This window comes from Typopeltis vanoorti, chromosome 23 (genome assembly GCF_054136105.1).
Source record: "Typopeltis vanoorti isolate ZY-2024b chromosome 23, IOZ_Tvanoo_1.0, whole genome shotgun sequence".
NCBI classification, from domain to species: domain Eukaryota; kingdom Metazoa; phylum Arthropoda; class Arachnida; order Uropygi; family Thelyphonidae; genus Typopeltis; species Typopeltis vanoorti.
In genome coordinates, this window is record NC_143571.1 from 81,230,440 (window position 1) to 81,353,361 (window position 122,922).

The 122,922-nt window shown below is 36.4% G+C and overlaps 1 protein-coding gene across 1 annotated transcript; it reads left to right on the forward strand.

Annotated features, from left to right (window-relative positions):
• Positions 1 to 14,389: 14,389 nt before the first annotated feature.
• Positions 14,390 to 102,744, forward strand: pen-2 (presenilin enhancer, gamma-secretase subunit). Its single transcript, XM_090412979.1, has 3 exons — positions 14,390 to 14,734; positions 67,033 to 67,137; positions 101,949 to 102,744. Exons 1-3 carry the CDS (start codon positions 14,674 to 14,676, stop codon positions 102,086 to 102,088), a joined length of 306 nt encoding a protein of 101 aa, XP_090269105.1. The 5' UTR covers positions 14,390 to 14,673; the 3' UTR covers positions 102,089 to 102,744.
• Positions 102,745 to 122,922: the final 20,178 nt, after the last annotated feature.

A 122,922-nucleotide genomic window follows, 5' to 3' on the forward strand; every position in this document is an offset into this window, starting at 1 on the left:
TTCGGAAACGGTCAAAGATAGGCTTAGAAAAAGTTCCTCCAGTTGGTGACTACACATGAACTGAAGTCTACCTTTGGGTTGCCTAGTGCAGAGGATGCAAGCACCACTTCCACTGAGTTATAAAAAATTAAGATATTTTTTATAGCTCATAAAAAATTTTACAGCTCATATTTTCACAAACCATTTTGCAATAAATTACAAACGTTTATAATTTTTTCTTCAATTGTCAATGTGATTAACCATTCCCTGTTGTTGAAGTCATCGTCACTGAATCCATTTGTCGATACAGAGATCGTTTGTTCGTCTCAGTTTGAACAAACATATTAATTTCATCATGCATGTCAAGGATTTAGGCCTAGCTTGGCCTGTTCTGGTCTTAGAGGTCATCGTTGAATCGTTTAAGAGGACGTCCTGGTTTTCTTTTTCCTAATGGCTTGTATTTTAAGGCTTGTTTTGGTGATCTTTCTGTTTTCATTCATAGAATGTGTTCCATCCATTTATGTTTATATTTTTTAATTTTTTCTATTACTGGTTCTTGGTTTAATTCTTTCATAATTTCTTCATTTCTTTTGTGATCAAATAGGGTATACTTTGCAGTTTTTCTCATAAACTTCATTTCTGGTGTTGTTAATCTTTGTTTGTCTTTTTGTTTTATTGTCCAGATTTCACTTCCATACATTAAGACTGGTAGGGCATGTATTGTATACTTTTAGCCTGGTTTGTTTTTGAACTAGGTTTGGTTTTAATATAGAGTTAATTACACCTGTTATTTTTAAATATTTTGCAATTTTTGCATTTATATCTTTTTCATCATATGTGATCGTACATCCTAGGTAGTTAAATGAATTCACCTGTTCTAAGATCTTGTTATCTATTACTATTTTAGTTCTTGCTGGATCTTGTTCTTTAAAGGCCATAGTTTTTGATTTTTCTGTTGATATTATCATACCTTTGGCTATCTCATAATCTTTGGCTATCTCATTTAGATCTAAAATAGCTTTCTGTAGTTTATCTTCAGAATTTGTAATTATTATTTGGTCGTCGGCAAAGAGGAGAGTGTTTAAGTTTACTGTGGGAGAAAGTTTAATTCCTTGATGTAAATTTTTATTCCATTTTATTATTATTTCATTTAAGTAGACATTAAAAAGTGTTGCTGAGAGGGGACATCCCTGTCGGACCCCTTGGTTTCTCTCGTATATGATAGCTCGTGATTTAATCTTATTCGTATTTGATTATTTTCGTATATACTTGTGATAGCTTTTAGGATATTATTTGGTATTTGTTTTTCTTTTAATATGTTAAATAATATGTTTCTTTAAACTTTGTCAAATGCTTTTCCAAAGTCAATAAATGCAATATGTGTTTCTAAATTGTATATTCTCTTCTTTTCTCTATTATTAATTTTAGGCAAAAGGCAGGGTCTATACATGATCGTCCTTTTCTAAATCCATTCTGTACTTCTAGAATAAAGTTTTCGGAATATTTCATTAGTTTGTTATTTAAGATTTTGCTATATATTTTGTAACATGATTTTAGTATACTGATACCTCTATAGTTTTTAGGGTTATCTCTATTACCTTTCTTAAAGATAAGAATCACAATTGCTTTTTTCCATTGTATTGAGGGGATACCAGTTGACTAAATTTTATTTAAAAATAATAAGCGTCTTTCTTTGAATCTTGTTCCTGCGTATTTATATAGTTCTGAACCTAGCTTATCTTCTCCAGGTGATTTCCCGTTTCTTGTTTCTTTCAGGCTGATTTCTAATTCTTCTTCAGTTATTTCCTTTTCATTTTCGTTAATTGTTTGCCAGTTGTCTTTTTTAAAATATTTGTCTGTCCACAGTTCTGTGTAGTAGTTTAGAAATTCTTCTAATTTCAATTTAGTGTTTAATTTTGTTTTTTTTTGTATCTGCATTTAAGTGTCAAAATCTTATATACATTGGGTCTTATTTTATATAAATCATGTTCTAAATTAGAAACAAATTTATTCCATGATTCTCAATGTATTTTTCTGACTTGGCTTTTTCTGTCTTTTTCTTTCATCTTCTAATCTTTTACTGCTTAACCATTTGTGATAGGCTTCTTTTTTCTTTTTGATTATTTCTTTGATTGCATCATCTCAGATCTTCAGTTTATTTCTTTTATTGAATTTTTTGGTCTTTCCTAAGCTTTCATTTGCTGCTGCATTTAGTATCGTTTTTATATTAAGCCATTCTATTTCTTCCTTTTGTTTTATTTTATCTAGATATTGGTTAATTCTTTGTTCATATAGCCATTGTACATTTGTGTCATTCAATAGTCTAGTTTTGTAAACAAATGTTTCAATTTTTCTTTCTGTTCATGTTACTTGTAGCCATTTAGGTGGTAATCTTAATTTTATTTTAACAAGGAAGTGGTCACCGCTTATTTCATATCCTCTGTGAACTCTAACATCTAGTGAAAATTTTGATGTCTTTTCATTTAATATGAAGTAATCTAATATTGGCTTCCATCCTCTTGCTGCCCAAGACATACATATATTTATGTATGTCTTTATGTTTATAGAAGGAATTCATTATTTTTAGGTTATTATAAACTACAAAGTCAATTAATTTTTTGCCATTTATATTTAGAGTGTTTTCCCCATGTATTCCTATATTATTATTAATTTTCGTGTTTCCAATTCTTGCATTTAAGTCTCCTGCTAAAATTATGTAATGATTTTTATTTATTTTTATTATTATATATGTTTTGTAGCTGATTATAAAAATCAATATTATTCTGTTCTCTTCCTTCTTCTAAGGCATATAAACCAATTATTGTTAAATAGCCTCTGTCTATTTTTAATCTAGTTTCTATTATTCTTTCATTCCATAATTTATAATGTTTTAACTGTTTTGAAAGGGAGTTATGAATCCAAATCATGACTCCTGCTTGTGCTCTTTGGTCTCTGTCGACTCCACTGTATATCACATTAAAATTTTCGGTTCTCATAGTTCCTTTTAATTTCTTTTTGTTTCAGTGATTACTGCTATTTTAAAATTTCTTTCATTTAATAGTTGGTCTAATTCTATTTCTTTTTTTGCTATTCCTCTTACATTCCAGTTTGCTATGTATATTATATTTTGTCGTTTCCATTTTTGTTTTAACTTTTCCATTCCAGGTCGTTTCCCATAGATTCAATCCGATTATCTTTTTCTGTCAGCTTACAAGTAGGATTATGTTCTCTATACATTATGGAGAGGTATGTAGGATTATGTTCTCCAACATATTAATTTCATTGTACAAAAATATCTGCACCATAAAGTTTTCTGTAAATATCGTCAGAATTGCTACAATGATAAATAGGAATATAATATATACATACCCTCGACTTTCTGCAAGCAATTCCGACATTTTTACAGTGTTCTGATATTTCTAAGTATCCAACGTACTATTAAATTCAGAATCCTTTGCTTGTAATCCCACAATGATTTGTTTCAATTGCATTGTCATCCTCAGGTGAACGCGAAGATAATGAATGTTAAAGCGATTATTTCTTAGTGAAATAGGATAATTATTTTTTTTTTTTTCAAGTTTATCTGAAAACACCAAATCTTAACGGGTAATTTCTGAATTATTGGAAAAATTGAACAAGTTCTACTTAGAGAATCAAAATTTGTAACAATGGCAAAATAGTCTTAGAAATCAGAAATATAGATATATTTGCTGTAACAGTTTTTAAAGAAGAACTAGAAATAAATAAAAAAAAATTAACTGGAGAAAGGAATGCAAAATAAATTTATTGTTAAAAATAGCAAGGATATCACAAAAGAAACACTAGAAGCAAAGCCAATGGATTTTTGAAGAAAATGGGGAAAATTCAGTTCAGTTGAGATCTTACTGAAGATGTTATATAAGCAAAGTGGATATTAAATCCAGCATTATTTCTATTTTAGTAATTACTAAAGATATTTTGTTCTACACTTACACACCGAACTGTGTAGATTTTTATAGCAGACCCGACGGAATATGGTGGTTGATCTTTATTCAGATAATTTTGAATAGTTCTTCGCGATCTAGATGGGATTCGAACAATGGTCTTTCCAACCAAAGTGTATCATTGAAATAGACTGAAATATTGACACTAACAATGATGACAACAACGATGAAACTATTATTACTGCTACTGAAAATTGTAAATCCTGCATTCTATTTTACCAGGTTTTAACTAAACTTAATTTGTACATATTGGCATACAAGGGTCCTCGCAGTTAGCCTAGTGGCTATGCGTCTTGCAACCATATGCCTTAGGAAAGGAGCGTTCTAGGTTCGATTCCCGTCGACGACGTGAAGGGCTTAAGGATCTTCTTCAGCCATAGCCAAGTTAACCGGTCTTGGGCGTGGACAGAAGGTATTTCCACCAGTTTATCAGGGGTTTTTTATGCCACAAACAGACAAACCGGCCCTGTGAATACATACAGGCTACTGTCATAGGATATAGTACGCAAGGAAAGCAAAGGCAAACCACCTTGCCCATAATCATTTCCTTAGTATGGTAGCATAAAGCTACCCCCACCAGCCATATGGCTAAGGGAATAGAATAGGAAATAGGCATACAGGGAGCATTATTTGTCAGTTAATATGTATTAAATTTATCTACAAACAGGTTTTGAGGTTTAGTTTTGAGATATTTCTCAAAACTGAACTACATTCTAAAGCCTGTCATACTGTCTTATACAGTCAAAAATATTTTTAATCAATTCGAGTCAAAAAGCACTTTTGCAAAAATAAACCATATATGAATATCTAAAATAATGTATAACTATATTTATAAAGAGATGCAAGCATTTCCTGGCCTAGTTAGCAGAGTGGTTAGCATCAGGGGCGAATTCTCCATGCTTGCTGCGCAAGCTCATTACTTGAGAAAGAAGTAATATTTATTTGTTAATAAATGCATGCATTTATAAGCATTCCATTTAGGCTTTTATTTTTGTAGACAGAAGACGTCTTAAGCTTGCGCGACAATAATTGAGCTTTGCGTTGTGTATCGAAGACCGATGCTTGCTCGTCTAGTCAAAGCTACCTTAACTTGCTCCGTTGTGGGAGCTTCCAGGTCTTTCGCTACAGCACTGTGATTTCATGCGCACGCATAGCCATTTCCGCTCCCTTCACGTCTTCTTAAAGACAGGCCATACGCAGTCAAAGTAGCTCTAGCCAGTGATCTTCAGCCAGCTTTTACGAGTGTGCCTGTTGCTGGGGAAAATTAAGTTACAATCAACTTTTTATGACGATGTTATTGACCAGTTCATAAAGAAGAACCGTAGGGTAGAATTTGTATTCAAGTAGCTAAATTGAAATAGATAGAATTTCATTTGTAAAATAAATGTTGTATTTGTATGATTAAATGTACATAAATTTCTATATATATAGTTTTAAATAGTCAGTAATTCATTATTCCTCAAATCAGACTTCAATCACATCTCTCACTCCCTGAATGATAACAAGAGCAAGCATGAATTTCAAGACCAGCATTCGCCCCTGGTTAGCATATCTTCTTTTCTCACTAACAAGGTGTAGATTGAATCTAGCCGTAAAGACGGATAGGTGAGAGAAGAACCTCATCGCCCTCCCCATTTATTGAAGTCTTGAGGTGGTTTAAAAAAGTTTTGTGTTTTGTCTCTAGAGCAAGGTATACAGATTATGTAAAAATAAATAACATATAGAAAAATATAACATTAATATAAGAGAATTACAAATATTTTATATATAATAAATATAATATTTGATCGTAATATTTGATGATATTGGAGTAGTATTGAGAAGTGATGGACTACTTTGAAGAAAAATTGCTGACAGGACATTAATAATAACTTGAATTTAATCGTGCTTTACTGTCATAGTGTCCTATACACGGTAGTATTGATATGTAGTTTCCTTTAGGGTGCATATCAGGAAATTGATGACAATGGTTAAAATTAGTTATCTTTATAAAAATATCATAATAAAACATAATAAATATCCTCAGCCTTCCCACTTATAATAATAAACAACTCATCCCACAAGAAGGATTGATTACCCTATTATCGGAATGGATTCTCCTTCTGACATGCGCAGAAGTGTCGAAGGGTTTCGTAACTGTGGGCGTATAGTAGTACCACTAGTAACAAATCAGAATGGTTTGTTACAAACCAAAACAGCTAGTATAAAGGGTCAGGATTGTGATGGTCGTAATGGGGTGAGAATTCTCTGCGATACTGGCAGTGAGTACAGACGTGTTTATCAGCGCTCCTTGTAGTATTACAGCAGTGAAGCTAAGTTTTGTTTTTAAGAGTGAAGTTAAGTTTTGTTTTGTGATATTGATGCATCAACAGCGTGCTCGATCATCAGAGCAGGTAAGACTTTTATTTTATTTTATCTTCAAAAACATTTTCCAGACCCTCTACTGTTCCCAGCCCTGTGCAGCACTCGGTGTTGAAGGGACAAGGCAGGTCCTTCCCCCACATATAGTCTAGATTATGGATTCACCATATGAAGATCTCTCCTTCAAAGAACTTCTAGCTATCTTTCGGCAAATTGGTAACATCCTACACACCAAATGGCCAGGAAAGATAGAAGTTCATCAGATTATGGAGGTCGAGACAGAAGACCCTCAAACCTCCGAAATTTCTCCTAGCCTCACACATGACAGCGTCAATTCCTCCGCTGCAGAAACTGTCACAGATTCTAAGGATTACCAAGAAGTCAGCAGAAAGAAGAGAAAGAAAGGGTCTCTTGCTGCAGAACCTGAATCTGCACCTGAAATGGACACATCAGCACAATCTAGTGCAAGCACTGAGACAAATATACCAACACAGTCCAAAGAGCGGATCCCACCAGTAGTCCTGCGATCGAAGGAAAAATGGTCGTTACTCGCAGAGACGATGAAGAAAAACAACATAAAGTTCTCGTCAGCCAAAAACACAGATGACGGAGTACGCATACAGCCCGAAGGAACAACGGACTACCGCCAGCTCACCAGACTTATGGACGATCATAAAATCCCGTACCATACTTACCAACTTAAAAGTGAAAAGAACCTCAAAGTTGTGATCAGAGGATTAGTAGAAAATATAACAACAGAAGAAATAGCTACTGACCTCAGATTACAAGGCTTGGAGCCAGTCAAGATTTCGCGAATGTATCGCGCAGACAAGCGCCCCATGCCTCTGGTCTTAGTAGAGATCAGTAAAGACCAGAGGGAAATTTATGATCTTAAAATAGTCTGCAACTTGGTCATCAAGACCGAGCCACTACGAAGAAAGGCATCGGCTGGTCAATGCCATCGCTGCCAAAAATTTGGGCATGCACATGTTATGCAGAGCAGACTACAAGTGTGTGAAGTGCGGTGGCAAACATCCCTCGCACACTTGCGTCAAGCCAAAGACCACACCTGCTAAATGTGCGAACTGCAGTGGCCCACATCCTGCAAACTACAAGGGTTGCTCTCTCCACCCATCAAACCTTCAAAAGCCTAGACAGGAATTAACCCAGCCCACTCAGAAAAATATTGTGAGATCTGTGCCTGAAATCCAAATGCAAAAAGTCACACCAGATAAATCATATGCTTCTGTGGTTTCCTCGAGTAACATTAAGGTACTCCCTGCAACTAGCAGTCAAAATTCCTCAGCAATACTAGCTGCCTCACTTGGGGAGATGCTAATGGCCTTCAGCAAAACAAATCCAAGCCAGGCCGACACCAGCAAATTCCTTAGGAATACTCAAGCCATCTTCTCCATGATTAATGACTAACCCGGCTTTAACATCAAATTCTATGCCGATAATATTCTGGAATGCAAACGGTCTAAACAGAAAAATTTTGGAATTACAGGAGCTTACAGATCATTTGCAAATTGATATTCTCCTCATTAACGAGACACACCTACGTCCCTGCGATAATCCCAAACTCAGAAACTACTCGTTACTTAGAAATGACAGACTAAATGCCAGAGGTGGTGGCACTGCCATCTTTGTCAGAAGAAACATTCGCTACAATGAGACTAAGAAGATTACTACATCTAACCTCGAGGTGACAGGCATAGAAATTCTTACCAACAATGCAGGCAGCTTAAAGATGTATTCTGTATACAACCCCCCTGGCAAACCTCTACTCCCCTCTGATCTCTCTCAGCTACTGGATACAAATGAAGCAGTAATAGTAGCAGGAGACCTCAATTCCAAGCATCCTTTATGGAACAGCAAAAGCTGTAACAACAACGGAATGATCCTCTACAACTTTGCCTTGCAGAGAAATATCGTTATTGCAGGCCCGATTGAGCCAACACATTACGGAGCGACCGGCAGACCTGATGTTTTGGATATTGCTATTTTTAACAATATTTCTCATCAATTCCGACTTCAAGTAGTTGATGAGCTAAGCTCAGATCACAATCCAGTACTCTTAAGTCTAGGGGAGGAACCTGAGCTCATTCCCAGCCAATCCCACACAAACTTTGCAAAATTCAAGACTAAAATGAACACTATTATAGACTCAGTACCGACTATTTCCACCCGTGAAGAAATCGACGCGGCAGTCAACAATCTTGAATGCAAAATACAGGCTGGCTTATCTGCAGCTTGCTCTACTTCTACCCCAGCTCAAGTAAACTTACTTCCTGCAGAAATCCTTGCTCTGATAAGGAACAAAAATAGGCTCAGACGCCGCTATCACAACACGCTATCTCCGCAAGACCGTCAAGAACTAAACAGAGCGTCCAACCTCGTCCGTTACGCTCTAAAAGATCACAGAAACCAGCAATGGGAAAGAAAACTCTGTTCTCTCAAAACCGAAGATAATTCTCTGTGGAAGTTGACTAAAGCTCTCCGTACAGATCGCTCTAACATCCAGCCCATTCACGGAGAAAGTGGTCTTGTTTACAGAGATGACGAAAAAGCAGAAGCACTCGTTCAATCCCTCCAACTTCAGTGCCGTCCTAATTATGCACAAGCGGATCTAGTCTTCATAGAAAAAATACACCGTAAGGTACGCTCTGTGCTTCGGAGACCTTGCAGCTGTGAAAATATCTGCCCCACCTCACCTAAAGAGGTCTATTCAATCATCAAGAAGCTCAAAAACAAAAAAGCCCCTGGTCCAGACGAAATTACCAACAAAACAATCAAGGCCCTCCCACACAAAGCTGTCATGCATTTAGTAGCGATTATCAATGCAATTCTGAGAATTAATTATTTCCCCTCAAGATGGAAACAAGCCGATATTTTCCTTATTCTCAAGCCTGGTAAAGCGCCTCAGATGCCACAGAGCTATAGACCCATCAGTCTTCTATCATGCCTAGGAAAAATAGCAGAAAGAGTCATTCTCAACCGACTTAATGAGGAGGTGATTAAAAATAACATCATTCCGAAAGAACAATTTGGTTTCCGTACTGGACATAGCACTACACATCAAATTCACAGACTGACTGAGTTCATCACTAGAGGCTTTAACTGGAAACAGCACACAGGAGCTATCTTTTTGGATGTTGCAAAAGCTTTCGATACAGTCTGGCACAAAGGTCTCATCTACAAATTAATTGCAGCCAACATCCCTCTTTATCTTACCAAAATTATTAACTCCTTTCTACAGGACCGCAAAATTCAGGTTAAGTTGCGTGGAATTAGATCCTCACTGAAAAAAATCACTGCTGGTGTCCCTCAAGGCTCGCTGCTCTCACCGCTGCTTTTTAACATCTTTGTTTCTGATGTTCCTAGCACATCACTAACCACTATAGCTAGTTATGCGGATGATATGGCTATTCTTAGCAGATCTCTCAGGCCTAATATAGCTACTCAGCGATTACAAACTGCAGCAACAAATTTAGAAGACTGGTTCAAAAAATGGAGAATATCTGTAAATGCCGATAAAAGCACTGCCATTCTTTTCACAAGAAGACAAGCATCTCATGTTGGAGAAGTTAAACTTTTTAACACAGCCATCCCATGGAGATCTAGCACCAAATATCTGGGCATTCAACTAGATAACCGTTTAAACTTTAACTCCCACATAGTTTATGCATGCAAAAAAACAAACTCTGCAATTGCACAACTCTATTCTCTCCTCAATAGAAGAAGTCAAGTCAGCACTGATAACAAACTACGGATCTACAAAACAATTATCAGACCATCGTTAACTTACGGATCACCAGCCTGGGGGCACACTTCCCCCACAAACATCAACAAGCTACAAGTTATACAAAACAAGTGCCTCCGTATGATCTTCAACGCTCCGTGGTTTGTCCGAAATACTCTCTTACATCGAGATGCCGATATTCTAGATATTCCCACTTTCCTCCATAACAGTGCTACTGCTTATTTTGCCAAAGCAGCTGTTCATCCAAATCAACTCATTCAAGAGTCATCAAATTATGACGAACACGATAGGTGGAAACACAAGCGCCCGAAAGCTGCTTTGCTTATCGATTCTGGTACCTCCATACAACCCTAAATAGGGTGAGCCAGGTGCTCGCTAACACTTAATTCATGACTACTCATACAGATTAAGGGATCGAAGTCCACGGGACTGTAATCCATCTAGCCAAATCAGGTTATCAGGTCGTAATGGGGTTTTGCACTTTATGTACACTAATGAAAGGAGCATTCGGAACAAAGGAGAGGAATTTTTGCTATGTCAGTTCATCTTCGCCAAAGGTTATTGGCATTAGGGAGACACGGCTGACAGAAGATGATATAGTTAGCGGGATTAAATGCGAAGGATATAGTGTGTTCAGGGAGGATAGAGAGAAAAGAATGGAGAGAGAGAGAGAGAGAGAGAGAGAGAGAGAGAGAGAGAGAGAGAGAGAGAGAGAGAGAGAGAGAGAGAGAGTGTTATTGATGATAGCCGATGAACTGCATCCAAAGAGAATAGAAGTTAAACTGAAGGCAAGTGAAAATAGCACATTTGAGCAGTGGTGGCTGGTGAAAATTTTAAGTGGGGGTTCTGCATATACATTATTCATTTTAATACATTCATAATTCATTTTTTCCCTAATCAGTAACTAATTTATTAATAAAGAAATTTACATATCAAAAATTTGCTTTATTAAAAATATTATATTATATGAAAATAATATAAAAATATTATATGAAAATAATATGGTTAATATTTTTAATATTATATATTAGATTTAATATTAATAAAATTTTTTATTAATATTTTTGCTCACAAGCATACAATTTATCTGTAGCGACACTGCTGAATGAGCAGTGTCGGATTTACTTGCGAGTCTAGCTGCAACTAGCCGAATGTGATAATTCCGACAATGCGTTAGATCGCAGTGCATTTGTTTCGTGTAACGATAATTTTTCATGTAACGATAATTGAGAAAATATAATTCTTTTCATATTTTCAAAAGTGACACTCGTCATAATTTAACCTTGTATCTATAATAAATAAATAATTATATATTTTAAGAATAAAATAAGCTTTACGAAAAATATTTCACCCTCACCACAAACACACACCAATAATGAAAGTTTCGTATCTCACGAGTCTAGCTGCATCTGACTGAACGTGATAATTCCGACGCTGCGTTAGATCGCAGTGCATTTATTTCGTAATCTAAAGCATTAATCAAACAATTCCAATTATCAACTATTTAATCAATGTCGAAACATAAGCTACAACCTTAAACATGTTGTATTGCATTTATTGTAAGCTTTGTTATTATTTATAAACACAAACAAAATTTAATTTTTTCGTTTTTTCCTTGGGGCTGCTGCAGTGTCCTATTGCTTATGTACAAGATGCCACTGCATTTGAGGTTATCTGGTGTGAGCTAGAGACTAGCAGAACAAAATATACAGTTGGATGTGCTTCTGTAGACCAGAGGATGGAAAATATTATGAGTACAGTATGCATTAGCAAATAAGATCAATGATTGGATTGTGGATAATTATTATGGGGGATTTCAACTTTGAGAACACAGATTGGAAGTAGGAAGGAAATGGAATTTATACAGTTAATAAGAATTCATTAACTGTGACAGCATGTGATGGAATATACTTGGGCAGTGGTGCCCAAACTTTTTCGGTTGATGGCGCCCTTAGTGTATTAGGATTTTCCCACAGTGCCCAAAGTCAGATCATAGGCCTACGTAACAGTTGCAGTGCGCAGTTAGCGGGATTATTTCAGTTATTTTAGTGAAAATAGTGGAATATTTCGCGGAGCCCCAGGACGCCACTGTGGACAGTTTGGGAACCACTGTACTAAGGGGGGTAGAATGTTAGATCTATAATATGAAATTACAGGACTGGTAATTCTATATTAGGAGTTTGCTTAGATCAGTGCCGTGGCATGTGAAACTGCAAAAGTTAAATGATGATAGTGCATTGGAAGTAATAAAAGAGTGTTTGAGGGAAGTAATAGCAGATTGCATACCAGAAGAGTAAATGAAATGAGAGTTAAATGGATGAATATCACAATTAAGCTGGAGATACAAAAATGTGGAGGCAACTAAGGAGAAAGGTGACCAGTAGGCACACGAGAAGTACAAAGAACAGGCCAAAAGGGTAACTAGTGCGGTAAGAAAAGCAAAACCAGAGAATAAAAGGAATTGCATAGCATATTACAGAACTTTGATGTGAATACAGCTATAGCTATAGTGAATACAGCTATAAGATTAGGTGATATACCAGCTCGAGTTTTACGTGAAGTTGCTGGGTTATTGTCAGTGCCTTTGACCACATTGTTTAATCTAAGTCTATTTCTGGATTAGTCGCAAGGGGGCGGAAAGAGAGAAAATACTTTCATTGCATAAAGGAGGCTCCAATACTGATGTAGCAAATTACCGATCAATCAGCACATCAGGATTTGATGTTAACAGCAAAATACAGGAATGGACAGACCAAAAGGCGATAACACACGAGGCAAAACATAAGGTTGTGAAATGTCTGTCGTGCCTCAGCAACTTGCTCCTTTCATAATACAGTGACAACTGAGTACGATAAAGATAATGTTTACAATGATACCGATGGATTTTGCAAAAGCTTTTGACAGGATACCACATGGAATTCTAAGAATAAACTGCAGCACATGGGGATGAATATAGGGTTTGTGAGTTGGATAAGAGGGTGGTTGATGAAAAGATATCAAAGAGTAGTTTATTTGGGAGTAGAGTTCATAAGAAGGCCATGACCAGTAGCATGCCACAAGGCGCTAGGCCACTACTATTTAATTTGTACATCAATGATATGCGAAAGGATCTAAGAGGAACCGTTCAGTTTTTTGCCGATGATACAAAATTGGGTAGAGATTAAGAAAAGATATGTTAAAAATTTTCAGGATGATTTGGACATACTTGGAGTTTGGGTCAAGGAGAATGGATGTCTCCTTGGCCCAAAGCATTTTGGGGTGAAAACATTACCACCTGTATACCACATTGGTGGAATTGCATTCCAGGAAATTGACCAAGCCAAAGATTTGGAAGTGTTGGTGGATAGAGAGTAGAAATTTAGAGGACACATAGCAAAAGTGGCTAAAGCAGCTCCTCGGATTACTTGGTTATTGAAGAATACTTTGATGAGCAGAGACAAATATGTTATCTTTATTATTATTCTTTCATTGATAAAACCCCATTTTTGCTACTGCACACAGATTTGGTCACCAGGGTTTATTAGCGGTGTGGAAGAAGTGGAGAGGATCCAGAGGCAAGTGATCAAGATGGTAGCAGGTCTATGGAATGAAACTTACGAGATCAGGTTGAAGATCTGTTGGTTACAGAAATTGGTGACAAGCGGAAAAGAGATTATATGGTTGAGACATACAAATTACTGAAGGGTTTTTACAAGATTAATACAGAAGATATTTTTCAGAACAAATCTGAAACTGAGCAAGGGTGTTAGAACTAGATTTTTTCTTGGAGATGGCAAATGAGTGGAATAGATTGACAGAGTCTGCTGTGGATGCCTTGTCTGTGAATGAGTTCAAAGCAAAGTATGATAGATACTGGCAAATGTTGAATACTGCTTAGCACGATGTCTAGGGGACCCCCCTCGACGAGTCCAAGGACTCTATGGAGTAACCCCTAATAATACTACTACTACTAATAATAATTTATTCGAACTATTTTAAGAGAATTTATCAGAATAATATGTAAGTTACCTAATGATTACACCAATTATTCATAGGAAGCTTAGCTTAATTTCCCCTTCCTATTACAAGCTCTAAGAGTGCTATGGATGAGGAACCTTAGGTTTTCATTAGACTACTAAGCTATCTCCATTCTTCCTTTTAAGCCTTTCTGGCATAGTACTGTATTTATGCCTCTTTTGATACACCTATAGTTTGAATTTTTATTTATTTATCGTTAATGTTATTTCGCGTATCTAACCCGAGATCAGTAGCGTTGAGATTGCATTGGAGAAATTACATACCACTAGAGGGCGATTTATGTATTAGTTGTATGCTTCAATCTTTCGAAGTTTTGATTTAATATTAGATAAATCTGTCATATAATTTTTTTAAAAAAGATTATAGATGGGATGTAGTACAATCAGTATTGTTAGATGTAATAATATCTAATTCAAATATAATAATAGAGTGTTATTTATTTATTATTATTTTAATGTTTCTGTTTAAAGGGCGGAAATTTTACAAAGGAAGTGACAGTGATCGTATTTAGAAAAATATCCCATGCTGCACAGCAGAATTTTATGTTGACTGTTTTAGAGGCTATTCACAATGGATCTTCGTAAAATGAAAAATGAAGATAAACTAAGTCTCTGCAGGTGGTATTATAGAGGTCTGTGTATTTTTTTTTAGTGTTTATACATTGTATAAATTGAGTACCATTCAGATGTCATTAGACACCTGAAGATTGTGGATCATATACGCATAAGAAACATTTGCATGCATAACATTTAATAACTAATATTTTGCTACCTTGTTACATTATCGGACAGAAAAGGAGGAAACGGTAAAGCTTCGCTTGCAACTGTAATTGTCACCGTTTACAATACAGGCAACAGCAATTAATAACTTTGCATCTTCTGAACATACGAAGTTTACGTTTAGTTCACATTATTGGATAAAATTCACTCCACAAATGACAATAAACTAAGCTTAATATTTAATCATCTCAGAACGTAAACTCGATTGGATGTATCCAAAAGGCGCTTAACATACTTTCTGAAATGCTAGAAATAAAGCCTTGATTCACTAGGTGGTATCCTTCAGATGTATAATGTATACTTACAGCATGACCAATAACAGTAAAAAATATCTGTTTTCTATGTTGACTGAAAACAATAGAAAATTCTTAGTAAATAGATAAACCTCCACAACTGTCTAATTAAGGAATTAATCCACATCCATAATAGTAATAATAGTATTTATTGTAGATCCTCACGTTTTAATAACTACTATTCACTACATGAAAAGAATCATAGAATGAATACTCTCAAAAGTTAAAATTTATATTCAATTTTTAGGTCAGTTAAAGAGAGCAGCCAGTCAGTTTCTGTGTTTGCTTGTTCTTTATATATGTATTACTTGTATTATTAGGCAGTAATCATAAAATGTACTTCAGCTACCAGGTTTTGGTTCTCAGAAATAGATTATAATAATCAGCTAACACATTTTATGACCCCATAGGGAGTAGGTGAGGCCTTTAAAACCCTACCTAGCTTTTGGAGACTGAGTGGGCAGTTCACTCTCCACCATAGCCAATCAGAGATAGCTGGCACATTTCAATCACTAATTATAGGTAGCCACCGATGAAGAGACCTACCAAACAAGTTCTGTGATCTCTTGGTACCTTACAGGATATGTTATTGTCTGAAATAATGTGGGTTCTATGGTCGATTTCCTTGAGTTTATGGACAAAAAACCCGAGTTTCTGGAAAAAAAAACCTGCTTGCCCGTGCCAGAGATCAACTAACTCAGGAACCGGCTGAAGAAAGGCTTTAAGTTCTTCCAGTTGGTGACCAGACTTTAAGTCTATCTTTGGGTCGCCTAGAGCAGAAGATGCAAGCACCATTTCCACTGAATAGAATAGATTGAATACTATTAAAAGGAAGGAAGAATGTTAAATATTCATTATTATAGGAATCAATAGTCTGCACGGTTAGCCTAGTGGCTTTGCGCTTCACAGCCATATGCCTGGTGAAGGAGTGTCCCAGGTTCGATTCCTGTCGAAGACGTGAGGAACTTGAGGTTCTTTCTCAGGCATAGCCAAATTAGCCGGTCTTGGACAGTAGGGTTTTTCTGCTAGTTTATCTGGCGTTTTTCATCCCGCAAGCAGGCAAACTGGCCCCGTGAACATATTCCTCTACAGCCAAAAAATATATCCTTCCCCCACAGCAGACTAGGCGACAGGTCGGTTGCGAGTGGTACTAACAAGTAGTTGCAGCTAAGTAACACACGGACCATGCATAGGAAGTAGGAATAACGTGTAATGAAAGAAGATTATAGGAATCAATAATTTATCTGGATACTGAATAACTGTAACCTCATTTTACCAGTACTTAAATGGTTAAGCATATCAGTTAACTCTTGGAACAGTACTTTGTAACCATTCAGGCATGTAACCATACATTCAATAACTGGCCAGCAAATCATTTTCCTGTTTGCTACCAGAAAATTGAGACAGTTGCATTTTATATCAGTGAAGCAACTAATGTTTGCTTTTGAAGCTATAAAAGTTTTAAAATTTAAGAAAATACAAAACTTTAGCATGAGTTGCTTTGGTATTGCATTAAATGAAAAGTAAAAACTTCATTCAGGTATCTATATATCCATTTTTTTATTAATGATTTTAATATTTTTATTAGTCTGATGGTTGTTTTAAACTATTGGTTCTGATCGGAGACCAGACAAACTCAAAATACTAGATTCATGCATAACAACATACAAGACACACATAATTTACAGACAAAAAAAAATACTAGTGGTGGTGGTGGGCAGTAGATGATGGAGAATTGTAGAGTAGGTGTGCCCTCCCTTGATGAGTCTTTGACTCCTTGGAGGTGTCACGAAATAATAATTTTTCATAACTATACTCTTGGCCAGTAAAGTGCTTAATTAAAAAGCACTAATAAGAAGCAAATTCATGTTTTTTGATATTAAAACACATCAGTCTAGATGTGTTTTAATATCAAAGCAACTTCTTCCATAGGATTGTGTTTCAAATAAGTATTCAGGGTTTTGCCTTTGAAATTTTTATTACAAAGGCCAAGTGGCAAGCTGAAGAAAGCAGGTCAAGTACTTTTTGATCAGCTGTGTTGGGTTTCCTTTCTATTAATGTCTTCCCTGAAGGTGTTGACATTGCTACTTGGATTATTCTGGGATACCAAATCTCATTAGGTCTACTGCTACACAGCACACTGTGGTAGAAGCAATAGATCCAGTGAGATCTGGTATCTTGGATGATTTATTGTAGTTTCATTAGTAGGATCTATATCTGTGGAAGTACTGAGTGCTAATTCAATACCTTGTTCAAAAAGCAGAATGGCTTGCCATCTTTTTGCAATACATAGAGATAGCTGTGGCATTGTTTTTTTTTTTTTTTGCTACAACTAAGAAGGAGATATTTTCCTTTTGTACTCTTCCAGGAAGGAAAGTATGTTATTATTATTATTATTACTTGACACCTCCAGGGAGTCCAAGGACTCTTTGAGGGAGGGTACCTCCCTTATACACAATTAGAAATTATATTCCCGTTTACATCCTTATTTTAACTTAGACAAGAGCAAACAAAAATTGGCATGAGTTATCTTTATGAATAGACTGCTTGTGTGTGTGTGTGTGTGTGTGTGTGTATATATATATATATATATATATATATATAGGGAGTAGTCAGCATACCTGAGAAAGACGTATGCTATGCATTATGGGATACTGAGGAGCAATGATGTGATACCTGCTCCCTTATACAGTTACTTTCTGTATAGTCTCATCATATTTGGATACAGAAGGGGATAAAAACAAAGCATTAATTTCTTATCAGGTATAATAAATTAGTATATTTCCATCTGTTAAGGCTTTAAGTAGTAATTTATTATAGTCTATAATAAAAAGAAAAAGAATAAAGCTTCAAGATTTAATTGTTTTTGTTAGTAAGACTATGAAAATTAAACATCAGTCACGAATTCTTACAAGTGATATTCCATAATTATTTGGATATAATTATTCAAATGATACAGAGTTGGGAGAGGGCATCTATGGAAGTAGAAAATGAATGCAGTCAAAGGGGTGAGAGCTAGATTTTTCTCTTGTAGAGCAGTGCTTGACTGGAATAGTTTGTGCTTCAGACAAGTACAGATAGTGTGAATGAATTCAAGAGGAGATATGATGTATTGTGGTATAAGTGATATGTGGCCTCTCTCAATGAGTCCCCCAAATCCCTGGAAATCTCTTATGAGATTTCCAGGCTATATTGTGAAAAGACATCCTGTTAGGAAGCTGCTGAAAGATCAGTAATTTTTGTTGATTCATTGAGTGCTTTCTTGGATTTATTAGTGTATTTTTAGTATATTATTGTAGTTTTTTTAAGTGTATTCATTGTACTACCATATATAATAATGTAATTGTAGAAATATTAATGAAAGTTAATTTTTCACTTGGTTAGACTATAATAAATTTAGTTTAATCCTTTATCCAAGTGAGAGCAATATCTTACCCAGGTAAGATAGTACGACACCATATTCAGTCCTGAAGATATTTTCAGGTGCAAACTTTGTTTGCTCTCACTTGGATAAAGGATTAAACTAAATTTATTATAGTCCAACCAAGTGAAAAATAAACTTTCAACATCTTTCTCTAAATCCAGAGTAATTTAATAAAAAAAAAGGTGACAAACCTTTTGGCAACTCCTATAGGTAAAGATGACCTTGCTATTGCTTCTGCCTGGTATCTCCAACTCTGGGCCAGGCTCCCACTGAAGAGACCTCAATAATGGTCGAAACTAGTTTGGGTAGTGGCCAATCCCTTAATGCATAACATTATACATATCTGCAAGGAGATGTGTTTTGCATTACATTATGGGAGATACTGGGATAGGAGTGTTGGTAGCTTGCTCCACCTTTGCTACGAGTTGCCTGGTGTTGTACTACTTAATCAGGTAAGATAGTACAACACCATATTCATTCCTGAAGATATTTTCAGTCGCAAACTTTGTTTGCTCTCACTTGGATAAAGGATTAAACTAAATTTATTAAATTTATTATTGTAGAAATATTAGTTTTTACTACTCTTAAGAATGGTGCCAAAATCTTGTCACAACAGCAGTTTCTAAAGCACAATTTAAAGTTGTTACCGTTGATGAGAAACTGTCCTGATGAGAAGTGTTGTTGCAGTGATATTTTTCCGAGGATAATCATAATCAAATTCCTGACATGTACCCTCAAGGGGTGTACAGGATATTATTATAGTACTACATGAAAAAACTTACATCATTACTAACTTTCCATCAACAATTTTCCTTCAAATCAATCTGTTATCTCTCAAGCAGTGGCGGCCCGTACATAAGCACCGCGACACTGCAGCATCCCAAAGGGAAAAACGAAAAAATTAAATTTTGTTTATAAATAATAACAATGCTGACAACATTATATAAATGCAATACAACATGTTAAAGGTTACAGTTTATGTTTTGACATTGATTGAATAGTTAATTATTGGAATTGTTCGATTAAAGCTTTAAATTACGAAACAAATACACTGCGATCTAACACAGTGTCAGAATTATCACGTTTGGTCAGTTCCGGTTAGACTCGCCGATATTTGTTTGCACTTGTCACTGCACATAACAAGTAAATCTGACACTGCTAGTTGAGCAGTGTCACTACAGATATATTGTATGCTTGCGCGCGTTAATTCTGTGTACGAAATTTTTATTATTGGTAATGAGGGTGAAATATTTTTAATAAAGCAATTTTTGTAATATGTAAATTTACTTATTAATAAATTGGTTACTGATTAGGAAAAAATTAATTATTTTTTCTTATTTTGTATATGCAGCACCCCCACTTAAAATTTTCACTGGCCTCCACTGCTCTCAAGACTCCAACATTATCAGATCTTATATTTCCGTCTTCTAATGCACTTTTTCCTGTATCAATCCACCTATATCTTGGTCATCCTCTGGGTTTTTTTCTGCCAACCTGGCAGAGAACATTTGTTTTGCCAATCTTTCCTCTAGCATTCTGCTTAAGTGACCATACCACCTGAGATTACCTCCTAACACATTCCTGGACGCTAACAATGTTAAGTTCTTTCCTAATATCCTCATCTTTAATAAGATATTGCCATTGATGCCATCTGTTCACACCCTTAATCTTTCTCAGGACTCATATTGGTCAAGTGTTTTATTTCTAACCCAGCTTTTAAATCCATAAGTTGAAATTGGTTTGAACACTGTGTTGTATACATCTACTTTTAGTGTTTTGACTAATTTCCCTCTTATTCCATATAATTTATTCAGTTGGCTTCCTACCATACCGGCTTTGTTGATTCTGTTGTCTACTTCCATATTTAATTTACCATCTTCACTAAAAATCGTGCCTAATTAGCAGATGTTTTACCTGTTCTATAGGTTCTCCATTCATGATTCATTTGATATTTTCAATGTTTCTGCCTATTTTCATTGTCTTTGTGTTGCTAATTTTCATACCAAATTTATTACAGCAGTTATTCAGTTTAGTCAGTGAATCTTGCAGACTTGTTCTGGATTTATTTACAAGTATAATGTCATCTACGTAAAGTAAAGAGCTGAGATTAACATCGCCAGTTTTGATATCAAGTATAATACCACTTTCCTTTATAATGTGATCCATATAGATAATGAATAACAGAGGGGATAATGTACATCCTTATCTGACACCAGATTTAACATTAAACCATCTTCCTGTACTTCCTTTAATTCTAACTGCTGACTTACAACTCAAATAAAGACTAAGTGTCAGGGGCTAATTCTTCATGCTTGCTGCACAAGCTCATTACTTGAGAAAGAAGTAATATTTATTTGTTAATAAATGCATGCATTTATGAGCATTCCATTTAGGCTTTTATTTTTGTAGACAGAAGACATCTTAAGCTTGCATGGCAATAATTGAGCTTTGCGTTGTGTATTGAATGCCGATGCTTGCTCGTCTAGTCAAAGCTACCTTGGCTTGCTCGGTTGTGGGAGCTTCCAGGTCTTTCGCTACAGCAATGTGATTTTATGCACATGCATAGCCATTTCTGCTCCCTTCACGTCTTCTTAAAGACAGGCCATATGCAGTCAAAGTAGCTCTAACCAGTGAGCTTCAGCCAGCCTTTACAAGTGTGCGTGTTGCTTGGAAAAATTAAGTTACAACCAACTTTTTATGACGATGTTATTGACCAGTTCATAAAGAAGAACTGTTAAGTAGAATTTGTATTCAAGTAGCTAAATTGAAAAAGATAAATATCATTTGTAAAATAAATGTTGTATTTGTATGATTAAATGTACATACATTTCTAAATATATAGTTTTAAATGGCAGTAATTCATTATTACCCTAATCAGACTTCAATCAGACCTCGCACTCCCTGAATGATAACAACAGCAAGTGTGAATTTCAAGACCAGCATTCTCCTCTGCTAAGTATTGCTTGATATAATGCCCCATTGACACCCTATAACTGTAGTGTTTCGTATAGGTTCTCTCTTTTCACCTTGTCATATGCCTTATTCAGAATACAAAAATTAAATATAAATCTTTATTATATTCCCATGATTTATCAACTATTTGTCATAAAGTGAAAATCTGATCCTGACAGCCTCTATTTGACCAGAATCCAGCTTGTTCTTTACCATGCTTCCCTTTCAGAATCCTTCTTAACTGTTTCTCAAGTATACTTTTATAAATCTTACCAGGAACACTCAGTAGAGAAATACTTCTGTAATTTTCACATTCAGTTTTATTTCCCTTTTTGTATATGGGTACTATGGGAGTTCTACTCCAATCATCTGGAATTCATCCCTTTGTCCAGGTCTTCTGAACTATACAGTGCAGCCACTGCAAGACTTTTATACGTCCATACTTGAGCATTTCTGGTTGAATATCATCTACTCCTGTTGCCTCTCCACATTTCAGGCTTTTCATGGCTTTTTCTACTTCAAGTATGGATATACATTCCTGATTGCATGGCTATTCAGTGTTTTTTATTACTGTGCTGTCACTGCTTGTTTCATTAGGAATTTCAGCAATTCTCAGCAGGAATTCTCAGCAAAAGCAGTAACAATGATGAACAACAAGATGACTGAAACCAGGAATATTGAATATATAAGAAAAATCTGGTCAAACCATTTTAAGACTATCTTCCACCAAGGAAACAAAACTACAATGCCAACAATAGAAGAAAATAATGATCACCCAAAAATTTTACAAGAAGAAGTTAGATACGCAATAAAACAGATGAAAACCAATAAAGCACCAGGCATTGATACTATCCCTACTGAACTGTGGTCATATGGAGGCAGCATATCAATAGAATATTTAACAATCCTATTCAATAAAATACTACAAACAGGAGAGAGCCCAGATGACTGGAGAACTGGAAAGATCATCCCAATATACAAGAAAGGAGACAAAAGAGACTGCAGAAATTACAGACCAATCAATTTACTCCCTCACACCTATAAAATATTCATGAGAATTATACAAAATAGATTAAAAAACACCTACGAAGAAATGATAGGCATAGAACAAGCTGGTTTCCGAGGAAACTATTCAACAATAGACCAAATTTTCACATTGCACCAACTAGCAGAACTCAGCTGGGAAGACCATAAAGAACTATATTATTGTTTTGTGGACTTTAAACAAGCTTTCGATAACATCAACAGAGAAATCCTTCTCAAAATTCTACTAGAAAAAGCAATAGACAAATATATAATACAGTTTCTGATAAAATATTACTCTAAGACAAATGCACTAATTAAAAAGGACACACTCACAACAGAACCCATAGAGATCCAAAAAGGAGTAATGCAAGGATGCCCATTATCCCCATGCCTATTCAACATATATCTAGAAGAAGTTGTAAAGAAAGCAATAGACAATGAGCCTGGAATCAATGTCAATGGTTTAAACATAAATAATATCAAATATGCAGATGATCTCGTCCTTCTTGCAAGAACCCCAAATGAACTACAAAAGTTGATCCTGTAAAACATATGACATGACAATAAATATACAAAAGACAAAAGTGATGAAAATAGGGAGGAACAGAACTACCATCTCAGCCACCCTAAACGGAGAACAATTAGAACAAGCAGACAACTTCATATACCTTGGATCATAACTAACAGAAACAATAGATGAACTCAAAACAATCAAACACAGAATAGCGATAGGATGGGCCACCATGGGAAAATTACAGAAAATCTGGAAAACAAACAAGATATCTAAACAAGCCAAAATCAAACTATATGAAGCAATAATTATACCAACAGTCATCTATGGAGCAGAAGCGTGGACAGTTAAAAAAAGAGAGGAGAAAAAACTGCTGGCATTTGAAATGAAATGCTTAAGAAAAATAAATAGAACAAGTTGGATAGAAAAGAAAACAAACATCACAGTCAGACAAGAACTATTGTATAATCCTTTCTTTTAGGCTATTGTATAGCCTAAAAGAAAGCCTCTCTTTTATACTATTGTATAAAAAGACAATAATAGAAAAAATTAGAAAACAACAACTAAGATGGTTTGGACACACTGTACGCATGGATGCAGACAGACTTCCTAAAGTCCTAATCAATACTTTTCCAACTGAAAAAAGAAGACCTGGAAGACCAAGAATTACCTGGCTGAAATTAATAAAGAACATCTCGGGATGCAGAACATATAAGGAACTTTTTCGAACAGCAAGGAATAGAGAAGACTGGAAGATCCTGCTCAAGAGAAGACTCAACCTGTCTTAGACGGAAGAGAAGAAGAAGAAGAATTACTCTATACATCAGAGATATCTTTTTCTCCAGTTTTCATGTCACCTTTATCATCTCTAATTCCTTTTACCACACTCTTTTCTCCATTTTTGAGCAGAATATTATTATTATTATTACGTGACACCTCCAGGGAGTCCAAGGACTCATCGAGGGGAGGGGGGGGGGCATATACTCTACCACTCTGTCTCCACCACTCAATCCACCAACTACAACAAACCGCAACTACACTAATGCCATCTACAACCCATTACCACCACCACTAGTATTTTTACAAACAATCACAAACATCCATGCCCACTGCAGGATTCGAACCTGCAGCCTTTTGGCTGGAGAGCAGATACGCTAACCACTTGGCCAACCAGACCAGCTTGGTTGGACGAGTGGTAATATTTTGCCACCTTCTTCATATTTATTTTCTGTGTTGTTGCCAATCTTCCCATGACTCGTTTATCTAGTTTTACACAGTGTTTAGCTTTCTAATGTTTGTCTCTGTATTCTCTTAGAGCACAAGCTGATTTATTCATCAGGAACTTTCAGTATGCTTTTTTCTTTTCCTTCACTGCCTCTTTAACTTCCTTGCTTTTTCTGATTTTTCTATCTTTGCAGACAACCTCACCACATGTCTCTCTCTCTCTCTCTGGCTGAATCAATCAGCGTTTTCTTCAGGACTTGCCACTGTATCTTCAAGGTTTGGTTCCTGTTCTCAAACTCTTTCATTTTTTCGTAAATAATGTATTTTAGTCTACAGTTCACATCTGAGAGCTGCTCAACTTTTATTTGCTTTAAAATTTTCTTATATGTTCTTCTTTCAATTTTATCCTGCTGAAGACGAAATGGTGATCAGTTTCAAATCCTCTGTGCACTCTGGTGTCCTGCACTAGGGAGAAAACATCACTATCAACAATAACATAGTCAATGAGACTTTTCTTATTCCTTGCCTCTTCTATCCATGTGAATTTGTGCACATTTTTATGTTGGAACATTGCGTTAGTAATAACCAGTCCATGCCCTGAGCAGAAATCCAACAGGCATTTGCCATTATCAGTGGCACACCCAGGGGAGGGCCAAGGAGCCCTCTCCCCAAAAAGAAAAAGGGAAAAAGCACCAGAAAATTTTCCTAATTAAAATTCATTTTTTTATTTATGTTGTGTCATGTCTTCTATTTCTATACTGCTTATAAATTAGTGGCCACATAAGGTAAGAATACCTGATAGCTCTCAGGAATCGTGGCTGCTGTGAATGCAAGGCGAATGAAGTAGTGCTCTGGTGGACCAAGAGCTGCTTCGTTTGTCCTAGCTGGGCCAGAGGAGATAACGGGTATCATGTATTGGCGATCACTGTAGATGCTCATTCATGGGTCATATGCAATGTGTAGTGTGTATTCTCAAATCGTCTACTCAACTCAGCCCTCCCAAGATTAAATCTTGAGTGCCCCCCCCCCCCCCCCCAGATTCTTTCCAAGATTAAATCCTGAATGTGCCACTGGCCATTATTATTAGCTTTGCTCTTTTCTCCAAATTTTACCAAAATATTATGTGTCTGACAATCCTACTCTGCTATTTAGATCCTCAACAAGGACCAACTTTTCCTTTTTCATTGTGTTAATTGCTTTCTCCAAATCCTGAAAAAATTCCTCCACTTCTACTTTAGTAGAACCCTCCGTGGGATCATAGGCAATAATAAGTCTCATTGTCCAGTTCTCCATTCTGATATTTGCCCATATCTCTCTCTCTCTCTCTACTTGAGACTGCTTGCCATTCAAGAAGATTAGCCTTGTATTTAGTGTTGAATACTATGGCTACTCCTTCTTTTCCTTGATTGCCATTGCCTGAATATAACATTTTGTATTTATTGCTCAGAAAGATCTCACCAGTTTTTGCCTTTTTTGTTTCAGTCAGCCCTATTATGTCGATCTAGTACTTATCTAATTCCTCAGCTAGCTCCATTTCTCTGCCATTCAGGCTTTTTATGTTGATAGTACTGATCTTGAAGTTTAATGTTGAGTTGGGATGTGTTTCAAGATTTGTTCCAGTAGCTGACTTTTTGTTGTTGGTCCTGATTAAACAACTGGGACGTTGTTTAACTGCTGGGGCAATGCCTCAGCCGGCATGAAATTCTGTTATGCTGTACCATCATTTTATTTGTGGTTAAGCCAATAAGAATACAGTACAGTTTATAAGGTAAGTTCTTATAAATTACTAAATCCCAAATTGCCAGCCCATCTTCGTTTGTTCAGTACCAGGTAGTATCCATACCTAACAGGATGCAACATGAAAAGGTAAGAACTGGATGTTAAATCAGAAGCCTTGGTTGGTTCTCTGCATTCCTTTCAAGGCTATGTGGAGGTCTCCTCTCAGTTATACAGCTTTGACCCTTAAGCACCCCGAGGATAATCTGACATTGGAAATATCCTGATTAAAAGAATTTAGAAAATCGACCAGAGTGTTAGAAAAAATGGAAATATGTTTAACAAAACTTAGACAAGATAAGAAAAATGATCAGAACAAAAAGAGGAAAAAAACGCACTGAACTTTGTAATATTATTATCATAATAATAATAACAACAACAAAGTAAGTCAATTAAAATCTAAGGAAAAAAAAAGAGGTGATATGATATGGCGATTCAGTCATAAAATTTGTGCTTGCCGAGAGAGTCACTACTACTAGTTTCCTGGAGGCAAAAATTAAAGATGTAACAAAGGTAATTGGAAAACAGAAAAGAAAAGTAAAAGAAATGTAATTCTTATAATTTAAGTAGCAACAAATATAGTATGAGATAGGATAGGATAGGATATGAAAGGTCTGTTTGAAGAAGTGAGAAAGAAATGTGAGAGAGTGAGTAAATATTGTAGGTTTGCTACCTAGATGCGACAGTGCCAAGTTAAGGAGGGCAGTGATAGCAAATGATAACATGCACAGGCTGTGTAGAAGTCATTTTTACATGTGTGGAGTGTGTTTGATGGCAGAAAAGACTTATAAGAGAGATGGCCTGCACTTGAATTCATTTGACATCAGGAGCCTAGAAAAATTACTTATTGGGATGAGATCTAATGTTGAGAGAGAGAGAGTCGAGGAAACTAGATCATCGAGAGAGGAATGGGGAAAATGTGTGTGAAAGTTCAGCTATGGTAGCAAATGTGATAAAGATATGAATGGCTTTGAACATGGTTATGCATCTGGGGAAGGGGTCGAAATATATGCTTTAGGTTTGGATCTTTTGAGCATGTTTGGGGAGGGAAAAGGGAAAAATTCTACTCCAAGACCAATTAAATTGTGTATCTAATTATAAAAATAGGCTAGCTGGTAATTTGTTATGTCTATACACAAATGCCAGTTGCATCAGAAACAATGGGGTTCAGTTTGTTGCTTTATTCAACACAATGTGGCCTAAGATTGTTGGCATTAGGGAAATGCCAATCAGAATCAGCAGCGAGTTACAGACCATCTGGCATGAAGTGGAGGGTAACAGAATGATATATATTGTGGGATGTTGCTACAGACTTGGTGGCTCAGTTGCAGGGGACAAAGAAATTCATCACCAATTTAGCCTTATGGGTATTAAATGAATAATCATTATGAGTGACTTTAATCCAAACATTAATTGGGTCGAAGACAAATCTCATGATAAGAATGAAGAGAAATTTACTGAAATTGTTGCGAGACAACTTACTCAAGCAGCAGTGAAAGAAGGAACTAGGTCAAAGTATGTTAGATTTGTTCATAGCACCAGATGGTGTGTCTGTTAAGAATATGACTATTTTACCACCAGTTGGTGACCATGATCATATTGTGCATTTTTGGGAGGTATCTAATTATAACTATTAGAACAGGTTACATGCTGAACTACAAAGCTGGAAATTATAATCGACTTAGGAGAATACTATCTTCCATCTCATAGTATCAGTTACTGAATGGGGGAAATGTCAGCAGTGCATCAGAATCTTTAAAAAAGTGCTTAAATGAAGAAGTATCTGAATGTATCACTAGTGTTCTAAGAATAAATACGTTGGGAGTGAAATGGATGTGCAACCTTATTAAACAAGAGATTAACAAGAGGAAGATGATGTGGAAAGAATATCATGAGAATAAGACTGAGAGGAGTTATGAAATATTATTATTTTTATTATTATTACGGGCGACTCCAGGGAGTACTTAGACTCATCAAGGGAGGTCCTAAACATCATGTCCACACAACTACACGACATTCTCACAGTATCTGTCATACCTTGCCTTGAACTCACTCACCATCATAGCACCCATAACAGACTCTGGCAGCTTATTCCACTCATTTACCACTCTAAAAGTAAAGAACCCAGCTGCTAACCACACTCTTGCCCAGCTTTCATAGGTGTCCCCTAGTTCTCCCACCACCAGTCCTGATCTCAAAAATATCCTCTGAATTAATCCTATAGAAACCCTTTAGCAATTTGAATGTCTCAATCATATCTCCCCTTTTCCGCTTATCAACCAATTTCTGCAACCCACAAATCTTCAACCTGTTCTCATAAGGTTCATTCCATAGACCTGCTATCATCTTGGTCACTTACCTCTGGATCCTCTCCACCTCCTCCCCATCAAGAAGAAACCTAGGTGACCAAATCTGGGCACAGTAGTCGAGATGAGTTCTTATCAAGGCTCGGTACAGAGGAACAATAACTTGCTTGTCTCTGCTCGTCAAAGTATTTTTCAACAACCAAGTGAGTTGATGAGCTGATTTAGCCACTTTTGCAATGTGCCCCCTAGGATTGGAAGTATTTATTGTCAATTAATATTTTTAACTTATTAGATATAAAAGCAAATTTCCTTTATATTGCCATAACCATACGGTATTTAGTCAAATATAACTCGCACTTTTTTTCCCCAAAATTAGAGCTGAAAATCGTGGTGCGAGATATATGTGGGGATTTTTGGAAACTAAAGTTTTTAGTTTTTTCAAAAAATCCCTTCATATATCTCACACCATGATTGCTATTCCCTGCCTAGAGAACAGTTTCCTTGTGTGCATCCTACCCAAATAGCACCATCTTCTTTCCCATTATTTCAAGCAAAAATTAATAATAATTTACAAGACTTGTAAATTACTGTTAATTTTTCATGAATGACTAATGAGAAGTGAAAGCACTTCTCATTAGTCATTGAAAGCAGAACGCAAAACAGACAGCTGTGGTACTAGGCTAGTAAAGATAGAGCAGCTATGAAGATGTACATGTGATTGGTGCAGTATCAACAAAAGCTCGCGCTACTCAAAGATAAAAGCAAGCCAACAGTTTTGAATTGAAATGCTAATTCTCTTCAATCGAATTCAATATCTGAAACTGCCATAACGACATTCACTATATATTTCTTAATTTTAACACATTTATGAATTTTAACATGTTTGCCGGTGCAACATTTGGTTTTGCTTGAGTCTAAATAGCATGGTTAATGTGGGAAGGGGACATGTGATTCGTTAGCATCATTTTTATCCCAGTTGTCTCTAATTGCACTATTTGTTGAGAAATATATTACACAGACTGCAAATGTCTCTGTACCTTATTCAGTGATACAATAAAACGACTTGTTTTACTTTTGTCTGCAGTCATTATTGGCTACTTGGGCAGGCGTGTGGTTTACCACAGGAAGCGAGTTACTATCACCCTGATGTGAACGTGTTTAGACTTTTCTTTTGTGCAAGGTATAAGCGAAAGTTTTCAATTTCTTTTTTTCGTAAAGTAAAATTCAGGGTTGGAGTTACGTGAGGGCAAGTTATATTCCAGTAAATATGGTAAGTTATTTTTAAATCTTTGTGAAATGTATTATCAATATTCTGGATTATGAAGTGTTATCTGCATGTGATTAGACTGCATGCGTACCCTTCTCTTTCATTTGCATGTGTGTATGTCGGCTTATAACTAGTAATTTTTGGTTTTCTTAAACTTGGTTGTATATTCAGAGGGCGATTATGATGAGATTTTCCGAGGCCAAATTATAATTTTTGTCAGTGTCTATATGTCTCTCTCCACATTGTTACACCCCATACTCTGATTTTCATTAAAGTTAAAAGCTGTATGAAGAAAGCAATTATTTAATTGCTTTCTCGAAAATTTAATTGCATTTTCGAAACAACTGATTCGGAACATTATTAATGTTCTGAATCAGTTGTTTGTAGGATTTCTGTAAAGAAACATTTTGAAACTGTTCATAATAAATTAAGTAATAAAAGTGAGCAAGACAAAAACACAGTCTGATACTTTGATGAAATTTATTTCAGGAATATAGTTGCTACTAGTTTTGAGGTTTTAAGTTATTGCCCAACATGGGAAACCACTCATTGATTGGGAGTATATTAAAGAAGCATGACTAGAATGTGCTCCTTTTCTCTTTGACAATCTTTCAAAGAGGAAAGGTAAAAATTATTCAGCACATTAAAGAATTGTCTCTGAGTAGAAAAACAATTAAGGATAGAATACTTAAGTTAGAAAGGAATATAGCAAAACAATTAACAAAAGATTTGGCTTTATGTAAGTTCTTTTCTATTTGTGTTGATGAGATCACAGACATTACATCATCAGCTAGGCTAGCAATCTTTGCTTGATTTTGTAGGGTTGACGAAGTATGCGAAGAGATTGTAACCTTGTAACACTACCTGAGCATACCAGTGGGGTTGAAATATGTAAAGCAGTTATGAACAAGTTATCTATTCAGCAACTTGATATTTCAAAAGTGGTATCCATCACAACAGATGGTGCACCCAGCATTGTTGTTAAGAAGCAGGATTTGTAAATCTGTTTGCAAAACATGTTGGTCATAGTAGGTTTTCATTGCATCATACACGAGAATTTATGTGCAAAAGCTGGCCTAAAGGAACTTCAAGAAGTGAAGCAAACAGTAACCAAGGTTGTTAATTACATTTCTGCACGTGCTTTGAATAAAAGACAATTTCAGAATCTATTGAATAAGGTGGATTCGGTGTACAAAGGATTAATAATATACAACAATGTTCATTGGCTTAGTCGAGGTCTTGTTCTGAAATGATTTGTTGAATGCCTGGATGAGATAAATCTCTTTTTGACTAATCAACAAATGTCTTATAAAGAAATGTGGGTTTGTAAAGTGATGTTTTTTGCAGATTTTTACTAACATTTAAATGACTTGAACCTTAAACTACAGGACACAAAAACATCTGCAAATAAATTGCAGATTGATTTTTCGTTTCATTGATTTTTCAAAGTAGCTCAATTTGGAGGCAGAAATTTGTTGACCTCAGAGTTGACTTGGAAAATATTGAAAAGGAGCAATTAGAGATGGGAGTAACAGAGAGAAGTGCTAAAAAATAGGTATTAAGAACTTGAAATGCTATTCCTGAAACTTTGAATGTTTAAAAACCCTTGCAACAGCATTATTATCAATTTTTGCAATTATATATTCTTATGAATCACTGTTCTTAGTAATGAGCTTTGTTACATCTCGTAAAAGAGGTATTAAGAACTTGAAATGCTATTCCCGAAACTTTGTATGTTTAAAAACTCTTGCAACAGCATTATTATCCATTTTTGCATCTACAGATTCTTGTGAATCATTGTTCTCAGTGATGAACTTTGTTAGTCTCGTAACAGGAGTAGCCTTACTGATGAAACTAGTAGCGCATGCACATCTCTAAAGATTACAAAATATAAACGTGATATAAATTATCTGTCATTAGTGATGCAGTAGCAGAAGTCTTATTGATGCTAAATAAATAAAATCTCCACTATTTTTCTTTCTCTAGTGTTGATTTGATGTTTTCTGGTAAAAATGCTAAAAATTATATTATGTAAATAAAATAATTTATTTTATCTGTAATTTTTATGATTACTCATAAAGGATTCAGAATCAATAAAATTATATCTTTAATTTTATTTTCTTTTATTGTGCTTTAGTCAAGTAAAAGATTATGAGATTGTGCACTGCAACATGTTGGAAAAACTTGAAAAAACTTATGTTTGATCGATCTTTATAAAAAAAAAAAAAAATCAGAAATATTATTTACTCTTTTGCTGATGTTAAAAATTGCTTCTTTAAATTGTGCGGCTTTATATTTCGTGGAATGAGTTTGATGGGCGAAAGGATTTATACAAGATGGATGGCCTGCATTTGAATGGATTTGGTGTGCGGAGAGGGAAAAAGTGTTGATGAATGAAGTGAAAATGGATGTGCAGAACCAGGAAAACTAGAACAACCAAGGAGGGGGCAGGGAGTGAATATGTGGACATCAGTGAGACAGTTGAGTGTAAGAATGTATATAATGTACCCGGGCCAGTACTAAGGACAAAAAATCGGAATGGGATAGTTAGAATAACACATCAAGATGGGGTGGAACAAAGGGACCACTGCATTTCATGTATACCAATCCCAGGAGTATTAGGAACAAGATGGAAGAATTTTTGGCCTTGATTGGCTCTTCCTGGCCACAGGTTATTGGCATTAGTGAAACATGGCTGATGGAAGATGATATAGTTAGTGGGATAAAATGTGTAGGTTATAGTGCGTTTAGGAGGAACAGAGAGAATAAAATGGTGGGGGGTGTTATTGATGATAGCCGATGAACTGCAGCCAAGGAGAATTGAAGTTGTATCGCAGGATAGTGAAAAGAGCTCATTTGAGGCTATTTGGTGTGAGATTGAGACTGGCAGAATAAAATATACAGTTGGGTGCTGCTATAGACCAGGCGATGGAATAGATGGTGGAGATAATATACATAAACAAATTGATGAAATGAGTGGAAGGAGGGTAATTATTATGGGGGATTTCAACTATGGTAACATTGATTGGAAGGAGGAGAAGACACATGTGAGGAAGGAAATGGATTTTATTCAATTATTAAGGAATAACTATCTGAGACAGCATGTAATTGAAAATACTAGGGGTTTGAGAGTGCTTGACCTGGTAATAGCATCTGAGAATTTGACTGTAATGAATATGACCATGTTGCCACCTATTGGTGAGAGTGATCATAAGGTCTTGACCTGGGAGGTGGCTAAAGGTGTGGAATTTTCGATTAAGACAGGGTATATGTGGAATTACCGTGCTGGCAAGTATGACACGCTTAGGAGATTGCTTGGATCAGTGCCATGGCATGTAAAATTGCAAAGGCTGGATGTCGATAGAGCATGGGAAGTGGTCAAGGAGCATTTACAGGAGGTTATGGCTGATTGTATACCTAGGGTCCGAATAGTAAAACAAGTAAGGGTTAAATAGATGAATAACACCATTAAGCTTGAGCTGCAAAAAAAGAAACAACTGCCGAGGGAATTTAAAGAAAGAGGTGACCTGCAGGCACATGAACGGTATAAAGTGCAGGCCAGAAGGGTAACGAGTGTGGTAAAAAAAGCAAAAGCGGATTATGAAAGGAAACTAGCCTATGCAAGCTAAAGAGAATCCCAAAGTTCTTTCAATACGCTGCAAGCAAGAAAAAACTGTACACGGCAAAATGATTTTAAGGAATGACAATGGTAAGGAGGTCACTGAATCAGTCGATATAGTGGAGTTACTGAGCAAGCACTTTGCAAAAGTATATCATCCAGGTGGTGACATTGAAAAAATGAAGGAACCATTAGTTTATGCGGGAATTGTGTTGAATGAAGTGGAGGTGAATAGCCCATTACAGAAACTTATTGTGAATACATCTGTGGGATTGGATGGTATACCGGCACAGGTCTTGCATGAAACGGCTAAAGAATGATCAGTGCCCTTGACCATGTTGTTTAATCTGAGTCTCGGGTCTGGTTTAGTCCCGAAGGTGTGGAAAGAGGGGAAAATAGTTCCACTGCATAAAGGTGGATTCAAGACTACGGTTGCAAATTACTGACCGATCAGCATATCAGGAGTTGTTGTCAAGGGAAAAATACAGGAATGGATTGATGAAAATAAGATACTGTACCGGAGACCGCATGGCTTTGTGAAGGGTAGATCATGCCTCAGTAACTTGCTCAAGTTTTATAACACAGTGAACAGCTGAAATGGATAAGGGTAATGGGTTTACTGTGATGATACTGCTGGACCTGGCTAAGGCATTTGACAGGATACCACATGGAATTCTAATCTGTAAACTACAACATATGGGAATGGATATAGGGTTGGTGAGATGGATAGGTGGGTGATTGATGGAAAGATATCAAAGAGTAGTTTATTCAGGAGTAGAGTCCAAAAGTCGGCCTGTGACTAGTGGTGTGCCGCAGGGTTCTGTTCTTGGACCACTGCTGTTTAATTTGTGTATTAACGATATAGGGAAGGATCTAAGAGGAACAGTTCATTTGTTCGCTGATGATGCAAAGTTGGGTTGGGCAATAGTGAATGCAGAAGATGTCAAAATCTTGCAGGACGACTGGGATAGATTGGAGTTCTGGGCTAAGGAGAATGGATGTCAATTTAATGTGACAAAATGTAAGGTTATGCATTTTGAGGTGAAAAGATTAGCAGCAGTATACCACATTGGTGGAACTGTACTCCAGGAGATTGATGAGGCCAGGGACTTGGGAGTGTTGGTGTATAGGGAGAGTTTAGGGGGCACATTGCAAAAGTGGCTAAATCAGCTCATCAACTCAATTAGTTGTTGAAAAATACCTTGACGAGCAGAGATAAGCAAGTTATTGTACCTCTGTACTGAGCCTTGATAAGAACTCATCTCGACTACTGTGCCCAGATTTGGCCACCTAGGTTCTTTCTTGATGGGGAGGAAGTGGAGAGGATCCAGAGGCGAGTGACTAAGATGATAGCAGGTCTATGGAATGAACCATATGAGAACAGGTTGAAGATTTGTTTGTTGCAGAAATTAGTTGATAGGCGGAAAAGGGGAGATATGATTGAGACATTCAAATTGCTAAAGGGTTTCTATAGGATTAATTCAGAGGATATTTTTGAGATCAGGACTGGTGGTGAGAGAACTAGGGGACACCTATGGAAGCTGGGCAAGAGTGTGGTTAGCAGGGTGTTAGAGCTGGGTTCTTTACTTTTAGAGTGGTAAATGAGTGGAATAAGCTGCCAGAGTCTGTTGTAGATGCTAAGACAGTGAGTGAGTTCAAGGCAAGGTATGATAGATACTGTGAGAATGTCATATAGTTGTGTGGACATGATGTTTAGGGCCTCCCTCGATGAGTCTAAGGACTCCCTGGAGTCCTTAGACTCATCGAGGGAGGCCCATAATAATAATAGTGTGGCAGCTAGAATTACTCTTAAATACAAATAAAAACTATTCATGCTATCAACAGGATAGAAGGACTTTTAAATAAAAATTGAGTCACTAATTTTTACATTCATTCAATCTTACATGACTTAAAATAATCACTCTTACAATATTCTTTGATTTTACTATTCTAGTGTGATTTCTGATTATTTGAAAAGGTCTTCCAAATACTTAAAAGACCCCAAATAATCATATGTTCGGCAAAATTTTTGGTTGGCACGTGAGAAAAGTTTGCATCAAAGATTTGGCTATCTTGGTACATACACTTAAAAAAGTTTCTTACCTCTGGTCTAGAGTCTAGATTTAAACAAATCTATCATACTGCTACATGTTTGGGAGCTGCGGTGAAAATGCCCGTCAGTCTGACCAGTGGTGACAGTGACTAAGCTTGAGATTGTTATAATGTGATCTCGTTAAGCGTGTAATATCTTTGTGATTTTACATTGTTCTTCTTTGTTTTTCTGTGGTTAGGTGAGAATTACGTAGGATCTGTGGGTACCTTATGTTTTAAGACATCCTGCTATACTGTCTATAGAACAGCAACCGAGTGATGATGAAATAGACTTCGACAATGTCATCGAGTTTGCTAACAGAAAAGCAAGAAAAATAACATTTTAGGATGTTGGAATTAAAGTTTTACTTCAAAATAAACATACAGTTTTAATTTATTTCCCTATACGTCATTTTGACTTTTGGTAGTATTTTTGGTGTGTGTGTTGAGAGGGGTGGCAAACTCAGAGACCACCCTGGGTGGAAAAAGCTCTAGCTACGCCACTGGTGGGCCCCTTAAACATTAGACAATATGTTTAAAATGTTAATGACCTTTTGGTAGCTTGAAAATCTAATAGAAGTTCCAATTCTTTACTGTATGCAGCTAAAATTTACATTGTGTTACTATTTTAATAAAAAAACTTAATAAAATTATTTTTTGAGGATACTTTTTACTTAAGAATATAATAAATAACTCTGAAAAAATAATTCTGATTTGGGTTATGTGAGGCCAATGCATACGTTATATAGGCTTGAATCTTTAATATTGCGACTGTGCAACGAAGCTTAGCTGTCAACCCCAGCCTGGGATCATGATATGCAGTCGGAATCAACTTTGTATTGAGCTATTACATGCATTGCAAAGACAGCAAATATTTTTCATTGCGTTGGCCTCAGTTTGAGTGTGCTTCATCAGCTCTTCACCTCATGCTTGCTGTGTTTTATAAAAAGTATGTATTTAATTAATATTTTTTATATACTGTGGCCCTGTGCCTTTTAATTTAAATATAATGTATTTTCTTTCATTATATAAAATTAAAAAAAAAGAACTAGATAGTAAATATATTTAAGTTGCAGTCTCAAATAATATATGTGCATAATGCAAGTTCAATAAATAATGATACCTTTTATTTACTCTACAGTTAAAATTACTGTGATTTCTTAAAATTATTGTTAATAATAGATGCATCTATAAAGCATATTTCCACTGATGCATTCTTCCAGTGAGTTCTGTTATGTATTTCTAGCACAAATACATAATGGACCTCTCTAATCCGTACTGTATAAATTTTCTATAATACGCTACAAACAAAATGCAGAATTTAGCAACACAATTAAAATAACTTATTATTATCAAATGCAAATATATAAATAGCCAACCTATGGCAAATGTTGGATTCAATATTTAATTGCAGATGTTCATTTTTCCCAGCGTGGATTAGTTTTAATTTTTAATTTAATTTAATAAGTTTTAATTTCAGGAATATTACCCCTACCAGCATGGAAAAGAAAAAGCACAAATCTGGATCACTGAAACGCAAAGAGCGCCAAGAAGCCAAAGGGCAGGAATCAGCCAAGCGATGCAGGTCTATTACAGATTTTATAATACCACAGCCACCATCCACATCAATGTACAGTTCTGCAACAAATAATCAAGAAACAATACTCATGGTGATGATGCAATGAATTGTGAGTTACAAGAACAGCAGGAAAGAGCTACTTTGAAGAGATAAATATAATGAAAATACTCGTTCAGTGGGGATATTAGATCCAGGGAGATATAAGCAAAATTCACCGATTTTTAAAATGTTATTAAAAGATACTTGTTTATATGTGAAATATTTAAAATTTTCAATCCATCTACGTTGGCAGGACTCGTGATTTTGTCGCCATTCTTCGATCTTTTCACTGGTGATAACTTTTAATACACGAAACTTCATCAAATAGTTCGCCATCATTTATGTTTAAGCTTCAGTGACTGGAAATGAACAAAACACTTTCTCGATCTTTGCCTGCAGAGGAATTTCTCATAGTAGGACCCATTCAATACTTCCATTTCCACAAAACAGCTGACCCAGTTATTTAAATAATCAATGGAGGTTTTGTAAAATTTATGAATTGCATCTTTAAGTATGTTGGCATCAGTATTCAATTTACATGTTTCAATTCACAAAATAAAGGACAAAATGGAAATTTTAGAAAAAAAAAATCTAGGACAGAGCAGTGAAATAAAGGACTGTCCTCTTAAATAAAGAACATATGATCACCGTAATTATATGGCATGTTTCTATTCATGGTAGAATTTAGAATTTTATTTGAAGTTAGCCTTTGTGATCTGTCATAATGACATCGAGAATTTCAAATGCAATAAAACAAACACTTATTTCATGTAGTTGAAAAATTGGACAATAGATTTTAGTTAGATACTATGTTTAAGTGCAACATGTGGTTTTGCTTGTCTATAAGACTGTTTTTTAGTCTTGCTCACTTTTATTACTTAATTTCTTATGAATCATTCATATTATTCAAATACAAGAATTTGCATATACGCAAGCTATTATTTATCTTAAGATAAATATACAAACAACACATCTTCAAAAAAAAACAATTAACCCTCTCACAGCATAGTTTCGATGGGAGGGGACAATAATAGTGCAATTAGAGACAGTCGAAATAAAAAATGCTCTAACTAATGAATCACACTATTTGTTGAGAAATATATTACACAGACTGCAAAAGCCTCTGTACCTTATTCAGGGATACAATAAAACTACACTTGTTTTTCTTGCATCTGCAGTATAATGGCTGTTGGGGAGGGCATGTTGTTATCGTGGGGAGAGAGTTACTATCGCCTCAACGTGAACATGTTTAAACATTTTTCGTGTGCTAGGTAATATGCAAAACTTTTTGATGTATTTTTTCGTAAAGTAAAATCAGGGGTGCGAGTTATATGCGAGAGCATGTTATATTCAAGAATACGGTAAGCATTTCGCCGACAAGTTGACACCCTTCTGCTGCTTCCCCTGCTCAGCTGACTTATATGGTGAGTTACAATGCATAAATATTTTTCTCACTACTGTTTTCTTATTTTTCAAACCAACATCATTAAAATCAGTTTAATAATACAATGATCAATTCTACACTAAATAATATTATAAATTTATATATAAATATTATTTATAAAATATTATATAATATTATAAATAAATAAATTAATTTTCTATTAATTTCCCCCCCCCACACACACACACACTAAAAACTGCCCGGCATGTCAGCAACTTTGTAAATTTTTGTGTAAAAATGTGTAAAAATTTATAAAATGTGTAAAAATGTCTAAAATGTTCAGTACAAGCAAACTATTTAAAAATATCTACCATTTACCATTTATTTAAAATTAAAAAAAAATTAAAACTTCAATTATAACAATCTGTATTTACATTTACTATGTAGTGTATATTGCCAGTAATATGTACAATAGATGTACACTGTAATTACTAAAAATATACATTTATTTCACAAACATTTTAATTGCACCCTTTTTCCACTTATATATTTTTTGAAAATTTTATTTATTTCTTATAAAAATTAAATGATAGCCTTATAGTTGTGGGTGGCCCCCTTTGTCTTCTTGCAACCCATATTTTTAGACCCAGTCCACCACTGATTATAGGTGCATGAAAATAAGGTTCAAGAGCTGTTGCATAACCTGGATAAGAATTGGTCAACAGGATCAGACCAGCATCTTATCTGATCTTATTATCATTTTGCTAAGGAATGTTCAATCGAATTGGCTATGTTTTTCACATGTTTGTATAACTTGAGTCTCAGCTCAGGAATGGAAGGAATGTATGATAGTTCCATTGTACAAGGGTGGTGCAAAAACTGATGTGTCTAACTACCAACCTATCAATATTTCTGGTTTCGGTAGCAAATATTTTAGAGAAGTTATTAAGAATTCATATATAGAAATGGATAGACAAACAAGCTGTATTCTGCAAGGAGCATGAAAGGTACTCAAGGAAGGTCATGTTTTAGCAATTTCCTCATATTATTATTATTATTATCCAGGCCTTCATGGAGTCAAAAGACTCATCGTGGGAGGTCGTTTTTAGGAAATACAAAGTCTATCATACCACTCCTTGAACCCATTAACCGTCCCCACTTCAACCACTCTCTCAGGCAATTCATTCCAAACTTCAACCACCCTCCATGGAAAGAAATCACTCCTCACCCTCTTGTGCACAGCCTCCTTTCGTAACTTCCAGGGATGGCCCCTTGTCATCTCTCCTTCCCACCTTTCCACCGTGTGAAAGAATTCTCCAATGTCTACCCTGTAACTGCCTCTCAACAGTTTAAAAGTCTCGATCATATCACCTCTTCTTCTATCCACCAAACTCTGCAGTCCACATTCCCTCAGTCGATCCTCATAACCCATATTGTACAGTCTTGAAACCATCTTTGTTATCTGCCTCTATACCCTTTCCACAGTCAATTTATCCCCTTCAAATCCTGGGGACCAAATCTGAGAACAATAGTCTAAGTGTGGTTTGATCAGGGCCTTATACAACGGAATGATAACTCTTTTATCTCTGCAGGTCAGCATCCTTCTCAGTATTGCAGCAATCCTCTGAGTTACCCTCACCCCTTTGCAATATGCTCCCTGAATTTCAGTTTTCTATCAATCATCACCCCTACCAATCGATAGATCCCAAACTTCAAGACTTTACATTTTGCTGCATTTAACCGACAACCCCCATTTATTTGCTCATCTGTCTAGTTTATTCAAATCCTCTTGCAGGGCTGCCACATCTGCACTATTACTGATAACCCTTCCCAACTTCACATCATCTGCAAACAACTGAATGTCCCCTTGCAATCCATTGACAATATCATTGATATAAAGATTGAACAATACAGGTTCCAGTACTGAGCCCTGTGGAACCCCACTTGTAACCTTCTGCTTCCTTGATATTGCCCCATCATACACAACTCTCTGATACCTATCAGTCAGCCAATGTTGAATCCATTTGACTAACCCGACATTTAAACCCATGTGCTGCAACTTCAAACGCCTTTGCAAAATCCAAAAAAAATGCCAGTATATGCCTTTCCCTCATCAACTGCTCTTGTCACTTTATTATAAAAGACAATCATATTACTAAAGCAAGAGCACCCCTTAACAAATCCATAATAAATTCAGTTTAATCCTTTATCCAAGTGTGAGCAAACAAAGTTTGCACCTGAAAGTATATTTAGGACTGGGGTAAGGTGGTACAACACCAGGGCAACTCGTTGCAAAGGTGGAGCAAGCTACCAACACTCCTGTCTCGGTATCTCCTATAATGCAAAACACATCTCCTTGCGGATATGTCTAATGTTATGCATTAAGGGAAGGGCCACTATCCAGACTAGTTTCGACCTTTATTGAGGTAGAATGGGAGTCCATGTCTCTCATCATTGGCCTTTGGAGAATAAAGCATGCTGACAATCAGCAGACAGTAAAAGAGGAGTATGATATAAGATAGAGTAGGATAGTAGGAGGTAAAAAGAGGCCTCAGTCAATCTGTTTAGCCTTATTGGCTAATTGGTCTGTAACATATAATCTCAATTTATCTGTTCAGAAAAAGGTTAAACATAGACTTTTGTCTATAGTTCACATATTATTTTATCTAAAGTAATGATTTACTCCAGTATTAATGGAGGTTCTTTTTATGTTACTAGATATAATATCCTTATTTTTATTCCAGGTAAATAATTTTTTTTTTTTTTTTTTTTTTTAAAGACAAGATGTAAATAATAGGACTTATTTAAATATTTATTTTAAATCTAAAATAACAGGACTTAAGGTCTGGGTAAGTAGGAATGAATAGGAACTTACTGAGAAACTTGTATACCTGGTACCACTGGGACTTAGAATGGGGAAGAGACTGGCCCAGGAGATGCCGCTCACGAGGAGCGACACCGCCTCGCAGTAAGCCTTCGCCGCCCGGGTTCTCAGCTCTCCCCCCCCCCCTTGTTTGGAGTAAAGAAACTGTGCCAGCGAAAGCTTTGTGGCTAGGGGAGACAGAGTGGTTATTCTTTTTCCTGGGGTGGGGGGGATGGTGGGTTTTTTGGGTTCTAAAGAGATATACAGGGCTTGATGCGTCCCTGTATAAGAAAGCATATTATTGGTGGTTTGCAGTATTGATTCACAAATTTAAAGTCTCCTAGTAAGTGCCTTTCTTGTGCCAGAAATTTGGGTAAGTAGAAAAAGAAACCTTTTCTTATTCTTGCATACATTAAATTTGCGTTTCGTACCTGGGATTTTTTCCGTACTTTCCAGATGTGATATTTTAGTACATTGATTAGGAAGATAGTGAACTTTTGGGTTTTTTGGACTGGTGGCGGGAATTGTAGTCGTACAACCTCTTCTACTGTCAGCATGGGGATTCCCAATGCTGTGCTGAGTCTCCGCCAGATGCGTTGGGCTGGTGGGCAAAAATAAAAGAAGTGGTCCACCGTTTCCACATCCTGGCAGACATCGCAGAATGCGTCGCACGGGTTAGGTACATGCCGGGATTTCACCTGTTTCACCGGGAGCCGCCCGTAGGCTATTCTCCAGGCTAGATCCTGATGAAAAGGCTGTCCCCAGCTATTTTTGATGTTTCTGAAGAGAATTTCATTATATGTACTAAGATTGGGTGTATCACGCCTGGAAAGTTGGAAGAAATCCCAGTATACTGCTTTGGGTTTGTGTGTGAGGATTGCTATTCCTCTGTCTCTGAGTGTTGTGATCGATTTCACTACTGTACGGTACCACTTGGGCACCCCCCTTGCGCGGGGTCCAGCATAGTCCGTGATCCCAAAGAGGGGGAGGAAAAGTCCTATAAAATATCTAATTAGTAGGCCAGAAATGTGGTTGGAGTTTAAGGCCTTCCGTACGGTTTTGAACGTGTTTGCTTGTAGCAAGCTTTTGTGATCAGGCAGAGCATAACCCCCTTCTTCCTGTTGGAATTGTAGGTATTCTTTCTTTACTTCACGTTTTCTCCCATTCCAGAAGAAATCCAGGAGTTCTTTTGATAATTTATTTTCTTGTGCCAGTGTGATGCCTGTGATATTGACAGTGTGCATCAGCATTGGGGTGACGATTATTTTTATTACTGTCGCTCTGCCATAAAAGGAGAAGAAGGTTGGTTTGAACAGCCTTATCCTTTCCCTGCTTGTCTCCTGCAATTTTTGGATTGGTATTGCTAGGGTGTCTGAAAAGGGCACGCCTAGTATAGTTAGGGGCTGTGTCTGTAGCGTTAAACTGTAGGGAAGTCCAGTGCTATGGAAATTTCCGAAACTTTTGATTTTGGTTTTTTGTGCGTTAATGCAAAGACCACTGACTATGCTGAATTTTTGCAGTGTGTGCAGATAGATATAGATGGACTCAGAGTCTCTGAGTGTAGCCACTACATCGTCTGCATATGCCACTATTTTGCATTGTCTGGAGCCTTGGGGCAGTGGAATACCGTTAATTGCAGGGGTGTTATCAATTCTTTTGATTAGGGGTTCTAATACTAGGGAGAAGAGGAGGGGGCTTAGCGGGCAGCCTTGCCTAACCCCTCTCTTTATGCGGATTGGTTCTGTTAGAAACCCATTAATAGATAGTTGGGTCGTGGCTTCTGCATACATGTTTTTAATTGTACGCCGAAGTCTCGGGCCCACGCCTGTTTTTTGTAGGATGTTCTGCAAGTACCTGTGGTTGATGCTGTCAAACGCTTTCTCCAGGTCGGTGGAGAGAAGTGCCAGGGGGTATTTTTTCTCTTTGGCCAGTTTGATCAAATCTCTTAACAAAAAGAGATTGAATTCCATAGATCTACCAGGGATCCCGTAGACCTGTGAGCTTGTTATTATTTTTTCGATACCGCCCTTAAGGCGCGTGCAGATAATTTTTGCAAAAATCTTGTAGTCTACGTTGGTTAGGGAGATTGGACGCCAGCTGTTCGACAAAGTTCGATCTCGGTCTTTCTTGGGGATAAAGATGGTGTGGCTCTTAATGAATTCCTTGGGAATGTTTCCCGAAGTGAGGAATTCGTTAAACATGTTTATTAACGCTGCCAATGCAAATTCCCAGATAGATCTATAGAATTCTATCCCCCGTCTGTCTGGCCCTGGGTTCTTCTTTGTTTTCATCATTCTGCACGTGGCTTTTAATTCGGCTGCAGTTATCGGCCTGTCCTGCAGGGCACTAAGATGATCGGGAAAACGTGTTGCGTCCCACTCACTGAAGTCATCCGTGCCCTGCTGGTCAGAGAAGATACCGATATACTGCTGATGAAAGTGACGGAGTATTTCGTTGGTTGAGCGTAAAATCTGGCCCTTCTCCTCGATCTGGTGAATCGTTTTCTCATCATTAGATGCCACCCATAGTTGGTTGTAGAATGCAGCGGAAGGTGTTTCCAAATTTCTGAGATAGAGTCTCGTTCGAAAATCGAGGTCTTCGACTCTACTCTGCCGCTCTTGCTGCAGCTCTATTTCTACTTGCCTGATAAGATGTCCGCAGGGAACTCCGCTCCGTTCGTTTGTCCGGTACCAGCCGAGTTCCCTGTAGAGATCCCTCAGCCGTTTGCATTGTTGGTAGGCCCTTTCGCACCCGCATTTTTGGAACAGTTCCCTAGCCTGCCACTTGAAGCTCAGCCAGTTTTCCCAGTCCCAGTTGGTGTTTTGTCCATCTGTCACAGAGGTTCTGTAGCTGGTCGCTAAAAAGACTGGGAAAGGTGGGAGGAAGCCTCCAAGGCCCTCTGGCTGTTTCCATAACCTCTGGGAGCATGATTTTGAGTATGACCATTTTGTGGTCAGTTGTCATGTTGTGCACTGCAGTGTGACGTATCCTCTGAACATATTGTTCCAAGTTTTGGGACATGTACACCCTGTCTAGTCTTGTCGCTATCTGGCCGCGGCCCATTGTAGTTTCTACTTTGGAGGGGTTATTCCGCCTCCAGATATCGACGAGATCAAAATTAATATAGCATCGTTTTAAAGCATCAATGCCGCCAGTTCTGTTGTTTGGATTCCCACCGATTTTGTCTAGACATGTGTCTTCCACACAGTTCCAGTCTCCTGCAACTATTAGGTGTTCTGCTCCCAGGAGATAGTTTTCAAGGGCAGAGAAGAGACCAGTTTTGTGGTATGGATTGTTCGGGGCGTAAACTGCAGCCAGTTGGATGGTACGGCCACCGTACTTCCAGTCCACCGTTACTAGGCGTCCTGTGGCGTCTTTTTGGACGTTAAAGAACCCCTCCGCGATTGGGGGGCGAATTAGTATCCACACCCCTCGCGAGTGAGCGTCCCCGAAGCACCAGTAGCTGGTGACCGGATAGCTTCTCGAGAAGTTCTCCACGTCCCAGTGCTTATAGAAATGGGTTTCTTGTATCAGGAGGATATTGATTTTGTGTGTTAACATTAGCCTCCAGACAGCGCTTTGCGCAAAGGGGTTGCGTAGTCCGTTAGTGTTTAAGGTTGCGATTTTAACTTCCATGTTGGTGTTAGTATGGGGGGGGGGGGGCGTTATCTGTTGGTTGTTCTATGCAGGCCAGTTCTGGTTCCTCGTCGGTGCTGGTTTCACATTCAGCACCCGAGTCAATGACGAGCCTGTTTGGGGAGTCCCTCTCCCCTTCGTCTTCAGAGTCCATTTCGTGGACTTGTGGTTCTGTCGGTTGATCCCTTACTGGGGGTAGGTTCTCTAGCATTGTTACGTCATTGTCGAGGGGCTTTGTGCCTATTGTTTGACATCGACCTTTAGTATGGGTATACTCTGTCTCGTTCTCCGATGACATCAGGCTGCTTTGTTTCGCTTTTTTCTTTTCTTTTGATTCCGTTTCTCTTGTGCGCTTTGTTGGGGCACTGGGTGTGACTTCTTCCTCTTTCCTGCGCATTTCATAGTTTGCCACCTTGATGCTGGCGATGTTGTCCTGCGTGTGGCGGCTTGCCTTGGATATCTTTTGGGTTTTTGTGGAGGTTGTGATTTCCGTTGATGCTCCCTTTTCAGCCTGTTGGCAGAGCTCCGGAAAATCGCTCCTTGCTATTGTCTCACGCTTCCCGATGGGTGTAGCCCTAATCAGTGTTATGGTCCCTCCAATTGCTTCTGAGCTTGTCCTGTTTGGACATGTGTCCACTTTGTGGGTCAGATCCCCACACTTCAGACAAGGTTCCGTACAGCTTTCTATTTTATGTTTTGATGCTTTGCAATTTCTGCATTGTATTCAAGGGCAATCTGCTCCAAGGTGTTCTTCCGAGTTACATCTAAAGCACCTTCTTTTCACACCCGGGTAGTTGATCATTACCCTTGTTCCCCCCAAAAAAACGAAGTTGGGGACTTCTTTTTTCATTTCAATCTGGATTTCGACGTCTCCTGTTTTCCATCCTTTATAGTCTGCGTACTCCATTGCTTTAATCTCGTGAATTTCCCCCCATTGGCTAAAGAATTTCTTGACTTCAGGTTCGTTCTCAAGGTATTCTAGTGGAAACCTGGTTATTTTTAGCGTTTTTCGTAGGCTCCCTACTAGAAACGGTCTGATTGTTTGTCCAAAACAAATGAAACCCTCTAATAATTTCTTTTTTGTTTGTTCGCTTTTGACCACTATTTGGAATCTATTGTTCCCATAAGGTATAAAACCGTATATATTTTCAGCCCCTACTGTTTCGATTAGAGCTCTCGCTAACGCCCGCTGATCTACGGGCTTCGTGAGCTCGATACCGAGCGTCCTAGTTCTAGGCAAAAAATGTGACATGGTTACAGAAATTCCTGACTACTGGGTGTAGAAAGGGGATGTAAGGGAGGGCAAAATCGAGGAACGTTGGGCGTTCCTCGCCGCAAACAAAGCGATACCAGAATAGACGGATAAAACAGGCAATAAAAAGAAAAAAAGGTCTTACCAAAGCTGGGGTACTACTGCGGAATCTGAGCATGGAGCTCTCTTTTCGGGCCGTTGAAACTGGATCTTCTTGAGAGGTAGACGTCTGCCTTCGGCCAGAGCTTTCTCGGGGGTCCTCGGGAACTGTCTCTGGAATCCGCTGCGTTCTGTCGATGTCGATATTGAGGTCTTTTCAGTGGGAGCCAAGCCCAAGCTGAGATACCAGGCAGAAGCATTCGCAGGTCATCTCTACCTATAGGAGTTGCCAAATGGTGTGCCACCCTTTTTTAATAAATTACTCTGGATTTAGAGAAAGATGTTGAAAGTTTATTTTTCACTTGGTTAGAGTATAATAAATTTAGTTTAATCCTTTATCCAAGTGTGAGCAAACAAAGTTTGTGCCTGAAAGTATCTTCAGGACTGGGGTAAGGTGGTACAACACCAGGGCAACTCGTTGCAAAGGGTGGAGCAAGCTACCAACAGTAGTTGGTAGCTGGTTGGTAGCTTGCTCCACCTTTGCAACGAGTTGTCCTGGTGTTGTACCACCTTACCCCAGTCCTGAAGATACTTTCAGGTGCAAACTTTGTTTGCTCACACTTGGATAAAGGATTAAACTAAATTTATTATACTCTAACCAAGTGAAAAATAAACTTTCAACATCTTTCTCTAAATCCAGAGTAATTTATTAAAAAAGGGTGGCACACCATTTGGCAACTCCTATAGGTAGAGATAGGTAGGTCTCTGGCTGGGTGACTTCACCGATCAACATACGGGACTTCTTGTTTCCAGAAACGTATGCGTCATGATGCCGTCTTAGATGTGATGCCTGCAGGTGCTTACGCTGCTCTTATAGTATTAGGGCGATCTTTGCCCTATGTTGCTGAATAATACGCATTCTTTCATTTACAATATTTCACTAATGATTTTCTCTCTTATTTGCCCCTTTTGCTGACTTACATTCATGCTAGACATATAGATACGTTAATTTAAATTCACAAAATTCACAGTTTATCATACAAGATGTTGTTACAAAAAAAACATATTTACACTGCGCTAAAAGATAAGTATGCATATATATATATTTTTTTAATTGTTAGATTCTGGAATGGTGATGTGATGTAAAATTTAAAGTTGCCTATTTCAGATCTAACAGTATTTTTGTTATAGCCATTATTTAAAAATGTGTTGCTGATGATTTTTAGTATCTGTTTCAGAACTTGCTGGTTAGTGCAAATTGTTATAGCTCTGTTTTTATGGATGTTAATGACTCCATATTTTTGTGATGGGTGGTGGTATGAATTAACATGTATGTATTGGCCAGGGTGTGTCAGTTTGCGGTAGACCGTGATAAACTGTCTGAAGGAAGACTTGTGACCAGTGGATCCAGGAATGGGAGTGAGTTCTGATTTTCAATTTCGATAGTAAATTGTATACGTTCATGTTGTTTGTTCAGGTGGCTAAGGAATGTGTTTAGCATTTGTCGCCCATGTGGCCAGATAACGAACGCATCGTGAGCGTATCTAAGCCACATTGTAGGTTTTAGAGTGGGGGAATCGAGCACTTTGCTCAAAAGTTTCCATATAGAAGTTAGCAATTCCCCCCACCCCCCCCCCCCCCCACCCCCCCCCCCCCCCACCCCCCCCCCCCCCCACCCCCCCCCCCCCCCACCCCCCCCCCCCCCCACCCCCCCCCCCCCCCACCCCCCCCCCCCCCCACCCCCCCCCCCCCCCACCCCCCCCCCCCCCCACCCCCCCCCCCCCCCACCCCCCCCCCCCCCCACCCCCCCCCCCCCCCACCCCCCCCCCCCCCCACCCCCCCCCCCCCCCACCCCCCCCCCCCCCCACCCCCCCCCCCCCCCACCCCCCCCCCCCCCCACCCCCCCCCCCCCCCACCCCCCCCCCCCCCCACCCCCCCCCCCCCCCACCCCCCCCCCCCCCCACCCCCCCCCCCCCCCACCCCCCCCCCCCCCCACCCCCCCCCCCCCCCACCCCCCCCCCCCCCCACCCCCCCCCCCCCCCACCCCCCCCCCCCCCCACCCCCCCCCCCCCCCACCCCCCCCCCCCCCCACCCCCCCCCCCCCCCACCCCCCCCCCCACTTTATAACTTTTTATTTTTTTATTTATATTTTATTAATTATATTTTATTAATTATAAAGTTAAATTTAACTTTATAATTAAACTCATCCATCTCAACATCTGCATCTCCGCTACCTCCATCTTCCTCTCCTGTGCCTTGGTTATAGGCCACGTCTCTGCACCATAGAGCATCACCAGCCTCACCACCATCTTATACAGCTTTCCTTTCCTCTTACAACTCACTCTGTTGTTGCACAAGTCCCTGCTCATCTTCCTCCAATTCATCCAACTGCATGTTATTCGGTGCTGTATTTCCTCATCCAAGTTACCATTCCTCTCGGCAACCAACCCAAGGTACTTGAATTTCTTCCCTGAAATTAGCCTTTCACCCTGGAATCTTATGACCATGTCAATCCCCATTGACATATATTCAGTCTTCACCCGGTTAATTCTCATGCCTTTCTCCACTCTTCCAGGATATTTTCAAGCTTCTCTCGGGATGATTCGCATAGAACATTGTCGTCGGCAAACAGCATGCTCCATGGTGCCTCCTTCTTGACATCCTCCACTAGTACATCTTGACCTGGTCATGGATGTACTAGTCCTGAAGTGTGCTGGATATTAAATATTAAGTAGGCTGAATATCTGCCATCCAGATTCTTGGAATTTTCATGCCACCATTATTGTTGATATTTAGGGGGTTTATCAGAATTTCGCAGGCTTCCTTAAATTTTCTTTCATACCAAGTTTTTGTATGGTGTAAAGAGCGGATACTTTTCCAGTCAATTTGGTGTAAGGTGTTGAGAGTGTGATGTTTATATTTAATGTGTCTTATGTATTCTTTCTTACGTATAGGATTGTACGTCCTGTTTCACCAATGTACAGTAAGTTACAGGTGCAGTGGATGCAATAAACTCCAGGATGTGCCAATTGGAGGAGAGGATCCTTAGAGGAGTTGAATATGTTTTTAAGTTTTGTAGGTGGTTTAAAGGTGGCATTGAGATTATAATGGTGTAGGATTCTGTTGATTTTTTCTGATAACCCTTTAATGTATGGGATGGCTATGGTTTTACTGTAATCTAGATTCTTTTTTGATGATGTTTTATGAAGTACTTTATTAATAGTATTGTTGCATCTCGTATATCTCTGATATTGATATATTGAGGCAATTTATTTAACTTTATCCTTTCCTACTTCAGCCGCTATATCAAATTCTATCGCTTGTACCTCTTTGTTAAGTAGGTTGCGCCATTGTTACGTGATCTTCATTAATCTTCATTTTAACGTTAAGTCTCGCTTCTCTTATATCTTTTCTTACGTAATTTAACCTTTTAAGGGCCACCAGAAATCACCCGTTCCCTGAATTCTATGAGTTATCCTGGTCACTCAGGCAAATTTATTTTTTATCTGGGCCTTAAGGTTAGAGAAAACTCAGCCTTTAGGATGATCATAGAATATCAGGTGCCACTAATAATGTTAAATTCTTAGAAACTTGGGTTCTCTGGCTTATTTTATTTTATTTGCAGTCGTGCCCTACTACTTTCAATTGGGGTATTCCCGCACACACACACACGATCACAGATTCGAAGTTTTATGAAGGGTCAGAGTCAGTCATCATAATCAGAAACACATGTAAGGAATCAAGACATTTATTAAACTCATTATATAATGCCATACAAGTTAAAATAGTTATCAAATCTAATTTTAAACTTCTACCATTCATTCACTCTCTCACTCTTAAAAACAACAATTATGCATTGACTTCAAAATGTTAGCAAATTCAATAACTCAACATATAATACATTTATAATTACAGCTCAACTGGACATTAAGGCATTTTAGTACATTTTTTATAATCTCCCTCGGATTAATTACGACAGAATCTCTATCTAACTGAAAGTTCTTAAAATTCATTTCAAAAGCATAGTCATTTACATAGATCTTAGTTCTTCACTCTTTCTTTCATTACAAATTTTAGGTTGCATTCTCTTAACACTGTTAGTCAATTCTCAAAAGGGGCTAGAACAAGTGAGAGTACTTATCTATTCTTTATCGGTTTTCTTCCGTCCGTCCTTCTTTGTTTCGATTCTGGTTGTCTCGATCTTATCGCCACATGGGTTACACGTTTCGCCTGGGCTGGGTGCTATCTCTCCGCTAAGGGGCTAGAACAAGTGAGAATACTTATCTATTCTTTATCGGTTTTCTTCCGTCCGTCCTTCTTTGTTTCGATTCTGGTTATCTCGATCTTATCGCCACATGGGTTACACGTGTTCGCCTGGGCTGGGTGCTATCTCTCCGCTAAGGTTTTATGGTGATGGTCTTCTCATCGCGGCCTACGGTTGATCTTGCTGAAATCTACTGCGGTGCCATGCCGGATCCTATTGTAAGCCAGCCCTCAAAAATGAGAGCTGATTTGCGAAGAAGTCTTGGAGCACACACGAAGAGAAATCCAGGAACAAGAAAAAAACGGGGGTGATTTACTTCCGTATCGCGGGTTTTATTCGCTCTCCTAGAGCGCCACCTTTCCGAGTTTGAATTTCTCTTATCGTCTCGCCCATTGGTCTCTGGCTGGGTGACTTCACCGATCAACATACGGGACTTCTTGTTTCCAGAAACGTATGCGTCATGATGCCGTCTTAGATGTGATGCCTGCAGGTGCTTACGCTGCTCTTATAGTATTAGGGCGATCTTTGCCCTATGTTGCTGAATAATACGCATTCTTTCATTTACAATATTTCACTAATGATTTTCTCTCTTATTTGCCCCTTTTGCTGACTTACATTCATGCTAGACATATAGATACGTTAATTTAAATTCACAAAATTCACAGTTTATCATACAAGATGTTGTTACAAAAAAAACATATTTACACTGCGCTAAAAGATAAGTATGCATATATATATATTTTTTTAATTGTTAGATTCTGGAATGGTGATGTGATGTAAAATTTAAAGTTGCCTATTTCAGATCTAACAGTATTTTTGTTATAGCCATTATTTAAAAATGTGTTGCTGATGATTTTTAGTATCTGTTTCAGAACTTGCTGGTTAGTGCAAATTGTTATAGCTCTGTTTTTATGGATGTTAATGACTCCATATTTTTGTGATGGGTGGTGGTATGAATTAACATGTATGTATTGGCCAGGGTGTGTCAGTTTGCGGTAGACCGTGATAAACTGTCTGAAGGAAGACTTGTGACCAGTGGATCCAGGAATGGGAGTGAGTTCTGATTTTCAATTTCGATAGTAAATTGTATACGTTCATGTTGTTTGTTCAGGTGGCTAAGGAATGTGTTTAGCATTTGTCGCCCATGTGGCCAGATAACGAACGCATCGTGAGCGTATCTAAGCCACATTGTAGGTTTTAGAGTGGGGGAATCGAGCACTTTGCTCAAAAGTTTCCATATAGAAGTTAGCAATTGGGGGGGGGGGGAATAGTGGTGAGCCCATGGCTATACCTTCTTTTTGTAGGTAAAATTTATTTTGCCACATAAAGTAACCGGAACGTAGTGCGTGGACAAAGAGGGCTGTATTGTCGGGCGGAAATTTGTTCCATAGGAGAAGAATTGTGTCATTGATTAGGACATTTGTGAAAAGGGCAGAAATGTCGAAACTGACTAATAAGTCATCTTTTTCGAGCATTATGTTTTAAATTTTGTTTATAAAGTGTTGTGTGTTCTTTATGTAGGAGGGGGAATGACCTACCAACTCCGTGAGTGTTGATGCTAATTTCTTGGCTAAGTGGTAATTAGGGCTATCTATTCCTTCCACAATAGGTCGAAGCGGCACATTTTGTTTGTGTACTTTCGGGACACCATATATTCTGGGAGAGTGGGCGTAATGGGGTATAAGTTTTTTAACCGTGTCTGATGGCCATGAAGTGATGAACTTAAGTAATTTCTCTGTTTTATTCTTTATCCTGTTTGTTGGGTTATAGTTTACCAGCTGATAGGTGCTGTTATCGGAGACTAGTTGATTCATCTGCTGGATGTATGTTGACCTGTCAAGGACAACAGTGGCATTGCCTTTATCGGTTTTCATTATAATTACGTCTTGATTGGCTTTCAATGACTTGATTGCTGCTAGTTCCATTTTTGTAAGATTGGTATGTATGGTTTTCTTATTGTTCAGAACATTCTGGTTTCTAATCGTATTTTTTGGCTATATTGTTGGGTAGGGACCTAATGCTTCTTTCTATGTGGTAAATAATCCAATTTATTGACTTTTAGGTGCTGTTGTGTAGTTAAGGCCTTTACCAAGTAACACAAGTTGACCGCTATTTAAGGTGTGGCTTGATAAGTTGATCACATGGTTCTTGCTTGCAGGTGGTTGGTCGCTCCTTGTCTCCCTTGTTTGTTGGAGGAGAGGAGATCTCCTGATTGGTTGGATTCGTATGATTGGCAGCCATATTTCGCCGTTGATGTAGTAAGTTTTTTTTTTTTCCACCACAGGTCAGGCGAATAATTGTTGTAACAGTTGGTCAGTAAGTTTAACAAACCACGTAGATTGTAGTGCAAATTGTTTCTCTGTATATAGTATATATGCTCCAGAAGATGACCTTGATATGAAGGTCGAAACTTCGAATGTGGATTTTGGTTTATATTAAACTAAAGTTTTGCTCAAACACGATAGTTGTCTCCATAATTTTCCAAAATGTATTCGGATCACCGTGTAAGCCTAAAAGAAAGGATTATAGGGAATCTTTGAGTGAGGAGTCATGTATTAAACATGTGGAAAGGCTTGTGTTCACAGTACATGTTATTTATTTTCACAGTATTGATGACAACACAGAATGATAAGAAAATAATATTTATTAACTTATTTATTGATATTTTGCTCATATTATATCCAGCATATTCAGAGCACAGAAACAGTTTGTCACAGTACGCGAAACAACAATTTGGTTATAACAGTGGGACTAGTTTAAAAAAATTGTAACGGATAACACAAGGAACTAAAGTCCTTATTAGGCATCTGTGTTGGGAAAAGAGACTAAACAAATATCAATTAGATCTTAAAATGACTGTTTCCCAGATTTTTGGTATAAATTTACCAAAAATACGGCCATACTTGTTGAGGTTTGGAGTATGTTTTAAAGCTTCTGTTGATTCCAAAAACAATCTCTCTCTCTCTGACTTATGATTTCTGTGTAGCACCTTTGTTTTCTTCCATTTGATCCTGTGTGAAATGGTCTGCTATACTTGACTTGTCATAATGATAGTGGCAGATGTATTTTTTATGTTCACCAAGGTGGATGTCAACAGTTCTTCCTGTTTGTCCTTAGTAAGTCCAGTCACAAGAACAGGGCACTTCATAAACTCTTGGATGTGATAAAGAAGAGAGTTTGTATTCAGATGAACGGATAAGCGTTGCCAATTTGACATAAGGTTTAATATGGTACGTAGTTGATATTTATTGAGCTCTAGATATCTTTTCAGATGTGCTTTGAATATATGGGATGGTAACAGTTTTACTACTAATAGGCAGTGGAGGGGATTTCTTGTGTGGTAGGAAATCTCCTCCACTGCCTATTGATAACTACCATTGTTTTTTTTTTTTTTTTTTGACAGGATTGAGGTTAGGAGAGTGGGATTGATGGTGGACTTTTGTTTCCCTGTTTAGGAATGTACTCAATGTAGTCTTGCTTCCATGGTGTTGGATAGATACTAGATGAGTTGATAACTTAAATGGTTGATATATGATAGGTGTTAATTCAGAAGTGCAAATTTCAGCACAGTTGGGAAGGATGCTATCTTATTTTTGTTTGTGATTTCCACGCACAAAAGGTAAATCTATAGTACATTGAACCCATGGGCAGACTAAGGACTTATTATTATTGTATTTTTATTTTTTTTTTATGTAATCCAGAAACCCTGCTTTAGATACCAAATTTTTAACTTTTTTCAAGCCATTCCATGTCTCCAGTAAGTGGGCCCAGGCTGAAGGCAGACCATAAAATGACTTATTGGTCAAGTTAGCAAAGGTTTTTCTGATACAGTGAGCTGTTTGTGGTATAGTGGAGGTAACTAGTGCCTCATCTTTGAGTGATGTTAACATGGTATTATCTGGAGAAATTGAAGCATTGGAGAGCAGAAGTTATGCCCAGTATTCGTAGCAAGGGACCATATAGCTCAACTGCTATTTGAGCTCGAGGAACATTTACTGCAACTTGGCCTTTTCAGTCTGATTTGGATTTGTCGATGGTTGTTTTTACAAATGTTACAGTTGTACTTTAGTCTGAATGTGAAGTTGGCTTTGTAGTTCAGCATGTAACGTTTGCTGAATGGAACATTCATAAACTTAGCCACTTTTGTGATAACTATTCCATAATTATTCTCCTCCGCAACCGGGAGGAGAATAGTTACGTCTTTAACTGAAACCCCCTTCAGACACTATGATCAGATCTTACACTCTTTGACCACAAGTTCCTTCCATCATGTGCTTTTTCATTCTTCTCGTGATTTCTCGGCTACCCAATCAATGTTCAGATAATTAAAGTTTCCCATTATGGTTACTCTCTTCATACCCATCATATTAATTTGGTGATGAATTTTTCACTAGCAACTGATCCACTTAAATATATATAGCGAGCACACAACAATTTGTTTCATTCTTACCTGATATGCCATCGTGAAACATGAAGTCATTTGTTGTGTTCCAACCCATGGCAAATTGAGCATGATATAGTTTGTCCAATGTTCAGTGTGTATGTTTTAGTCGTGAATTTTTATTCTCTAGCCAACAGGCATTAAACCATCAGACCGGATGAAACCATCTAGGAGTGAACTAATGTAGGCAGTGTTTCAGGTATGTGGCATACATAATCTTCGGAAAAAAAAGGCCAAGTCTGTTGTGCTAAGCACCATTAATGTAGCAATACTTTCATTGCCTGGTATTATACTCCATCTTACTTATTAAAAGCATGAAGTGATTAAAAACGTTTTCACTCCAACACAAATATTTGACAATGTTTCAAACTAAATTTTAGCACTACAACTTGGTTATAAAAACATCGATTTTTTTTTATAGTATTTATTATAATTATTTGTGAGTGCTTTGTCTGTTAATGAACTCAAGGAGAAGTATAAGAGATGTCTGGATAGATTGGAACTCCAGCGATCTGGCTTCACATGCAGTTCTACCTGCTGTATTTTTGTGAATTTTATTATTTCTTTCCTATTGAATTATTGTTTAGAAATAATTTATATAAATTCATCCTTTATTATGAACAATAACCAGGAGAAAACCCAATCCATGTTGATGACCTGTATTGTGGTATACATTTTAATCCCAAATTAAAGGAAAGCGTATTTGTCTAATATATATAATCTTTAGTGAGAATTAAAAAAATAAGTCTTACTTTGTTTTATCAATGTAACATTTAGTTGTTTTTTTTTTAAATTGCCTATAACATTTTAATTTATATAAAGTAGACTAATACCTTTGATGAGTAAATTTTTGTGGCTGTTAAATTTAAGTTTATTTGTGTGTGTGTTTGTTTGTTCCACATCTGAAAGGTTGCAGATCTGCAGTAACATGGGTGGGCTAGATAATCCATTTTTCAAAGTAGCATATTTCAGAGTGGGTAGTCCTGTTATCAAAATCTCACGAAGTTTGGGCAGTTTATTGCAGCCATGTTTATTTAAATTGGGCATCTCTTTATAACATGTTCATGCAAGGCTATACACTTTCAAATCAAGCTGGAAGTCAGCTTGAATTTTCTGCATTGGATGGGCTCATTCAAATTAATTTCATGGAAGTCAGTTTTAAATTTTTTTTTGGTAGAAATTTTGTGAATAAAGTGATTTGAACAATTTCAGTAATGTGTTTTCATGGTATTGTCATTAAAGTAATGTTACTTTGCAATATGCTAAGTGATTTAAAAACTATTAAATTTTTAAAATATTTTTTGTGTAAGTTTAAGTTTGTATATTAATGCATAATCAAATATGAATTTATAATTGTAACATGAAATACCGTAAGAAAAAAAAGATAATCATTGCAACAAGAAAATCAACCACAGAACCAATTATTTCAGACAATAACATATAGCGTTGCAGTTTTGAAACTGCTGTGCACTGGTTTGCCATCTCTTCACTGGATGCCACTTAAAATTAGTGATAAAATTATGCCAGTTACCTCTGATTGGCTACTGATGGAGATTGAACTGCCCATTCAGTCTTCAAAAGTTAGATGGGGCTAAAGCAGCCTTTTCTATTTCCTATAAGGGAATAAAATCATTAGCAGATTTTTTTTTTCGTTGTAACACTTGCTGTCCCATTTTGTTTATAGTATTGAATGTGAATGTTAAACTGAGGATTGAGGTTTTAATTCTTACCAACCTTCATTTATATATATATATATAATTATATTTACATAAATATATTTACATATATATACACACACACAAAGTTTATGATAAATTTATTTGTTTCTTAGAAAATTAAGAATTCTCTAAAAAAGGTGAGATGTTATCATTCACTTTATTTATTTATTTATTTTTTAACTGCAAGTAGTCTCTAAAAAGTAGCAAGGTTTCCTTGGATTTTTTGAACATAAAATCCCATACTAAATGTTTTACATGCTGTATGCTCTCATCAATACATATGTGATGATACACTCATAAGATGAATGAATCATCTTATACATACATATTATAGCAAATTTTCTCTGCCATAATATGACATTCAAACACTTAAATTACCTTTAAATTACATTTAAAGGTAATTTAATGTATTGTGAAAATACAGCAAAGATAATGAATGTGACTTTCAGTAAATTCCACTTTTTTTCCTTTTTTCTCTTAAAAACTGTATAAACTGAAAACAATCTTATATATATGCTGCTTTATCAAATTTATTGAACCAGTAACTTTTCTTTTTATTTACATTTTATCATCCACCTCCATAGTGCAATTGGAAGAACAACAAAGTATGTTGTGCCATTTGATTGGAAAAGACCGAAGTTCGCTTCTCATCGTAACATAAGGAATCGTTATATGTTTTTTTCATTTAAAGGTGAGTTAGCCAATCTCATACAGAAGTAACATAGTTTTTTCCTCCCAGAAACTCAAGTTTTTCATCACGGATACAGACAAAGGTGTCTTGAGAACACTCAATTTACAGACAAAATATACTAGTGGTGGTGGGCAGAAGAAGTGGTAGAAATGGAGAGTTGTAGAGTTGCCCTCCCTCGATGAGTCGTTGGACTCCTTGGAGGTGCCACGTAATAATAATATTCAACATAAAATCAAAATAATAATGGTATTATTAAGAACTGGTGTTTACACTCTACGACACTTGACTGCCCAAAGAAAGACAGGTTCAGTTCTAGTCGCCAACTAGAGGAACATTTTCTAAGCCTTTCTTTGACTGATTCCCGCGTTGGCTGATCTCTGGCACGGGCAAGCGGGGTTTTTTCTTCTGGAAACTCGGATATTTTTTCCTGTAAACTGAAGAAAATCAACCATAGAACCCATCTGAGACAAATATATAATGTTAGGATTCCCTATAAGGGAATAAAATGCATTAGCAGTTTTATATATATGTATAGCAAGTTGCATGAGCTGACCTAAATTGAATTATTATATGCATGTTTATAAGTTTTCTGCTTATAACATCAAGCTTTTATCTGAACGTCAAATCCACTTTCCTAAATCTCTTCATCAATGTTCCTTCTAAGCTGCACAGCAGCTCAAATTTTCTTTTAAAAAATGCTGCTGCTTTGTATATTACAAAATAAATAAAATTAGAGGGAATGTTGCTCTTCACCTACCCTATCCCCATAACTCGACGGTTGGATATCATGTAACTCATTGTATATATATTATACAAGCCAAAAAAGTTTATTATTTATGTTTTTTTTTGTACATTGGCTGGAAAATATTTGCAGTCACTCTGGGAAAGGTATGTTGTTGTTTATTCTTTTTCTTCTCCTGTAGTCCTAAATGGAGAAGACTGTTGGGTCATTCATGGCTGGTAGGTGATAGTCTTGGTTAGCCTCTTCCAGTCATCTCATTCTCTTGTTCGTGATGTCTATTGAGAAAGGGAGGAATTTGTCCATTTTTTGATGTTATCAGTCCATCTTAATCGAGGTCGTCCCCTAACCCTTGGTCCCGGAACGATTCCTTCTAGTGCTTGCTTTGGAATGCCATTAGCCCTCTCTGCATGTCCGAACCATTTCATCTGTCTTCTTCTGATGACTGTCAGAATATTTTCCCTTTTTCTCCCATCTATTGAATCGATCAGTTTTCAGACATTTTCATTGGTTTCGTGAGCGGTATAGGGGATTCTCAAAAGTCTTCTGTAAGTTTTCATTTCAAAAGACAGGAGTCTCCTCTCATCTTCTTTCAATAAAGTCCAGGCCTCACAACCATACAAGAGGACAGAATTCACCAAGGTGTCAGTTAGTCTTAGTCTGGTTGTGATTGCTATTCTGTTATCTCCCCACAATGGTTTTAACTTTTGTAGGACCACAGTTGCCTTAGCAATTCGGTATTTAATGTTGGTTTTTGAACAACCATCTTGACTCAATGTGCTTCCTAGATAAGTGAACTTGTTTACATTCTCAATTTGTTTATTGCCAATTTGTATCTTTAAGAATTTAATGTCTGATTTTGAGGTTATCATTGTTTTTGTTTTTTGTATAATATGTATAATCCATATTTTTTTAATGTTCCGAAAACACAGCTGGTTATCTCTTGTAATTCTTCTTCACTTTCTGCCAGAAGATCGATATCGTCTGCAAAACATAAGTTATTTATTCTTAGTCTGCCAACTGCTATTCCAGTGTCATATTCATAAAGAGCTTCATCTATGACATAATCCAGAAAACAATTAAAAAGAAGAGGGGACAAGATGCATCCCTGTCTTACCACTCCCATTCTGCCTGGAATGATTCACTGCTGTAATTTTTAATTTCAATTCTCATATCAGATGAAGAATAAAGAGATTTAATAATCCTAATGCTTTTGTTGTCAATACCATAATGTTCTAGAATCTTCCATAATGCCTCGTGCCATATTGAATCAAAAGCTTTTTGAAGGTCTAAAAAGTTGTGACAGATTATTTTGTTATGTTCTATGTATTTTTCGCCTAGTGTGTGTATTGTAAAGATATGGTCGATTGTACTTCTGGAAACCTGCTTGTTGATCTGATAGTCTGCTTTCTATTTTCTTTTCAATTCTTGACAGTAGTATTTTTAACAGGATTTTGCTTGGATGACTAATAAGGCTTATTGTTCTATAGTTGCCACATTTATTGCTGTTTCCCTGTTTAGGAATAGGTACAAGGACAGAAGTTCACCAATCAGAAGGCCAAGTCTCTGTATTCCATACGTCCTGGAATAAATTTAGCAAGGTGTCTGTGATAGTGTCACCTCCTTTGTGTATCAGTGACACCATCAATTCCCGGTGATTTTCCTATTTTTGAGGAGTTAACTGCTGCAATGACCTCTTCTTTTAATATCGGGTAATCTCCTTCCTCCAAACCTTCTGGCAAAATTCCGTCCAAAATATCATCAGTCGGTTGACGGGCCTTTTGAAAAAGCTTGGTTGCGTAACATTTCCATCTATCAACTATTTTTTGGGTTATCTGTGATAGGAGTCCCGTCTTCATCTTCTATGCTCCAATTAGTTGTAAAAGGTTTGATTAACTTATTGATAATTTGAAAAGCACTTTTAGAATTATTTTTATTTAAGTCCTCTTCTATATTTTCGCATTCATCCAATATCCATAAGTTTCTAGCATGTTTGATTTCTTTTTTAATAATCTTAGTAATATTTTTATACTGTTCTCTATTATCACTGCTATTAATATGAGATTTCAAATATCTTCTTTTGTCGCATAGGTCCAAAATATTTTTGGTTATCCATGGTTTATTTATTTTCCTTTTGTATCCAAGATTTCTTCAGCTGCCTCAGTTATCTTTTGTGAGAAGTATTTGGTTTTAGATTCGATACTATTTATTTCTTGAAGCTTGTGTCAAAAATTTGTTTTAATTTGTATTTATATAGTATATTTATTTGGGGATCTTTTAATTTTTCTATATTATATCTTTTACAAGTTGATTTTGTAGGTAATCTTTCCCTCATTTTCATATTCACAGTTGTGATGACCATGTTGTGGTTGCTGCCAATGTCGGCTCCAGGAAATGATCTGGTTCTTTTGAGGTTGATGGAGTTTTTAAATCTTGTGCTTATAAGGATAAAGTCAATTTGGTTGTCAATTTTGTTTTACCATCAGGGGAAGTCCATCTTCTGAAAGGTTTATGGGGAAATAGAGTGTTAGTAATGGTGAGTTCATTTTGTGAGGCAAAATTGATCAATTCAAAACCTCTTTCATTTGTTTCCCCATAACCATACGGTCTGACAAATGGGAGATAATCCTTGCCGATGTCTGTTCCAATTTTGGCATTCCAATCGCCCTGTACAATCAAAAGGTCTTTTCTATTCGCTCCAGTGATTGTTGCATTAAGTTGGCCATAAAAGTCCTCTACTTCAGAGTCCTCGTGGCCTGTGGTTGGGGATTAGACCTGTATGATGGTGATATTGAGTGGTTTTCCTCTTAGGCGGACTAGAGCAATTCTGCTATTAATAGGATTGAATTCCATGACAGAATTTTGTGATGATTTGTGTATCAAAAACCGGACACCTTCTTTTCCACTGCAGTCACATCCAGAGTAAAGAAGCAAATGTCTTTCATCCGTCAGCTTTCCTGTTTTGGGCCATCGAATTTCACAAAGTCCCATAACAGTCCATTCATATCTTTTTAGTTCATGCTGTAGTAATTTGAGTTGACCTGATTGCAGTAGAGTCCTAATATTCCAAGTTCTGGTCATTAAATGGTTGCGGAGTCTGAATCTGGATCCAGATTTTTTCCATTATTTTTGTTAGTGATAGTGGTGATGCTAGCTCCAGTCACTAACTTCTCATTGCCACCCCTGGGGCTGCTATCAAATGGCGACGTGGACCTTGTTGAACCGGGCGACGTCCGAGCCGGCATGGTGTGCTGTGTTAAGTCCTTTGCCATGAATGTCTAATGAGCAATAAATTAAGACAGATGGTGCCAATCTCCTCTTCTGTCTTCACCTGCTAGCATTTAGCTGGGCATAGTGGGATGGCCTTCACGCCTTGGGAAGCCCTACGAGGAGTAATGATACTCCCGACATGCTTCACCCATCCCGCCCAGGGTCACCCCCCTACCACGGTGAAGCAGCATAGCAGGACTGGGGGGGGCTGTTTATTAGAGTTTATTTAAACAAATTGCACATCTCCAATGCATTTTGCAAGTGCTGCTGTAAGCCCTTATAAGGGCTATAACTTCTAATTTGAATTAATTCAAAGCTAAATCGACATATATAATGTGATAATTGAAGTTGCCTTTCAGTAAAATAATATAATAGAAAGCTTGTTTAGGAGATACTTGTGCCATGAGTGGTTTCTTCAGTTAACAAGAAAAAACACAAGGGATAGGTAATACTATTTATTTAAGGCCATATATTTCAGCCAGAATATTACAGGCCATTATCAGTGGTGATAATTAGCTATTATAGAATGTGAACAATAGATCAATTTGAAAAAGTAAGAGCTGTGTAATGTTATACATAAAACAATGCAATGGTATAACCGAAAATATTGCAACATTGATAATTAATTAGCTATTTTAAAAAATATTTACATGTGATTAAAATAAGACTTTCCCATATCTTAGATAAAGAGAGGCAGTCCTTCTGATTTAAGTTAAGACAGTGGAGTAAGGCTTCAGTGCTTTTCTTTATATAAGCATTCAAATTTATACTGCCATCAATGAAGTACACGTGTTTCGGACCATAGGATGTTGTGGTCTGTATGTATTCTGTGCTCTGCCAGGCCAGATTTTTCAGATTTATTGTTTCTAGTGTAAGATTGGTGTTCTTGGATTCTTTTAGAGCATCTAAAAGATGCTCTATTGTATTCTGTTTAGAGCATCTAACTTGTCCAAAGTAAGAACAAAGACATTCACAAGGAACTTGGTAGACACCAGGGAGAGTTAAAGGAGACCATTTATCTTTTGAAGATCGAAACCATTCTGAAAAGTAGCCACTAAGTTGTATTTTTTTAAGAATTCTGGAAATGGGTTCTGAGATGCCAGAAATGTAAGAAATTGGAACTCAGCATACTGTTTCTGTGTTATTTGAGCTAGGATTATAGATTACATGGTCCTTTCTGAGAAGCCATTGAGTTTCATATATCGTTTGATGTTTAAGAGTTCCAGCTGTAATAGTTGAGGTAGCACTGATAATTTTATATCTTTGTGTGTGTGTTAATTTAAGAAACTTCTCATTGCACAAGATACTCTTCAACAGCAATTAATAATCCTTCACAGGGAAGAAATAACCAAGAGGACTGATAAACATCGAAAATTATCGGTGCTACATGTTAAGCTGTGAGCAAGGGTAGTCTTTTTCAAAAAATGCTGAGATTTCAAGATTATTCCAAACTGCAAAGCTGAAGGAATCAATCAAGTGCCCGCGTGCTCATAATATCTATTTGAATGCAAGCCTATCACTCATCTGCAATCAACTATGATCTGCTAAATCTGAACTAGCTATTAATATACGTCTTATTTCTGATCTCTGGAATTTTATTACCTCAACAGTAGACCCAGAACTTTCCAGTATAGTTTTTACTGTGTCTAAACGTTCTCTGCACCATTCATTTAATAAACATAACCAATATTTCAGTTGTAAATTAAATTCCCTTGTTATGAAACAAAACGCATCTCAGGATGCTGTTAACCAAAATTGAAACCCTTATTCTTTCAAAAGATGATTTCTCCATTGTTCCTAAAAGAATGCCTTACTCAGATTTCCTCTTCAACTTTGAATGGAACCTATTCACACTATTTAGTGAGGATGCTAATAAAAATTGTTTGGAAATTTCATGCATCCTGCTGAAATTCAAGCTTCCACCTACAAACATCACTTTAGCTGAAGTGGGAAAGCATTATAATCCTTAAGACATAAGTCATCTCATTATTACCAAGTCTGACAAGGGGAGAATGCTACTGTTGTTTTGGATTCTGTTAATCATCATCTCAAGATGCCTGTTAACCAAAATTGAAACCCTTATTCTTTCAAAAGTCTTTCAAATTAATTATAAAAGAAAAGTCACTATTTTATTATCGGATCAATCAGCGTACCAAGAATTGGATTACAATTCCACTAATAGACAACTCAGAAAACTATACTAGATGAAGTTGTAAGCCTGGATGAAGATACCATAGAAAAACCTAGAAGTAACTCCTAGGTTTTTCTAGGTATGCACAAGAAAAACATTCCTATTCCTCCAATTGTTGACTGCATAGATTCTCATACTTGCCAAATAGCCAAAGTTTTTACAAAAATTTCGATTTTCTAGATAAAGTAAAAAATGTTTCTTTACAAACCACTGATATAATGGTTAGCTTTGATATATAGAGCCTTTCATCACAAATATTTCTCTTCAGAATATACTCCATCTACTTTCAGAAACATTTCCACAGTATATAGCGAAACTATTTGACTTAGTTATGCACTCTGGATATTTTATTTGCCAGAATAAGTTTTACATTCAAGTTGAAGGCCCCATGATAGGAAGTCTACTCTTTCCCTGCACTTGCTAACTTTATTTAGAACATTTAGAAGAGATCATTTTCTCGTTCATACATCCTCAGCCTTCATTTTGAGTTTGTTATATGCTATCTGGTCCCATAATAAAGACATATTACCTACTTTTTTATTGGATATAAATAATCTACATCCACGAATTCAATTTACTATATAAATTGAAGAAGATAACAAATTGTCGTTTTTAGATATCTACTCCTTTGTTCATCTGGTGAATTAATTACTTCGTTTATTGAAAGCCTACTTTCACTGGACACTACATTCAACAGCAGTCAGCTCACCAACCATCGCAGGACTGAAATGATAAAAACTTTATTGCAACATGCTCATTCTATTTGTTTTACACCTCATCTATTACAGTAGGAACTCTTAAACATCAAATGATATACGAGGGTGGTCTGAAAAGTTCTCGGCCTCAACCATAGATTGCAAGACTGTCAGCAAGATTTTTTTTTCTATAAGTTGGTACATCGGTCATAAGTATCCATGTGAAATTGCAAGTCATTCTATCAAGTAATTTGTTTTATACAGCTGTCTGAAGCAAAAGTATTGTCTGTAGTCCTTAAAATGGATAAAATTGAGTATCATGCAGTTATAAAATTCTTTGTAAAAGAAGGTTTAATGCCAAAAGAAATTCATTCGAAGTTCATAAAAGTTTACTGGTACTCTTCTCCTTCGTTTTCGACAATTAAGAAATGGGCTGCCGAGTTATTAAACGTGGACGTACCAGCCTTGAAGATGATTCACGTGAAGGATGTCCAAAAAGTGTAACAACACCAAAAATCATTCACGTGCACGATATAGTATTGGATGACCAGCAAGTCAAAGTGCATGAAATTGCTGAGACTATAGGCATTTCAAAAGAACGTGTAGATATATTTTGGATGAAGAATTGCATATGAAAAAGCTTTGTGCAAGATTGGTGCATTGCTTGCTCATAGCAGATCAAAAACGCACTCTCATGAAAATCTCTGAACAGTGCTTGGAGCATTTTAACAAGAATAAAACTGATTTTGTGCATTGATTTATTACTATGGATGAGACGTAGATTCACCATTACCCACCAGAATCCAAACAGTAGTCAAAACAGTGGACAGAAGCCGGTTGCCCAGCGCCAAGGAAAACAAAGTTGCTTCCATCAGCAGGAGAGGTCATGGCATCGGTGTTTTGGGATGCTAAAGGCATTTTGTTTATTAATTATCTTGAAAAGGGTAAAACAATAACTGGGGAATATTATTCCGATCTTTTAACCAGACTAGATGAAAAATTTTGTCAGAAAAGACCTGGTTTGCAGAAGAAAAAAATCATTTTTCATCAGGACAATGCACCTGCCCACAAAGGTGTTTTGGCAATGGGACAATTAAGGGATCTGCACTATGAATTGTTGGAACATCCACCCTATTCCCCAGATTTGGCTCCCTCTAACTTCTATCTCTTTGCAAAACTAAAACTCTTCCTCGCTGGTCAGCATTTTTCTTCGAATTAAGAGATGATTCAGCTGTAGAAGGGTATTTTGCAGATCTTACTGAGAACCACTACAGGGATGGGATAATGGTGCTGGAGCATTGCTGGAAAGAATGTATTAGTCTTAAGGGAGATTATGTTGAAAAATAAAATAATTTAGAAATTATAAATTCATTTTTTCATTGTTAGGCCGAGAACTTTTCAGACCACTCTCATATATGAAACTCTTCAATGGCTTCTCAGAAAGGACCATGTAATTACAGCTTATTAATTTCTATAATCCTAGCTCAAATAACAAAGAAACAGTTTGCCGAGTTCTAATTCCTGAAATTTTGGCATCTCAGAACCCATGTCTAGAATTCTTAAGAAGTATATAATTTAGTGGCTAGTTTTTTTTGTTTTTCAACAAATTATCAGAATGGTTTTGATCTTCAAAAGAAAAACGGTTTTCTCTAGCTCTCCCTGATGTCTCTCAAGTTCCTTGTGATGTGACTATCTTTGTTCTTACTTGGGACAAACTGGATGGTCTGTAGAAAAGAGAATACAAGAACACCAATCTTACATTAGCAACAATAAATCTGAAAAATCTGGCTTCACAGAACACGGAATACATGCAGATCACAACATCCTATGGTCTGAAACATGCTTACTTCATCGATGTCAGTATAAATTTGAATGCTTATTTAAAGAAAGTGCTGAGGCTATACTCCACTAACTGAACTTAAATTAGGACTTGCCTCTCTTTATCGAAGATATGAAAAAGTCTTATTTTAATCCCATGTAAATATTTTTTTTAAATAGCTAATGAATTATCAGTATTGAAATATTTTCTGTTATACTGTTGCATTGTTTTATGTTTAATATCACTCTGCTCTTACTTTTTCAAATCGATCTGTTGTTCACGTTCTCCTTTGTAATTAACTATTGTCGCCACTGATGATGGCCCGTAATATTCTGGCTGAAATATATGGCCTTAAATAAATACGATAAATGTATTAATTAACACACTTTATATCACACGTGTGTTAATTGAAAAAAATAGAAAGCTTATAAAAGATGACTGTTTTGACACTACTTAACAAATGGCTTAGGCTTAAGAACAGCTTTCAACAACTATATTTCCTATGGTATCAGGAAACTGTAGGAAATAATAATAATAATAAAAAGTGTTTAATTACAAAATTCTGATTAAAAATTACTTTACTGTATAAAAATCTTGGTTGCAGTATTTTGCTAAAAATTCAGAACAGGAATTTTATCTCATAGATTCAAGCACTTCTTTCTCAATAATGTAAAAACAAAAATGTATTAAGAGAAATGGAACTAAACAATATGTTGGCAGACTATTGTTACTGTTTATTAGGGACACAGGAAGTTGCAAAAGAATGTCTTTGGGAAATAGAGGATGTGTAATATATGTTTAAACAGCTTAATTCTTTATGGAAGAAAATGTGAATTTATTTCTCATTGTATTTATGTTATCTGGATGCTTTAATCTGAAAATCTCTAATTAAAGAAAGGAATGAAAAAATACTTTTCAAATAGCCACAAATGTTAAGGCATATATTAAACTTATTTTCCTTTGTCTATTTTTACTTTGTAGGTGGATTTTGTTTACTTCCATTCTTGTGGTTTGTGAATTCTGTTTGGTTTTTTAATGAGGCTTTCCGTAAGCCGCCTTTTGAAGAACAGAAGCAGATAAGAACATGTGAGTTATTTATGCATAAAGTACAGTTATTATTTGAATTGATATTGTGTTCTTAAACTATAAGCCTGCTATGTATTATCATGTAAATGTAATTTTATTAACTATAAGATTTAAAGAATATCTCTATGCATTTATGCAGTTATGTTCATATTTCACATTTCTATCAATTTCAAATTACTTTGAATGTCTATCACAGATAAGCCAAACAAAGAGTAAAATAATAGCAAAAAAAAAAAAAAATAGCCAAAGAAAAAGAGAAACATGCAGAAAGAGGCAAGCCTCATAAAACCTTCAATCCATATCACAAATACATGTGAAAGACACCTCTCGGCAATACTCATAGAAGGGTTGTAAGTTCTGTTCACTACAAACTTGGTATTAACTAGGTCTACCTACTCACTGATGAGACCTCAATAAAGGTTGAAACCGGTCTGGGTAGTGACCTTCTCTCATAATGTAGAACAGTAATACAGCTCCTAGGAGCTAAGTTCACATTATGGGTAAATATCAAGAATAGTGATCAGAGCTTGTTCCACCTTTGACATGAGTTGCCTCAGCTTGCGCTACCTTAAGGGTCAGTTGCTGCTGTATCTAGGTATTTGCTTACGCTTGGAATCACCGAACTTTATATAGTTTCTACTATATTCGGCTAAGAAATGATATGGGATGTAATATCCCTTAACTTAAACAAATACAACTTCATTTCCATCTCCAGTTAGCCAAACCATACTTTCTCAACAAACTGAACTTTCAGCTTCTTCAATCACTGTTGATCTTGCTTTTCCTAATTATGCTCACATTTACTCTTTTCAGCTAAAAGATAGCATTTCTGCATATGTCTGCTCTCATTTCTATCATTATCCTATAAGGCATTAATATTAGAAATTCAAAAGTTTGTCCACACAGTTAGCCTAGTGGCTAACCACGCTAGAGCAAAGCCACAAGGGCTTTGCGCTTAGCAACCATATGCCTGGGGAAGGAGTGTCCCAGGTTCGATTCTTGTCGAAGACGTGAGGAACTTGAGGATCTTCCTCAGGCATAGCCAAGTTAGCCGGTCTTGGATGCAGGCAGTAGAGTTTTTTCCACGAGTTTATCTGGCGTTTTTCATCCCACAAGCCGGCAAACAGCCCCTGTGAACATACACTTCTACAGCCATAAATATATCCTCCCCAGCGGCAGACTAGACAACAATGCGGTTGGGATTGGTACTAACAAGTAGTTGCATCTAAGTAACACACGAACCCTGCATAGGAAGCGGGAATAACGCGTAGTGAAAGAAGATTAGAAATTCAAAAGTTCAGAAACAAAAATTCTGAACTTTTCAATTTTCTTTCTCTAAATATTGACTTTTATTTATTTATTTATTTTTAAATAACTAAGTCATATTTTTTGGAGATTTAATGTTTTTAACTGGAACAAATCTGAAAACAAACCCCAACTCAACATCACCAGAGTTAAAGATCGGTACTATCAATGTAAGAAGCCTGAATGGCAAAGAAATGGAGCTAGCTGAGGAATTAGATAAGTACCAGATCGACATAATAGGGGTGACTGAAACAAAAAAGACCAAAACTGGTGAGATCTTTCTGAGCAATAAATACAAAATGTTATATTCAGGCAATGACAATCAAGGAAAAGGAGTAGCCATAGTATTCAACACAAAATATGAGGCTAATCTTCTTGAATGGCAGTCAGTCTCAAGTAGAGTAATGTGGGCATTATGAGAATGGGGAACTGGACAACGAGACTTATTTGTGCCTATGGTCCCACAGAAGGTTCTACTAAGGTAGAAGTGGAGGAATTTTTTGACGCTTTAGAAAAAGCAACTGACACAATGAAAAAGGAAAAGTTGGTCCTTGTTGGGGATCTGCGATTGTGAGACATATAAAAATATTTTGGGAAAATTTGGAGAAAAGAGCAAAGCTAATAATAATGGCAAATATCTGTTGGATTTCTGCTCAGGACATGGACTGGTTATTATTAACACCATGTTCCAACATAAAAATGTGCACAAATTCACATGGAGAGAAGAGGCTAGGAATAAGAAAAGTCTCATTGACTATGTTATTGTTGATAGTGATGTTTTCTCCCTGGTGCAGGACACCAGAGTGTACAGAGGATTTGAAATTGGAAGTGATCGCTATTTAGTCTTGAGCAGGATAAAATTGAATTTCATATTGAAAAGAATAACATGTAAGAAAGTTTTAAAGCGAATAAAAGTTGAGCAGCTCTCAGATGTGAACTGTAGACTAAAATACAGAAAGATTATTGAAAAGAAAATGAAAGAGTTTGAGAACATGAATCAAACCTTGGAGATTCAATGGCAAACTCTGAAGAAAACATTGATTGATTCTGCCAGAGAGGCATGTGGTGAGGTTGTGTGCAAGAATAAAAAAATCAGAACTCCCTGGTGGACACAGGAAGTTAAATTGGCAGTGAAGGAAAAGAAGAAAGCATATCAAAAGTTCCTGGCAAATAAGTCAGCTTTTACTCTTACAGAATACAGAGACAAATGTAAGAAAGCTAAACAGTGTGTAAAACTAGCTAAACAAAAGTCATGGGAGGACTTTGGCAAGAATATAGAAAATAAATATCAAGAAGGTGGCAAAATATTCTGGAGGTTGTTGAAGAAGCTTAGGAATGGAGGAAAGAGTGGTGTAAAAGGAGTTAGAGATGATAAAGGTGACATGAAAACAGGAGAAAAAGATATCCTTGAAGTATTGAGTAATTACTTTGAAAAACTGCTAAATGAAACAAGCAGTGATGACAGCACAGTGATAAACAACTCTGACCAGGCATGCAGTCAGGAATACATATCCATACTTGAAGTAGAAAAAGCCATCAAAGGCTTGAAATGTGGAAAGGCAGCAGGAGTAGATGATATTCAACCAGAAATGCTGAAATATGGTGGTATAAAAGTCTTACAGTGGCTGCACTGCATAGTTCAGAAAGCCTGGACTGAGGGACGAATTCCCGATGATTGGAGTAGAGCTCTCATAGTACCCATATATAAAAAGGGAAATAAAACTGAATGTGAGAATTACAGAAGTATTTCCCTACTGAATGTTCCTGGCAAGATCTATGCAAGTATACTTGAGAAACAGTTGAGAAGAATTGTGGAAGAAAAGCTTGGCGAAGAACAAGCTGGATTCAGGCCAAATAGAGGCTGTCAGGATCAGATCTTCACTTTACGACAAATAGTTGAGAAAGCATGGGAATATAACAAAGATCTGTATTGTCGATTTGGAAAAGGCATATGACAAGGTGCCAAGAGAGAAGCTATTCAATACGCTGCAGTTATATGGTGTCAATGGGGCATTATATCAAGCAATACTTAGTCTTTATTTGAGTTGTAAGTCAGCAGTTAGAATTGAAGGAAGTACAGGAAGATGGTTTAATGTTAAATCTGGTGTGAGACAAGGATGCACATTATCCCCTCTGTTATTCATTATCTATATGGATCACATTAATGAGGAAAGTGGTATTAAACTTGATATCAAAATTGGAGATGTTAATGTCAGCTCTTTGCTTTATGCGGATGATGTTACACTTCTAAATAAATCTGCTACAAGTCTGCAAGATTCTCTGACTAAATTGAATAGCTGTTGTAATAGATATGGTATGAAGCTCAGCAATAAAAAGACAAAGACAATGAAAATAGGCAGAATCATTGAAAATGTCAACTGTGTTGTGAATGGAGAACCTGTGGAACAAGTAAAACATTTCAGTTACTTCGGCACGATTTTTACTGAAGATGGTAAATTAAATATAGAAATAGACAACAGAATCAGCAAAGCTGGTATGGTGGGAAGTCAATTGAATAAATTCATATGGAATAAGAGAGAAATTAGTTAGAACACTAAATTAGTTGTATACAAGACAGTGTTCAAACCAGTTTTAACTTATGGATCTGAGAGCTGGGTCAGAAGTAAAACACTTGACCAAAGACTAGAGACCGCATATATGAGAGTCCTGAGAAAGATTAGAGGCGTGAACAGATGGCATCAATGGCAATATCATATTAAAAATGAGGATATTAGGAAAGAACTTGACATTGTCAGCATCCAGGAATGCATTAGCAGAGCTAATCTCAGGTGGTATGGTCACTTAAATAGAATGGGAGAGGAAAGATTAGCAAAACAAGTGTTCTCTGCCAGGTTGGCAGGAAAAACGACCCAGAGGAAGACCAAGATATAGGTGGATTGATACGGTACAAAGTGCCTTAGACGATAGAAATATAAGATCTGATAATGTTGGAGTCTTGACAAGTAACAGACTGATTTGGAGGAAAATTGTAGATAGGAAGTTAGTAATGATGTAAATTTTTCATGTAGTATTGTCATATCCTGTACACCCCTTGAGGGTACATGGCAGGAATTTGATGATGTTTTTAACTCCTGCTTGAGTTAATATTAACTCCTTGAACTATACTGATCCATTAGCTAAAGGTGCTAAGTCACATGTCTTCACCAGCGATCTTGCACAAATTGTTCACATGCCTATAAGAATACCAAGCAGGGTTCCTGAATTATAACAAAAATCTACTAGCCACAAAACTATTTCATTGGCCCAAGGTGTCTATGTACTTATATAAATATTGCCTATAGGTGATGTTTTGAAAAACTAAATGTTATTAAGAGAAATAATTAAATTCCCAAAAACAATAAGAAAGTAAATAGTACTTGCTGTGGGAGCCAGATTGACACATGCTTTGACTAGTCTTTGCAACGTATTCAATTTGTTTTTTGAATAACAGTATTAAAAAGCCTCTTCATTAGTTGAAGTATTAAATTGCACTAAACTGAATTCTTGTTTTCTTAATAACCTGTTTCCATGTTTAGGGTAGATGCCAGTTGAATAGGATAGATTGAAGAGACGATAAGGGACAGGTGTTAGTTCTGGAGCACAACATTTTAATACACTAGGCAGGATACCATCAGGATCAGATGCCTTGTTTGTGTTCAGGTTATTAAGGATTCTTTGGATTTCTTTTTTTTTTTTTTTAGAAGACTGTGAGAGACATGATGGAAGGCATTCTTTGTGTGGAGTGGAGGGAACTTTGCCCAGGTCATCAATGCAGGAATTGGAAGCTAAGAATAATTCCGAGAAGATACGGTTAGGTTGGTCCTCTTAATGTGAGGTGACTACAGTACCATTGGGATACAAGAGTGGTGGAAACCTGTGTGGGCAGAAGTTGCACCCAATGGCTTTGGCAAAGGACCAGAAGGAGACTGCCATTAGGATAGGAGGCAAGTTTGCAGCATTTGGCCTTTTCAAAGTCTAGGACTTGGTGATGATCCTTTTGCAACTGTTGAGCAGCAGTAGAGGCTGATAAGGCAGCTGGAGTTTTGGTCTTGAGCCAGTTGTGGTAAGCAGAGGTTTCTTTCCTTTTACAGCATTGCCACACTTTTTGGATAACCAAGGCTTGGATGGTGGCTGAGAATTGGGAGTGGAATAAGAGCTGAAAGCCTTCATTCCTGTGAGGATGATTTCCGTTATTCAGTTTGAGCAGGTGTTTGGATCAGAAGAACTGAAGCAGTAGTCAGACCATGGGAAAGGAGGAATAGAAGTAAGTCACAGAGGTCCTTCCAGTTGGCTCCCTTGTAATGCCAAAGCACACGAGACTGTGAACTGGTGGGTGAAGGTTGTTCTTCGGCAAAAGAAATTTATATGAAGTTGTGGTCCCAGTTTCCAAGTGGAGGACTGAAAACCATAGTATACTGGAAGGGGAACAAGTTAGGAAGATGCAAGTATGTTGGTAAATTGAAGGGGTTTGTCTGGTATTCTGGTAAGAAGATTGATGATCTGAGATAGGGCATTGCTAATGGAGAACACCTCAGCATTTCTGCTTGCTGGATTGCTGAAACTGAAGTAGGAGAGCCAATATGAGTTGTGGACATTGAAGTCTCCAAGAAGGATGACCTCAGTATTGGAGTATTTAGACTGCAGAAAGTCATGCTTTAGAGAGAGAAAGTTGAAGAGGTCAGAGTGGTTGATGGAGTTTAGAGAGTGGTAGAGAGAGCATATGAAAAGGCAAGTTGATTTGGTAGAATAAAACTTTTGAGCCAAAGCAGATCAAACAGTGGGGATTCAAGGCATGGTATGGCAGTCTGGCATGTCGGTTCTGACGAATGCACAAGTGCCATCCTTGTGGCAGAAAGAGCTGTGTAGTTTAGGCAGTTGAAGGTGTTCTGTTGAGGTTGCCAGGTTGGGTTTCTGAAAGGAATAGTAGTTCTGGTTTAGTTGTCTGTAGGTGTGGGGCACATCGTTTATGTTGCTCTTTAAGCCATGGATGTTGGTGAAGTGGATGACACACTTTTATAGTACTCAAAAATTAGTGCTCTTACCGAAACTTTTTTTCGGTAAGAGCACTAATACTTGAGTACTATAAGGTTTGTCAAATGTAAAGGGGAATGGAATGTGCTGTTATCAGAAAGCTATGGATAAGATTGGAAGTCTGTGAGAGCAGGTCATTTATATACAAGAGGAAGAGAGTGGGTGAAAGAACAGAACCCTGGGGTACTTCTGCATTGGTGAGGAAATCTGAGGGGAGTAAACTGTTCACCACTATGCTGGTGTGACCATCAGTTCTGTCTGATCTCTCTCTCTCTCAAGAAAGAGCTCACATCCCTCCCCTTTACATTCAGTAATACTGAGATGTCAAAACATTATCAGATTTCTCTTCTTAGACTGACCTGCGATCTTTCCTAGCACAACGATATTTCAACTATAGCTTCTTCAGCTGCCAAAACACTTGTTGTACTTGGTGTGCAAAAAAGTTATTTTGCACAAGACACTACTTCACACCCTCACATCTGTTAACACCAAACAAAGCCCAAATCTACCCAGCCATGGAATATTGCTCCATATTTGGGGTGGTGCACTAAAATCCTCTCTTAGATTGTGTGATTCTATCCAGAAGAGAGTAATCTGGCTAATAATGATCCCTCTTTCACAAAGCCACTTCAATCCCTCTCTCTCACAGACGTTCAGTTTCTGCCTTGTGCCTCTTTTACAGATACTTTCATGGACAGTGCTCTGCTGAATTGGCCACTATTATTCTTCTACTCTCCTCCAAAATCATTAAAACAAGAGCCACTGCTAACCAACACCCTTTTACAGTCCATCTTGAAACTCGCTGAACCAACTTCACTACCTCCTCTTTCATTCCATCTACTTCTGTCCTTTGGAGCTCTCTCTCTCTCTCCCACTCTGACTTTCCCAAAGATTACAATCCTCAGCTGTTCAAGCAAAATGTGACTAGACTCCTGCTCTCTTTTATTCCTCTTGCCCACACAAGGCACTAATATGCTATAGGTCTTGTGGCCTTTCATGTGTGGATCAGATTAAAAAAATAAAGAAATAAAAAAAAATAAAAATAAAAAAACTAGCCAAGTAATGTTATAAGCTACCTTAGCAATATCTCCTCTAAACTTAAACTCTCTGTCTACCACCACCCATAAATCAATAGCTTTATCTATTTTCTGGAGTACAGTTTCATCAATGCAACTTTTTTATCCCAAAAATGCATGATACATTTCTCCAAATTAAACCGACCCTATTATCTTTTGCCCATAATGACAGCTTATTTAAATCATCCTTCTAGCTCTCCATGTTGCCTTGGTTCACTATTGCACTATTTAATTTTACATCAGCAAACAACTGAATATTTCCTTTCAGGTTATTTCCTATATCATTCATGTGCAAATTTTACTAGTGGTGGTGAGTGGTAGATGGCATTGGTGGATTGATTGGTGGAGATAGAGTCGTAGAGTAGGTTCCCTCCCTTGGTGAGTCGTTGGACTCTCTGGAGGTGTCACATAATAATAATAATAATTAAACAGCGGTGGTCCTAGGACAAAACCTTGCAGCACACCACTAGTCTTCAGCTTTCTGCTCCTCCGTATACCACTTTTTGATATTTGCCCAGCAGCCAAATAATGTTGATGAGGGGATTCCCGATAAGCGGTGCCTGTGAATAAGTTTCGTTAAACTAGTGCTCCCGAATTTTATCATAATTGCAAGTATCTTTTTAGTGCAAAATAACCAGTAAACTGAATACAGAGGGTACTAAGGAGCCAGCTACTTCTACACAACTCGTAAGCACCCATAGTCCTTCATATCATTTATTTTTCATTCAAAAAAACAGCCACGTGAAAGCACCCAATATGCCTACCATGTGAAGTAAAAATGGCAGCAAACAACAAAAGATTACTTCTAGTCCTGTCAGCATAGTGCAGCCGATAGCCAACAAACCGAAAGACAATATGAAGTGCCGCAGTTGCGAAACCGAAAGGAAAAAAGGTATAGTGTGCGATTTCTTTTGCAATTGGCTACATACTTCCTGCACGAAAATAGATGAATCAGCGCTTAAGCTTTTTATCGAACTGAACCAGACTTTTTTCTGTTCGATGTGCCTTCCGTCTGTTAAACAGCTGCTGAATCTATGCAAACGAGTTGAAAATCTCAAATAACACCTTAATAACATGATCGATACTTTCTCGTCCAAAATCCGAAAGTTGGAAACAAAGCTCGAGATACTTGATGACCGATTGCAAGTGCATTTATACCTGCTAACGAACTCCGTGATTTAATCGCATCAACGATACATGCGTCGCTCAAGGCCAAATTCTGAACTATCCGTATTCTGAACTCTGGAGGAAAACGGTAAATCTTTAAAAGAAAAGTTAGCAAACTAGCAGGTGAATGCAACTTCGATCCCAGAAATATCATCAAATGTCATCGCTTTGGTCCCATAAACAAAATAAAGGATGGAACAAACTTTCCACGTCTCATGAAAGTGATCTGTGATACACTGACAAACACTTCCAAATTAATAACGGCGATAAATAGCAAGCCAAAGGAAAGTTGCCCCAAATCGCTTGTACATGCTCGACCTGACTTAACCTTTGAACAAAGGGAACAAATGATGCCAACTCTGAAGACAGCTAGAACAAAAATGCCAAAATGGAGACAACAGCTGGGCCATAGACTGCAAACCAACCAAACTAGTGCAAAAACTAAGTGACGCCACTAGTAGCCACCAAGGAGACCAGTATGCATGCACTGCATAGGGAACGTGCAAGACCCTTGTGGTCAAAGCCATGCCCTACAGACCCTTGCATATCCACTACACCAACATCCGTGGTCTCAACTCCTACCTTAATAATGTTCACTATCATCTACAGTCAACTGAACCCCAGCTACTCAAATTTCATCTTCCCCCGACACCATCCATCTCAACCATCCAAACTATTCACTATTTAACTCCTTTCGACCCAAGGGTGAGTGTGCACGCTTATATCTGCTCTGACATACCCTGCCAGAGAGTACCTAACCTAGAATCGCCCAACTTGGACCTTCTTTGGATAAAAATATCCCTCCCCCACTCAGTAAAATTCATCTCCTGTCTCTATCGCTCTCCCAACACCACCAACCATTCTGAGCTCTTTAATTTCCTCTCCTTAAAAGTTGATTTCCTCCAGTCGCACTATCCTAATAGTGAAATCATCCTCCTAGGTGATTTTAATGTCCATAACACCAACTGGCTTTCCTCTTCCAATTGTACAGATCCTGCAGGCAGAGACACTGAAATATTTGCCATCACCAATGACTGTGAACAAGTAGTTCACAAGCCGACCAGAATACCAGATAACCCAAATACCCTAGATAGATCTCTTCCTTGCCAACGACCCTTTCAAATATACAGTGAATGTAGTGAGCCCCCTGGGTAATTCGGGCCACAATCTAGTGCTCATCTCCTGCCCCATGCAACAACGCTTACACAGTCACACCTGCACAAGAGTAGTCTGGCACTATAACAGTGCCAAATGGGACAGCCTTTGAGACTATTATGCTTCATTCCATGGTTGGACTATTGTTTACAGTCTTCCAATCCAAACATCGAACATATCACCAAAGTGATCCTCACTGGCATGATAACATACATTCCCCACTGAACTGCCATCCCCTATCCAAACCGTGGTTCTCCAAAAGATGTGCCAAGGTTGTACTAATGAAAAACCAGGCATACAGCGACTGGCTCAAATTAAGAATTCCATCCTCCTTCAATGCCTCTACTGAAGCCCGAAATAGATGCAAAAAAATCATCAATGAGTCCAAAACAGAATTTGAATGGGCAAAAAGCAGCAAACTTGCAGCCATGCCTTTTGGTCTCTTGCCAAAGCAATTGGTCGCTACACTACTCCCACCCCTATCATATCATACCCAGATGCCTCAATTGCAACATCACCCACAGAAAAAAGCTAATCTCCTGGCTTTGCACTTTGCCAGCGATGCACGCATAACCGACAATGGCAAATGCCCCCGGTCATTCCAACTGTCCAACATACAATGCTCCCTGTATCCTTTTGCCAGAAAGAGATCATAAACCTGTTGTCAAAATTAGACACAAAAAAAGCCCCTTGCCCTGATGGCATTCCTCCAATTGTCTGTGCAGCAGAATTGGCTCCTATCCTATGCTGTCTGTACACACTATCTTACTCCACTTGTATATATATATCCAAATGCCTGGAAATTGACCTGTATTCAACCCATTCCCAAAAAGGGAGACAAATTGCAGCCATCTAACTACCACCCTATCTCACTCACCTCAATCCTATGTAAAGTGATGGAGAAAACCATCAATTTTCAACTACTACTCTATCTTGAAGGTACCCAGCTATTAAGCGACCGCCAGTACGGATTCCGCCGATGCCGATCAACAGGTGACCTGCTCTCATATATCACCCATCTCTGGACATATACCATGGAAAAATTTGGTGAATCTCAAGTAGTTGCACTATTCCACACAAAGGCTTACTAAGCAAACTTCCATCATTTGGACTATCTCAGGACTTCTGCAGATGGATTGCCAGCTTCCTGTCTTGATGCACACTAGGTGTAATGGTAGATGGCTCCCTATCCTCCCACTATCCAACTAATGCTGGGGTCCCACAAGGTTCAGTTCTCTCACCGACCCTCTTCCTTCTATACATCAATGACCTACTTCGGTTGACCTTCAACCCAATACGCAGTTTTGCAGATGACAGCACATCGCACTCCATTGGTGTGGTATTAACAAAAGATCGCTGATCCAAAGACAAAAGCAACAGACCAGTGTTGAGTTGAAATGCTAATTCTCTTCAGTCGAATTCCATAACATCTGAAACTGTCATACAACATTTACAATTAGTTTTAACACATTTACAACAGGGTGTCATTTATCGTTCCGATGGAACTTCTCATTACTGACTGGCTCAACTCACACAAACGTTTCAACCCTTGGTTGAATTTTATGGCTTCTTGTTTGCGTTTGAGGTGGTAAGCGAACTCACACATTCATTATATGGCATGTTTCAATTCTTGGTAGTATTTTATTTTAAGTTAGCCTTTGTGATCTGTCATAATGACATCGAGAATTTCAAATGCAATAAAACAAACACTTATTTCATAATTGAAAAATTGGACAATAGTTTTTAGTTAGATACTGTGTTGAGAATGACACAGACTGCAAAAGCCTCTGTACAGTACCTTATTATACTTATACTTACTACTTGCACGATATTGGCAGACACAAATTTAACAAAGATAAAATTTGATTTTAACGCCCGCGGTGAAAAATATGAAAAAAAATAAAGGGTTACTAGAAATTGTAGACCGCATTATATCGAAACCGCATTGAACAAGGGATAGTACAATTTGTAGACTGCATTATTTGAGGGTTACCTGTATTTTGTTCTGCTAGTCTCAATCTCACACCAAATAGCCTTAAATGAGCTCTTTTCACTATTCTGCAATACAACTTTTATTCTCCTTGGCTGCAGTTCATCAGCTGTCATCAGTAACACTTCTTCCCCCATTTTATTCTCTCTGTCCCTCCTAAACACACTATAACCTACACATTCTATCCCATTAACTATATCATCTTCCGTCAGCTATGTTTCACTAATGCCAATAACCTGTGGCCAGGAAGAGCCAACCAAGGCCAAAAATTCTTCCTTTTTGTTCCTAATACTCCCGGTATTAGTATACATGACATGCAGAGGTCCCTTTGTCCCACCCTTTATCTTGTATGCTCTTTGAGGATATATATATCAGGAATTTGATGCTAAATGCTCTGAAGGATTTTATCATTGAGATATCTAAGAATATTTAAACGATCAAATTCGACACAAAGGCTTATCTTTTAAGCTCTTATTTTATGGATTTGTCTTCTGATTTTTGCAGCTGAGTTGTCACCCCAAGAAATCCACATGGTCAAATATGTGCACTGTAGTTCAGATGTGATTGTATTGAAGCTTTACAAGGATCAGTATGTGTTCTTCAATATCCAAATGATTCTATGAGCTATTTTGTCTACTTTTGCAATATTGCTATGTGACCTTCAAATCCTAATCCCTATTCTCCTCATCACGTTTCAGCACTCCTATTATGTCATCAAGGTGAACAAAGCTTGTAATCTTTCATCTTACATTTTGTCACATTAAATCATTATTCTTTAATGATTACCTAGTTTTGTGTCATCCCGACAAATCGATGGGATATTTCCCTTCACATAATTTTCTGTATCATTAATGTACAAATTAAATAGCAGCAGCCGAAGGACAAACTCTGCAACATGCCACTGGTCACCATTTCTTTGATTCTGATCCATTATATATTACTCATTGATGTATGTCCATCTGCCACTCCCTTATCCATATCACTAATTTCATGTTCATCCCCATTTGCTCTAATTTAAATAATAGAGTTCTGTATTATATCTTGCTAGGTGCCATTGCAAAGTCCAGAGCACTATTATAGTATAGTGATTTCCTTTTCAGTAATGTTGTATAGTGACTTCCTTTTTTTCAAAGTCTACACTCACTTTATTATACAGGGTGTCCCAAAATTCACGCAAGAAGTAATTTTGATAGAAAACACAGGTTTTTAATTAAAAATTGTAATTTCTTATTGATTCATAAAGTATACAGTATAGGGTTATGCATGGAATAGCATATCGGGTAAATGGCTTCCACAGCTTTGCTGGCACATACGCACTCTTTTGTCGAAATTTTCCATGACCATTTTGCATAAATGTGGCTGAATTTCATTGATACAGACGTTCAATTTCCTCCTTCAAGGTGTGGGTGGTCATGGGCTTGTTGGCATAAACCTTAGACTTCAAAAAACCCCAAAGAAAAAAGTCCAACGCCGTTATGTCACGTGATCTGGGCGGCCAATTCTGATCACAAAAATGGGAAATTACACGACCAGGAAATGACTCATGTAATTGAATTGTTTCTCGGGCTGTATGGCATGTGGCACTGTCTTGTTGAAACCACATGTCGTCCACATCCATATCTTGCAATTTAGGCACAAAAAACTGGATTATCATGTCGCGATAGCAAGTACCATTTACTGTTATTGCTTTACCAGCCGCATTTTCGAATAAGAATGGACCGATGATGCCTCCAGCCCAAAATCCGCATCAAACAGTGACACGTTGTGGATGCCTTTGTTTCTCAACAATCACTCGTGGATTTTCTGAACCCCAAATGCGACAATTTTGTCGATTAACGAAGCCATCAAGATGAAAATGAGCCTCATCGCTGAAGATGATTTTGTTCGAAAAATAAGCATCTACTTGTTGTTGTTCCATGATCCATTCAATGAACTCTCTTCGCTGTGTGTGTGGTTCAGTAGGCTTCAGTTCTTGAGTCAATTGAACTTTGTAAATAAAGATGTAAGAATAAAGATTCAATTGAACTTTATAAGCATAAAGTTCAATTGAATAAGCACAAATCTTTCATGAGAATACGCTGTAGAGAGCTTCTCGAAATGCCCAATTCAAGACCATGGTGCCGAATTGATGTTCCTGGACTCTCAGCAACATTCTCACGAACTGCTTCAATGTTTTCTGTTGAACGACTTGTTGAAGGACGGCCAGAGTGTGTAAGATCACTAATTGATCCAGTTTCCTTGAATTTTTTAATTAATCTTTTCACAGTTGATGAAGTTAAATCACTATTCCGACCATATTTTGTAGGAAAATTGCGAACTATAGCTGCTAAACCCTCATTATTTTTAAAATATTGCTCAACAATGAAAATGCGTTGTTCTTTCGTGTAGCGCTCCATTTTTAATAACCCTGAACTGTCAGCTGTCACGCTGTCTTTTTTTTCTCGTTGGCAACACTTTAGCACCATTTGTGCGGTAAATTTAAATATTGCGTGAATTTTGGGACACCCTGTAGAAATTGAATAACTGTTGAAATATATATATATTTCCACAGTGGACCAAGGACTTACTGACAGTCCTTTCTTTTAGTGTTGTACGGTGATCAGCATTCATTTTAGAAGTTATGGACTTCAAAACCATGGTATAAATAACTATTTTAATTTTCCCAATGTTTTCACCTTCATATTATGGTCATCATCTGGAGTATATATGAATATACAAGTACAAGCTGAGTTACATTTCACACAGTAAGCTAAAGAAACAATGATTAGATCACCAGTTATTCTACTGGCATGACCGCTAGTGGGGGGGAAAAAATACAGATAAAATAAAAAATTATTAATTATTTAGAAACTACATCAAAGCTAAATTCTATTTAAGATAACATGAGAGAAACATTCTTTCATAAAGTTAGTTTTCTTACATTAACAATGATGTAATATTTTTAACATGACAATTGTTATATTAGATTTAGGATTCTGGATTATCTATGGTCCTGTTTATAGTTAACTCTTAGGGAGAAAGGTTCCATGGGTAGAATATGTTCCTTCCATATGCTTGGAATTTTTAGACCATCATTATTGTTCAGATTGGCTTCCTTAAATTTGCATTCATACCATGTTTTGATGATATAAACAACTGGTGCTTTTCCAGTCAATTCTGTGTAGAGTGTTCAAGGCATGAACAGAAAGGCCAGCTTCACCATAGTTATTATATTTAATGTGTCGTTTATGTTCCTTTTGTCTGATAGGAATTATGCGTCCTGTTTCCTTTCCTCTATATATGGTAGATTACAGGTGTAATAAATGTGGTATACTCCATGGTGGGTCAGCGGAGGGAGTGGGTCTTTGGATGAGTTAAGTAACTTTTTCATTTTGCAGGAGATTTAAAGGTGACTTTGAGGTTGTATTTCTGTAGTATTCTGTTTATTTTATATGATGTCCCTTTAATGTAAGGAATGGTTATAGTTTTATTGTAGTCTGGTTTATCTTTGTTTTTTATCGAGATCTTTTAGAGAATTTTGTTAATAGTGTTTTGGCTGTAACCATTTTTTAGAAAATTATTGCTGATAACTTTAAATTCGTCTTTCAGTGCTTGTTCATTGGGGCAGATCTTCGAAGCCCTGTTTTTCAGACTATTAATGACATCTAGTTTTTGTGTTGGGTGGTGGTGGTAGGAGTTTAGGTGTATATATTGGCCAGTATGTGTTGGTTTCCTGTAAACAGTGAAGAAAAGACTACCAGAAGGAAGACGTGACATGTATCTAGAAACAGAAGTGCGTTCTGTTTTTCAATCTCAGTTGTGAACTGTATGCATTTATGTTGTTTGTTTAGGTGGCTAAGGAAAGTGTCTAGTGCCTGGCAGCAATAGGGCCCGATTGCAAAAACATCATCAACGTATCTAAGCCAGACTTTGGGTTTTAAAGGAGAGGAATCTAGAGCATGTTGCTCAAAATGTTCCATATAAAAGTTAGCAGTATGTATGGATGAGGGAGGGATAATGGCGAGTCCATGGCTGTGCTGCCTTCTTTTTGTAGGTAGAAAGCATTTTGTCATACAGAATAACCAGAACATAATACATGCGCAAAGAGCACCATGTTATCCGGAGGGAATTTGTTCTGTAAAAGAAAGAATGTGTCATTGATTGGGACATTCGTAAAGAGGGCAGAGACATCAAAACTAACTAATAAATAATCTTTTCTAATGTAATGTCTTTGATTATGTTTATGAAGTGTTGTGTGTTTCTGATATAGAAGGGGAAATGACCTACCAGCTCCTTGAGTGTTGCCGTAATTTCTTGGCTGGGTGATAATTCGGGCTGTCTATACCTTTAACTATCAGCCGGAGTGGTGTGTTTTGTTTGTGTATCTTTGGTAGACCGTAACTTCTCAGGGAACAATTTTATTCTATTGGTTGGGTTGTAGTTAACAAGTTGGTATGTACTATTGTCCAAGACTAGCAGATTCATTTTTTCTAAATATGTGGTTCGGTTTAGAATAACTGTGGTACTTCCTTTATCGGCTCTAGTTATTATGACGTTCGGATTTGATATTAATGATTTAACCACTGTTAATTCGTGTTTCGTTAAGTTGCTTGTTATTGTTTCTTATAATTTATATTTAAAATGTTGGAGGTGTCTAAACATCAGTGGACAACTAATGGAATTGTTCCTAGCATACACAGAATCACTCCTACCCCCCCCCCCTTTTTTTTTTTTTTATGGCAGATATGTGGACAATATTCTATGCATTGGAGAATCAACACACATCACCACCTTACAAGAATCCCTTAACAATTACAGCAACAGACTAAAATTCACCATAGAAACCGAACAGAACAAATCTATCAATTTCTTAAACCTGACATTAATCAGAACTAACAGCAAAATAGCCACGAAAATATACCACAAACCAACGCATATCGGAAACTACCTCCATTTCAACTCATACCATCCATATTCAGTTAAAAAATCTGTCATCCTATCACAATTTATAAATGCTTAAGTTCTCAACTAACCGTAATTATCTCAACACAGAATTAAAGAAATTAGCACAGATTTTTAAAAATCGCAATTTTCCCACACAACTAATAAATTTCGCAAACAGAACAGCAAAAACCTGTCAAAATAATCCAAAACCAAAACGAACTTCCCAACACAAAAAGTTATCAAACTGCCATACATCCAGAACACATACAAAGCCTACATTTTCAAACACACTGACTATAAGCTGGTATTCACCACAAACCACAAATTGGCAACACTTCTAAAACCCACTAAATCTCACACACAAAGAAATATTAGAACACCACAATGTGGTCTACAAATTTCCTTGCCAAGATTGTGATATCACGTATACAGGTTCTACTATGAGGTCTTTATGGACAAGACTACAAGAACACTTCTGTGACTGTAACATCCCTATTCCAGAACATTTAAACACTAAAAAACACAACATCAAAAAGAAAAATAGAATACATAAATACAAAAATAGAATAAAAAATAGAATAGAAATAGAAGTACCAGGAAAACAGAAATAGCAGTTCATGCCCTTGAATAGAAACAAACCCCGCAAATTGACAAGGCCATAATAATAGACAGACAAGACATTGAAACAATGCTTAGAATATTGGAAACGATAGCCATAAAATGTGACAAAAACTCAATGTCCACTGACTCTACGTAATCTCTGATTGATGGAAGCTCCACAACATAAAAATTAGGTCACAACTCCAACCAATAGGCGATAACACAAGCACTTCAAAGGCATAAACACTAAGCCGACATGAATGACATAGCCTACACTTATCCCAAGATGTTCTGACGATGACACATGGTCGAAATGGCTTGCACCCTGTTAACTCTCTCCCCGGCCCCTTTTCCCATAAATCCTTTCCCCTTGCTCAAAAAAAGCGCCCTTAAAAATAATATATGTATATATTATTTTAAAAAAACCCCGGGTTTTTTCAAATTAATTCTCCCACTTTGCCTCAAATCCCCCTCTTTTCCAATCCCCCCTTCCCTTTTAACAGCCTAACAGCAAAAGTATGCACATTGCAGAACGAAGACAACCAAACAACAACATCCAAACAAGGTATGCTTAAATTTCTTCCTCTATTATTCTGCATATATTTCTCTAAAACACATCTGTAATGCCCTAAGAATTCTTGATTAAAAAGCCAGTGACTTTTAAAAAAGGGGCACTCCTAAAAAAAAAAAAGCAGGCAAAAAATAGCCTGCTTTCATTTTTAATAATAATAGTTTTTAAGAGGAGAACATGGAAATTTTCCCAGAAATAATACCTAGGTTTCTAAATGTATTTTATCTGCTATGGTATTTGGGATGAATCTTAACCTCTTTCAATATTACAAATAAAATCCAGTTTGTTCATTGATTTGGGTGCTACGGCAAAATTTAGACAACATGGCGAACCATATCCTTCAAACTAAGAAACAAAATCTCATATCCAAATTTCATAGACTAAAAGATCGACAAAACCAACGGACATATTTGAATTTCTCCACAGTGAACGTTAACAACCAACCAGAAGCAAGAAACAACAGGAGCCACCAATCGCCTGCAGGTAACAGTAGCGTAGTTAACCTATTCAACCACGCCTTAAACAAATATGAACTCTCGCTACTGAGCAAAGGTCTAAATTTTGCTATGGCAAAATTTGGATCCAACTTGGTTTTGTCGATCTTTTAGTCTGTGAAATTTGGATATGAGATTTTCTTTCTTAGTTTGAAGGATATTGTTCGCTATGTTGTCTAAATTTTGCTGTAGCGCCCAGATTGATGAACAAACTGGATTTTATTTGTAATATTGAAAGATGTGCTTAAGAATCACCCCAAATAACATAGCAGATAAAATACGTTTAGAAACCTCTAACATTTTATATATAAATTATAAGAAAACAATAACAAGAATCTTAATGAAACACGAATTAACAGCAGTGAAATCATTAAAATCAAATGACACAATCCTTCTTTTACAGAACAAATTCCCTCCAGATAACATAGCGCTCTTTGCTCATGTATATTATGTTCTGGTTATTTTGTATGGCAAAATGCTTTCTACCTACAAAAAATAAGGCCATGTCTTGCCATTATTTCCCCCCCCCCACACACACACATTGCTAACTTTTATATGGAACATTTTGAGCAACATGCTCTAGATTCTTCTCTTTTAAAACCCAAAGTCAGGCTTAGATAAGTTGACGATGTTTTTGCAATCTGGCCCCATTGCCGCCAGACACTAGAAACTTTCCTTAGCCACCTAAACAAACAACACAAACGTATACAGTTCAATTGAGATTGAAAAACAGAATGCACTTCTGTTTCTAGATACACTTGTCAACATCTTCCTTATGGCAGTCTTTCCTTCACTGTTTACAGGAAACCGACACATACTGGCCAATATATATACATAAACTCCTACCACCACCCAACAAACCATGCTGTTAGCCTGGCTTTGCGCTTTGCAACCATATGCTTAGGGAAGGAGTGTCCTAGGTTTGATTCCTGTCGATGACGCGAGGAGTTTAAAGATCTTCCTGAGCCATAGCCAAGTTAGCCGGTCTTGGGCGTAGCAGGGTTTTTTCCTCCAGTTTATCTTGGGTTTCTCATCCCACAAGCAGGCAAACCTGCCTTGTGAACACACACGGAATACAGCCAGGAATACTGACCTAGCCATAGGCCTGATTCGTCAGCCTGTGCCGGTTCCGGAGCTTGGATAAAATTTGGGGAGACTAGATGGTGCCGTACCGCCCCATAAAAAGGGGACTCACAGTTACTGTACCATCACTCGGTAAGAAAAGGACCACCCAACACAAAAACTAGGTGTCATTAATACTCTAAAAAACAGGGCTTTGAAGATCTGCTCAAATGAACAAGCACTGAAAGACGAATTTAAAGTTATCAGCAATAATTTTCTAAAAAATGGTTACAGCCAAAACACTATTAACAAAATTCTCTACACGACCTCAATAAAAAACAAAAATAAACCAGACTACAATAAAACTATAACCATTCCTTACATTAAAGGGACATCAGATAAAATAAACAGAATACCTCAAAGAAATACAACCTCAAAGCCACCTTTAAACCTCCTACAAAATGAAAAAGCTTACTCACTTATCCAAAGACCCACTCTCTCTGCTAGCCCACCCTGGAGTATACGTATTTATTACACCTGTAATCTACCATATATAGAGGAAAGGAAACAGGACACACAATTCCTATTAGACAAAAGGAACATAAATGACACAATAACTATAATTACTATGGTGAAGCTGGCCTTTCTGATCATAGTAATTATAGTTATTGTGTCATTTATGTTCCTTTTGTCTAATAGGAATTGTGTGTCCTGTTTCCTTTCCTCTATATATGGTAGATTACAGGTGTAATAAATACGTATACTCCAGGGTGGGCTAGCAGAGAGAGTGGGTCTTTGGATAAGTGAGTAAGCTTTTTCATTTTGTAGGAGGTTTAAAGGTGGCTTTGAGGTTGTATTTCTTTGAGGTATTCTGTTTATTTTATCTGATGTCCCTTTAATGTAAACAACTAATACTTTTTCAGTCAATTCTATGTAAAGTGTTGACTGAAAAAGTATTAGTTGTTTACATCACCAAAACATCGTATGAACGCAAATTTAAGGAGGCCTGTGAGATTCTTATTAACCATCCCAATCTGAACAATAATGATGGTCTAAAAATCTGGAGCATATGGAAGGCACATATTCTACCCATGAACGTTTCTCCCTAAGAGTTAACTATAAACAGGACTGTAGATAATCCAGAATCCTAAATCTAATATAACAATTGTCATGTTAAAAATAGGACATCATTGTTACTGTAAGAAAACTATCTATATGAAAGAATGTTTTTCTCATATTATCTTAAATAGAATTTAGCATTGATGTAGTTCCTAAATAATTAATTAATTTTATCTGTATTTTTTATTTTTCCACTAGCTGTCATGCCGGTGATCAAATCATTGTTTCTTTAGCTTACTATGTGAAATGTAACTCAGCTTGTCCTTGTGTATTTGTATATAATCCAGATGATGACCTTAATATGAAGGTCGAAATGTCGGGAAAATTAAAATATATAACATGGTTATAAAGTCCATAATTTCTAAAATGAAGACTGACTGACAGATATCAAAGTATAGGGGTGTGAATTTACAAAATTCAAGGTTAGGTTAGGTTAGTGGTGTGCCTGTAGGATCAGTCCTTGGTCCATTGTGGAAATATACTTTTTGATATCTGTCTGTCAGCCATCCTCTTATCCATGCCTGCAGTTTATAGTCCAATCCCATATTCTCCAGTTTATGCAATAGTCTTCCCTGCTATATTCTCTCAAAAGCCTTAGTAAAATCCAAAAGTATCATGGTGTATCCATTCCCTTTGTCTAACTCAGTGGTAACATTATTATAGAATGTGAGCAAGTTGCTAAAACATGACCTTTCCTTAGTAAACCCATGCTGTTCATCGCAAAGTAGAGATTCTCTGCCAGCTCATTTCTGAATGTGAGCCGTAACCAACTTTTCCAAAATCTTCACTACCACTCCTGAGATACTAATTGGTCGATAGTTGGATACGTCAGTCTTTGCACCACCCTTGTGCAATTGGATTACCATAAATATTCATTCTTTGCATTCCTGTGAAATCTTCCCTGTTCTGAGACTCAGATTATATAGCATGGTCAAGGGAATAGCCAGTAGAGATGAAAACACTTTTAGTATCTGTCCTGATATTTCATCAGTTCCTATTGCAATTCTTATTCAGTTTGTACAATAGCTCTAGTATTTCCTCTTCATCTAAATGGGTTGCCTCATACGGTGAAGAGTTAGTGGTGAGTTCAGTGTTGCATATACCAGGTTGATAGCTTTTAACAAAATGGTTGCTCATTAGTCGAACAAACAATCACTTCTACATTAGTGCCTGCATACCATCTGCATTCAGTAGAATTATTATTTCAAATTCATTCTTTCTTTTACTTGCAGCATAACGATTTCATTCTTTTGGGTTATCTTTAACTTGCAGAGCCAGTTTCGTTTCTTACTCGGACATAGTTTTCAGTACATCACTTGTGACTCCTTCTACCTGCTGTTTATAATTATTATAACTGACGACATCATTCTGCACACATGATATTCCTTCCACATCATCTTTTTCTTACTTAATTAGATTACACATCCATTTCATTGCTACTATTTATTCTATGAACTCTCGTGACATTCTGATATTGTATCATTTAAATATTTTTTAAACATTTCCTATGCATTGTCAATATTTCTCCCCATTGAATAACTGATGCAATGGTACAGAACCTAGCATATCCCCTCAAGTGGCCATAATTTCCTGCTTCGTACTTCAGCATGTAACCTTCACTGAATGGAACATTCATAAACTTAGCCACTTCCCAAATGAGTACTTTATGATCACTATCACCAAGAGGGCAGAATAGTTATCTTTAAACAAAACCTTCTCTGTCACTGTAATCAGATTTACCACTCTTTGACCATGAGTTTCTTTTGTCATATGCTGCTTGAAGAAATTGTCTCACAAGCTCAGTGGATTCAGTCGCATTCTTCTCATGTGATTCTATTATTATTATTATTATTCACCCAGTCAATGTTCAGATAATTAAAGTTCCCCATTATGATTACTCTTTTTTCACCCATTGTATTTATTTGGTGATAAATTTCTTTGTCACTAGCAACTGATCCACCAGGTCTGTAACAACACCCCACTATGTATTTAATCTTATTACACTGTACCTAACACCAGATGGCTTCAAACTCACTGCCACACCACATGAAGAACTGTTACTAATATTGAAATCATAGATGTCAACTCTAACTGGATTCAAGGCATCTTATATATGATTAGCTGCATGCCTCCTCTTCTCCTATCCTATTCTTCTTAAAAATACTGTACTCTTTGCACTCTATACCAGTTAGTGCGTCTGCTTCTGATAGCTAGGTCTCACTAATTTCTTGTATGAGGTCCCATATTAACCAAGGCAACAAACTCTACTGAGCCTCCATAGCTCAGTCGGTATAGACGAAGCCCTTTGGTCTTAAAGACCTGGGTTCAATTCCAATCCATGATGTGAGGAAATCTGGTCTCTTTTGACTAAAGGTGAGTTAGCTGGTTTCATACAGAGGTAGAGGGTTTTTTTGCCCGGAAACTTTGGTTTTTCATTCCTCAGAACAAGCAAACCGGCCCCCTGAACACACGGATCTATAGTCATAAAATACATATTTAATCTCTCATTAGGAGGGCTCCACCCATTCTAAGGGATGGGGGAAAGAGGGAACTCCATAAGAAATAAATACCAAACTCTACTCCTTTGTTTCTGATACTCTTAGCATTCTTGTACAGACATAAATTACCTGCATGCTCTTTTGTATATGCAACTATGGTCAACATGACACAATTTGACAACTTGCAGATCTCTGTTCTTATCTAGTTCTTTACTTATGCAGACATTGTTACACATGTTTGATAGGTCCAAACTAAACAAACACAGAATTGTTCTCTCTTCATAATCATTTCCACAGTTATCTTAGACAGAGATTCTCACAATTCCTCCCATCAAAATTCAGTTTTCCTGGCACGCTGTGTTAGGTCTTATATCAACTAATAAAGATATATTTAAAGACTAATCATTTAAAGATATGTTAAAGATATATCTAAACACATCATGAAGATATGTTTAGATACACCTTGAACATAAAGTACAGATGTATGACTGATTCATCCTATCAGTATTTTAGTAGTTTTTGTTCTGTCCATAGGATATCCTCATTTCTTGGTTGGACAGACAGCTTCTCATGTTTTTTTTTATCAGATCTCATGCTTTTGTATCTTATCTTAATTAAAGTCCTGATAAAAGCAGATTCCTTACAGAAAATTTAAACAAAGGAAACTGTGAGGCATTGTTCTTATTATTCTTATTCTCCTAAGCCCCCATGGAGTCAAAGGCTCATCTAGGAGGTCTTTTGTCACATGCCTTGCCTTGAACACATCAAATTCTCTGCAGATGCAATACTCTCCACAACTCACAATTCTTCATAAAAAAATGCTGCTTATCATTCCCTTGCTCACCCTCCTTATACAGTTTTCAGGGATGATCTTACACCATTTTATGAAAAACCTCTTCAATGTACGTCTCTATCATATCACCCCTCTTCCTCCTATCCACTAGACTCTAAATTGCTTTTCTTCATATTCAACACTCCAAAGATCAGAAACTGACTACCTTAGTCATTTGCCTTCAAACCCTTTCCAATACCTCTTAGTCTTTTTGAAAACCAGGTTACCAAATCTGTGTAAAATAATCATAATTTAAAATTCTGAATATTTTTACGTATTGTTTATGTTGGTATGTTTATTAGTTTTAGTAAATATATGAAGAGCCAAAGGTTTCAATTCGGCGACGTAAAATTATTTAAATTAAGGGATATTACATCCCATATTATTTCACAGCTGAATATAGAAACTATACAAAGTTCGGCGAGTCCAAGCGTAAGCAAATACCTGGATACTGCAACACCAGGGCAACTCATAGTCCATCTGGTAGTGCAACATGGGGCAACTCATAGTAAGGGTGGAGCAAGCTCCGATCACTGCTCTTGGTATTTTCCCATAAAGTGAAACCCAGCTCCTAGGAGCTGTATTACTGTTCTACATTATGAGAGAGGGTCACTACCAGACCAGTTTCAACCTTTATTTGAGGTCTCATCAGTGAGCAGCTAGACCTACATAATACCAAGTTTGTAGCGAACAGAACTTACATATCCTACTATGAGAATTGCCAAGAAGGTGTCCTAATAAATTACTAAATATATGAAGAGCCAAAGGTTTCAATTCGGTGACGTAAAATTATTTAAATTAAGGGAAATTACAACCCATATTGTTTCACAGCCGAATATAAGAAACTCGAAGCCATTACACCTAGTTTCTCACTTGCCATTTTCATGGAGTGCGCATGCTCGCCGAGAAGTTTGATGTGTGATTGACAGTTGACAAGTTCGGTATCGAAACAATGAGAGAAAAAACAAGGATAGCATTTGGAAGGAAATTAGAACACAGACCGGCAGATATTCAGATTCGAAGGAATTTGAGTTTTTTTATGTGACAGTCGGAGGAAAATTAATTTTGAATTATATTCCGAAAAAAGGAATCGTGGAACTATTAAGTTTAAAGTGGAATACGTATTGATAAATAAAAGGGAAATATTGCTATAGGCGTTTTGAAAGGAATATTGGAGGAAACGCGAATTGAAAGATTTATAGTAGGTTCCGAAAAGGGAATCATAGAACTGTAAATTCTTTTAAAGTGGAGGAGTTAAGACTGTCAATAAACATTAGTGAATAAAAGAAGATGTTGCTATTTACATTCTAAAGGAATGTTCGAAAAAACTCTGATTAGAAAGTTTCATCTGTATTAAGGACGCTGATCTAACTGTTATTTCTACTAAAAAGGAAGACAGAATTAAGTCAGGAAGAATTAATGTGTGCTACATGAGTGATGAAAAGGATCCTGTGAAAATGAAGAATAAAGTCATATATCTTCGGAAAAGGGCCTTGACAGAGAAAGAAATTGGCTATGAATATTTTGTCATTGTGAAAACAAAATGTTTAGTCTAGTCTTAAGTGTAAGTTTATTTTTTTTAAAGGCCTTGGATCCAATTAATTTGTAGTTAGTTATGTAATATTTGTTTGAATTGTATATATATATTGTTTTTATTATATTAAACATGTTTATTTTGTATTTTGGTCTTGAGTCAGTGATTTATTTGGATTCTGAAAGAAAATTGTAAAAAAGGAGGTCATTGCACCAATCGGAGTGAACCCTTGTGCATGTATATATATATAGGTACACTCGGAATTAAAAAAATAATTGTTGAACAGAGATCATCTCTATAGACAGGATAATATTAAATAATTAAAAATCCGATATTTAAACAATGGCGCAGCTGGTAGGAAAAATATATGATAATATTCTTTAAATAAACACTCCAAAGATCAGAAACTAACTACCTTAGTCAATTGCCTGCAAACCCTTTCCAATACCTCTTAGTCTTTTTTGAAAAACCAGGTGACCAAATCTGTGTACAGTAGTCCATATGTGGCTTAATTATACAATAGAACCAGAATCTCCTTACTTCTACAAGTCAGTGTCCTCACAATTTTGGCAATGTGTTCTCTAAATTTTAGATCTTTATCCACCATCACTCCAAGACCCCTTATTTCTTCCACCTCCAACAATATATCTCCACCAAGAGTAAATTCTACATTCCATCTTTGCTTCCAAATTTTAAAACCTTACATTTTGCAACATTGAACTGGTATCCACACTCTCATGCCTATTCACTCAATCTGTTCAAGTGTTCTGTCCTTATAAGAAGAGGAAAGTATGCCTCAGGGGTCTGTTTTAGGGCCATTGCTGTTTAACCTGTATGTAATAATATTGGGGAAGATTTGGATGGGGATATTCAGTTGTTTGCAGATGATGCAAAGTTGGGACGAACTATGAGGTGTAGAGCAGATCGTCCCAACTTTGCATCATCTGCAAACAACTGAATGGTGGTGGTTTTTCCCTTCAGTCATTTCCAGCCCTAGGTGACTTTGCAGGCATTGCCCACAAAGTGTTCCTGGTGAGATTTTTTATAGGGTAGTTCACCATTGTTCCCCTTCCCCCCCATTTTATCCGGGCTCAGGACCAACATATGGCTGGGACGTATTGTAATCCATGTGTGTTCACAGGGCCCATTTTTTTGTTCAGGGGGATGAAAAACCTGAGTTTCTGAGTGGGGGGGAACCCTCTACCTCTATATGAGGCCGGCTTACTCACCTTTTGTCGAAAGAGATCAGATAAATTCCTCACATCACCTACAGGAATCAAACTTAGGTCTTTCCGACCAAAGGGCTTTGTCTATACTGACTGAGCTACAGAGGCTCCAAACAACTGAATATCCCCATCCACATCTTCCCCAATATTATTAACATAAAGGTTAAACAGCAATGGCCAGAAAACAGACTCCTGAGGCACACCACTAGTGACTTTCCTCTTTTGGTATATTGCTCTCCCATACACATCTTGATGATACCTATCAGATAGCCAATCTCCAGTCCAATGTACTAGTCTAATATCCAACCCATCATGCAGTAATCTATGAAAAGCCTTTGCAAAATCTAAGTATACTACTGTGTTTCCATCTCCCTTGTCCAGTGAAGCTTTCACCTTATTGTAATAAGTTAAGTAAATTATTAAAACATAACATACCACAGAACCCAATTTTTTCACCGGCCTCTCCAACACTTTAACCACAACTGGCATACAGATAGGCCTATAATTTGATGCTTGAGTTCTGTCACCTCCCTTATGAAGCTCACATTCACAAGAATGAAAGACCTTTATGTACTGCTTATTATATATCTCAACCATATCCTCTGCAGCAGTTGTTCTAATCAGTATCATCCTTCTATAATCTTTTTTTTTTTTTTTTGCTGGATATTTTTTTTTGGCTTCATTAGCTAACTGCTGCTCATGCTGAAATTTTGCTACCCTTACCAACTGAGTCACCACCTTTGCTTGTTCTTTGTAATCCTCATGGAACTGATTATTACCATACATCTTATGTTGCCCTCCATAATGCCTTCTTCTGTATTGCACCTAATTATTTAATTATTTATTTCTTCTGTATTATACCTACCTTAACCTTCTGACCCTTGTAATACATTTAGATATTACTTCTAGATAGTTCTTGAATATCACCCAAGCAGCATTGATCTCCTTTCTTCTCAACTCCTCATTCCATGCTACGCTTGCAAGCTGCCTTCTGAGCTTCTCATAATCACCAGCCTTATAGTACCTCATATACCCTTTCCTCACACGGCTGGCAACCACCCAGGTAATCACTTCATGGTCATCTCACCGACTAGAGGGTGATTTGACACCGCATTTATAATAACATCCTCTGATGAGATGATCAAATCCAAGACCCTCGATCCTCATGTGCCCTCTGTTACATATTCCCTGAGGTAGTTATCCCTCAAAAACTCAAAACTCATTTTCTTTACTTCCCGTTGCTATCTCATTATCCCAGTCTATATTGCCAGAATTAAAATTGCCCATAATGATCACCCTTTTCTTATTTGCTTGACTAATGTGATTCTACATTTCATAGTCACTACAATCCAAATTACCAGATCTATAGCAACATCCGACTACGTATTTTATTCTGTTCACCTCTATCTCACACCATACTGCTCAAAACCATTGCCACTGTTTCCCTCTTGCATGGACATAACTCTTTTTCTATCATCAATAGCACTATACCTCCCTTTTTACCTTTTCCATCTTCAATACATCATACCCTTCCATCTCTATTCCTGTCAGAATGTCTAATTCCAACAATTTTGTGGTGAACAAACTCAATCAAATGCACACATTTCATTTGCCTTGTTTCTTATACTTCTAGCATTTGTATACAAACATACAGCTCGTTCGACCTAGTTTCACTAATACCACTTATTAGATGTGACTTCTCCATACTTTCCTCATGCCATTTCTTTTGCTCCCTATTCATCCCAGAACCTTCTTCAAATCCAACTGTTTTCCCTAGATCCTAGTTCATCCCTTTCTCTTTTTTGTCTACACACATATTCACATCCTCTTGCACGTTGTTTTCCCAATTTCCCTTGTACAGTTCTCTCATTCTCTACACTCATGCTACCCACTTCTTCAGTTATATGAATCACTTCAATCTCTCCTTCCTTACTCTTTCACATCACTTCTTACTTGCCCAGATTCATTCTCTGCACTCATCACTCTCCCTTCCAGCAGCAGTCTCTCCAAATGACTCGCACCAAAACCATTTGAATGGTTTTGGCATGACTGCATATGTAGACAAAAAGAGGAGGGGATGAACTGGAATCTAAGGAAAACAGTTGGATTTGAAGGTCTTGCGATGAAATACGGAGCAAAAGAAATGGCAAGTCGAAAGTATGGAGGAGTCACATCTAAGAACTCATTCCACACATTAACAAACTGCACTCCTTTCTCCTCACACATGTCCACTAACATATTATTCAAAATATTTGCTCCCCATCTCATCACTCATACCTGGGCAACACACTGACTACCTTTCCTATCATGCTGTTATCTTTTATCCATCTCAATACTCCTGATATCCACTCTTATATTTTTCTTGTTCCCAGTCAAGTCATTTGTCACTATTACGAATACCAATTCTTTTCCTCGTTTACTCCTCGTATCCAGTGCCTCAATCACTCTATTCATTTTACTTTCAGGAAAACAAACCTTGTGCATCTTCTTGTTGATTACACCTCTAATAATTGAACCCCCCCCCCCCCATACAACACTACTCAAATGTCTTTCATACCAACATCATTCATTTTTGTTGTCTTCACTCTTCCCTACATGCTGCGTGACCACAGAAACGAGATCTGTCGCTGACAGATTACAAAGAAGAGTCAATTCATGTTGAAGGGGAGAAAGGAATAATTAGGCAGCATACGAATTCGTTACCAACATGCGAAATCATGTTTTTTATACATAAAAGTTTCCAACTGTTGTACAAGCACCATAGTTACTACTTTAAAAATTAGAATTTTCATAAAAGAAAAAACTAATTTTCCGACGTATAATAATAAACACTCATCCCCACAAAATGCATTGATTATCGGAATGGAATCGCCTTCTTCTGACATATGCGAGTGTCAGCGGGGGGGGGGGTCGTCTCACATCTGTGGTTGCACATTACCTATTCTCTTCATTTCACTCTGCATCCATTTTGTCTCTTGCCTCATCTTCGCTGGCTCAGCTTTCACATCTTGCCATTTTTTTTTTTGCTATCATTCACTCCCTCTATGTTATCACCAGTCATACATGTTTATTCATTGCTAATGCTGCTCACCACCTTACCGTGAATTTCACTCTGTTTTTCAACTCTTACTATATTCATATTGTTTTCATCATTCTTACTACCATCGATTGTTTTATTTAGCAGATTTCTCGTTCTCTTTTTCAAACGTTTTTTTTACCAATACTTCATTATTCTTTTTTCTCTCTTTGCTATCAGATGTGCACTCATCCTTCTCGAGGCATTCTCGCTACACTTCAGTTACCAATATATTACTGCTCATTAAGTCCTCATTTATATCGTACTTTGCACACACTCTTCTTCTGTCCGCTTTAAATATCTGTAATTTATTGACATAATCCAATGAATACATGCAGCACCTCGCATTTCACAAAATTACTAAAATCAAAATTAAACTCTCGTAAAGACAAAAACAAAACCACCGCCATCTTTCCTTTGCTGGTTACTATATTCCGTTCTAAGTTCAATGATTTTGTAAACACAATTAAACAAACAAGCCCATACACTATAAACACTGCAGACACACAACTTCTACTGCAACTCTTGCACATAAACACACTTATTTACAATTAATTAGTAAAAAAAGTTATCTGAACTTGGAGCCTTCTTTACATAAACTTTCCAGCAAATGCCACCTAGCAACCCTTTTATACGATGCTAATCTTAATGTATCTGATGGATTAGGTTTATTTCCTTTGTGAGAAATAGTGCTGCAGTTATGTTAATATGTATGTGGGGCATGATATCTGATTATGGTCTGATGAGTGCTCAATTTGTTAAAAGCTATCAACCTGGTGTATGCAACATCGAGCTCACTGCTACCTCTTCACTGGATGAAGAAACTGTATGAGGATGAGGTATTATAGCTTTTGCACAAACTGAATAAGAATTCAGCAATAGGAACTGATGGGATATCAGCGCGTGCTAAAGGAATGTTCAGCTGAACAGGCTGTTTAATGAGTCTCAGAACAGGGAATATTCTGCATGAATGGAAAGAATGTGTGCTAATTCCATTGCATAAGGGTGGCTGATGTGTCCAACTATCAGCCAGTTAGTATCACAGAAGTGTGGTGGTGAAGATTTTGGAAAAATTGGTTAGGGCTCACATTCAGAAATGGGTTGTCAGTGAATCTCTACTTTGCTATGAGCAACAGAGCCACGCCGTGGCAGTTGTGCCCTGGGAATTAATAAAATATATATATATAAATTTTCTTATTCTTGAATTATATCGTACTATATAAATTACACAATTACAAATTATAGTTAATGCAATAAAAATGAAATTTAAAATCAGTCAAATTATCATGAATTCTTAATAATCGAATAATATTTTTAACTTAATACATCACCAATTTAGTGGAAATTATTAGTTTAAGACAGACCATAAATTCATTCTTACGCTGTGCTTTGCCCTTTGTGGATGTGTGATTGTGAGTGAAACAGTAACATTGCTCTGGAAGGTAATTTGCAAGGTAAGAAACTATAACATAATTGATTTTTTTTTCGACAGTAAGCATTTGATGAGACTTGAAAATAAAAAGGGTGGTAAAATTTACCAGCCAAAATAAATTTTGATTTTAATTAAACCTCAAGTTTTCATGAAAAACATTTATAGCATTTTTTAAAAAAAATAAATTGTAAATTACTGTTATTTTTGTTGCCACTTAAAAATAATATCAAGGAAATTTACCAGGCTCTTTTTGATATTACAGAAGATGAAACCAAAGATATTGATTTTAGAGTTCAGGCAGATAACTTAATTTCAAAGATTTATTCATTTAAATTTATTTGCTCTGTTCATGTTTGGTACGAAATCTTAAGTCTCGTAAATTTTGCAAGCAAAAAAATGCAGAATCTGACATTTGATATAGAAAAAATTACAGAAAATCTTCATTATGTTACACAAGAATTAAATACTCTCTGAACAGACCATTATTTTGAAAATATTAGAATTGCAAAAGCAGTAGCAAACGATATATTGATCCTATTTTTCAAGACATTCGCAAAATAACAAAAGCAAAAATATTTGGTTACGAAGCATCAGATGAGACAACGCATGATCCTAAACAAAATTTTAAAATAAATTTTTTCTTCGCGATTTTAGACACGATAATTCAGTCACGGAAAGATTCATACTCTAAAACAACATGGTGAGGACTTTAAAGTTATAAGAGACATTAGCAAATTAAAAGATTGGAGCGATGAAGATTTAATGAAACATTGTAAAGATTTGCACTTAAAACTGAGCGACAATCAAGATTCTGACGATCGCGATATTGATGGTATGACTTTATTTGAGGAATTAAACACGTTGCAATGTTTTATTAAAAAAAGAGTCGGCTCCTCAGGATGTTTTAAATTATATATACGAAAATAAATTATCCTACACGTTCCCGAATACTACGATTGTAATTCGTATTTATTAAAACACTACCAATAACTGTAGCATCAGGAGAAAGAAGTTTTTCAAAACTGAAACTAATAAATTATTTGCGGTCAACAATGTCTGGAGAGTATCTAACGGCTTTATCAATTATATCAATTGAAAATAATATTATGGATTCATTACACATTAAAGATATTAAAAATTTTGTGGTGGCTAAAGCAAGACAGATAAATATGTAAAATAAATCTACATTTATCCTAATTGTTATATAGTTAAAAGCATATCTCCAAATTATCTTTGTTATGTAATAATATTTCTTTATATATTAAAATAAAAGTCATTTTTGTTTATTTATATATATATTTTGTTGTATTTATATATTAACAAAATAAACATTTTTGAAAAATTTTATTATTAAAAATTCCTTATTAATGAATTTTAGTGATTACAATGTTCTACTATTGTTAAATAAAATTTATTTTTATGTATGTGTATAAACTGTTTTGTACTTTTAACAAAGTAAAATTTTTTGCAAAAAGTTTTCATGGAAACTTATTTTATGGGAGTGCTGAAAAAGTTTTGCACAATGCCACCTCCTACCCATGGTGCAGCACTGATGAGCAACATGAGTTTACTAAGGGAAGGTTATGTTTTAGCAACTTGCTCACATTCTATAACAATGTTACCATTGAACTAGACAAGGGGAATAGATATACCGTGATACTTTTGGATTTTGCTAAGGCTTTTGAGAGAATACAATATGGTAGACGGTTGCATAAATTGGAGAATATGGTTTGGATTATAGAATATTAGCATGGATAAAAGGATGGCTGGTTGACAGATATCAAAAAGTGTGATACTGTGGATATGAGTCTTCAAGATTTAAGGTAACCAGTAGTGTACCACAAGGATCAATGCTTGGTCCACTGTTATTAAATCTGTACATTAATGATATTTGCTGATGATGCAAAGATAGGTAGGGTAATCAGGAATGCTGCTAATATGCAGTACTTACAGAATGATTTGAATAGGTTGGAATTGTGGGCATGGGAAAATGAATGTCAGTAAATGTCAAATCATTCACTTTGGCATGATTAGATATCCAATGTTGTATTATAGTGGTGGGATTATGCTAGAAGAAACTGATGAAGCTAGGGATCTTGGAGTGTTAGTAGATAGGAAGTTGAAGTTCAGGGACCATGCAGCAAAGATTGCAAATACAACTGAAACGAACATTCGCATGTAAAGATAAGAATGTCATTTTGCCTCTTTTACAAGGCCTTGATAAGACCTCACTTGGGCTGTTGTGCGCAGGTCTGGTCTCCAGTTTTCCGTTATGATTCTGATATAGTGGAGAGAGTGCAAAGGAGAGTGTTAAAAATGATATCAGGATTGTGGAATACTGATTAAGACAGATTGAGAATTTATAGACTTAGACACTAGCAAACAGTAGAACGAGGGGTGATATGATTGAGACGTACAAACTTCTGAGTTTGTACGTCTCAATCATCTTCATTTTATGGAAGATGGGAAAAGGATGTAAGAGCATCCTTGGAAGTTTAGAATGAATGCTGTTGAGATGGGATGAGAACTAGATATTTCTCTCAGTGAATAGTGCACGATTAGTATGGATTGCCGTTGGATGTTATGTGGGCAAGTAGCGTGAATGAGTTTAGGAACAGGTATGACAGCTGATGCAGTATATGGTGTCCCTCATATACGAGCAGCCAAAACTTTGTTTGCTTACACTTGGATAAAGGATTAAACCAAGTATATAATTTCTTGGCATCTTTAATTTATAGTATAACCAAGAGGAAAAACTTTCAACAATTATTTATAAGGACTTCTTACCTGAAGGTGGGTATGGAGGGCAACTGTCAAGAAACATACATTTTTTGTAGACATATGTTGTCAGTAAATTGTATATTAGCCTTAGTTGCTGCAGCTGTAATTCTCCTCAAACCAAACTAGTTACAAAGAAGTGGAAAGAAGACTGGTAATGATAAGTCTTCACTGATTGGAAAATGATACTTTTATTAAAAAGGGGGAGTTTTGAAAGTTCAGTAAGAAATGATACTTTAATCTAGGAACATTTTAAGAAGAAATGTTTCAGAAAACTTTGGTACGAGCATGCAGCCATTTTTATTTGCAGTGAGTACTGCTGTTATAGGTGTTTGCTTTGCTTCACAAGATGCTGTTTTTAGTCCCTGTAAGTGCTTCGTTTACTGTTATTGTACCAAGCTTTCATTGGCCTGCCTTGATCCCCCCCCATCTTGTAGTTTTTAAGGTGAGGTGTGGTACTTATGCATGTGAGATTGTGATAATAGGAAAGACCTCATATAACTATCTGACAGCATTCTGATGTGAAATATATTGATATTTTTTTTGTTTTCTCTTAGTGAATCCTGTGTTGCAGGTTATTTACATGTTTTAAACATGTAAATGGTTTGGTGGACCATGTGATCATTATTATTATACAAGACTCATTGCAGGAGAACCAAACTATCCACAATATCTATCATATCTCTCCTTGAACTCATTCAGAGAGAAAGCACTTATAACTGAGTTTGGCAGTACATTCCAGTTGTTCACTGTTCTCCAAAAAAAATCTACTCCTCACACCCTTACTTAATTTCCAGGATACAAGTTACTTGGAAACTCATGCCATGATTTTACAAATTGACAACAGTCAAATGTTACTGAGGTATATATTTCTTTAACAATAATCATATTAGAAAAATTGTGATCTTAAAATTTACTAAGTCTGATTTCATAATTTTTCAGATGTAATCAGATCAGGAATAGGAGCTTTTATATGGGCAGCCCTTCTTATAGCATGGACAGTAACATTTCAGATATACAGAGCTGAATGGGGAGAAACAGCTGACAGTTTATCTTTTATTATACCTATAGGAGTGCCATAATGCTGTTGAATTATTTCTTATGATACAAATAAAAATAAAAAAAAAGATTGAAGTTGTAATATTTAGTTAATGTATAAATTTCGATGAATTGAGGGTTCAAGTTAGTTATTACAATTTATCATTTGTAATGTCTATATGCCTTTAATTAACAGAAACATACTTCATGAGAGTAATTTTAATTTCACTTTCTTGTATAGTAAAACCTGTTGAATTTCCATAAATAAACATACACATGTGCCACAGTTAAAATATTTATTTTACAAAAATTTGTCTTTTGTATCATAAGACATCATCATTGTTCTTCACTCTTGCTGATGATGTCTTACCATACATAAGACTAAATATTTGTAAAATATAAATATATTTTACTGTATCACACATGTGAATGCTTATTTACTTTAATTTCAGTTAAATATATTTGAATATGTACTTGTGTATTGCTTGTAATGATTATTGTATGTGTTCAACACTTGTGTCAAATTTAGAGATAAAATTTGACTTCATATTCCATTTATTAAAACATTTTTAAGAGAGGGAAGGTTTCAGATCTATACTGCAATAATAAAATTGTTTTAGAATTAGTTCATTCTCAAGCTGCCTACTGCTTATGCTGTTAGGAATAATATTTGCCTGAAATAAAAACCACAGACCAATAATGAGTTTATACTTTCATTTTCCACATTTTTCTAAGTTTAAGAAAAATATGGGTAAAATAAAATTTAATGTAATAAATTATTTTTCAAAAAAAATTGTTTTTACTGTTCTTTTCTTATTGGAATGACTCACACAAAGGAAATGTTCTCCAAAAAATGATATAGCACCACTAATGACTTTATGGAACTCCTGTTGACTTATTGGTACATATTAAAAAATGATGGAGTTGTTTGGTGAGTATACATTTTTTTCCTTGGTGAGTAGAATTATGCATAATTTGTTGAGCCCTATGTGTGTGTGTGTATATGTCACAGGGAAATGATGAAAATAGGGATTTGATCAAATCCCTAAGGGATATGATCAATTCACGGAAGATGTTAAAATAACAACTCTGTGGGGTGATTTCCCTGAAGAAAGTAAGTGATTTGATCAAATCCCTTAACTGTTTTAGTGATTTGATCAAATCCGTTAGCTGTTTTAGTGAAAAGATGAAATAATATTGTTTAGATATTAAAAGTATTTATTTAGTAAACCATGCATTATTAAATGTAGAATAGTTAATACAACAATAATAATTTAAGCTGATATTTTTAAAAACAAAAAGGATATTTTTAGTGAAATTTTAAAACATTTTTCGTGGATACAAGCTCCCCTCTGGCGTCCGTGCTGGCCAAACATTACGCGAGGAAGGTTGCGCGCATTTTTATTATTGTTTTCTATATTTCGAGTTTTATCAAGTACCTACCGTAGAAAAATGAGTTCAGATATAGAAAAAAATCAAACTCTGACCGAATTTGTATCTGAAGAACAGTTCAATGAAACTGTCAGGACGTTTTTGAACAAGCGGCATGAAAAAGAAAACCTTTGTGGACTCGCAAAAGGATAGAAGAAGCTGTCACAATCATTGAACAATTTAAATTAGCACCACTACTTAAACTGCAATGGACACATAAACAGTACTATTATGGAAAAAAATACGATGTTATGGAAGAAGGTACTAAAAAATCTTTGATTTTGAAGAGAAAGTCTGAATTCGATCCAATTGTGAAAATAGTACCAACGGAAAATTTTTACCACATACTTTGGGAAACCCATCAGTCAACTGGCCACGGAGGAAGAGATAAAATGCTGTATAGTTTGAAATCGAAATACCTAATACCTACTTCAGTTGTACTGGAGTTTTTAAAGCTGTGCACGGTATGTCAGTCTAAAAAAAAATTTCCAAACAAAGGAATCGTTGCTTGCCCAATTGTATCTAGCGACTTCAGTCATCGTGGCCAAGTCGATTTAGTTGACTTACAGTCGACACCAGATAGAAATTAAAAATGGCTATTAAACTACCAAGACCACGTGACGAAATTCAGCTTTCTTCGACCGTTGACTACAAAAAGAGATGCTGAAGTAGCAATGGAGCTATTAAAAATATTTTTGGAAGTAGGTTGTCCTCATATACTACAAAGTGACAACGGCCGTGAGTTTACGGCTGCTGTCATACAAGAATTAACAAGCCTGTGGCCAACGTGCAAAATTGTAAATGGTAGGCCTAGACATCCAGCTAGTCAAGGATCTGTTGAGCGATCAAATCAAGATGTTGAAGCTATGTTACGTGCTTGGCTAATTGACAATGACACAAAAAAGTGGGCTATAGGTTGTTACTTTGTTCAATTCCAAAAGAATTCCTCTTTTCATCAAACCATTAAACGATCACCTTACAAAGCTTTATTTGGAACAGAACCAAAAACAGGACTCCAATCTAGTCATATTTCGAAAGAGTTGCTTGAAAAACTTGTTACTGAAGAGGACTTGGATCTACTTCTTAATCAGCAGGATCATGACATTATTTTAACACCAGAAGACTTACCAGCAGCTTCCTTAGAGAACGACAACAACCCTTCAACTTCAAAGGATCCACCAGCATCTGAATTAATTGATTACAATGCTTCAACTTCAAATGATCTATTAATAGTTAAATCAACAATAACACTTCAATGTCACACGATCTACCGGCAGCTGATTTACTCACCAAAAAGGCTATAAATTTAGAGATCTACCAGAAATTGAATCAATTTCTTTATCGACAATAAGACAACTCGAACCAGTTAACAACTCTACATCAACTCCTGCTTCAACAGTTAAAACATCTGTAGTGTTACTTGCATCAGAAGGGGAAGCAGCTGTCAGCGACAGTAAAGCATGTTGTGTTGTTTGTAGAATGGAATCTACTGGAGCCCATTCATGTGACATTTGTAAAAATCCAGTGCACTCAATATGTGGGAATACAGTAGGAGAAGAAGGATATGAATCGAAAATTCTATGCTATTTATGCCAAAAAGAAGAGAGCATTAAAGATCAAAGGGAAAATGCTGCAAAATACCTGAAAAGATCAGCTGAAAAAATGAAAGAAGTTTCTTTGAAGAAAATTAAAGACGTGTTAGTGAATTCCACAGTTTTGGTGTATGTACCTAAGGTAGATAGAGGCCCATTAAATGGAAATAACATCGTGGGGATCGTATTAGATATATAAAAAATAATTTATACCAAATTGGTACCTCAGTTGGAATTATAAAAGATTGGCTACCTAGAAACGCTCTTCAAATAGCTACTACAATATTTACCGAAACAGTTCCACAGATTAACCTAAGTCTGCGTGAGATTGCAGGAAAATTATCCGTATTTGGAGGTCAAGGATTTAAGAAGTGTTCCTGTGAGCAATCCAAATTACAATGTAAAACAAAAAGATGTGCCTGTAAAAAAAGTAACGTAATATGTAACTTGAGATGCCACAAATCAACATGTTTTAATAAAAATGAATAAACATTATTTATTAATTACATTCATGAAAAATGTTTAAAATTTCACTAAAAATATCCTTTGTTTTTAAAAATATCAGCTTAAGTACCTATTTCTTTTGTTAATTAGTTTCGAATAAATAATTTGTGTTTCAATGACTATTGTTGTATTAACTATTCTACATTTAATAATGCATGGTTTACTAAATAAATACTTTTAATATCTAAACAATATTATTTCATCTTTTCACTAAAACAGTTAAGGGATTTGATCAAATCACTTTCTTCAGGGAAATCACCCCACAGAGTTGTTATTTTAACATCTTCCGTGAATTGATCATATCCCTTAGGGATTTGATCAAATCCCTATTTTCATCATTTCCCTGCGACATATATATCATATCAGCCCCATACACAACAGGTCCAATACCTGTGGACACAACAGTTGTGTGGGTATGCATGTAGGTCACTTATTACAGCACATTAAAATACTAATAGCATGTTTATAAAATAATTTATTTTTTTGTAGCTTGCTGCATTTGATAGTTTATTAAATTTTAAAATTAAACTGCAACTCATTAAATGTCAATCCTATTGGAAGGTAGCTGGTTGTGTATTCATTTCCTGAAGGATATGAAAATACATTGTGACCATTACTTAAATTTTGAAGAACATCAATAACAAGAGAGAGGTTAAGTCTCTGATCCAGCTACTGCTTAAATATATTTGTGCACAGATTTAGTTTCTTGGTAATAAGAGGCAGTGGAGAGGATTCAGAGATAACCAAGATAGTGGCAGGTTTGTGGAATGCTCCTATGTGGAAAGACTGACTGTGTGGATTGCAAAGTTTCGTTGACAGCTGAGCAGACTAAGATCTGTTAATTTGATACAAAAGCATCAATCCTATAGACCCTAGAAAGGAGAAAACTAGAGTTAGTCTGCTGTGAGAACTAGATTTTTTTTTGCTTGTAAAGGACTGGACAGATTGCTAGATGTGGTTGTGAGTTGCTCTGGCTGGGAATGAGTTTAAGGAGAGATATTGTGTGAATGAAATGGTTAGTTTTATTCACACAATAAAAAAATGTGCTGTATATATACATATACAGCACAAAGTCCTTATTCAGATACATATACAGCACAAAGTCCTAATTCAGAATTCTTGATATTTCTGGCTTTTACTATTCATATACAGTCTGACCACTGATGCGAGACCCTTCAACACATGACAGAAGGCGAATTCATTCCGATAATAGGGTGTTTGATACGTTTCATGGTACGAGTGTTTATTATACATCAGAAAATTACTTTACTTGTATGAAAATTCTAGTTTTTAAAGTCATAACTATTTTGCTTGTACAACAGATGGAAAAGCACATGATTTTGCATGTTGGTGACACATTCCTACATTGACTTATTCCTTTCTTCCCTTCAACATTAATTGACTCTTCTTGGCAATCTGCCAGCGCGGGATCTGGCATTGGACAGTACAACTAATTCTCTTTTTACATGATTTAGAAATAATATAACACGGTTTAGAAAATAAAAAATTCTATTTTTATGGTGTATATTTTGATTCAGCGTGGCTCAAACAAATTTTTAAATTTGTTTGAATTCAGTTCTGTTAAAAAGGGTATTTCTATTACTAAAAAATGTTGGATTTAATATCCACTTGATATATATAATTTTGCATAGTCAAACTCAAGTCTTTTGGCTCTTTATTTTTAGTAAATACTTTATGCACCGACCGAGTTCCTTTATGAAAAATACACCTCTCCAACACTTGAGAACCAACCAGTTCGAAACAGCTGTCAGGCCAGTGAAACTTTATCAAAACGGACCAATAGAAGGTGAATATATGAACGCTTGGGCAAGTAATCACGTTTTCTATGTGGTCTGCGTTAGGGCAACTCGTAAATGCTGGCGAGTGTATTCCCATGAGCTCTGGTCAAATTTCGTACAAAACTTTTATAGTTTCTACATTCAGCTTTGAAATAATGCTGGATTTAATATCCAATAGATTTATAGTATAATTATCATTTTCTAGTATGGTACATACATACAGGGTGTTCGGGATAAATTTGACAGTTTCGTAAGGAAAAAGAAAATCTTCTTTGTATCTATTAAATTTAATGAATTGACAAAAAAACATTACAGGCAGAGTTAATTACAATACTATCAACAAGATTTACTCAAAATAACCACCATTAGCATCGATCACAGCTTCAATTCTGCTTCGGAACCTCGAACAAGCTGATGCTACAGTCTCCCTGGGAATGGCCGCAAAAACTGTTTTAATTTTATCCATTAACTGGGCTTTTGTATTACTGGAAGTGCGATTGGTGTCTTTTTCAACTGCGCCCCATACAAAATAATCCATGGGGTTAAGGTCTGGGGAGTTTGGAGGCCAAACATTTGGACTGGTGAAGTCGTAGAAATTTTCAGACAACCATTTTTGACTTTTCCCAGAGGTGTGGCAAGGGGCCGAATCCTGCTGCCATACATACGGCCTACCATTGGCTACCCTTGTTATCCAGGGCTTGACTACAGTTAGCAACTCCACGAACAAAGCCCGAATTCCAATGCCAGGGTTCTTCAACACCTGTTCCTGCAGATTTGCGAGGAATTCTGCTGTACGAATGCAATCAGATCGTCTGCTAGGGATCTTTCTTCTTGCTACATCCTCGTAGTCACCATTGCAAGTCTCTAGTTCATGCCTGATTGTTTTTACTGTATTCAGGGAGCATTGGGCAGCAGTCGTAATATCCTTATTTTGATGGCAGGCACGAATCATCATGATACAAGTTATTCTCTTCCATGATTCAGGTGGGTTCCAGCTATCCAGCCTTTCTGACATCTTGTATATGAATGAAGAAGGGTCCAAACTTTTAAATGAAGTGTGTGTTAATACATGTAACTTACGGAAAAATATAATTAATTATAAATATGTCAAATTTATCCCGAACACCCTGTATGTACTTAAACTTTGGGGAATCCTCTCGATGTTTTAAATATCAGGGATTACTCTACGCTACAGAACGTAGACAAATGCCAATAGTGAAATCACAAAAAAGTGTTGATGACAGCTGACTATTATTTTGCAGCAATGCTTCAGGAGATCATATATTAAAACCATCAATTGATGGTTTCACCACGGACAATGAAAGGTGTGGATTTTAACACGTTACCAGTGCACTGGAAGGCAAATAAAAACGGGTTGGGTTACAAAAGAAAATTTTAATGGTTCCATCAATGTTGTTTTCTAGAAGTTAAACACTATTTGATGGCAAAAAAAATCTGGACTTTATTGATTATAGACAATGTACCTGTCTATCCTGTTTTTGAACACCCGAATGTGGAATTTTGTTTTCTGTCACCTAATACAACCACTAGACCAGGGTGTGATCGCCACCTTCAAAACTTACTACATAAGAACACTCCAATATTCCAATACATTTTGGATAAACTAGATAAGGATAATTTATATTCCAATACATTTTGGATAAACTAGATAAGGATAATTTATATTCCAATACATTTTGGATAAACTAGATAAGGATAATTTACTGACAGTTATTGGTGCGAAGAAGAAGAAATTTTCAATTTTGGATTACCTCAAACTTGTTAAGTTGGCATTATCTAAATTGAAACCATTAACTTTAAATGCATGCTGGAAAGCTACTTGGCCAGAATGTGTGAAAAAGAAAAACCCTCTACCTTTTGCATACAACCGAATATCCCAGTATCATCAGATTAGCACATGCAGTTGACAGAGGATTTGATGATTTTTTTTGTCTGCAGATATTGGAGAATTGATGGTTGACAAAATAATAGCTGTCCTGGAGAATCTTGATGAAAAAGAAAAGTGATAATGACGACGAAGAGATTCTACTCTGCAGGATTAATCAAAGGGCTTCAAATAGCTAGTAAAATTTCAAAGTCATTTTGAATGCTGAACAGTTTAAACATGAAGTCATGTATGGTGCGATATGAAGAATTATACAAAGATTTAGTCAAAACAGGATTTGAACGATTAATTACAGGTTAAAAAAACCCTATAATTTACCATTATAGTATTTAATTCACCATGGTTAAAAAAAAAATCAACCTTCAGAATTATTAAATTAGTGCTAATTTAGTTCCTTTTGCTAGAGAAAACGTTTTGCCATCATAATATGCACAAGACGGCCAAAATGTTTCAAGTGATGGAAGTGATTTAATTCCAGTCTCACACAATGTGGCTGCTGTCAGAAAGTGACAGCGAAAAAAATTTAACTAATAACCATATGCGCAGGTGTATTGGGACCTTTTCAAATTTGTTTTATTAGTGACACTATTTTCTTTAAGAGATGTATATATAATATATCGTATGAAAATAACATTATTTGTATTGGGTTTTCACATCTGGAACGATTCTTTTTTTTTACATGGTTGTCATTTACACTATTTTTTCTGGGACTAGTCTACCGTGTAAATGGAGAATTAGGGTATATAATGGGTAATCCATGGAGTTAAAAGCCTCATTACAGAAGACCCACTCTATTAACACGATACCTATCATGCATCTACTTAAACCTGTTTACTGTTGGGAGCACTCATAATCACCTCTGGCAATTCATTCCACTCCAAGTAAAGCACCTAGTCCACACACCCTTGCTAACCACACTCTTAGACAACTTCCAAGTGTTACCCCTATTCTTCATGTTTTGAAAAATTTTTTTTGTCAATCTTATAGAATATCTTTAGTAACTTAAGAGTTTCTATCATATCCCCTCTCCTCTGCATGTCAACTTAAATCTGCAACTCACACACCTCAGTCTATCCTATTAGGGAACATTCCACAGACCTGTCACTAGTCTCTGAATCCTCTCTGCCACCTCTCAATCCCCAAAGATACAGGTGCCCAAATCTGCAAACAGTAGTCAACATGTGGCCAAATCATAGCCTTATATGTATATAAAAAGAGGAATAATAACTTCCCTATCCTTACATGTCAATTTGTTCTTCAGCATCCAAGCAATTATGTGACACCTCCAGGGAGTCCAGACTCATTGAGGGAGAATGTGCCAACACCATTGAATGATTGTTCCCTTCTAACCATGCTCAAACTTGCTTAACTTTTTGCAAGCCATTAGTAGCAGAGGCTCTACCAATTGATCAACCTTTGCTGGCAATTCTCTGAGCTATTTTGCCAACTCTTGCAATGTTTTCTGAATTGCGAATCTCTATCCACTATTACCCCGAGATCCCTAGTCTCATCAATTTCCTATAAACTAGTACCATCAGTATGATAATCTTTTCATCCTGAAGTGCATTCTTAAATTTTAAAACATTGAATCGACAACCACTGTCTTTTGTCCATACTGCCAATTTGTTTAAATCATCCTGTAAGATATCTACATCACTTTTATCAAATATTGTCCTCTAGTTTTGCATCATCCACAAAAAAATTTAATATCCCCCTTCAGATCTTCTGCTACATCATTAATGTACAAATTAAAGAGTAGTGGTCCTACTACAGAGCTCTGAGGTACTCCAATAGTTGCACTCATTCTCCTACATTCCACTTCACCATACACCATCCTCTGATGTTTGTCTATCAGCCACCAGCCTCATATATATCAGTATCCATTTCCTTTACCCAATTCTGTTGTCTCCTTATTATAAAATGTGAATAAATTGCTGAGACAGGATCTGCCTTTTACAAAGCCATGTTGCTCCTATATAGAGTATCATATTTCCATCCACCCATTCCTGAATTTTAAATTTAACCAACTTTTCCAATGCTTTAATCACCATTCTAGAGAAACAATTGGTCTGTAATTCAATACTTTTGTTTTGGAGCTATGTTTATATAATGAAACTATCTTACCCTTGTAGAGCATTTTATTTAACATTTAAAAAGAAAGACAAATGCCAAATAAGGTGATATTCTAAAAGCTATCCTAAGTATATATGAAAATAATCAAATACAAATAAGATTAAATTATGAACTATCATGTATGAGAGAAATAAACCAAGGAGTCTGATAAGGATGTCCCCTTTCAGCAACTGTTTTTAATTTAATATTTATCTAAATTAAATAATAAAATGGAATAAAAATTTCCATCAAGATATTAAACTTTCTCCTGCTGTGAACTTAAACAGTCCTTTTTGCTGATGACCAAATAATTACAAATTCTGAAGATAAAGATATTTTAAATTTAAATGATATAGTCAAAGATTATGGAATGGTACCAATGAAAAATCAAAAACAATTGCCTTTAAAGGACAAGATCAAGTAAGAACTAAAACAGTAATAGATAAGATTTTAGAACAGGTTAATTAATTTAACTACCTAGGATGTATGATTACATATGAAAAAGATATAAACCTAAAAATTGTGAAATATTTAAACCTAACCTACGTGTAGATCAAAACAAACCAGACTAAAAGTATACAATACATTAGCCCTATTCTATGGAAGTGAAATCTGGACAGTAAAACAAAAAGACAAAGATTAATAACAGCTAAAATGAAGTTTATGAGAAAAACTGCAAAGTATACTTTATTTGATCACAAAAGAAATTATGAAAGAATTAAACAAGGAATCAGTAACCTGACAGACCATCCAAGTCCACAGTCTCTTGTTGTCACCTCAGTAACTGCAAATTTGCCACCTAGATATATATCCTTGCAAAGTGATCATTTAGTAACTGAACTATTTCTTCTGCATCTGTCACTTTCCTACCATCAGCAAGGTAACTTAGCAAAGTTACCTTGCCATAAATCATCCTTTCTCTTACTTGCTACATAGCAAAAAAAAAACTCCTTGGATTTACTTTGGCCTGCTTAGCTAATTTTTCTCCCTTGCCATACTAGTTACTCTTCTTCCTTGTGCTTTATAATATGTCACTTTCCTACCATCAGCAAGGTAACTTAGCAAAGTTACCTTGCCATAAATCATCCTTTCTCTTACTTGCTACATAGCAAAAAAAAAACTCCTTGGATTTACTTTGGCCTGCTTAGCTAATTTTTCTCCCTTGCCATACTAGTTACTCTTCTTCCTTGTGCTTTATAATATATATATAATATAATGCTCATGATCACCTTGTTTACATTCCTTTCACAATGCCCCCCCCCCCCCAGCTCCTGTTTCATATTTCTAGTCAACTGCTTAATCCCTGTTGTTTTATCCTCCTGACCCTCACTATGCACTCTGATACTGCCTCACTCAATCCTCGACTGCTTCTCATGCATTATTCATTCCATGTAATTTCTTATGCCATGGCAATGCTCTAAGTTGCATCTTAAGTTTGTCGTAATCACCAGCTTTGTAGTTCTGCATAAATCCTTTCTTGAAATTTCCACGTGTTGAGCAACCTCCCAGGCCAAGACTGCATGGTCAGTTTCCCTGCTCAGAGGTAGAGTTGCTACTGTAATCAAAGATATATCTTCTGATGATACAACTCTCAAACTCATGGTCTCTTCCATCACATGCTGTTTCTTACTAGCTGTATGAATTCTATTTCCATTTTCCCTTTCCTCTTTCCAATCTATATCGCCATAGTTGAAGTCTCCCACGATAATTGCTTGGCTGATTGTTCTAATCTGATCTAATCCATATCTTTTGAACACCCAGGTCTATAGCATTAACCAATAATATATTTGTCCTTCTGGCCTCAAAAAATAAATTTTCATCATATCTACAATCTTCCTTAACTTCTAGATTTGTCAAAGTTCTTCAGCTATTATTAATAATATCCCTTCTCCTGCCCTATTTACTCTATCTTCTCTAAAAATACAATACAGAAATATATTGTATTTCTCTAACCAGGTCTCACCAATGCCAAAAACTCTCCTTTGTTTTTGATACTTCTGGCATTCATGTACATGCATTTCAATATCCCCTTAAGCCCACAGTTATCCTTACATAATGTCATTACCTGCCTATGCAGATTCAAACCTTGGAAACTGCACCCATCTCTTCACAATCATGCACTCATACTTATCCTAGGGGTGAGTATTTCTGCACAGTCATTCCTACACTCACACTCATTTGTCCCAGGGGTGGCTAGATACTTGCTTGATTGCTTCCTCCCTAATATTTCTAGTTTCGCACTTCCAAACTCTCACTGAACAAAACTTTCTCCAAGCACCTAACTCCAAAACCATTTAAGTGCACTCTGTCAGGCATTTACAGATCTTTATGTCCATCAAAAATAAAGGAAGCAATATATTCTATAACCAATTCAGGAATGTTAATCAGGTATGAGTTAAATGGATGAATAATATAATTAAGCAGTAGCTACAAAAAAAAAAAGCATTGTCGAGGATATATAATTAAGGAGAAAGGTGATCAGCATGGTAAAGAAGGCAAAAAAAAAATAAAAAATTATGAGAAACAACTATCTGAGTAGGTCAAAGGAAATGGCAGAGTTCTTTTACTGTTACATGGCAAGTAAGAATAATGATTATGGAAGGACAACATTAAGTGCTGATGAGCAAATAGTTGGGTTAGTGAATGACCACTTTCCTAGAGTATATCCATCCAAATGAGGTTACCGCTGTGACATATGTAAGGGAACAGAAATGATGAATTAGAGGATTGCTGATTTTCAATGTAAATATAGCTGTGGGGATATCAACTTATGTTTTATGAGAACATGCAAAGGAACTGGCAATGTGTGTAACTAGACTTAAGTCTTAGCTCTAAGTCCTATGGTGGTGGAAAGAGCAGAATGATTCCTTTGCATAAGAGGCCCTGTGATCCATCGGCATGGATCACAAACTATGTGGAAAGGGAATATCTGCAACTCTAACACGTATTCTAGCAGAAGACTTCACTCTCAAAACCCAATGAGGTACAGGAGTGACCATACAGCGTCTACAGACAGAACTATAATATATATAATTGCATTTTATTCCTCTCCTTATTTGTTACTTTTTATAATCCAATCAATATTAAATAGTAGTTACACAGCCCTGTCTCAAACTATTCAGTCTGCTCTGTAATAACTTTTACTTCTTTTTTTATTAGCCTCATTTGTCAGAATTCCTTAGCTTCTAATAATTTATCCATAATGTTGCTATAAATAATAAAAAGCTATGGGGAAATTCATAAGATTTGAAATTCTATACTTTGTTCAGTATTTCTTACAGCAAAATGTGATGTACAGTAACTCAAGTCATGCCTTAATCTTTTCTATTTCGCTTTTAATATACTGGGTGATTATAAAATAACGTCAAGTGTTCAGAGCCCTCTAGCAAGTAATGTATTGTACGAAACACACCAATTCGGTAGACATACACAGTGGAACATGGGGATTCGATTTAACGAAAAAAAAAAAGTACCAAAAGTTGCCAACAGGGGAAATTTTGGTGCTGTTTACCGAGTAAAATGCATTCATTTGCATTATTGCGTTTCTTGTGCGATGGAAAGCCTGTGAGATTTCTTATCATTCATAGATGAACTGCTTTTCAAAGCCTCTTACCTTACGTGCTTTGTTAGTCAAACTCTATTATCAGTGGAACAATAATGGCAGCGATTGTCTTCGTATGAAAAATTTACGAAAAGGACCGATTAGCGTAACAAACTTACGAAAACTGATTCGGCAATTTGAAACTCTAGCAGTGCAGGGGATGCAAACTAATCAATCACCAACAAGTTGCAACTGCTATTGTGAAACAGGAGATGACGAGTATGCAGGGTACCAGCAGTGCATGAGCAATATCCTGGCAAACGGGTATCGCATACACAACAGTGTGGAAAATTCTACATCAGATGTTGAAGTTTTACCCCTATAAAATCATTCATGTTCAAGAATTGCACCCTGGTGATGTGACCACACGAATCGACTTATCTTTGAGATTCTTAGTGTACATGGAAGTGGATGATGCATGGCTGTGGCAGATTTTGTGGAGTCATGAAGCGCACTTTTATTTGAACGGCAATATTAACACACGCAACTGTCACATTTGGGCTGCAACTAATCCGCACATGTATCTGCAGCTGCCTATCCACTCACCCAAAATCACAGCGTGGTGCAGATTTACAGCATCTTTTATCATCGGTCCATACTTTTATGAGTGGGGATTTCTTAAGAGCATTGTGTATCAAGGACATGTACCTGATATTCCAACTTTGAAAGATCGAATAACGTTACATGCAAGACAAATCAATTCCAATATGTTGCAGCCACTATGTTGTGCACCGTATGCAGTTCCTGGAACATCAGAATGGTCATATTGAACCTCATTTGTAATTAACAATAAATGTCATGAAATTGATGTGTGCTGTCTCTCATCCGCCATTTAGTCATACCTACCAAAATTAATTTGGCAGTGACTTCTGGTACTATTATTTCCCATTAAATCGAATCCCCATGTTATATTTTATAATCAGCCAGTGTATCAAAATTTTACAAAAAAATTCCAATTTTCAGATTTACTGAAATTGTCATTCTATCAAATTATGGTTTCCATTGTTCTTTTTTCCCCACTGTCCACATATCTTTGTAGCACATTATCCAAGATCATTTTCAATTTTCTCAGAAGTAATTCCTTTGGCAGTGACTTCTGGTACTATTATTTCCCATTAAATCGAATCCCCATGTTATATTTTATAATCAGCCAGTGTATCAAAATTTTACAAAAAAATTCCAATTTTCAGATTTACTGAAATTGTCATTCTATCAAATTATGGTTTCCATTGTTCTTTTTTCCCCACTGTCCACATATCTTTGTAGCACATTATCCAAGATCATTTTCAATTTTCTCAGAAGTAATTCCTTTAGCTATGCATTTCTATGGGGTGTTGGGTAATCTAGCCACCATCAGACATGGACCCAATAACACTAATAAAGCTCTGGTTAACACTTCAGAACTTACCGAATATCCGACTTGTGCAAAGATGCCATTGTTACAGAAACATCCCTAAGTTCTGCATGGCCCACACTCACCTCTCTATGGTGGCAGTAAAGCAATTGAGTGAGGTCAGGGATGCTAAGAATATTGCAGATGAAGGCAGACTGCCTATTAGATCTTTGAAACTAGCAATCAGTATGCTCAACACTATTTGGCAAGAGAGAGACTACAGAATAGAATAATTAACCATTATTGTATAAATAACAGTAAAATGATATGATGGTTCTAGGATATTCTTGAGAGCATTCTCAAACAAGGCAGAGTGGCTTTATTGTTAAACCTAAGTTCACTAAGTTGATCCTTTCTTGTAACATCATATATGAAAGAACAGGTGTGTTACTAATTGAGTTAGAGAATAATCTAATAGTAAAATTAATATTCGGCTATGCTCCACATCCATATCTGATAATCAGAAAATAGTATATTTCTCATTAACAAGACAACCCAGACTATCACAGGAAATACATAGAAGAGACTAAACAGACTATTAAGAGCTACTACATAGATGACTATACTGAATTTATTAATACATTCAATGAATGCAAAAAAAGGAAATTTTCTAGAATACAAAATTATCTGTATTACTAAAGAAAAGAATTCCAGAAAGACTGTATAAAGCTTTCAGGATGCTTTATATAGTAGCAGCACAGGCAAAAACGGAGAAATACTTTGAATTATAAACAGTCAATTCCATCTGCTCTACGTGATCAAAATGGAGAAACACATACTAACAGAAAAAAAGAGAAAAAATTGGCATTTAGTTTGCACGAAGAACATGCACAAGTCTCAGAAGCTGTCATTCCAAAACCAAGCAATGTACAAGATGTATTTCCTGATGAAATAGAACATGCCCTTAAGAAAAGGACAGTAAAGCCCCAGGACTTGATCATGTTAAGGTGGAAGAAATCCAACAAAGTGGGCCAACTATATTCAAAGCCTTGACCACCAGATTCATGTGGTACTTGAAGGAAAGACCTCAAAACCATACTGCAATTCAAAAAAAGGGAATAAAGAAGACACACAAAAAAATATCACCCAATCTGTCTACTTTCTTTCTTCACATTTGATGTCCACAGATAACATATGGTCACTCTTGTACACTGGGTTTTGGGTGAAGTCTTCTGCTAGAAGTGGTAGGGTCAGAGATGCTGCTTCCACAGGTCACAGCAGTACATATATGGTAATTTGTTAGTAGGACAATCACAAACATTCTATGCGACAGGATTCGAACCCATAGCCTCCTGGTTGGTGAGCAGATACACTAACCACTCAGCAACCAGGTTGGCTGAGTGGTTAGTTCATCACGAACAGAATCCAAACTATTCTCAAAGACAACTCCAGCAGAGAGCAAGCTGGATTCTGAAGAGGCTATTCTAGAATAATCAAAACCAGGTCATTTCACAATTAACAGAAAAATGCAGAGAATACCGAATCCCCCGTTTCCTCTTTATTGATTTCAAAAAAGCATTTTATACCATAGAACACAAAACATGGAACATAAGACAAGAAAAGGCTCTCAGGATATCTCAGCATGCAATAGAATGTAGGATTTGTAACAGACAAACTAGAACCTGTTAGAAATACAGAACTAAGAGAGAAATCAGGTGTAAATAGCAACAGGCATAAAGAGAAAACCAGGACGACCACCTACAAGACCCATTAGTGAAATCAATGGGTATAACATGGAAAAGAGAGAGGCTCCACAAAAAGACTGGAGGCATCTTTGTGACCTGAATGAAGCAGGTCTATCAAGGTAATATGCATCTATTGCTATATCATTGGCACATGACTTTCCACTTTTTATCTTTTCTATTATATTATACAGGCAAACCCTGGTTATACGACATAAGGTTCCAGACCACGTATAGTGGATCGCTGTTGCTATATTATTATACTTGTAGATACATTAAACTATTACATGTATCTACAAGTAATAGTTTATCTACAAGAATAAAGTAAATTTTTTTCCACAGTACTCCCACTTCCCATACTATTAATACACTGAGAAATAATGCAAAACCTGTTCGGCAATTTGATGAATGGCTTTGAAGGTTTGCCATCCATTACTTTTTGTTCCACAAAAATATCCTAACTAGCTATCTTCAGTGCTCAATTTTTCATGAAGCATACTTCATATATTCCCACAAACCCATTCATACCAAATTCTTCTTTGATGCATGGATCCAGCTGTAAATTTCAGTTACACTAGATCTCTCTCTGAACACAGGCAATTGTGTGGTCTTAAGTGGTCTCTGGAAGGCAGATTTTTCACCCTTGACATATACATATTATCACATGTAGTTATTTTAGGGAAATCTATCCAAGAAAGCTTTTATGAACCATCCCACCCTCCAGATTAGAAATATTTTTTGGTATTATCAATGCAATGCTCTAAGGATATTCAGAATTAATGGAAAAAATAGCAGGAAGATGTTCTTCGATCTTCTGTAATACAATGTTTCAAATATGCAAGTTAATTCATCCCCCTGTTTGGTGATTTACCATCATTAAATGGAATCCATTTAATGATGGTAAATCTTTTTACCATCATTAAATTAAATAAAATGTGTGTGTGTATATATAGGAAGAAAAAAGTCATGACACTAAATGGACTTTGCCTTTCCTCATTTTTTTTTCCACATTCAATATTGCAATGAACAAAAATAAGCTGTTAAGCACAAATAAAGTGTTTGTAAATTAATAGCAGTAACATTTACAAAAGAAGGAGATTAATGAATACTCTTTTTATTAGAATTCTTAATATCTAAATAACAAATATTAAAAAGCAGCTAAGAATTTATAGCTGTATGTTATAAATGTTAATGGAAGGAAAATGTTTTTTAAATCACCTTTGATTACTAATTTCTTTCTAATACTGTACCTTGTATTTTAAAGGTGTTAAGAAAAAATATGTAAAACAAAATTTGCATTATATATGAAGAGTAAGGACAATAAAAATTACAATATTAAGAATTTTACACATTTTTCTCATGAAGAAGAAACAAGTTCTTAATCTCTTAGATAACATTTAATGATATTAGGCAAAGCAAATGAAAATTGAAACAGACATTCCATCAGGCTGTCTTCAGAAAAGTAATTTTCCTTAAGTATAAGATTGTACAAGATATTGCACAATCCCAGTTTTCAGTTTCGTGTCATAAGATAGCTCATTATTAAAACTTGACCAGCTTACGTACTAGCATGTTTTAAAAAAAGTACGTCTCAGATGTTTGCATTCATTCTTTATGTAATCACAATATATATCAGATTTAACAGATTCATCTTATGTAACTATACCAGAATATTCAACACTATTCAAGTTACATAAGAATCTAAAGGTTGCTTCTTAGATTGTGATCAGGGAAGGGATTGACAAAAATGTATTTAAAAATGACAAGAACCAATTCAACTAATATACACGCGACTTTCAATGCACTAACACTTGTTTACATATTGAAATTCACTAAAGGAAATTCAGCTTTGTTAATCTGTAATTTAAGTTCTAAAAATTTTTATATTCCAAACAACAGTTTTAGATTACAGTGCACATGACTTAATTCTAAAGGAAACTAATCACATTAATAAGTGTGCGTGTTGGGGGAACAACTATTTAATGGTTACTTTTATTAAAAATTTCATAACAGCAATTACTGCCTCTTCAGAGCATGCTTACAAAGAAACGGTAAGAAGACAATAAGTAAATATACAGCACAAGATGCTTACAGCAACTTCTTAAAGTGGTAGATAATTTTTATCAATTGATGAAACTGGATGCCTGCAAACAGTCCCATGTATTGCTTAGGACAGAATTTTCAGATTTAACTCTTAAGTCCATTCACAGTGTTAAATGTGCTACGTTTACAGCTTTCTTGGCTAGTATTTAAAACAAACAAAAAAATCCTGATATCTATTGCTGACCATGTGTATAACTTTAAAAACAGCTTTCCTACAACTTCAGGCCAGCCATACAGATGCCTTCTTTACCCTATTAACAGGCATGCACACAATGACATAATCAGATGTTATTTAAACAGTTTTTCACTGGAATTTTCTCATGTGCAATATTTTTATTTTCCTCCACTTAATACTAACAGAATGATCTGTAAGTCAGACATCGGTTCTCACAAAATGGATGTAATTTCTATATTTTCCAAGAAAAATGTCTGCAGATCCACTTGTCTGTCAAAAGTAGAAAAAACTGCAAGAACAAGGAACCTGGAAGACACCAGAGAAGGAAAATGGCAACATCTGAAATAGGGTATAAAGATTACATAATCTTCATCTAGAATGGACAAGTCAAGTGTTAAGAAATAATAGGAATAGAATTTAGTGTGAGAAAGCCAAAAGATTAGTTAATCTAGTAAGAAAAACTATCGTAACAGCCCAGAGTATGCTGAGGATTATATAATCCAGGAATCCTACTCTAGGGGGCTACACGACATTTTCTTTGAACTACTTCAGCCCACAGCTAGGGATAATCTCATAATAATGAAAATCATCCACCACCTAAAAAGTACGTCTAACCTTTATGATGAAGTGTGGTTATTACTACTGTGAAATGTTAACAGAATTTACTATTAAATGGAATATTTTCCAGATTTCATGTGGCCAGTTTCTATGAGAATCCATGATTAATAGCTAATGCATTTCTATGTCTTTCAACACATTATTATTAATAAGAATTCATTACATGAAAAGCAATTCCAAAATAATCTAGAATTAGTTATGTAATAAGCTGCTTTCTCTTAATATATCTATAAGCAGGAGATTTTAGGCAGTTCCTACCAATACCTAAAAAATCGAAGACAATCAAACGTGAAGAATAACAGAACAATCAGTCTGATAGCAAAAGTTGTGTTATATATCATCCTAGAATGAAATAAACATAAAATCAAAATGGAAATTAATGAAACACAATCTGGTTTCCAGTAAAACAAAGGAACTAGAGAAGGATTCTTCAATATTAGAACTATTATAGAAAGATATCTGGAGAGGCAGAAAGAAGTCTACTTTATGTTTCATTAATTACACAAAGACCTTTGACAATATACAATATGAACAACTAATCAAATGCATCAAAAATTGAGGAGTAGATGGTAAAGATACCAGATTATTGATAAATCTATATTGGGAGCAAACTGCCTCAATAAAAATATCAGGAGAAATCCCCAGTAAAGAAGGGTGTCAGACAAGGGCTGTGTTCTTTCTCCTATATTGTTTAACCTCTATACAGAAAATATCTTCCAGCAATTAGAAGAATTTAAAGGAGTCAGGAATATAAACAACTTCAAGATATGCAGATAATACTATTGCTAGCTGAAAATAAAAAAGATCTTCAAAACCTACTAGAAGAGATGCTGAAGCTAAGTGAAAAATATGGACTTAATTTCAACTTCAAAAAAACAAAACCATGCTGGTAACAAGAGAAAATACCTGATATAAATATTAAGATCAGAGGAAATACTTTGGATCAAGTAGTTATATTTGGGTCAAACTAATTACAGAGAATGGCAAGTGTGATAAGGAAATATTAAGAATAGAAATTGCTAGATCACCCTTCATTAGCATGAAAAACATTCTGACCCCTCACAAAAACAAGAATTAGGCTGTCCAAATGCCACATATGGTCAACACTGCTACATGGAGCAGAAACCTGGACAATATCAAACTATTGTGAAAATAAACTAAAAGCCTTTGAAATGTGGATCCTCAAAAGAGTCCCATGGACTGCAAAAAAAAAATAAATTTATAAATATTAGAGATGATTGGAAAATATAGGAATCTGTTGAAAATCATTAAGAAAAGGAAAACCTACCTTGGTCACATACTAGGGCATGAATCCCTACAAAAAAAAACACTTCTAGAAGGAATGATACAAGGAAAAAGAAGAGGAAGACAAAGAACAGACTGGATGGGAAAAATTAAAGACTGGACCTTTTTGTCCTATGAAGAATGCCAAAGAGAAGCACAAAACCATACATGGTGGAAGCTCGTGGTAGTCAACCTCCTGGAAGGAGGTGACATCTGACAAGACAAACAGGAGAAAATGTGTGTATATATAACTGGCATGTAGGCATATTAAAAAAGGATATAATGAAACTAAATGCATACAACAAATTAATAAATCAAAACACATGCAATTCTCTAATGAAAGCACAAGTGAGCTGGTGGAAGTACTGATCACTAGCCTTGAATTTGCTGCATCCATAGACATTCACAATCACACTATAGCAAACTCACAGGAACCAGAGAAATAGTTTGTTATATCGGACAGATGCCATAGTGAATTTTCTTTAGAATATCAGTATGCCTTCAATGTCATTCAGAAGATTTTGATAGTTTGTTATACTGAGTGAATTTGTTTGCTGCAGTGCGAGTTAACTGCATATACATACAGGGCTTTTAGATATGCACAGATAAACAGTCGTGACACATATTTCCAAAATTCGACAGCATTATGTATACCTATTATCATTATCTGAATAAACA

Bases quoted from the DNA above. Each gene is read 5' to 3' on its own strand.
- pen-2 (XM_090412979.1), top strand. From the start codon at position 14,674: ATGGATCTTCGTAAAATGAAAAATGAAGATAAACTAAGTCTCTGCAGG. The intron at 14,735-67,032 runs GTCTGTGTATTT...TTTACTTTGTAG, and splicing joins CTGCAGGTGGTATTATAGAG to GTGGATTTTGTTTACTTCCA. The intron at 67,138-101,948 runs GTGAGTTATTTA...ATAATTTTTCAG, and splicing joins ACAGAAGCAGATAAGAACAT to ATGTAATCAGATCAGGAATA.